A 144,179-nucleotide genomic window follows, 5' to 3' on the forward strand; every position below is an offset into this window, starting at 1 on the left:
TGGTTAATTTTACAAGTTTTAAATGTATACTCTTTGAAAAGGAAAAAAAATAAGCTTCTTTCTGACAGTTTTTATGGTTGTATGTCTGTGCGTATATTTTAATTTCTATCCTATTTTTAAATTATTTGCATTCTACCATTTTTGAGGCATTATTTTAATAATAGTTTACAAGTGTCTAGTTAGATACTTAGTTCTTAAATTTTCAGTTACTTTTTCTTATATAGAAGCAAATATTTAAATTCCTCATATAATAACAATTTATTTTTATCTGCAAGTTTTGAATATTTGAAGACTAATCATTTTAAATTATTTAATTATAAATATTAATTCTAACCAATGGTTCTTTTTATTTTTATATATTATCAATGTGTTTTAAATTAAAAAGATTTTATAGGCCGGGCGCGGTGGCTCAAGCCTGTAATCCCAGCACTTTGGGAGGCCGAGACGGGCGGATCATGAGGTCAGGAGATCGAGACCATCCTGGCTAACACGGTGAAACCCCGGTCTCTACTAAAAATACAAAAAACTAGCCGGGCGAGGTGGCGGGCGCCTGTAGTCCCAGCTACTCGGGAGGCTGAGGCAGGAGAATGGCGTGAACCCGGGAGGCGGAGCTTGCAGTGAGCCGAGATCCGGCCACTGCCCTCCAGCCTGGGCGGCAGAGCGAGACTCCGTCTCAAAAAAAAAAAAAAAAAAAAAAAAAAAAAAAGATTTTATAAAAATGTTAACTTTTAGATAGTGTTTTTTAACGTAATAACATTGTATTCGGGGAATGTAGATGGATTCACGACATGGACGACTTTCACAATCATACTGTGGAACAAAGGAAAACAGGCACAAAAAGAATACGGACATATGATTTCATTTGTATAAAGTTCAAAAACAATAAAACTTATTTATCCTTCAGAAGTGTGTAGCAATAAGACGGGGGCATGAAGTAGTTTCAAGAACACTGGTAATACATGTTTTCCTTGATCTAGGAGTTAGTTACATGGCTTTTGGTGAAGTAGGATATTTCCCTGACCCCTTTGCAAGATTCGTGACCAGGATGTGTTCACTCAGCCCTTCACTCTCAACTCCTCATGGGAGGGAGTGCACAAGCAAATGAGGTGGGAACTGGAGTGCACCAGCATTGGAACCGGCCAGCTGCTTCAGCACTGGCAGGAGCAAACTCCGTGTGGGTCCGGCAGCAGCATCCAGGTAGGGGTGCCTGGGACACCGAAGCCCTAGAGGGCATGTTACAGTGTTCTTTTAGCTCTGCCATCAACAGATGGTTTAAGTGTTAACAGCTCAGTGGGCCCTTTGCCTCATTGTGTGTGGCACCTGCCCTCCACCAGCGAGGGCAAAGGGCCAGCGTCACAGCCTTTTGTATGTACCCTCGTGGCTCTCGAGCTCTTGTCTGGCATCCAGGAAAAATAAGGTCACATGAGCGAATTGAAGGATAGTAAATGCAGGGCATTTTATTGCTGATGAAAGTGCATCTCAGTGGGAAGGAGAGCTGAATAGGGGATGGGACAAAAGTAATCTTCCCCTGAAGTCCAGCCACATCCGGCCACATTCTTTTCCAAAGTTATGCTATCAATCTCTCCCTCTGACGTCACACCGCTTCTTTCTGACATAAAGTTGTGGCCCATCAACTAGCTGAGTGTGGGGTTTTTATAGACACAGGATAGGGCGGGGTGGGGCCATGTGTGGTTTAGGAAAAGGACATTTGAGAGGGAAAACTGGACTATAAGTTCCCACTTTGGGCTGTGGTTTCAGGCTTTTTGACTTGTGGGTGGGATTTTTACCTGAGACCCTTTTCTGACTAGAATTTCTCTGCCTCCTGTTCCTATCATTGCTAGTTTGTGAATAAGCATAAAGCTGTATTCTTGTGATGTATGAACATTCCTATATATTTTTGTATATCAGTGAGAAGCTAGAAAATCTTAATGAACCTGCTTAACAGCAGATTACATAGAACTCAAAAGAGAATTCGTAGAATAAGTATAAATTAAGGTAATCACAAGCTCATATGACAGACATCCAAAGAGAGAAATTTATAAATGGGAAGTTTTGAGACATAAAGAGAGTGAGATTTCAACTACTACACATACATACCCCTTTCCAATATGGCATTGTCACTTCTCCCATCAAGACAAAGCCTACCTCATCGCTTGCATCTGGTATAGTTCTGGAACATGCTTTGACCATCAGAATGTGGCAAAAATGGCAGTCTAACCTTTGGAAAGCTTTGCAACTATCAAGTAATTGTGCAGTTCCTAAGCAGCCAGGTTGGCTTACTACACTTTGAAAAATTTAGTCAGTAAAGAGACAGCCAGACCAAATGGATTTAGACAGTTAATTATTTCTGGTATTGCAGGCAGCTTGAACTTCATGCTCTCATCGAAATCCCAGGGCGATAATGCAGAATGAGCCCAGGTGAATATTCAGCACACAGCTAATCTGTGTTCAGCTTTGGAGCTCCAAGGTTATGAAACCCCCGTTTTTTTGTTTGTTTGTTTGTTTGTTTTTCTTATAGCTGCTAAGAACAATAACAAAACTTGCCACATTTTGGTCTAAATGAGACATTGGATTTATTACTCTGGAATGTAAAAAGTTCTTCTTCCAGGAACAGGAGACTTTACTATCTTTCACCGTCTTATGCAAAAATTCTTAAATTGGTCATAAACGCCTAGCTGTGTATAAATGTCAGAGATGCATGGAATATTGTCTTTCAACAGCTTCTGTTCTGGTTTCTCAAAATGAGTCTACCAGCAGGGCACAGTGGTTCATGTCTGTAATCCCAGCACTTTGGGAGGCCAAGCGGGGGTTAGGAGTTCAAGACCAGTCTGGTCAACATGGCGAAACCCCAACTATAGTAAAAATACAAAAATTAGCCACATATGTTGGTGGGAACCTGAAATCCCAGCTACTCGGAAGGCTGAGGCAGGAGAATTACTTGAACCCAGGAGGTGAAAGTTACAGTGAGCTGAGATTGCGCCATTGCACTCCAGCTTAAGCAACAGAGCAAGACACTATCTCAAAAAAAAAGTGTCTACCTTCATGTAAAAAGGACTGTTCTATAATTTAGAAGACGAAAGGACATGTAGAAATGTCAGAGACATTCCAACTGAAGATCCTTATAAACAAGTAGAAGAAACACTAATTTGAGTCCGGCCAAAATTGCTGATTTACAGATTGTGACCAAACAAAACCCTAAATTTTGAGACTATTTGTTATTGAACATTAGACACAGAAACAAACATGTTGAGGTAAGAATCATAATAAAAATGTCAAAGAAAAGCTGGCTACTTTTAAGAACAGTCATGGGTTGTTTGGTACAAAATGATTTTCCTTCTAGGATTACTTTGGTAAAGACATATTTCTGAAGCTATTTGGAAAAAAATCTGTTCCTGTAAACAAAATATGTTACATCCTGATTGATCAGCGGTTCTTTATGATTAGTATTAACTTATATCTACAGAAACACATTTTTATAGTTATCACCATTTTTTCAACTTTCTTTTCATTAATAGTTTGAGTCAGTGACAAATGGCATTAGAATATCCCTACCAAGCCTATGCAAATATTTGTGAATAGCACTTGCATTCAGTTGATATGGACCTGGCAAGTCCACCTTTGAGTTTTCCTTTTGTTTTGAGGTAGAATGAAGTGGAGTGTTGAATATTTTCACTATGGTGTTTATTTTTTTGCCCATTCCACAACCATGCGTTGTTTACAGTTAACGAGTGACATTAAGATGAAACCTGAAGCACCTACAAGATCCTCCCCTACCTTTAAGTTTTTATCTTCATTGCATTTCCCCTCTGTCACTTTGCTCCAACCATGTTGGCCTACTTTTTGTTCTTTATATTAGAATTCTGTCCCCTTTCTGGAATGTTCTTCTTTCATATAACTGTATTCTAGTCTTTTCTCTTTCAGTTCTTCAGTCAAATACCATTGTATTAGGAACTCATTCCTAGACTGTGTAGCCGAACTTCTGCAACTTACTACTACAGTTTCACTCAAGCTTTTTCCTCATGATTTTCATCATTAATAGACTAATTTTGAGACAGGAGATCTCCTTTGACTGCCTCACGGGACTTGCAACAGGGGTTGCTCATGTACTCAACTGCTGTGCTCAAAACCCCTGTGGGAAGGGGAGTATGCAGGGCGCAGGAGCTGGGACAAGCACTTTTGGACGCTGGCAGCAATGAATCCCATACCAGCCCACGACAGAGTCGAGGTGTTGCCCCCAACCATTGGAACCCTGGAGGGCACATGTTACCAATGATGCTCTTTTATATTTGCAATCCATGGATGACTTAGGTGTTAAACAGCTAAGTGAAGAGTAAGTATGACACACTTTTTGGGTTCCCGCACCCATTGCATCCCAAATTCTTGTCCGATGTCCAAGAAGAATCAGGTCACATGAATGGACTGAAAGGTGGTGTATGTGGAGGATTTCACTGAGTGACGGAAGTGGCTCTCAGTGGGATGGGGAGCTGCAAAGGGGATGGAGTAGGAACATAACCTTCCCCTAGAGTCCAGCCATCCCCAGCCAGACTCCTTTCTAACCATAGTCTCCAATGTCCAGCTGCCTCTTCCGCTCTCAACGTTCAGACGATGCTTCTCTTCTCTCCTTCTCTGCCATGCTGCTCAGCTCTTTGCTAGTGGAGCTTAGGGATTTTATGGTTACAGGGTGTGGAGCTTGTTGGGCAAGACAGGATGGTTTTGGGAAAGGAAACATTAGGGCAGGAAAACAGAAATGCAAGTTCTCATTTAGGGCCGTGGTTCTAGGGTTCAGGGTGGAACCCTCACCAGGGACCCTGTCCTCTTCTACCCGGTATTTCCTGCTTCCTGTTTGTATCAATTTGTTTATTACATTTGTGTTGATGTTTTCTAATTACTTTCTTTCTTCCTGAAAATAATCTGAAAAAAGTCACAGACTTTTATTTTGCTTATTGTAATGTTCCTAGCCCTTAGAGTAGTTATTAATACTGGGGAGCACCTAAAAAAAAGTTTGTTAAATTAATGAATAAACGTACAATTAATCCCCTGCTTCCTATGTAAAAGAATCCCCAACAACTTAGTGACTTCCAAAAAATGTATTCATCACATTAAGGATTTGATCCATGTCTTCTCACTTGAGGAGTTCCTAGAGCGTCCACCATCAGGAAAATTGGCTGTCAGTATGGCAAAGAAAAGAAATTAAGTAGACCCCACACTGACTCTTAAACTTACCCAATCAAAAATGATAAACAGAATGCCGTCACATTACATTGGCCACAGGTAGATTAGCCTGTGCCTACCATGTGTCAAATGATAAGCTGTGAAAGTAACAGAGATCTCTCTAATAAAGTAATATTAATAAACCCAGATTTGATTTCTTATTAGGGGCTGAAAACTCAACTATTCTAAAATATGAATTAGATCCCAGATCTAGGTGATCTATCAAAAATTGGTACATTACTCTACTTCAAATGTTGTTGCATTGAAAGAGATAGTTCACACAGAGCACTTAGCAAAGTGTCTGGAAACTAGTTCAAAACTATCATCCATCATTACTGTCATTATCACTACCCTTTAAAATCTCTTTGAATTAAATTATAATTCTCCCTTAAACAATGCAATATAAAAACATATCTACAGTGAGTAGACCAATATTAAGTAATTTTTTTCATTCAAATGTCATTGTCATTCATCAGTGTAGGACCATCTCGTCAGAGATAATTTTTGAATCATGTTTGATTGAAGCAGTGGCTACTCACTGATTGGCATGTAAGTTATGCTCTAAATCAGAGCAATGGTGCAAGAGTACATAGGAATAAGTTCAAGGCAGTAATTTCTCAAAGACCAAGCAACCAAGTGCTGCAAAAAATATGCGGTCAAATTTATATCCATAATTTATATTCTATATGTAACCCACTTACTAACCAACTGTTGACTGAGTTAGCACTAGGACTGTATTGCTCAATAATAACAGATAATGCCAGAAACAGAGAAGAACAAAGTGTTGTTCTTGATTACTTTGAGGTGAATTACAAATTAAAAACAGCCCATGGACGTGTACTATGAACTGGAATGCTATGAAAACCACTTGAAAAGATGCAGATGGTAATTTCAACAATTAGATAATGCCAAGGGTGTTGACTTTTCCAACTATTAAAGAAGAGAAATCTGAATTCGAAATCATAGTTTGGAAGTAAGTATTGACAAGGATTCATTTACAACGGAGAAAGGTGACGATGAACTCATACAAAAATAAATAGAAGTAAACTGCTCTATCACATTCTGTGTATTCTTTATTGTTTTAACCTCAATAATCAAAGTTTAAGATAATTAGACATGATGATTAAACACATGCTACTCATTAATAGAGTAATTACCATATATTTCCATAGTAAGATAAAAGTGTATACCTTAATGCCTGATTTATTAAGCAAGGACATTACATTGTTTAACTCGTTGTTGTAAGTGATGATAATTGCTAGAATTTAGCTCTTAGAATTACTGGAAAGCCTACTTAAAGTTATCCATACTAAGAATTAAGATGGAAGAATAAAATCCAGTATGGTTGCCTACAATCATATGGAACCAAATAGTGTTTCACTAACACTTATTTTTAAGGAGCTCAGTGCAATTTACATTTCCATTTTTATTTAACACATTTAATCTAGGTGTTTAGTTGTTCACAAGTATGAGAATTTATTTTGCTATTCACTGAGATCTCAGTTGTAAGTCTGATATTCCCGACTTGTCTGAGATTTTTTCCACCTCAAGTTTAAGAAGAAAAAAGTTACCATGCCTCAACGCACTAAATTACTTTTAGTATTACAATTCCTAGTACTTTGTCTCTCCTTGATCCTCTGACATTTTTTCATGTCTCTTCTTGTAGTGTACTTAAGCAGAGCTATTTTGATTAAATAACTCTCTAGAGAATGGAGATTATAATACAATAGTCTTCCAAACAGGTTATTCTTGAGTACATATTGCTATTATGCAGTGTAGATATAAAATCAGTATTTCATAAATGCATGTTTCTATGAAATCTGCCAAGTAGATGAATATCTCTTTCATTGTTCCTGACATCATTGAATTATAAATAATAATATGAAGCTCAAATTGTTTATTTGTAATTGAACAGCTCTGAGAAAATTTTCAGTTATCAATGATATAGTCACCTCTAAAAAAGACAGAAACTTTAAAATTACAGTGAACAGTATCTGAAATAATTTCCCTTAAATTGGGCAATTGCTCAGAATTGCCGTAAATCAATTCTCAAATCCAATAGAGTTAAAACGAGTGGCGAGCCCATTCTTATTCAATTCATTTTTTTTTCTTTTAGAATCAACCTGCTTCAGTGTTTTGGACTTAAGGTGGCATTAGATAGGCACAGTATTGTTAATTAGCACTGTTGCACCCAGGTGAAGTATTACTAACTAGCATGGTTTCACCCAGGCAGAGAACCCTTCTCTACTAGTCAGATTCTTTACTCTTCTGGTAAGTTGGTTTGTTCCTCTTTAAAACAGTTCCCAGGAAAAGCACTTTACTTTCTTAATGTCAAAAGATCACTATCATTAAGCAGTTAGAACATTTTAAATATTAAAGTTAAACATAGGACAATTTAATTGAATCTTCAGAACTTGACTTTTTAAGTAAAATACAGTCAAAAATAGAATTTTTATCAGTGTGATTAATTATTCATCTTATCCTACTTTTCATGTAGCTAGCCTTTCAGTAAAGACCATTGTATGTTAAATCTTTGGCACACAAAAGTCCCATGAAACCTAATTTCAGCATTAAAGTTTCCATTTCCTATAGTTATCTCACTCTGCTCAGAAACAAAGATTCTTCACACATAAAAAGGAATCAAAATTGTAAATTAGTGACAAAGTAAAAAAAATAGTTTTGGGGGGACAAATCACAAAAAACCAGGATGTCTGTTATTAAAAAGCCAAAAGTTAACAAGTGTTGGTGATGATGTGAAGAAAAGGAACCATTGTACACTGTTGGTGGAGATATAAATTAGTACAACTACTATGGAAAACAGTTGGAAATTCAACAAAAAACTAGACATAGTATTACCATAGGATGTAGGAATCTTGCTGCTGGGTATTTATCCAAAACATCTGACATCAGTATGTCTAAGAGGTGTCTGTATCTTCATGTTCATCACGGGGCTTTTCACAATAACCAAGTTACAGAAGGAACCTACACCTCTCCATCAAAGAAAAGGCTAAGGAGTTCAGTACCTTTCACTATCACTAAGAAACAAAATTTCTAATATTCTCATCACAAAAATATGTGATGTTAAATATTTGAAGTGATGAACATGTTACTTAGCTTAATTCAATCATACTAATTATATGCAAAAATCATAATACTGTGTATACAACTATGATTTGTCAACATATTAATATAATAAATTTTAAACAACTATTGTTTTGTAGATATACTTTTTTAATTGTTTCTTTTGTAAAAAGCAAAAATTCTCCAAGAAATACCTTTTGACCCAGCAACCCCATTACTGGGTGTATACCCAAAGGATTCTAAATCATTCTACTATAAAGATACATGCACACGTATGTTTATTGTGGCACTATTCACAATCGCAAAGTCTTGGAACCAACCCAAATGTTCATCAATAATGGCTTGGATAAAGAAAATGTGGCACATATACACCATGGAATACTATGCAGCCATAAGAAGGGGTGAGTTCATGTCCTTTGCAGGGACATGATGAAGCTGGAAACCATCATTCCCAGCAAACTAACACAAGAACAGAAAACCAAAGACCACATGTTCTCACTCATAAGTGGGAGTTGAACAATGAGAACACATGGATATAGGGAGGGGAACATGACACACCAGGGCTTGTTGGGGGTGGGGGGCTAGGGGAGGGATAACATTAGGAGAAATATCTAATGTAGGTGATGGGTATATGGGGGCAGCAAACCACCATGGCATGTGTATACCTTTGTAACAAAACTGCACGTTCCACACATGCACCCCAGAACTTAAAGTATAATAAAAACAAACAAACAAAAAATCCCCATTTTTTTAGTTGATTAATTTGAGTAAGACCCTACTACTAATTTTGATAGATTTAATATACTTAAGAGGTCAGGGGCTTAGATTTATTTTATATCTTTTTCTGAAATTAGGGCTATACAACACAAACCAGTGAGAATGATAGCAGAATTGTAGAGCTAGTTGAAATAGAAATGTCCTTTTTAAGATATAGCTAATTTAAGCTAAAAAAAAATTTTGGAGATTTATTTTGCTGGTAATTTCTTTTACTTAAATCTACCAAGTTCATCATGGTTGGTGATCTAACTAGGTTTTAGCATGAAATAATATACTTATTAAATTGCGCATTTCCAGATTTTTATGAGTTGAGGTTGGGAGGCTGAACACATTCTGATTTTCCCATTGAAATATATGTCAAGTACATTTACCTAAAATATTTGAAAATATAGACTTACTTTCTAGAATTTCCTGAGCTGGGAGTTCACATTAACAATGAATAAGATCAATAGTAAGGAGGAAAAAAAAGAAAGTAGTTGCTTCGAGGATAAAATTTTCTGTCTTCTTTTTGGAAAAAAATTTTAAAAAAGAGGCTGCTGTAACCTGATTCATCTCCACTGACAGGCCAATACCAAAACCGATTTACTTCACTTTCACCAATCCTTCATCATTTTTCCTATGATCACACAGCTATTACAATCTCTTTTGACTTGACCAAACAAGAACCCTAAAAAAGAACATTTACTGTACATCTAAATTAATGAAACCAGGATTAGAAAAAGAACCATGGTGCCCCTTGACATATTTTTGCTCTTATAAAAGATGGAGGTCCTCCTGAGGTCAAGAGCTCTTTTGGTTATAACTTCCAAGCATTCTAGAAAAAAAAAGTTACATATTTTACTGTACTTCTTAAAATTCTTCTTTTTTCTTTTATACTATTATATGTGTAATGCTCTTAAAAATATACACAAATATCAGCTTTCACTTTTACCTTAGCTGAATAAAAAATTCTGAATATTTTCGCATATCTCTTTCTACCATTTTTCATTTTGCTATCAGTCTTGGTAAAACAGATATTATGTGTTTTGTACATGATAGTATATGTTTTAAGTCTATTTTGTCTTTTTTTAATGTAAAAATGCTCTTTCCTTCTCATTAACTTATTTCACACTAACACAGAAGTATATCAAGAAAATTTAAAGAAAACACAAATAAAATATACATAGATTTGGAATATGTATCATTTGATATTTCCATTGTCATTGTTATTGCCAAGTTGCTTATAATTTTACCTAAGGTTATTTCTAAAACAAATTGCTCCTCTATATGAAATATAGCATAATCTCATTAATCATAATGAGATAATTATTTTAATTTATTAACACTACAAATCCAGCATATCCAAAATTGTAGGATTTTTATTATGAAGTTGTTACTTCAAGTTTTTTGTCTATTTGAATTTAGAATAATCTATACCTTTAAATATCAATATGAATGTGTTAAGTCAAAATTGAAAATCAAGATCAGAAATAGAACCTAAAGTTACCACAATTTACCCAATTATCAATTGCTATAAGTAAACTTGAGATTAAAATGTGATTTTTTTAGGGAAAAGAATTCAAGTATTTTCAGTGAACTTAAGAATGCCATTATTATGCTGTTTCTAATACTTGGTCATTATTTTATTCTCTCTCTATCCATCTTTTCATTTTTTTTAATTCTGAATACATTATATGGATATAACTCCACTTAGAGTTATATAAAGTAGTCCCGTTTTCACAATGTTTAAGGTTTTATAAATGACATCTACTTATTTCTGACATAATCCAAATTTTTTCTCATAAACACTGTAAGTATATAAAAATATTTAGTGAAACAACAAACTTTTATAATATTATCGTTGTTATTGTCTTTATTATAAAAACACCATATAATAATGCATTATACTTAAATTTTATCACATATGTTTACATCCTAAACAAAATTATTATTTTACACATGCTTTTCAGACTCTACACTCCTAAATGCAAATTTTACATTGTTACTACTTATTGATACTTTTATTTTCATTTTTTGTTTGACCACCATCATATCTTCCCTTTATTTTGATTCCTATACTTGGTATACTGATTTTTCAGTTTGGTTTTGCCCATTAGGAAAACTCATTACCGTCAGACCAGCTGCAGCGTAGCAGCATTTTCTCACAATGTCAATGAGCATTAAAATGCCTTTCCGGCCAGGTGCAGAAGCTCAGGCTGTAATCCCAGAACTTTGGGAGGCTGTGGCAGGCAGATCACAAGGTCAAGAGTTCAAGACCAGCTTGGCCAATATGGTGAAATTCCATCTCTACTAAAAATACAAAAATTAGACGTGGTGGCCAGTGCCTATAATCCCAGCTCCTCGGGAGGCTGAGGCAGGAGAATTGCTTGAACCCAAGAGGTGGAGGTTGCAGTGAGCTGAGATTGTGCCACTGCACTCCAGCCTGGGTGATAGAGTGAGACTCTGTCTCAGAATAAAAAAGAAAAATAAAATGTCTTTTCATTTCACATTGATTGCACATTGATATCTATGGGTTATTACTACTACTCTGGTATTTACAGTCTTCTGATATTATTTTCAAAGAAATATACAAAAATTAAACCCATTTCTTTATACTGCCAATAAAAACATGCATTGAATTTAAAAGTACCATTTACGATAGCATCAAACTATAAAATACTTAGGGATAAATTTGGTTATATACGTAAATGTGTATGACCTTTATACTGAAAAATGTGAAACAGCTGAGAAAAGTTGAAGACGCTCTAAATAAATGAGGAAACAACCTCGTTTTGTGTTAGTGTTCCCGGACTGAAATGAGGGTCAGGCTGCTTGTTCTTGTGGCCCAATTACATGATGCAGACGAACTGGGAAGCAAGAGTGTTTATTTTTCTAAGTGGGTAGAGGGAGAAAGCCAGGAAAAGATCACCAGATCAACTGAAAATTCCAGTGTTTTCCAGAGCTTATATACCTTCTAAGCTATATATCTATGTGTAAGTGGGCATTTATCTAAAGACATAAGTGATTAACTTCTAATCTATAACTAAGGTCTGAGCCCTAAAGATCTTCCTCTGGAGCCTCAGTAAATTTACTCAATCTAGGCAGGTCCAGGTGTCAAGGGTGATTACCCAGTGTTCCCTGCTAAATCATAGAGGTTTGGGGAGTTTCTTTAGATCCCAGTAAAACTTCTTTAGTCTTAAATGTGGACTGGTAAGAATTTTTTCATTATCTTGTCATGCTTCGAGGCCAAGGAAAGGCCTAGGCAAAACTCTTGGTGGGCTTTTGTTACTTATCAGCCTTTGTATAGAGCATTGGCTCTATCAGCTTTTAATATTTAACCACTCAGTCAGTGTGGAAACAGTTGTCATGGAGGCCTGCCTGTTCAGCTGTTAGTGAGAACTGGCCTGCCACATTAGGAGACAAAATATTGTTAAGATGCCAGTTCTCCCCACACTGATGTATAAATCCAAGTCAATCTCAATCGAATTCCTAACAAGCATTTTTATAGAAATTGAAACTGATTTTAAAATTCTGAATCAGACAAAATACACAAATTAAAAATCACTAGAATAGTCAAAATTACACTGTAAAGGGATGAAGTGGTTGGATTAACACAACCTAAGTTTTAGACCTATTATAAAACAATAGCTATCAAGACAGTGTGATATTGACATCAAGATAAACAAATAGATCAACAGAAAAGGAAGTTCAGAAATAGACTGCCATGAGAGTCTATTTCTGATTTAAAAAAAAAAAAAACTTTGACAATTGATTTAAGTAGAAAGGTAAGTCAGCAAGTAATTCTAGTCTTTTCAACAAACAATGCTTAAATCTTTAAACAATCATTTACAAAAATAAGAAATTCACACCATATACAAAATTAACTCGATAGGTCATAGACCTAAGTGTAAAATATAAAGCTATAAAACTTCCATACAAAAAAAAAAAAAAAAAAAAAACAGGAGAAAATCTTTGTGATCTTAGATAATGAAAAGATTTTTAAGGTATGACACCAAAAGCACAATCTATATTTCACAATATGAAAATAAAGAATTTTTTTCATATTGAAAAAAATTTGAAAGCCACTGCTAAAATAATGAAAAGAACAGCTACTGACTCCTCAGGAAAAAAAAAAAAAAATTGAAAAGCATATATTGGATAAATAAATGACACCCAGCCTGTATAAAGAACAATCAAAACAACAACAGCAAAAGATTTAAACAGACACTTCCTTATAGAACATTTCTTTTGTATTTCTTAGGGTTGAATCAAGGAAGCAGTATACTATATTCTGGGAACGTCAGGTAATTTTAATTATTTTCATGTCATTTATATCTAAAAATTAAAACATAATTTTACTTATTTCTTTTTTGTTTTGTCTTGTTGTGAGACAGAGTTTTACTCTGTCGCCCAGACTGGAGTGCAGTGGTGCAATCTCAGCTCACTGAAACCTCTACCTCCCGGGTTCAAGTGATTCTTGTGCCTCAGCCTCCGGAGTAGCAGGAATTACAGGTGCGTGCCACCATGCCTGGCTACTTTTGCATTTTTAGTAGATACAGAGTTTTGCCATGATGGCCAGGCTGGTCTCGAACTCCTGACCTCAAGTAATCCACCTGTCTCAGCCTCCCAAAGTACTAGGATTAAAAGCATGAGCCACTATGCCCAGCCAATTTTACTTATTTCTTAATGGACTTTTTAAAAGAAAGATAACTCAAGCAGATTAGTCTTCAAAAAGATAATTGGATATTAAAATAAGCTGGCTTATTAGTTAATAACAGTCTACCAAATTCTTAATTCATATAAAATGTCTGTGACTCTATTAAACTTTCACAGAGACACTGGTCAGCGGGGAAAAAAATACAAAATCAAATCAACCGTACATTTTCTTGAAACAGTACAATACCCTATTTACATTGGTTTATATAGTGTAACTATCCTTTCTTAGTTTTATTGGCAACATAGACATTTTTATGTGGCAGTGACTAAACATAAAGTAAGACATTTGACTAAGTTACCAAGTGGGAAATAATTTGTTCCTGAAAGTTGTATGTTTGATCAAAACCTTTTAAATTAAATTGGACTAAAAAAAATGCCATTATTGTTTTTGTTCATCATTTTTACTTCGATAAATTTTAGTTATTTAGAAACACAAAATGCTAATATGTTTCCTAGAGTTTGACTTATCACAGACCTTAACCATTTGGGAGGGGTTTGATTTTCTTATTCCAGATGTAATTATGTTGATGCTATTTGTCATAGACCAAAACTGGACAGCTTAGTGTTTTAAAACCATCCCTTCCTATCAATCATTTCTAAAAGAGCAATGACATTCACACTACAGGCTTCATGTTACTGATTGTTCTTAAAGTTATAATCCCAAAAGTTCATTGTGATAACAAAACCCTTCTTCACCAATAAAAAGGTTGAAGGAGAAAGATTAACACTTCCATCAACTCCCCAATTTTTGGCATAGACAAACTGCATATGTATATTCATATACTATTTTTAGCATTCATTCAAATATATTTTGGGATTTGTAGACTCTTAAAATCTAAATTGTATTTAACTTTCTTTTAATAAGACATTTTTATATGAGGCAGCAATAAGAAGGGATATCATAATCCTAGTTTATTTTGATTGGTCTAAGATACTCAAAATTGATTGCACAAAGTTAAATATTTGACTTTTAAGCCATGTTTTGAAAGAATATTTAAGTTAGTGGCATGATCAATAAATTACATAGTTCTTCCTCCCTACTCTACCGCTCTAACATACACAAAATCCAGACAGTCAATTCTCCAGGTATTTGCATTATTAATAATAAAATTTTAATATTCTGTAACAACAAGATTATGACTTATCTACTTGTAACACAAGATCTATGAAACATAGTCCTTAAACACATATATACAAGCAACAAGGTTACTCTTTGATGAGTTAGATATCAAAACACACCAAATTTCAATGAAAAAAAAAGAAAAAGACCAATGTAAAGTGGCCATCTAGTTTAAAACTTTTGTGAAGGACATTACAACATACAAACAAAGCACTATTGCCGTTGTTTCATAAAATCAACAGGAAATTATTAGACCAAAAAACTGGGAAGAATGTAATATCAGAAAAAGTAAGTTCTATTTAAAACTCATCTTTATCCTTATTATTCTCCTTTTTCATCATACTAAAACAAATACATAAAACAAAAGAACAAATAAGCAAAATGTATTGCCTTTGATTAGCACTAATCTTTAGACTAGCAAAGAAACCAACAGCAGTCATACCCTGATGATGGTTTACAGAGTATAATAATCAAAGCCTGACCCAGGTAAGCCTTTTCCCCACTGCCTTGCCTTTACAGTTCCCAAATTGCACAGCTATCTACTGTAAAGGTATACTATGTGACTCTATTGATTTAATTTGGTTTTCATTGAATGGTTTTAGATTCACAGAAGTACTCACCTTTACTGAATTAGACCATCTTGACCTATCTCTTAAATTTATGTTATTCAGCATAGCTGGAAACAAAAACAATAAAACATGGAAACTCACACCTCTAATAAATAATCACAATATGTATCACGCACTATGTCATCTTCTCCTTGCTTCCATTTCTAATACTGATTTTTACATTCTAGTTATGATTTGCATTTATGAGACCATCTATTCTGAGTATAAGAACTTCTTCTATGAATTTTACACTTCAGAGCTGGAAAGAACTTTATAAACATTAAATAATTAATTCTTACTACACTGAAGGCAAGGTTTGATATTCTTGCTTTATAACCAAGAAAATGACAAAGGAATGCTAATGTTATTTGCTGAATGCATGTAAGTGTCTGTCAGGCCTAGGATTAGAACTTAGAGTGTGAACCCAGATTTGAAGATGCTGTAAAAGAAACTAGTGTTGAAGAACTAAAGAATATTGTCTTCAATTAATATGCCCAGAGTTCTTGAAAGCATTGTATCTTGTGCTTTGTTATAAGCTGTTCAACAAAATGGTCTACCTTTTTTGAAAAATTGGAACTTTGGTAAAATTCATTAGTACGTGACAGAAACCATAAGCTCTTTACACTTTTACTCTCTCTTTGTATTTTTAACATATGTGTGTGGTTTTTTGAGCTGAGTGTTACATTTCACTGAATTCCAAATTCTATAGTTCATATTTCACATTCATGGGAGTAACTCAAGTTTCTTGCATAAAGCTCATGCTAGTAATGCGGTTAAAAACAATATAGCAAGCTATACCAATATGTGTGATTAGAATAGGAAAAATCTCTTTATAAATCCTATTTTCTTTCTATGCAATGCAGCTATGGTTACAGAAAAAAACATGTAATGTGAAAAATCATCTTAAAAACAACTGATTCAGCGCTGACTTAAGAAGATGGAAAAGCTACTATAAATGAGAAGTTAATATAGGAGGGTAAAGTTTGGAAAGCATTCTTTATCTTGTTCTACATGCCACACAACTGATCAGAGGATAGAGATTTCACTAAAGAGAACAATAACACAAAATTTTAATTAAAAGAATATGGATTTGAAATTACAGCTGGCCTAAATGTCTGGGTTTTCTCAATGCAAATTTAATGTACTCCTGATTTCATACTTTTTTTGCATGTGTATTTAGTAATTGAGGGAGGAAGGGAAAAGGAATCCTGAATGTCAGAGAAAATGAAACATAAGCTGAGCTTTGGAATCTAAACTTTGAGACAAATTTGTCTATTTCTCTTTCCTTTCTAAATTTCCTTCTATTTTTCTGAGACATGAGTATATATCCTTTTGTTGATGAGTATAGGCATATCTAGATTATAATGATGCATTAAACTAATTTATGTGCAAGGATTTAAGTACGGGCTCTTCTTTGCAGGCATTGTCTGAGCTTTTAGAGATTAACAAAAACTTCTTTTCTCAGTTACAGTAAATATGTTTAATCTAGTAAGAGCCTTATTCGCAGTATTGCTTTTTGCTTCAGATACAGAACACTTGCTGTCATTTAACTTTAAAGACTATTTGAGAGTTTTTCTAGAGTTATGTTCTTGCACTACTGATTTTCTTTCTTTTTTTTTTTTTTATCTCTAGGCTTCCATCACTTTGTTACATGAAGAGGCATCTTCAAAGAGCAAACTGATACAACTTTAAATTGAAAAGGACAAAGTTTGAAATGAAATATTTGCCCAAAGATTTGTTCTGTTTTGCAAGGTAAAACAGCTCAATTCTATCCTGACCTTTGGTTGCATTTCTAGATAATTTTATAGGCACCTTCAAATTCAGATATCCTAAGACTTAAACAATACTAGATTTATAGCTCTTATATATTGACAGTGTTTACCAAAAAAAGCTCTTTAAAATTACTTAAATTTATGTTAAAAGCTGATATTCTGAGTTTTTATTCCAACTATACTGCATTAGTCAAGGTTCTTTAGAGAAATAACCAATATATACAAATAGAGAGATAGAAGATGATAGATAGATAGATAGATAGATAGATAGATAGATGATAGATGGAAGTATAGATAGATAGATACATGATAGACAGATAGATAGATAGATAGATAGATACATACATGCATACATATAGATAGAGATAGATTAGATAGATAGATAGATAGATAGATAGATAGATAGATGGAACTTATTAGAGGAATTTCCTCACAGGATTACAGAAACTAACAGACCACATAATAGATCATCTACAAGCTGGAAAACCAGGGAAACTGGTAGTGTGGTCATTTTCTGTGGGGACAGGGGAAATAAATTAATTAACTAGCAATTTACATTATCTTCTCTGTAGTCTATGCTCCTGATAATTAACAGGTGACATCTTATGAGATAAATAATGTTGTTTATGAATATCCAATCTCAAATTAAAATATTTGCAATTGATTTAGTAAAATAATTTATTTCTCAGTTAAAATAGGCAAAATTAGTAGTAATCGATATATTTTAAAACTGCACTGGATAAATTATATTTCATTCCAATCCCAAAGCATTGACAAAACTTTCTGGTAGCATTATTTTGAGAAGACCAGGAAACTTTTCTTTGCTCAGTGTAACAGAACAACCTGATAGAAGTGATTGCTATATTTCCAAAATAAAAGAAAAAAAAAATGAAATCAATTCAACTATCAAGAGTTCATGGTTTAAAAAATGAAGCTAAAATATTACTACAAATGGCAGCCTATCCTTCGATTATATGATATTTGCCCAATTGCTTATATATTAAAACTTGCCACATAAGAAATCGATAATAATTGTTTTCTGTAAAGTTGCATCTATAGTAGCATATCCTTAAATATTGGTTTCTGCTATAGTATGAGTTCTGCAAGGAGCGAGATAAAAACATGTCACGGAAACACCGGGGGTTTGGTCTAGGTCCTGTTGCTTACAGAAAGCCAATTTGCTGAGATGGACATTGCCAAGGAAGAAGGATTTTTTCAGGTGCTGCAGCTGAGGAGATGAGAGAACAGGCTCAAATCTATCTCTCTGATTAATTAAAATTAGAGTTTTATACAGCAGGGAAGAAATGTAACTATGTTGGGCATCATTGGATAATAGCTTTAGCTTCTTTCCAGGTAATGCTGTATCTGCGTTTGAGAACAGAGGCATGAACATGGGTTAAATTGTGAAAGTGTCTAGTATTAAATATTACATTAGCAACTAGGCAATCAGCCATTTGATTCCCTTAGGTCAAAGGTCTTGGAAGAGGTGTATGAGCCCTAATGTGAGTGATGTAAAAAGGGTGCATTCTACTTCTAACTGCTGTTTGAAATTGGGTAAATAAAGTCATCAGTTGTTCATCTGTATGAAATTGTAACTGAATATTTTTAATTAATTAACTGTGTGGAATGAACCACATATGAAGAATCAGAAATCACATTAATAGGTATATCAAAAGCAGTCAATACCTCAATTATAGCTATAAGCTCCACTTTTTGAGCTGAAGTATAGGGTGTCTGGAAAACTTTACTTTCTGAGCCAGAATAAGAAGCTTTACCATTACTAGACCCATCTGTAAAAACATTCTCAGCACCTTCAACTGGTTTAAATTTAGTTATTTTAGGGAGAATCCAATTAGTTAATTTCAAAAAAGTGAAACAGTTTCATTTTAGGAAAATGATTATCGAGAATACCCACAAAGTCAGCTAAATGGGTTTGCCAAGTAAAACCATTTACGAAAGCTTGCTGTATTTGTGCCTTCATGAAAGGGACAATAATTTTTCCAGGATAGTAGCCATGTGATTTAACAGTCCGAGTTGTCCCAGTCCCTATCATAGTAGCGATTTGATCTAAATAAGGAGTTAGAGTCCATGAATTAGTATGTGGAAGAAAAAGCTACTCTACTAAGTCCTGTTCTTGAACAATAACACCAGTAGGTGAATGCTGAGTTGAAAAAATTAGCAAATTGAGAGTCTTCTCTGGATCTATTCTACTTATTTGAGCTTTATGGACTTGCTTCTTAATTAGTTGTAACTGTGCCTCAGCCTCCTTTGTTAATCGCCAAGGTCTAGTGAGACTAAGGATTTTAGGATAGTATATCCTAAAATATACTAGTGAGACTAAGGATAGCATATCCTCTAAGGATAAAAAACGGATTACTCATGGCAGAGGTAGGAATGCCTAGAGCACGTCGTATTCAATTAATGCCCCCTAGTAATTTTTGAAAGTCATTTATATGTTTTCAATTGATCCCTACGTATGGCTACTTTCTGTGGCACAAAGTGTAGTGTCATTTACTAAGGTCCCTAAGTAGGAGTAAGGAGTAGTAGTCTGAATTTTGTCAGGAGTTATAATTAAACCAGTACAATAAATCAAATTTTACAAGTGATCATAACATTGGAGTAATATTTCTTGAGTGGGGACAGCACAAAATATATCATCCATATAGTGAGTAATGTAACACTGTGAAAATTTTTTATACGTAGGTTCAATTGCTTGCCCTACATATGTCTGGCAAATTGTTGGATTGTTTAACATGCCTTGTGACAACACTTTCCAATGAAAACACTTAGCAGGCTGCAGGTTGTTTACTGCAGGAATTATAAATGCAAATCGTTCACAATTTTGCTCAGCTAAAGGGATAGCAAAGAAACGGTCTTTTAAATCTATGACTATTGAAGGCCAGATTTTTGGAATTATAGCAGGAGAAGGCAATCCAGGCTGTAATGCTCCCATAGGTTGTATAATTGAATTGATTACTCTTAAGTCAGTTAACATTCTCCATTTTCCTAATTTTTTTCTTAATTACAAAAACTAGAGAATTCCTAGGGGAAAATGTTGGAGCTTTGTGCCCATTTTCTAATTGTTCAGGAACTAATTTCTTGAAAGCCTCTAGTTTCTCTTTACTTAGCAGCCATTGTTCTATCCAAATTGGCTTATCTGTTAACCATTTCAAAGGTATAGGTTCTGGAAGCTTAACAATGGCTGCCATCAAAAATGATCTCCTAAACCTTGGTGGGAACTTTGTCTTTCCATCTGAAGCGGTTCTTTCAAATCTTGCAAATTTTTTCTAGTCCCATACCAGGGACATACCCCATTTCATACATTGTATGTTGACTTTGAGGGCTATATAATTGTTCTAGAATTAGAACTTGTGCTCCCCATTGTTGTAATAAATCTCTTCCCATAAATTTATAGGTACAGAAGTTATAATTGGTTGAATAGTCCCAGATTATCCATCAGGTCCTTCACAATGCAAAATATAACTACTTTGATATGTTTCAGGGACTTTACCAATTCCAACTATGTTAAATTGAGTGGGTTGAATTGGCCACGTGGATGGCCAGTGCTGTAGAGAAATGATTGAAATGTCTGCTCCTGTATCTACCAAACCTTTAAATTTCTTTCCCTGAATAGTTATTTCACAGGTAGTACATTTATCAGTAATTCAATTTACCCAATAAGCTGCTTTGCCTGGTTTATTTGTGCTTCCAAATCCTCCTGTTCATTTAATTTCACTTTTTTTTTTTTTTTCCCATTTCCACATATGGCACAATCAAGAGCTGTGCTATACACTCTCCTGGCTCTGCTTTCCAGGGAACATAAGTAGACACAACAGTTTGACTTTCCCCATTGTAATCTGAATCAATGACTCCTGTATGTACTTGTACCCGTTTTAAACTTAAACTAGACCTTCCGAAAAGTAATCCTATTGTCCTTGCCAGCAAGGGTCCACAGACTCCTGTTGGGACCATTTGAGGGGGTCCCCAGGCAGAAGGCTCACCACAGCTTTTGTGCAACATAAATCTACTGTGGAACTACTGGCTGTGGCAGGGGACATTGTATGGGGGTGAGGGAATGGCCTGAGCTGGAAATGCCCCAGTTTAGAATGGGGTCCAGGATGGCCCCCTCGTGGCATTTCCAGAAATCGGGTTCCCATCTTTATCAAACTTAGAGTGACACTGATTAGCCCAATGTTTTCCTTTTTTACCTTTTGGACATATTTCAGGCTCAGCTTTTCTTTTTTCCCCTATCTGGTGGCCTGACTCACTGATTTTTTCTACATTCTTTTTAGTATGAATACTTCATTTAAATCCTTTGAGTAATTTAAAAGGAAAAGGTTCAAATGTAGCTGTAATATTTCCCTGTTGATCTGGGGGGTATATTCTAACAGGGAACTGCCAAGCCTCTAAATCACCCTCTAGTCTAGCTTGGTGAATTACTTCCTGAATAGAACTAAGAGTGGTAGCTCGAGGCGCTGCTTGAACAGTCACTGGGGCAACTACTTTTCAGCCAGTGTCTTCTGGAAAAGAAAGATCTGGAGAGTCAGGCCACTCTTTTCCTTCAAAATAATAATGAGGGGCTGCAGAAGGGTAGGGGTGAACCTGTCCCTTATGGAAAACAAAGGGATGGGCCAAAATAAAGGGGTGGGTCTGGCTAGTTATCTGCAGCAGGAACATGCCCTTAAGACACAGATAGCTCATGCCATTGTTTGTGGTTTAAGAATGCCTTTAAGGGGTTTTCTACCCTGGACGGACTAGGTGTTCCTTGCCCTCATTCTGGTAAACCCACAACTTTCCAGCATGGGCATTATGGCCATTGTGAACATGTCACAGTGCGGCAGAGATTTTGTTTATGGCCAGCTTTTGGGCCAGTTTAAGGCCAGATTTTGGAGGGCCTGTTCCCAACAGTCCAAAAGCTCTCTGTAGTTTCATGACACTTGTTCTTAAAGCCAGCCACTCCTATATGATAATATTTTGGGAAGTTCTGCAAAGACTATTCCCTTTATCTCATAGTTTTTCACACAATATATCATTAGTGTCTGTCTGTTTGTTTGTTTGTTTTGAGACAGGGTCTCCCTCTGTCACCCAGGCTGGAGTGCAATGGCACTATCTCCGCTCACTGCAACCTCTGCCTCCTGGGTTCACATGATTCTCCTGCCTCAGCCTCCTGAATAGCTGAGATTACAGGAGAGCACCACCACACTCGGCTAATTTTTTGTATTATTAGTAGAGATGGGATTTTGCCAAGTTGGCCAGGCTGGTCTCGATCTCCTGACCTCAGGTGATCCCACAACCTTGGTCTCCCAAAGCACTGGGATTAAAGATGTGAGCCACTACGCCTGGCCTTATCATTAATTTTCCACAATTTTATCAGAATTTATGCCTTTTCTTTAGTTCTCTATTCTAATATGTTGTATCTAGTATTTAAAAAAGAGTTATATATAAATTTCACACAAATATGTTAAGCATGAATCTGTTTGACACTTTATTGGAAGACAGAGATTGGAAAGGAAACACCATCCTCACTACAAACAAAATCAGTACTCTTGATACATCTTGCTGGGATTAATCTTGTCACTTGTAACCTGTATTTCCAACGGCTTAAATTTTCACTGAATCTAGAACTTCATTTAAAACAAAAATTATATTTTATTTCTCTGAATTTTATAAATTTATAGTTCTGGTAATGAAAATACATTTTAACAAAACATCTATAGTCTTGCTCTAAAGCACATGGACCAAAAATTTTCCCTAGATAAAGAAATAACAGAGTAATAAAACAACTTAGGCAAAATTAATACAAAATCAGGGGCATTTTTATGAATATTTTAAAAAGCCATTGATTAAGGTCTTCTCTATACCAGGCACTGGGCAAAGTTTTGTGTGTTATTATCTCTTTTAATTAACATTATACTTCTATGACACAGGCAGGTTTATCATCAGTTTTTATGTTTTATGTATTATATTTTATATTTGCAGTCTGAATCAGAAAAACCACTGGGCAAAGTCATACATTAGTACATTAAAATACAGCTTTGTACCGAGTCTAACTGGCATGAACATCGATATTTCATAACATCTTTAAAGTATAAACTCTCTTTTCCTATCTCACCAAACTTCTTAAATTTCCACTTTTTAAATTACTTGACACAAATGTATTTGAACAAAAACAAATTAGAAAATTGAGTATTGTGAGCTCATCTAAGTTTACTGAGATGATATACTTTATAACTTTTTCTTGAAATTCAAATTAAAAATTAAAACGAAATCATATTAAAATAAACATTTATATTCTAAGAAGACATATATATATCTTTAGAATATACATGTATATGTAAACATACACATACACACATATATAATCACATTTAATAGTTTGGTATTAGTACAATGTCATCTTTATATAGTGTCAAATCCAAACTCCACATGTCATATTCTTAGCATTATTTTTATATGTTAAATCATGCTCCCATAAATGAAAGGTGAAGAAGAAATGACATCTTTCAAGCGCAAATGGAAATATAAATACCAGATTATATGTATTATTACATAATATAGGATAGTGAACTCATGAAAAATTAAGCTAGTGTAGAGTTATATCATTTAAGTTACTTAATGCATGCTGCTATTGTAAGGGGAAAGATAAAAAATGTGGCTTTTACATTAATCAGGTTTTGCATATGATATAATATCTATAACCAATTACTAAAGGATTAATACAAACTTGTTATTAGAATAAGATGAATAGTTGTATATTTCCATACAACAAAACATTATGTATTCATAAGACTTTCAAAATGTAATCATCTTCAAGTTGATAATTCTTTGTTTCTCTAGTGTCTTTTGAACAATTTTCTCCATATGCCATAACTGACAATGAGTTATCCCTACATCTACAATAGTTTATTCAAAATTAAAATACATGCATGTTCACCATGCTTGAAATTTCACTTCTCCATTTTACTGTTTAAGCTTTACTACTCCACTGAATTACAATTTAATCTATTTCTGAGGCTATAAAAGTGAACCCATGAATGCCTACAAATTTAAAAATAAGGATAAGAAATAACATACTAGCTTAACAACTATTTATGGAGCAACTAAAATATGCAAATATTTTACCAAGCCTAGTAGCTACCAAGATAAAAAAAAGACAAATATAGTACATGACTCACTGATAGAGAGGGACCAATGAAAAAATAAATAATAATAATGTAATTAGCTTGCCTGCCAAATGACATTGAAAACATAAACAAAGTACTGAGACAAATATTTGTAGATGGAAAGTTAATGTAGTCAGTATTGTTATGATAGGATTATAGGAATAATATTCTTTATAAAAATTTTTATTCAAGATTTTTGGTAATATGAACAGTCATTTTTCCCTGTGATAATACCAAATTTATATATAAATATATCATGATTGGATATGAACATTAAAATTGCAGTAGAATTTTTTCTATGTTAAAAGGATAGGATTATCAGCTTGTGTATACCACTGTAAACTCACTGCAGTAGACAATGGTTTCCATGATTCTGATGAGAAAAACACAATTATATCTATTTTTATCATGTCTGAGTGATATAGAACTTTTCTTAGCCAGATATGCTTAAGGTTAGGTACTTAGCTCAGTTTTAACCTAGAAATAGATTGGAGGTTTTTTGTTTGTTTGTTTTTGAGACAAAGTCTCTCTCTGTCGCTGAGGCTGGAGCACAGTGGCACAATCTCGGCTCACTGAAACTTCCACCTCCTGGGTTCAAGCAATTTTCCTGCCTCAGTCTCCAGAGTAACTGGAACTACAGGCACGCACCACTATGCCTGGCTAATTTTTGTATTTTTAGTAGCGATGGGGTTTTGCCCTGTTGGCCAGGCTGGTTCTGAGCTCCTGACCTCAGGTGATCCACCCACCTCGGCAGCTCAAAGTTCTGGGATTACAGGAGTGATCCACTGTGTCTAGCCATTTTTTACAAACATTTAAACTATCAATCAAATATAATTATGCAAGAGCAGGATAACTGACAATATGTACAAAAGCCAAGTGACTCTTGGTTATAATGCATTTTTAATGCTCTGGAAATTTAAATTAACAAACCAAATACAAGCAAAGTAAAAATATGTTTGATCTATTTCTATTTTTAGGCTAGATATATTTTAATAGTAAAGTGATAATCACAGGCAAACATAAAAAGTTCCAAAAGAGTGATTGGATCACATGACATTGATCCATAAAATATTTTGTTTCAATGTATGTGATTTTGTTTTCTCTTATACTAGTTAGTAGGATTATGCATTTTATTAGTCTTCCATAGAAAACTGTTAAAGCTGAACAACACCTGATAAAGTAACTCTTCTAACAGGAAACTAAGAGAAAAGGGAGCAAAAGTTAAAATAACAATAACAAGTACAGGATAACCTAAGAAATATTCAGATTGGCATGTGACATCTCAATGGAAATAACAAGTTTCAGAAAGTGATAGAATGATTTAGTCAAGAAGCTGAAACATACCTGCCAAACTAATATTGAATATTAAAAGAGAAATATTTTTAATGAAGACAAAAGTATTACATTTTCAGGTAAAAAAAATGTGGTAGATGCTAGAAAGAAAAGTGTTTCTGATGCAATGTTGTATGAGTCCTGTTTCATGCAGCTGATAAAGACATACCTGAGACTGGGCAAAAGAAAGAGGTTTAATTGGACTTAGAGTTCCATGTGGCTAGGGAAGCCTGACAATCATGCAGAAGGCAAGGAGAAGCAAGTCATGTTTTACATGGATGATGGCAGGAAAAGAGAGAATAAGAGCCAAATGAAACAGGTTTCCCCTTATCAAACTGTCAAATCTTCTGAGACTTATTCACTACCACTAGAACTGTATAGGGGAAACCACCCCCGTGATTCAATTATCTCCTACAGGGTCCCTCCCACAAGTTGGGAATTCAAGATGAGATTTGGTGGGTACACAGCCAAAAAATATGAAATGTCAATATGTAGAAAGAAATAAACTACTTTGGCTGGGCATGGTGGCTCACACCTCTAATCTCAGCACTTTGACAGGCTGAGGCGGGCAGATCGCCTGAGGTCAGGAGTTCAAGACCAGCCTGGCGAACATGGTGAAACCCTATCTATACTAAAAATACAAAAATTAGCCAGGCATGGTAGTGCATAGCTGTAGTCCCAATACTTGGGAGGCTGAGGCAGAAGAATCACTTGGACCCATGAGGTAGAGTTTGCAGTGAGCCAAGATCGCATTACTGCACTCCAGCCTGGGTGACAGAGGGAAATTCTGTCTCAAAAATAAATAAACAGATAAACAAACAAACAAACAAACAGCTTCAATATGGTAAATTTGTGGTTATATATAACATAATATTGATGGTACAAATCAAAAATTAATCTTATGGAGGAATATTAAGTGACTGGAAAGAATGGCATAGAAATTGGTAGCAAATAAAAGTAAAGTGTTCTGTGGTTCTTAAATTGTCTGAGAAGAGAACAATGGTAACAAATGACAATAATATTTCTTAAATGAAGGTTGTACATTTTGGGGGATTGCCACTAGAAGAATGGAGTGTGCATCTAAGTATTGAAGTGTTAAGAGAAAGAGAAAGTGAAAGTATAAAAATATAAAACAAACCAGATAAAAATATAAAACAATCCAGATAAAAATATGAAAGTACAGAAAAGCAAACATAAAATAAGTGGAATGAAGAGAAGCCAATGCAAACTTGAAGTAAAAAAGCTGGAAGATTTATAGTAGCAAATTTCAAAAAGTTTTAGAGAGGCACAATAATTAGCATAGTGCAATGATGGTAGAAATACAAAGAAGATCTGTCAAACAGATTAGAGGAACAGAGAAGAGAAGAATCCAAAACTAAACTATTCATCTTTTACTAAAGCAAAAACATCATACAATTCAGTTTATAAAAGATGTATTTTTCAATAAATTGTTCCTGTGTAATTGAATATCGTAGGAAACAAAAGTGACCTTTGACCACCTACCTCTCATCACATGCAAAAAGTATAGTTTAAGTATAGGCTTACATGTAAAAATAAAGTACAGTCATCCCTTGGTATCTGCAGAGGACTGGTTCCAGGATACCAAATTCCTTGAATGCTGAGTCTCTTATATAAAATGGCATGGTATTTGCAAAAAACCTACACACATCCTCCTGTACATTTTAAATTATCTTTAGATTACTTACAATATGTAATATAATATAAATGCTATTCAAATAGTTGCTACATAATTTTTTAAAAATTGTATTAATTTTATTGCTTTTTTTTTCTAATATTTTTGATCTGTGATTGACTGAACCCACAGAGGTGAAATGCACAGCTAAAAAGTGCTGACTATGTGTATGCCAACAAGAGCATTTTCATGACATTAGAGTCATCAAAGTTTTGTTAAACAGTATAAAAATAGTGCTGACCATAAAAATGAATGATAGAGTAAAATTAAAATTGAGAATGACTTAATAAAAAAATTCAGAAAGAGAGAAGACTACTTATTGGGAGAAAATATTTCTAATATGTGTATCCAATAAAGAACTTATATCCATTGGATAGAAATAAATTATATTTATTAATAAGAAGATGGGCAAAATACTTGAACACATCAAGGAAAATATGCAAATGATCAAGAAGTATATGAAAAAGTTCTCAACATAATTAAATATTGAGGGAATGTTAATCAAAACTACAATGTATACCACTACATGCTGATCAGTACAAAAACATTTAAAGAAATGAAATAATATTAAATAAGGAAATTGAACAACTACAAAATATGTGTATTGGTAGTGGAAGGGTGAATGTTAGATACAATTTGAAAATGTTTGGCAAATATCTATTAACATAATCCTTTTGAACACTGGGAACCTGGCTATGTACCCGATATGGTTTGGCTGTGTCCCAGCCCAAATCTCATCTTGAATTGTAACTCCCATGATTCCCAAGTGTCATTGGAGGAATCTGGTGGGAGGTGATTGATTTATGGGGCGGGCCTTTTGTGCATTGTTCTAGTGATAGTGAATGAGTTCCATGAGATCTGATGGTTTTAAAAATGGGAGTTTCCCTGAACAGGCTCTCTCTCTTCCTGTTGCCATCCATGTAAAACATGACTTGCTCCCCTTTCTGCCATCATTGTGAGGCCTCTCCAGCCATATGGAACTATAAGTCCATTAAACTTCTTTCTTTTGTAAATTTCCCAGTCTTGGGTATGTCTTTATCAGCAGTGTGAAAATGGACTAATAAAGTAAATTGATACCAGTAGAGTGTGGTGCTGTTGAAAAGATACCTGAAAATGTGGAAGCAACTTTGGAACTGGGTAACAGGCTGAGGTTGAAACAGTTTGGAGGGCTCAGATAAAGAGAGAAAAGTGTGGGAAAGTTTAGAACTCCATAGAGACTTGTTGAATGACTTTCACCAAAAGAAAGCTAATGATATGGACAATGGAATCCAGGCTGAGTTAGTCTCAGATGGAGATGAGGAACTTACTGAGAACTGAAGCAAAGGTGACTCTTGTTATGTTTTAGCAGAGACTAGCAGAATTGTGCCCCTGACCTAGAGATTTGTGGAACTTTGAACTTAAGAGCTATGATTTAGGGAAATTTCTAAGCAGCAAAGCATTCAAGAGGTGACTCAGGTGCTATTAAAGGCATTCAGTTTTAAAAGGGAAACTGAGCATCAAATTTCAGAAAATTTGCATCCTGACAATGCAATAGAAAAGAAAATTCTATTTTCTGAGGAGCAATTCAAGCCAACTGCAGATATTTGCATAAGTAACAAGGAGTTGACTGTGAATCACCAAGACAATGGAGACTCCAGGGCATGTCAGGGAACTTTGCTGCAGCCCCTCCCATCACAGGTCCAGAAACCAAGGAAGAAAAAAATAGTTTCATGAGCTGGGCCCAGGGTCCCTCTGCTGTGTCAGTCTAGAAACTTGTTGCCCTGCATCCCAGCCACTCCAGTCATGACTAAAAGGGGCCAAGGTACAGCTTGGGCTGTGGCTTCAGAGGGTGCAAGCCCCAAGCCTTGTAAGTTCCCACATGGTGTTGAGCCTATGAGTGCACAGAAGTTAAGAGTTGAGGTTTGACAACCTCCACCTACATTTCAGAAGATGTGTGGATATTCCTGGATGACCTGGCAGAAGTTTGCTGCAGGTCCAGGGCCTTAATGGAGAACCTCTGCTACGGCAGGGCGGAATTGAAATGTGGAGTTTGAGCCCCCAGACAGAGTCTCTACTGGGGCACTGCCTAGAGGAGCTGTGAGAAGAGGGCCACAATCCTCTAGACCCCAGAATTGTAGATCAACTGACAGCTTGCAACATGTACCTGGAAAAGCTACAGACACTCAATGCCAACCCATGAAGGCAGCCAGAAAGGAGACTGTACCCTGCAAAGCCACAGGGGAAGAGCTGCCCAAGACCATGGGAACCTACCCCTTGCATCAGTGTGACCTGGATGTGAGACATGGAGTAAAAAAGATCATTTTAGAGCTTTAAGATTTGACTGGCCCGCTGGATTTGGACTTGCGTGGGGATGGTAGCCCTTTGTTTTGCCTAATTTCTCTCATTTGGAATGATTGTATTTACTCAATGCCTGTACCCTGATTATATCTAGAAAATAACTAATTTGCTTTTGATTTCACAGGCTCATAGGTGGAAAGGACTTGCCTTATCTCAGATGAGACTTCGCACTGTGGACTTTTAGGTTAATGCTGAAATGAGTTAAGACTTTGGGAGACTATTGGGAGGGCATGATTGGTTTTAAAATGTGAAGACATGAGATTTGGGAGGGGCAAGGGGCAGAATAATGTGATTTGGCTGTGTCCCCACCAAAATCTCATTTCGAATTATAACTCCCAGAATTCTCACGTATCATGGGAGGAACACGGTGGGAGGTGACTGAATTATAGGAACAGTCTTTCCTGTGTTGTTCTCTTGATAGTGAATGAATCTCACAATATCTGATGATTTTAAAAATGGGAGTTTCCCCGCACAAGCTCTGTCTCTGCCTACTGCCATCCATATAAGACATAACTTGCTCCTCCTTTCCTTCTGCTATGATTGTGAGGCCTCCCCACCCGTATGGAACATAAAGAAGTCCATTAAAACTCCTTCTTTTGTAAATTGCCCAGTCTCAGGTATGTCTTTATCAGCAGTGTGAAAACTATGCAACAATAAAAAGTGAAAATACACAAGGACATGAGTAATCTTATTGACATAAAGTTGAATAAATTGAAGAGAGAGACAAAAGGGTACCTGCTGTATGAGTTCATTAAATTAACTTCAAAATCATACAATATAAATATCTGTTGCTAGATATCAGAAGATTTTTGACTGAGAAGGGGTATGAATTAACTTCTTAGGACATTTAAAAATCATATATTTCAATCTATGTGGAGGTACAAGCTTTTATACATAATTTTAAAAATTGGCCAGAAATGGTGGCTCATGCCTATAATCCCAGCACTTTGGGAGGCATATGTAGGAGGACTGCCTGTTCCCAGAAATTCAAGGCCAGCCTGGGTTACATTGTGAGACCCCATTGTGAGCTGAGTGTGGTACCTGTGTTACCAGCTACTCAGGAAGCTGAGGTGGGAAGATCACTTGAACCTGGGAGGTCCAGGATATAGTAAGTTGTGATCATGCCACTTCACTCCAGCCTGTGTGAAAGACCTTGTCAAGAAGAAAGAAAGAAAGAAAGAAAGAAAGAAAGAAAGAAAGAAAGAAAGAAAGAAAGAAGGAAGGAAGGAAGGAAGGAAGGAAGGAAGGAAGGAAGGAAGGAAGGAAGGAAGGAAGGCAGGCAACCTATACTGTATGGTTAAATTTGTATATTTTACTGTATTAAGATCTTATTTAATAATGCTATAAGATAAAAGGGGATATTATAAACAATACATTGCAAACATTTCTTTATTAAATATTTAAACTTTCTTTTTTTAGATGAGAACAATATATGGCCATCTATCAACATTTCTATTTAGCATTGAATAGTTGGATTCGGTTGCTATGAACATTTCTACTTAACGTGGAATCTGATTTTATGACTTAGTGCAGTGAGTCATAAATAAAAACAGTATTAGACATAATACCTGGATAAGAAAGAATACACATTTATTTTTTTACAGAAGAAAACTCATTAAAGTGAATTTGAGTTTCAATGTAATCACAAGGAAAGAAATGATAATAACATTATTTGTGAAAATTGAAAAACCAAAGTTACATTAAAATAGGCAAGAATAGCAAAGACTATCTTGTAGTGAACAAAATGAGAATGAAGGATTCCTCTACTAGATTTTAAAACTTATTATAAAACTATAAAAAATAAGGTAGAATGTAATTGGAGCTGGAAGAAAAAGAAATAACCACTGGTGGAAAACAAACACCCTAGAAAATCACTCAGATAAATAAACTTCTTAAATGATAAAAAGGTTACACTGTAGAAAAGTGAAGAGATAATGCTCATTTCAATAATTTATAATGGATCATTTATGCACTTATTTGATACCTCTACCTCACACCATAAACAAACAAAAAGTTAAGTATATATTTTACCAGTACAATGAATAAAGCTGAGTGTACAGATGTATATTACCTTATAACAAATAAACACTTGCAACATTTACATAAATTGCATATATATTACTTTTAATTAAAATCTTTAGAAACTTGAAAGAATTAAGATGACACAGATATCACTTAATCAAAATGTAAATATAATTTAACATTAAAATATATGTATAATATAGAAATGTGTACATTTAAAATATTTATTTAAAATAAATATTATTTATTAAGATAACATTGTTATTTGTTAAAATAACATAGAAACAATTAAATATAGTTAAAACAAAATATATGTTAATATATTTATCTTAACAATTAAATATCCATTACCATTTTTTATTTTTAATTGTATTTTTTGACATAATATTGTTCAGGAATACTGAGAGATAGAACCTGAAAATTCTTATACAACCTAATTATGGTTTTTTTTAAACTTAGAAACAGCAATTAAAATTGGAAAATAGGTTCCTAATGATTACACTGTGATTTGAGTGCTGAGAACTTTCTGTTTGGGAAAATACCTTATATTTATCCATGCAATTTTATCACTATTGGAGGCAAAAGAATTATGATAGGAAAGTTAATTCCTTGATAATGTCAAACTAGTTTTTACTTATTTTATTATCCACTGTAAGTAAAAATTGAGGATTTTACAGCTCTTCGAGTCACCTTTATTTTCAGCACATTTAAAATATTAATAAACTATTTTTAGAGCAGTTTCAAGTTTATAGACAAATTAAATAAAAAGTACCCAAGGGTTGTTGCATACTAGGACTCCCCTCACCTTCACTCGGTTTCCCTTATTATTTACATATAGTGTTGGTGTGATATATTTTACTAAATTCCGTTGTTCATATTACAATTCAGTCTTTGTGTTGAACAATTCTATGGGTTTTGTCAAATGCATAATGTTGTATATCCATTACAGTATAATACAAAACGTTTCACAGTCCTAAAATCCATTGTCATATACCTATACATTCTTCTCTTCCTCCCCCAGCCCCTCACAACCACTGTTCTTTTTACTGTTTTTATAGTTTTGCCTTTTCCCGAATGTCACATAGTTGGAATCATATGGAATGTAGCCTTTTCAGACAAGCATTTAAGATTCTTTCATATCTTTTCTGTGGCTTAATAGCTCATTATTTTTTAGCACTGAATAATATTACATTGCATGGATGTACCAGTTTTTATTTATCCCTTCATATATTGAAAGATATTTTGTTTGCTTTCCATTTTGGGCATTTATCGATAAAGTTTTGTAACATTAATCAACAGATTTCTGTGTGGACATAAGTTTTCAACCCATTTGGGTAAATACTTAAAAGAGTGATTGCTATATCATATGGTTACCATATGTTTAGTTGTGTAAGAAACTGCCAAATTATCTTCTAAAGTGACTGTATCATTTTGTATTTCTACCAGAAGTGAATGAGTGTTCCTAATGCTCTGCAAATTCACCAGCAATTGGTATTTTTTTCCTCTTAAAATTTTACCCATTCTAATAGGTATATAGTGCTATTCTATGTTTTAATTTGCAATTCCCTAATCATACCTTACGTTGAACATCTCATGATTTATTTTTCAGCTGTATATCTTCTTGGGTAATATGCCTATTCATAGCTTCTGTCCATTTTTTATTTGGGTTTTTAAAAACTTATTTATTTGCATATATTCTTTGTATATTTTGAATACAAGTGTTCTATCAGATACGTTCCAATTTTTGTCATTGTTCCAAGATTCTCAATATTTCATTTCATATTTTCCATTTTTTTCTTTTTGCTTTTCAATCTTGAGATGTCTACTGATACATTTTCAAAACTACTAATGCTTTCCTTGGCCTTGTCGTCCACTGAGGGGCCTATTAAAGACATTGTTTATTTCTGTTACAGTGTTTTTGATCTTGTAGCATTTCCTTTTGTTTCTTAATGTTTACATCTCTCAGTTTACATTATCCATATGTTCTTGCTTGGTTTCCACTTTTGTCTTAGAGTTCTAACATATTAACTATACATTTTTAAATTCCCATTCTAAAAATTCTAAAATCTCTGACATATCTGTGTCTGGTTGTGATGCTTACTTTGTCTTTTCAAACTGTGTTTTTGGTCTTTCAGCATGAGCATATTTAGATCTGTATTGTGAGATTTTATGTTTGTTTGGCCAGGAGTTAGCTGGCATTTGATATGTGCTTTATCTGTGGATGTCAGAGGCTAAAAATTTCCCTTATATCCTTTTATTTGTCTTTGTTGCTTTCTTTGCAATTTCCTTGGGATTCCTTAAATAGGGTCTTCAGCTTGTAGTTTTTCACTTGTAATCTGCAGTTATTATAGAGGACCCCTATTGGTATAATGATAAGATGTTAGGGGAAAGGAGTGTTCTTGATAGTTCTATGATTAGGTCTCAGTCTTCAATGAAACTGAATTGGGTATTTCTCTTTCTCCTCACCAAAAGCTAGAGGGGATCGGAATTGTATTTTTCTCCTTCTCAAAATTGGTTGGGCTCTAGTAAGACCATTTTCTTTGAGGACAATTTTTGCTAAAGATGACTGAAAACATAATGCTATTTCAAAATGGCTACTCCCGCTGTCCTCCTGGCCCCCTTCTGCTAGAAGCAAATTATTTTCTCCAGTCTTCACAGTGAGAACCTGGTAAGCCTCTTGGTGGTAAATCACAAATGTGTGGGACCCTCCCGAGACTGGGCTTCCTCTAAGTTTTTAAGTTACAAATCTATTGTACACAAAACCTCCAGTAATTTATCCATGGCAATTTAAAGCGTTTTTCTCATACTGGATCTACCTGCAGGCTCCTGCACTTCTCTTCCTTGTAAGCTTTGATCTATGTAAGGGCCTGTCTGTCTCTCCATTTTTCATTTTTCATGACAGTGCTGTGAACCCCCAAAATCTGAGACAGATCTCAGTGAACTTAGGAAGTTTATTTTGCCAAGCTTAAGAATGTGCACCCATGACAGCCTCAGGAGGTCCAAAGGATATGCCTAAGGTGGTGAGAGCATAACTTGGTTTTATATATTTTAGGGAGACATGAGACATTAATCAACATATGTAAGGTGAACATTGGTTTGGTCTGGAAAGGTGGGACAACAAGAAACAAAGGAGAGACAACTCAAAGAGAGGAGGGGGCTTCCGGGTCATAGGCAGATAAAAGACAACTGGTTGCATGCTTTTGAGTTTCTGATTAGCCTCTCCAAAAGAGGCAATGAGATATGCATTTATCTCAGTGAGCAGAGGGATGACTTTTGAATAGAATAGGACTCAGTTTTGACCTAAGCAGTTCTCAGCTTGGCTTTTCCCTTTTGCTTAGTGATTTGGGGGCCCTAAGATTTATTTTCCTTTCACAGCATTTTGGCTTGTGACCTCAATTCTCTGATGGATCTAAGAAAAGTTGTGATTTTCAGCTTGTTCAGCCTGTTTTTCTTGTTGGGAGGATAGGAGTGATGAACTGCAAACTCCTTAAATGTCAGATTGAAGTTAGAGAGCTTTCTGGATAGAACTAATACCTTTTCTTTTCCCTACAGATTCTTCATTTACAATGATAATGTTGGGTCACTTTGTGTCTTCTTGTTTACATAATGACTGGAGCTTTGGAATAATTGTTTCTTATTGTATTATTTGCTAAATATGATATTTCTATTTTGAATTACCTCAGACCTAGTTTGAATTAGCTCAGTGAATACTGCTTTATGGAATCAGAAAAGTTTCAGTCTAGAGAAAATATTGTGCAAAATTATGTATGTGTCTTTGCGTGTGCATGCAGGCTCATCTATTTTTAATAACACAATTATAAAGTAACAATTTAGAAAAAAATTAGTGTATGATAAGACATTTTACAAAGAAATGTATATGTACGTTTTCTGACATATGAATAAAATTTCCTGGGTATGTTCATACAAAAAATAACTGATTTCCTCCAAATTTTCATTTAGATTATTAATACATAGTAATACATTATTTACTTCTCCTGTTATGGGTTTCTTGTGATAGTGAACCCTTTATTTGTTGAAATCACATATCTTCCTAGAACACATTTTCAATTAAGAAAGAATCTTTAAAATACATATATGGGGCTGGGCGCAGTGGTTCACGCCTGTAATCTCAGCGCTGTGGGAGACTGAGGCGGACGGATCACGAGGTCAAGAGATCAAGACCATCCTGGCCAACCAACATGGTGAAACCCCATCTCTACTAAAAATAGAAAAATTAGCTGAGCGTAGTGGCGTATGCCTGTAGTCCCAGCTACTCAGGAGGCTGAGGCAGGAGACTCGCTTGAACCTGGGAGGCAGAGGTTACAGTGAGCCGAGATCATGCCACTGCACTCCGGCCTGGCAATACAACAAGACTCCATCTCAAAAATAAATAAATAAATAATAAATAAATAAAATACATATATGAAAATTTGAGTTTTAGAAGTTTTTTTAAAGTAAAAATTAAGAAAGAATGGAAATGGAGCACCATTTAGGTTTGGACACAAAAATGAAAAACAAACCCAACATAATCCTAAGACATAGAAAAGAGGAAATTGAGACATTATTTGTATAAAACAAAATCAATGAGATGAATCGTTTGTTAAAAGAGGAAAAATGTTGGTGTTTAGAAGTGCAGGACAAGTTTTGTTGGTGTCCGGCAGGTCAAGGAAAAGTTTTCTGGAGTTAATGATGTTTGGGTTTAAGGTTAATTTCACTGAGAAGGAGAGTAATAGCAGTCTCACAAAGTCTCTGAGGTTGAGGGTGTGAAACATCTGGATTCCTAGGAACCAACCTCACAAACTCCCTGGAACCTCAGACCCAAGGAGCTGAGAGAATAGAGAGGCACAGAGCATCTTTGCTTTTTTTCAGAACTGTCCCTGAAGCCTTCCTTCATAAAATGAAAAACAAGAAAAGCAATAATCACTGTGCTGCCACTTTCCCAAATGATTCTGCCAACCTGCTGTCATGATTTGATAGCAGGAGGTGACTCTAGATCCTGCACCCTCAATGCAAAACAACTCCAGAAATTCCCCTACCCATATTCTCAGTCAAAATTGTGGAAGAATACTTTATGATCCTGGAGGAAGCAAACTTGAACTTTATCAAAATTAAAACATCTGCTTTTTGAGAGACACAATTAAAAAAATAGGCCGGGCGCAGTGGCTCAAGCCTGTAATCCCAGCACTTTGGGAGGCCGAGACGGGCGAATCACAAGGTCAGGAGATCAAGACCATCCTGGCTAACACGGTGAAACCCCGTCTCTACTAAAGAATACAAAAAACTAGCCGGGCGAGGTGGCGGGCGCCTGTAGTCCCAGCTACTCGGGAGGCTGAGGCAGGAGAATGGCGTAAACCCAGGAGGCGGAGCTTGCAGTGAGCTGAGATCCGGCCATTGCACTCCAGCCTGGGCGACAGAGCGAGACTCCGTCTCAAAAAAAAAAAAAGAAAATATATGGGCAAGAAGGGCACAGTGGCTCACACCTGTAATCCTAGCAGTTTGGGAGGCCGAGACAGGTCGATCACCTGAGGTCAGGAGTTCGAGACCAACCTGGCCAACATGGCAAAACCCCGTCTCTATTAAAAATACAAAAATTAACCGGGTGTGGTGGTGGCGCTTGTAATCCCAGCTACTCAGGAGGCTAAGACATGAGAATCGCTTGAACCCAGGAGGCAAAGGTTGTAGTGACCCGAGATCATACCACTGCACTCCAGGCTTGGCAACAGAGCAAGACTCTGTCTCAAAAAAAAAAAAAAAAGAAAATGTATAGGCAAGCCACAAATTGAGAGAAATGTTTACAATACATATAACTGAATCACAGAACATGCATTACACACAAAACAAAGCAGTAATGCTAAAAAGAAATTTAAAGAAAAGGAGAGTCAATTGTTTTAAAAAAGAAAATATCTGAAGAGATGCTTCACAAAGGAAGACAAGACAAACAAATGACGAATAGGCACATGGGAAAAATCATCAGGGAAATGCAATTAAAATTCACAATGTGATACCATCTGAGGGGTGGCGAGGATGTGGAACAACCAAAAATATTCTACAATGAGGGGAGGAGTGTAAAACAGGCAGTACTCTAGAAAACAATATGGTAGTACCTTATAAAGTTAAAAACACATCTACTTTGTAACTGAGCCTTTCTATTCCTAAGTGTTTATCCAGGATAAATGAAATCATATGACGGTATGAAGTCTTTTGGAAGAATGTTCCTAAAATATTCATTTATAGTTGCCAAAAATCACAAGAAAATCCAAATGTCTATCATCAGGTATAGATAAACAAAATGTGGTATAATCACACCATGGAATACTACTCTATAACAAAAAGGTCATTCATATAATAAATGTGGTCATTATAATATTTATTATATGAATGACCTATAATAAAAAGGTCATTCATATAATAAAAATACTCATTCATGCAATAGTGAATCTCAAGGCATTAAGCTGAGCAAAAGAAGTTACAGGAGAAGACTGTATACTTTGTAATTCTATTTATATACACTTCTGAAACTGGCAAAGCTATTACATGGTAAAAAGAAAGTGAAATAGAAGTTGCTTTTAGGAGTTTGATGAGTGGGAGGTTATTGACTAGGAACTGAGACGAAAGGGAGCTATGTCTATATTTTAATAAAGGTGCTTTATATGTATGTATTCATTTGTCACAACCTATATTATATCTGTTCATTTCAAAGTAGGTAAAATGAAATTTAGAAAAAGAAAAGCTTTGGCAGGTATTATTTCAATAAGGGTATTTTAAGAAGTGTGCTCCTGAAAGAGCGATTAAGATGAAAACACACCCCCAGTTCCTTCTTTGTGCTCTTTGTAAAGCCCAAAACCCACACTTGAACATTATACCCCATCTGTACTTTCCTCTTCAGGGATATTTCTCAGGCAATTTTCCCATCTCTCTCCTGAGCCATTTTTCCCTTTTTTTTTTTTTTTTGCTGAATCATTATCATCAATGTAACACATGCTCTAATTTCTCCTACCTATGAAAAATATTATGTCCCTCCAGCTGCTAATTCATATCCCTCCTTACCTTCAGATTTTCCACACTAGACTCAAAAGTTTTCTTCTAAACCCTCTGTCCTATAGAATTGAAAGTGGGAGGATCACATTCTCTACTGATAAGGAAGAAATCTTTGAATTTTCCTTCATTCCTTTTTCTCTCACATCCACTATCAAAATCTTCTGCAAATCCTGTTGCCTCGACTTTGAAAAGACATCCAATTTCCCAGTGTTTTACCACCTCCATCCACCCCAACTACCTTGATTGAAGGCAACGTTGACTCAAGCCTAATTATTTCCATGGCCTCCCTATTGGCTTCCCTGCTTCCAGTCTTCTACTTTTCTTTTTGTCAGTACAGTAGTAAGTATGGTAGAGTAGTTAACATATCACTACCTTATTCCAAATTCTCTAATGGCAGAATGCAGCTGATAATATCTTCTAGGTCTAAAATACTTCTGGCACCCGTGAGCTTTCCCATTCTGAACATCAACATCTCTTCTATTACACCGAGCCATACTGTCTCTATTGCTCTCCTGCCACACTTGTGTCAGGGTCTTCCCACTTATTTTTTTCTCTGCCTTTTGTATTGCAAAAGAGATGAGTAGTTCTCTTTCTTGTCTTCTTCAAGAAATGCAACATCTCCACTTCAGTGAAAGAGTCTCCAGCACCTTATTGACAATTTCAAGGCCTGTTAGGGGCCTCTATCTCCTTTCACTGCCTTATGTTTCTTCATGACATTCATCCCTTTTTAACATAAAACATATTTTATTTCATGATCTGACTCCTCCCACTGGAAGATCGGTATTTTTGTTGGTTTTTTTCCCCAGGATTTAGAATAGTGCCTAACATAAAATGAACACTCCAGACATATTTTTGGAGTCAATAACGCAATATTGAAAAATTGCTGATATCTTTTATACATTGATGTGTAGTTCTATTCATTTGATTCCACTGACTGATGTGCAGTTCCACCCTTGTAATTTAAATTTACATTCATGTTTTCAGAAGTCAGCTAAACCTGCAACAAAACATAGTATGTATTTACACATGATTTCACATTTCCAATGAGAGCTCTAAACATTAAAAATAATTTAGGAACATTATCATAAAAAACACTTCCAATGTCCAGTTGTTTCAGTTTTTTTATATTTCTATTTTTGTTATATGTATTATATATATAAACATATATTATATATTTCAATTTTCTATTATTAAAGTTCTCAGTAATATTTATCCATCGGGGGAAATTCCCCTCTTTATATCTGTCTCACTGAAATGAAATATGACATGTTTTTTGTAACAAATTGAATAAGATTTTAAAGAATGAAATTAGTCCCCATCAGGAGAAAGGTCGGTCACCGAAAAATTTAAATATTTATGATCTGTTTTATAGCTAGGCATCTCAGCAGCATAAATACAGCAGGTAACTTTGCTAAAGGCCATGAAATATTATACCTGAGTGCCTGTGAGGTAAATATTGGAAATTTCCTCTTTGCCCTGAAGAGAATACGAAAATAATAAAATAATAAAACCAACCTTAGTATAATGCTATCTTCTGACCTAACTATCACTTTGGCTTTTTTATTCTTAATGTTACTTTTTTTTTTTTTCTGATATGGCGAGTCATGTTTGTGGGATAACTGTATTCGTCTGAAGAAAATGTATATCACTCGGGTACTTATCAACAGGCTTCTTTCTCCCTGCTACCTTTTTCCCTACATACTGTTAAACTGCACCAGATAAATGTCTTATAATGGTCAGCATCAGGTTTCTTTGATGAACTACATGTCAAAAAAGCAGAAACCCACAATAAATTGAAATACCAGAGGCACAGTTCAGATCTTGGCCTGAAGGTACAAAGACACTTGTAACTTCTGTTATTCAGTGCAACTTGGAAATAACAAGAAACAACAAAAATGTGGGAAAAAAAAAACCCACAATAATGCTTTGATTTATTTGGATATTTCAAAAACTAACCATGTTACCATTTATGACCATTTTACATTTTTTAAGGCAATCATTACCACTACAATTTTCTTCAATCTCTCTTTCTAGGCTTATTTTCACTGTGCATGTTTTTATTTATGATGTAGTTTTATCATCAAATATGGAGCTGTCTATAAGTCGTAACAGACTAAATGGAGCCCATCACCACTCTTTGATTCCGAAAATAATTATATTGCAAATCGTATACTTTACTTATGGAAATTTTTAACCTACAAAACTGTCACCTGACTGGCACATTGCTGAAACACTAAATTTTTATTCTCAGTGTCATTAAAGAAGCAAGTATAAATAAAGAAGTTTTCTGATTTCTTAATTTCACACATTTAACAAATCTTGTGACTGTGCAGATTTTTAAAATTGTTTTTTCTCACAAGGTGTTTTTGTTTCTAAATTAAGATGGGTAACTAACCATCACAAATTGTGGTGATGGGTTGGAAATTCTATACCAAAATATGACAATAGAGAGAGGCACAAAATAAATCACCTGAGTCCCACACATATTCTTTCTTGTTCTTTAGGATGCCTAATGTTGTGTGTCAACTTGGCAACTGACTGATGTGCAGTTCCACCCTTGTAATTTAAATTTACATTCATGTTTTCAGAAGTCAGCTATTTGCTCAGTGCTCAGATATTTGGTTGATTCTTATTATTAATGTTTCTGTGAAGGTATTTTTTGGATGAGAAGTACATTTAAATTGGTAGATATTAAGAAAATCACACTTCATAATATGAGTGGGCCAGGTCTAATCAGTAAAACTCTTTAATAGGATAAAAACATATCTCCATGTGCAAGAAGAAATTCTGCCTACAGACTGTATTTGAACTCAAAACACACCTCTTCCCTGGGTGCCCAGTCTTCCAGTCAACTCTGCAGATATTAGACTTACAAAGTGTCCCTACATGAGGTAATTACTTAAAATAAATGTCTCTCTCACACATACAAAGATGTATGTACACACACACACACACACACACACACATTCTGCTGGTTCTCTTCCTCTAGAAAACACCAGTTCACTCCAATTATGTTATAGCAGCCATACCTCTTTATGAAGACCACAGTCAACTACCAAAACTAGAATATAGCTATATTTTATAATTCACTGACACAAATGTCCCAAATGACTAGGCAGTGGCTGTTTTTAAATAAAGTTTTTTACAACTTTAGTTTTTTAGGTACTCTTCCTCTGTTACCTAAAGGAAGAGTTCATCCCTTTAGAACAGCCATAAATACAGAGCTTAAAGTCTCTGCTTCTACCCCATTGGTTTCCAGACCCAGGTATTTTATTTATTTGATGGAATGTTCTATAATAATCATTAATTTAAGCAGTATCAGGCATCATAGAGTACAGTGTCTCATCAATGCAGCATGAAATCTCCAAAAACTTAGACCTCAGCTGCATCAAAAGAGATAATTCACCATTCTATTATACTATCATCTTTCTGAGGTGTAGTGTGAGATAGGAGCAGTGGATTACATGATCATGTATCTGTAGGTGAATTTTCCATTTCATAAAGTGTGTCTCTTGATCCCCACATCAGTCAACTGACACTCTGTGAACCTTTTTTTTTTTTTAGTATTCTTGTTCAAGGTCTTGCAGACATAGAAGGACAATGGATACCCACCTGGTTCTGTGCTTATCTGGATACGATGAATAGCTGTCCTTCATAGTGAAAGGGTGGAAAGAGTTTGAAATAGTCGTCTTCTAAGTGGCTGATTGATCTCCTCAAGATCAATCAAGAAATCAAAAGCTCAAAATCCACCTCTTTTGTTGACAAATCAAACATTAACCAATAGAAGTAGCTAGGTTAGCCTTAGTGAATGGGAGTCAATATTGTTTGGCTCACATATAGACTCCATCTCTGCAACCATGGCTACTCTGTTAAACAGTGCATTTTGAAAGTATTGATGTGATTGTGGATAGAAGTTGATTAACACCAGCTTCCTGAACCTTCTAGAGACACTAGATTATTTACTGCCTCTTCTGCAATGGATGCTCTTTGATGGGCATTAACAGTTGGTACAAACATTTCTATTCATTATGCACACTCTGAATGTGTATTCACACACACACACTTTCCTAAATCTTCAGACCTGGCTTCTTCCATACAATTACTTAAACAAGTGGTGAAACATTTTCCACTCTCCATAATTCTATATCTATCTATCTATTTATCTATCTATCTATCTATCTATCTATCTATCTATCTATCTATCTTTAGGACAGGCAAATTATCTCTTCATAAGATGTGGATAACAAGATGCAGCATATAGTACTCTAATCAAAGAGGGGCATTTTTCTCATTACTGTGTTTAAGGGCACCCCTGAGTGTAGTTGCAGTGTAGCAGGATTTCATGTTCAGTTTACATACCTATATGGAGCCAATTCATCTGTGAACCCAGTTTAATTGCTTCCTTCTTTGGCAGCTTGTCAGAAGGAATTCTGTGAGGCAATAAGTGTGAACAGAAGAAAATAAATCTCCTCAACTCATATGGCTTGGCTGTGTCCTTACCCGAATCACCTCTTGAATTATAGTTCCCATAATCCCCATGTGTTATGCAAGGGACCCAGTGTGAGAGGTAATTGAATCATGATAGAGGTTACCTCCAAGCTATTCTCATGATAGTCAGTGAGTTCTCACAAGATCTGGTGGTTTTATAAGAGGCACTTCCCCTGCACATGCTCTCTCTTGTCTGCTGCCATGTAAGATGTAACTTTACTCCTCCTCGCTTTCCACCATGATTGTGAGGCCTCCCCAGCCATGTGGAACTGTAAGTCAATGAAACCTCTTTCCTTTATCATTTACCCAGTTTCTGGTATGTCTTTATTAGCAGTGTCAGAATGGACGGATGCCATAGTTGTTATTAGTATCAACAACTATGATAAGAGACATGGAATCTATTCATTCCATTTACTTGGGCCTTCTGGACCTGCTCATGTCATTTTCTCCATGAATCATTTCAATATTAGAGATGAACTGCCCATGGGTCTGCCCAACCTTGTCACTGGCTGAGACTGACAGTACCAGTTCATGGTGGGCAGTTCTGGATGCATGATTAATTGACGTCCCATGATTAGATACTTTATCTCTACCAAAACCTAGTAACATACTAGAAGATGATAGTTGAATGGTGTGTTAGTGCTGATAGCATGGTCTTACTCCAGAACACTAAGAATCTGTGCTGTGAATCTTCTGAGTTTTGCCAGAGACTCCCCAGTGTGTCCTTTTCCAACTCAGATACCTCTAATTAAATAAATCTGTGAGATTATATTGATCAAGTGACAAGATTGCTTAAACTACAGCCTTGACTGGCTTTCTAGACTTTCTTGCTCTCAACACCACTCAAAATAATATTCCTTCCTTCGCAATCATATGACAGATGCATTGGAGCTATATTCTAAAGGATGGGCTGTGTGTGTTGCTTCCTATACATAGAGTTCTACCCAAGCACTGTGCCTCTTTCTTGGTAGGAGGCAATATAAATAACTTTGCTTTACTTTGGACAGATATGCAGTATGCCCCAAACCATTGCATCCTTAAATTTTATACCTATGTACAGGCTTCTGAATCCTTGTAGGTCTTATCTCACACCTGCTAGAGATTGTATTTATCTTACTAAGGATACTAAAGTACTTCCCACGTGTCAATCATAAAATACGATTAACTTGATTTCATCATTATGGACTAATATGATGTTCTGTGGAATGTCCAGATGGCCAAGTGAATTTTAGAATAAATTATGATGGAGAACAGGAAAATTGACCTAGATTTGTGGCATGATTATGAATAAATGTGGCTCTATGTAAATGTAAACTACTTCTTATTCACTCTCTACATAAGATTAATAGCTGCCTATCATATATACAAGTTAGCACTATACTTCTCTAGTAAAGATACCACATTAGGTATGGTACCTGCAATGGAGGCTACCACATGGATAAATTTTAAGTAGATCATTGTAATTTTTCATGGACTACATTCGGGAAATAAATGGATATATAGTAGAGAACACCATACCTACATCCTTTACAGTTTTTGAGGATTATAGTGATAGCAATTGTTCCGCTGTAATGACAAATTTCTTCTTTACTATTGTATCTGGGTGTGACAGCATTAGAGACTTGTTATTGGCCTTTTCTACCACAATACTTCTTACTCACAGGTCCACTGATGTAAGAACTCTGTTGACTGCTATGTCCGTTCTCTTTGTACATTTGAGTACCAAGGAAATGACTACAGTGGGTGCCATGAACCTAGAGGACCCACTGAGAATGGATCCAGGCCAGGTATTCATTGATTTCCTAACCTCAATATGCCTTTAATCGCTGCTTGGAAACTGTGTGTATCCTTTCCAGTTGAAACCTGGGATCCAATTCCCTTCAAAAGAATGCCATATTTTCCTTTCCCCAATGTAAGATGACCTGAGCAGATGAACACAGGCCACTTTGGAATGGAGGAAATCAATACTCTATAAACTTTCTATTATATTGCAGGATGTTTTCCCATAGGGACACATTTTCAGTGAATGGGTTTCAAATATAACTGGTTTATGAATTTCCATTTATTTCACCAGACGACATATCCCTAGATGTACGTTTTAATCTATTTATTCATCTATGTATCTATCATCTATGTTTTGACTGCCTATATATTTCTCCCTAGTTTCCTATTTCAATTAAGCAGTTCCATAGATTCTCATAAATCAGTCCCCCAGCCCCACCAGCTACCATTCCACCTTTGCTGCCCATTATATTAATCTTGCTTCTGATGCTTAAATAAGTACTGCCACATTGTGCCTGCTATTCTTGGATCCTACCAATCCAAAGTTAGTAGGTATTCCTGCCTTATACTACAGTCTATTATTATTAGTCATTGCCTACATGGTAGAACCACTATTGAGATTCTCAGTATTGCTTGTACCCTCTCAGGAATGCATTCGTTATTTGTTTGGGACATGGAGTGACTTCCAGGCCTCTTAAAGAACATAATCAGATGATGGACATTCTTCCTTATAGAGTAAACTATTCCAACATTCCACATTTTTTCAGTCTTATTTTCTCACCCCAGCCACTCTGTCATGACACCTTTGCCTCTCTATGTTGTGTAACATGGGTCATCAGTTTTTCTATGCTTCTAAGAGCTGTACCAACTCTCTCCTTTCCCGTCTTCTGGAAGTTCTTGCCAGGAAAATGTCTCCCGTAGTGCAGGAGTATGCTCTCCTTACCCTGTTTTATATTTTGAATCTCTTGATCCAAGTCTTTTACAATCACTCCAAGTTATAGTATTCCTCATCCTAAAAGTTGCTATGACTTCACTTCCACAATGTTCAAACAGTAGTGACACTGAACAAGCAAATGTATACCCTCCCACCTGTAACCCATTCCTCTCTACCACAGGTTGTAGTCCTCACAAACACTACAACATCCTTCCAGGGATTCTTAATTTTCTATCTTCCATCAGTGATGTGGTACTAATTGCCTTTTATCCAGTGCATCATTCACTTTTAGAATACCAAACTTAGAGTTTGCTTTATAGGGCTATGCCTGTTTCTCCCATTACCAATAAAATTTTGGCTATTTAAAACTCTAAGATAAGGTGAGAGAACAAGTAAATAAATTAAGATAGTGTAATTTTTCTTATATCTTTCAGTCTCATGCTGTTTTACATTTTAAAATTATGGAGGACTCTAAAAATATTGTTTGTGTGGGTTATTTCTAAACATATTTACCATATTAAGAAAACAGACCTGAGAAATATTTATACATTTATTGATTTAAAAGGAACAATAATAAACCCATTAACATTAATACAACAATAGTTTTTATCAAATAACTATTTTCTGAAACAAAAGAAATACTTAGAACTGTGGTGTTACTTACATTTTGGCAAGTCTCTATAATGCATGACTTAAGAGAAGCAGTTAGATTTTGATATATGCATCTATATTCAAACCATGGTGACAGATCAATTGTATTTAACTATATTAAAGTAAACACAACCTCCCACAGATATGTTTGTAGTATAGGGAAAAGTATTTTAATAAACTTGATGAATGGCAGTTTCTAAAAGGTTACTTTTTATTGGGAGAACCCACTCCCGATGTTTAATGTGGGTTCTTTTCTATTTCCTAAGTGTCTCGGCTGGGTTGAGAAATAAAGGAAAAGAGCACAAGAGAGAGAAATTTAAAGCTGGGTGTCCGGGGGAGACATGACCTGTAGGCAGGATCCATGATGTTCCCCAAGCCATAATACCAGCAAGTTTTTATTAGCAATTTTCAAAAGGGGAGGGAGTGCACTAATAGGGTGTGGGTCACAGAGATCACATACTTCACAAGGTAATAAAATATCACAAAGCAAATGGAGACAGAGCGAGATCACAGGACCACCGCATGAGGTGAAATTAAAATTGCTAACGAAGTTTCGGGCACGCGTTATCATTGATAACATCTTATCAGGTAACAGGGTTTGAGAGCAGACAACCTGTCTGACCACAATTTATTAGGCAGGAATTTTCCTCCTCCTAATAAGCCTGGGAGTGCTACAGGAGAGGAGGGCTTATTTCATCCCTTCGGCTTCAACCATAAAAGACAACATGCCTTAAAGGGGCTGTATATAATCCTACCTTCAGGGCGCATTCTGTTTCTTCTCAGGGATGTTCCTTGCTGAGAAAAAGAATTCCGTGATATTTCTCCTATTTGCTTTTTTTTATTTTTTTTATTTTTATTTTTATTTTTTGAGACGGAGTCTTGCTCTGTCGCCCAGGCTGGAGTGCAGTGGCCGGATCTCAGCTCACTGCAAGCTCCGCCTCCCGGGTTTACACCATTCTCCTGCTTCAGCCTCCCAAGTAGCTGGGACTACAGGCGCCTGCCACCTCGCCCGGCTAGTTTTTGTATTTTTTTTTTAGTAGAGACGGGGTTTCACCATGCTCGCCAGGATGGTCTCGATCTCCTGACCTCGTGATCCGCCCGTCTCGGCCTCCCAAAGTGCTGGGATTACAGGCTTGAGCCACCGCGCCCGGCCTCTCCTATTTGCTTTTGAAAGAGGAGAAATACAGCTCTGTTCCGTACAGCTCACCGGTGGCCAGTTCAAAGTTACCTCTCTTGTTCCCTGAACATCGCTGTTATCCTGTTCTTTTTTAAGATGCCCAGATTTCATATTGTTCAAACACACATGCTCTACAAACAATTTGTGCAGTTGACACAATCATATGGTCCTGAAGTGACATTCATCCTCTTCAGTTTAGGAAGAAGATGATGAGATTAAGAGATTAAAGTAAAGACAGGCATAGGAAATCACAAGTGTATTGATTGGCGAAGTGACAAGTGCCCATGAAATCTTCACAATGTATGTTCAGAGATTACAGTAAAGACAGGTGTAAGAAATTATAGAAGTATTAATTTGGGGAACTAATAAATGTCCATGAAATCTTCACAATTTATGTTCTTCTGCTGCGGCTTCAGCCAGTCCCTCCGTTCGGGGTCCCTGACTTCCCGCAACAACTTTTATTATGGATTCTGACAGTGTAAAGAAGTGGATAAATTACAAAAAGAAACAGAAGGAAGTGTCACAAGATACTTGGGGTGTCACTTCACCAGTCAGAAACTTCTGTGGCCAGTGGCGTCTTTACCAGAGTTTTGCTTGGGCCCTGGGCATGTTTTACCTACTTGACCTGGCAGGCTGCACTTGGCTGGTACTACAAGTCCAGATCCCACGCCTGCCAAGGGCAAGCCAGGCACGGAATGGCTCCAGGCACAGAGCAACAGGGCAGACAGATCCAGGTGGTGGCACAAGTGCCAGGTCCGTGCAAGGCTGCAGCTGGACCATATGTACTGCACATGGCTTCTGCTGTAGGCACCCATGTCTGGATGAGGGGAATGCAGTGGTGCATGGAAACTTGGAGATGCTAGGAACTGCACAGCCTCAGAAAGGGTGTCACAGCTCTGGCTTGGGAGGGAGCCCCTAGGTCTGGGCTCCCCAAAGGGCCACAGCTCTTCTCTTGTCATCCATAACATAGTGACTGGGGTTTGTGTTTCAGTCCTGTTTGTGTTACAGCTCTTTCAGTCCCACCATTTGGTGGGTCCCAACTTCTTGTCTCATGTCCAGGAAGAATGAAGTATGTGGACAACTGGAGGATGAGCAAAGCAGAGAGGCACTTCATCGAGTGATAGAACGGGTCTCATGAGCCCGGAAGTGAGTAGCTCATTTCTGTAGGCACATCATCCCAATGAGTGTCCATCTCTCAGCGGAGAGGAGGCCCTCAGTGGGTAGGTCCTTTCTGCAGCTGGTATTCCTGAGGTCTCTGTGAGTGTGGCTGAGTATAGGGCATTTAATAGGATTCAGAAGGGAAGAAGTACATGCTGATTGGTCCATGGGCAGCCCCAGACAAAGCACCACAAGTTCTCACCCTGAGCCACTGACTTCACCTGGAATTGACAGCCAGCCCCCATGCTTCAGGCTGTTCCTGGCTTGAAGATGGGGCTTCACTGGGGACCTGCCCATTTCCACACAGGAGCCTGTCTGCCTCCTTTTTCCATTGAATATGTTGTCCGTGGTACCTAGGCTGTTTGTGCAGAGGGGCGCCTACAGGCCCAGCCAAGCCACCCTCAACACCCCCTCAGCCTCCCTCTCTCATGCTCATTGGTGCCCAAAGTCTGGAGGGGGCCGAGACAGCATGGGGCTGGTGTGTCAGCACCTCCTTGAGCTCCCACACACCTGGCTGGGTCACGATGGTGCCTAGGCTTGGCCTCAACTTTGCTCCAAAATCTGAATGAGCACCTAGAGCAGGGAGAGGCCAGGCAGTGGGAGCAGGCACTTCTGAGCTTGTGGAGGTAGAAGGACTCCCTGGGTTCCCAAGGGCAGAGGGATGCCTGAGTCCGCAACTGGCTGGGCAGCTGCTGCTGTGCCAGAGTGGGCATGGCTCCTGTCCTGTCAATTTGGAAGGAGGTCAGGTTCCCACCTGTTCCTGTTCCCATGGGCTCTGTAGAGGGCACAGCCCTGGCCATGCCTCCTCCGCTGGCATCTTTGCAGCAGCTTGCTCTAGATGGGCCATCACTGCCATCAGAAGTATCCGTGAATCTAAGGAAAAATTAAGAAAACAGTTTTTCAGGAAGTCATGAGAATAATGTGTATTAAACAAGAAGGAAAATGCAATAAGGAGGCAAGATGAGGATGGATGATTGCCAATTGGATTTAGTCACAGGGTGGTCATTCGTGATCTTGGAAAGGGCAGTTCTGGATTGGTAGGCATGGAGTCCTGGTTGGTAGGTTTAAGAAATATTTGGTAGAAAAGAATTTGATATCAAATGTAGATAATTTTATGAGGGACTTTGTGGAAAGGAGAAAAAAAATGAGCTTTGGCTATTAGGGGTAAAAGCCGACAGGGGCCAAACAAATTTTGTTTAGTTGTTTTATTGTTGTGGGAGTTGTTGTTCTACATGAGAATATTAGCGTTATGGCTGCTCTGTGATGGAAAATAAAAAAATATTTGGTAGAGAAAAATAATTATGTAGGAGAGAGTATTTTTAATTTTGCCCTTTAATATTTTCTTGAAATGCTTCTCTAAATCAGACTAAGGGGATACAAATAAAAGTTGGACACTGATCTTAGGATGACAGGCATATATAGTATGGTATAAATCTTATCTTACAAATTCTCTAATTGAAGAAAGCATAATCTGCTGTAGGAGCAGGAAGGCAAAACTCTACCTGTGGGAAGGCATTGTGAAAAGAGGCTGGGATTAAATGATAACCTCTGTTATATAATGAGGTAATGCATTGGCACTATATACTCCAGACTCAGGGGTTCCATAGAAAAAAAAAAAATTTTAATGCAGGCTGATGAAATCATCTGTTGTCTCTGTTTATTTTTAAAAGAGAGCACTGTAATAGAATGGAGAAATGTTGTTTTGGTTTGGGTCTTGGGGGGATGGGGGCGTAAATTAGAAACAGTGATTTTACGTGGGATGTTACTAAAGTAACTCTCGTGAGAACTGATGGTACTAGAACTGAACTGTGTCAGCTATTGGAGACCGGAAAGGTTTTTCTATGTCCTACATTTGCTACAACCAATAACAGGCTCTGTCAAAGTGTTTACTTCATCCAGCCTTTGACACAAAACAAATATAACATGCATTTGTTTTGTAAACATAGGCTTAATATTACCCTAATTTTAGATTTTATGATCGTTTGTTTTACTTCTATTTCTTTAGTCTTCTTTATTATTTCTCTTAATCAATCCCTCACCATACTTTTAACCTTTAAATTAAATACATAATTTTGTATATTCTGGGGGGTGGAGAAAGCCAAAGTAAACATATCTGAATGAAACTTTAGAGTATGAAATTGTGATTTGGAATGAAGCATATCTCCACATACACTTTATTTTCAATGCAGGGAAGATGCACAATTTTTTTTTAAATATTTTCTGTTATTTAGAGTCACAAACTTAAATGTTCAAGCACTGTTTTAAAATATTTTATTACTATCATTTTATTCAACTTACATACATTCCTTGAGCTGGTGAGACTATTACAGTGATATTTACTATCACTATACCATTATATTTTGTACAGCTAGCATTTTTTACTATTTGTTAAATAAAACTGCTGTTGTTTCCCCAGTATTTATTTCCCTACTTCATGAGTGAGATTAAAAAAATATATTGAAGATTAAAGTTTAAAGCCTTCATGTGTATTATCTTCAGAATAAAAGTTTAATAATATGTTTATCTAAGTATAGGATGTAAACAGGCATGTTTGTTTCTTATGTAGCAAAGATTATAAAATATGTTAAAAGATAGTAAGGACCCTTCAAGCCTCTCTTGTGCCTGTTTTGTAAAAACAATTTTATCAAAGACAACATGCTTTTATTCTCACCACTCTTCAATTTTATTTACAGGCCATAGACACAGAAATGCAATTACTTTGCAAATATAAGAGTATCTGGAGACATGTACTCTTAACCAATGTGACTTTACTTAGATGCCTTATGAACTCTTAACTTCTTTATAATACCTGAATCAAAATTATGAGTCATTGTTGTCCTCCACTCAGAATTCTAGGTTAGGAAGTGCCTAAGGCATGGCAGAGTTATAGTGAATAGCAGGAGTTTTGCAGCCCTGTGATTCCGCATGTGTTCCTGGCTGTTTCTTTGTTGTCGACTACAGAAAATGGGATGGATCTGTTATGTATCCATGCTGATGCTCTCCAGAGATCCTGACAGAGGTGAGGAAATAAATGGTTTGAGGTGGACACATCAAAGTGACTCTCAGGTTGGTGTAACTGTTTTATGCTTTCAACAGAGAAGTATCTATAAACAGTTAATAATCTCATTTTATCTTGAGTTTCCTGCATTGTTGAACTAAACATATAGAGCTTCTGAAACAAAACTGTGTATAAAGTTTGACTGTGCCTTTTAAGTGAGTGGAACTCACTCTGGTAAGGTGGGAATTCATTAGGTAAATTAGCACTGCAGTTGGTTGTGTTTCCATTGAAAAAGGAAACACTGAAATGAAAATTCTGTGAAATATGGATGTCCTCTTTTTTCCTTTGAGAGTTTTTCAAATAAAGCTGTGAAGTGGCATAAATTAAAGCTGCTTTCCTTTCTCTAAATATCGAATTCCTTACTTTTAGGGTTTGCTTTCAGACAATGATAAATTTTCCAGAACTTTTAAACCAATAGGTATTTATTATCAAGTATTAGGGGGATTAAAAAATCACTGGAAGTATATTAAAAAGGTTCTGGCCACACTTCCAGGAATGATCCTACCTTTCAGATGAAACCACTTCTGCTATAATCACAGGCTCAAATGCAAGAGAAAAAAAAAAAAATTACCACAACAACTGACAGCAAGAAAGAAAACACACTAACAATCAGAAAGCAGAGATGACATAAGTGCATTATCTCTGTCCTTATTTGTATGAGCACACAAGGGACACCTCATTTCCTTCCTCCTTGTTTTCTTAACTCAGTTCTCCATTTACCTAATGTGAATACATATGATTGATCAGACCTAAATTGCATTCAGAAAACTCACAGTATCTGAGAAGTAGAGCTTTCAGATTTTTCACCTCTCCAATACATCAATACACACGAGAAGAAAATTCTAATGGATCTTGACCATCAATACACATTACTTAATATCTATCCAACCTTTAAGATACTCCTATAACATTTATTGTTAGTTGAAATTCTGTATATGAATGTATATGAGACCCTAGCTTCCACTTACATTATATGATTGAAGATATGTTCCTATAGGAGGCAGAAATAATTCAATATCAAATTGCATACTCTACAGGGCAGATAGTCCCACTTGCCTTAATTTTCTTAATGATTTTGATGGAGTCCCGATAAGATGAGTAAACTACAAGGAGGAAGGGGTCCCAGGTTAGTGAGAACAATTGTTCTCAGAGACAGCTAATCACAATCCCCTGCATGACATCCTATTCCCAAATACCTTATTCTGTATATAGCATGACCTTATTTGCACATCTTATCTGCATATAGCCCTTCCAGTATGACCCAACAGAACTTCCCTTCAGCTCCTGCCTCTTGGCAGACAGCCCCTTCTCTGCTGTGTGGCCTGTTGCACCCTTGCAACATATCTTTGTACTTTCTCTAATAAATCTGTATTTCTTTACCTAGGACTGTCTTGATAAATTTCTTCACTGCCTGTGCTGATGGTCCCAGCCAATCACACCTTCAACATTTTGGTGGCCCATATAGAGAGTACTTAGGGAATGCTTGAAGAGTTCAGGGAGTGCTGGGGGACCTGTCTCTTACTCTCTTCTTTCCTCTTCACCAACTCCAGCCTCTCATGGATGAATCTGAGCCCAGAGACAATTGAAGGTCCCCAGCCACGGCCACTCCCTGGCAGACCAGAAGTTTCTAGTAGAAAGATATCTGACCACCATCGCCAAACTGAGTGAGAGTTTGGAGTATCACTTTCCCTTACAGTATTCCAGAAGACAAAACTGTAGTGTCCCTCTGGCAATTGATGGCTGCTGGCCAGAGTCACTCTCTGTTGTAGCCTAAAGGCCAGGGATGAAAACATTTGGCTGCCTTGCCCAGAAGAGATGAAGTTTCCTCTTTCCAGTCAAAAATCCCCAGTCCCTATGCCTAGTGCAATTAGCAATGGAAGCTCAACCAGGATGAACCTACACACGTTTTGGGAAACTCAGACCTGTCTTTCTCACTCTAAACTCTCCCATGAAGACAACCAGGCATGCTGTTCCCAACATCTTAACCCAGGTGATTCCAAACAGCACTGGGACAATGAGTCTTCCCTTAACTTTTTCCCCTCACACTTGGATGGAGAACCCTGCATAATTCACACCTGGGCTGAGCTGGGGTTGCTCACCCAGTGTTCATCCAGTGGAAGGCCCTAGCGCTCAAAGATCGGGGAACTAGGTGGGACATCCCTTTGGAAAGTGCATCTTGGAGTCCCTCAGTGGACGTGAGTGGAACCCTTTTCCCTTGGCGGGATGCCCCAATAGAAGTTGTGGTTTGTGCCCCTCCAGACATTTTTTTTTTTTTTTTTTTTTTTTGAGACGGAGTCTCGCTCTGCCACCCAGGCTGGAGTGCAGTGGCCGGATCTCAGCTCACTGCAAGCTCCACCTCCCGGGTTTACGCCATTCTCCTGCCTCAGCCTCCCGAGTAGCTGGGACTACAGGCGCCTGCCTCGTCGCCCGGCTAGTTTTTTTTTTTTGTATTTTTCAGTAGAGACAGGGTTTCACCGTATTAGCCAGGATGGTCTCGATCTCCTGACCTCGTGATCCGCCCGTCTCGGCCTCCCAAAGTGCTGGGATTACAGGCTTGAGCCACCGCGCCCGGCCAGCCTCCAGACATTATTTTTCCTGGTTCCATCATGGGACAATACCCCTCCATTCCCTCAGACTTGCTTTGGAGCTTCATTTTAAAGCATTGGGAACAATTTGACCCTCAAACTCTCAAAAAGAAACATCTAATTCCCTTGTGTAATACAGCATGGCCACCTTATAAACTTCCAGATCAGGAATCCTCACAGCTTCCAGGAGGGATCCATGCCCCCCAACACTATTTCACAGCTTGATCTCTTTTGTCATAATTCCTCCATATGGTTTGAAGTTTCCTCTGTCCAGGCTTTCATGATTCTCTCTTGGGATCCTGACCTGCAACAGACCTATCAAATGTGCTTGGTTAGATTCTCTGGCCCCACTCACTCTTCTGATATTTTGGACGACCCTTTTTTACTCTCTCCCAGATGAATCAGTTAAGGCCTCACCTTCTGCCCCCAAAAAACCACCTTCACATTCAATTACACCTACTTCATCTGCTCCTTCTCCCTCACCTTCTCTGAAACACCCCACCTTTGGATGTGGTTTTCTAGTGCCTCCTTCTCATTAAGGACCCTTCTCCCCTTCACATACTAGGTCAGTATGTGATCCCATTTCCACTCCTGAAAAAGTTCTGCTGCTCTGGGAGGTGGAAAATGGGGATCTAGGAACCATCAGAGTCCTTGTTCCTTTTCCAATGTCTAATCTTTCCCAATAGAAACTAAGCTTGTCTCTTTCAGTCAGGACCCTCCTCGCTTCATGAAGGAATTGAGGGTAATTACTATTTCCTTCAACCTCACTTGACAGGAGGACATCTATATTATTTTCACCACCTGTTGCACTCATGAGGAAAAATCTTGCATTTGGTCTCTAACTCAAAGATGGGCAGATGAGGTACATGCCTGAAACCTCCAGGATTCTGATCCTGGGACAACTTTAGTGCCTGGCATTAATCCTAAAGGTTGGGTTATCAAGAGGAGACCATGGCAGAGAACATTATAATCACATGACCACTTACCTGATTGAGGCCATGAAAAAAGCAACTATAAGTTGTTCCAAACTAAGTGAAATAGCACAAGTGTCAAATGAAAACTCAGTCTATTTCATTCCTGGCTGTCTGAGACCATGAGAAAATATATTAACACAGACCACAAAAGCCCAGAAGGCCTTGTCATCTTGGCTCTTTATTTCATCAATGAGGCATCCCCAGATATTATATATAAACTCCAAAAGTTAGATCAGAAATCACAGACTCTTTTCCTCACATTGCTGGGGAAGGCCTTCAAGGTCTTTAATTACTGAAAGGAGGTCTTGAGAATCAAATGGGATATGAAGGAATGAGAAAGAGATAGGTGGCTGGCCCACTATATGGCCACCACTATCATCAATTCCTTGCCTATATTAAGGGCCTCAGGCCAGTCATTGGAAGGTGGCCCAGAGGCCACCAAGGGATCCCCCCTTTGCTATCTCTGTTATCAGAGCACATTAGCTGACACTGCTGAAACCCTCCTCAGCCATCACTAGGTCCCTAGTGACCACCCTGGTCCCTGCCCACACTGCAAACAAGTTGAGCACTGGAAACAAGACTGTCCCTCTCTCATGGGGGAAAGTCACCCATTTACCAGCAACGTCAATTGTGGGCCAACATGGGAGAAGAGCAAAGACAAATGCCTTTAACTCTGTTCCTTGACTATATGGGAACTGATGGGAGCACAAAGGAAAAAGGAATGAACCTCAAAGAGAGCCTCTCTGCCTCAGGAATTGACAGGACCCAGAGGCCATCTAGCTTTCTGCATTTTTCATTACTATGGCTGAAGTGTAGACATGGCAAGAAGAACTGAGTTATTGATCAACATAAAAACAGATTACTCTGCCCTAATTAATTTCCCAGACTACTTTTTGGTCTCCGATCTCCCTCACTGGCATAGAATGTCAGCCAGAACAGACATGACTTACTTCTCCTTTAGTAAGTACCTTTGAGAAAAATATTTTCACTCATTCTTTCCTTGTCTTGCCAAGTTGCCCAATCCCACTGCTTGAGAGGGACACAATGACAAAGCTCCAAACCAGCCTTCAAGTGTGTGAGCTTGTCTGTTATTAGCTTTACTAGCCCCTGAAACAAAAAGTTTAAAAGTAATAAAACCTTCCATTATACAAGTTACTCCAGAGATATGGAACACTTTGACTACAGGACTTTTATTTGTCACATATCCTATAAAAATTCACCTTAAAAATCTCAACTCCTTCCGTAGGAAGCTCCAATATTCTCTAAAGCCTGAAGCTCAAATAAACTCATAGCCCCTAATAGAAAATATTTTTGGCCACGGAATTGCTGCATCCTTGTAACTCACAACGTACACACCCATCTTGACAGTCAAAAGGTCTGATAGTACCTATAGAATGACAAAACACCTGAGGGCTGTCAATAAAGCAGTAATCTCAATACATCCCATTGTTCCCAATTCTTACCCCCTACTGGGGCAAATTCCTTCTGGCACTTCTTGGCTCACCATATTACATCTAAAAGATGCCCTTTTTTGCATTCTGATACACCAAGACTCAATTTTTATTTGCCTTTGAATGGTGTGACCCTTCCACTCATGTTTCCCAACAATTAAGCTGGGCAGCCCTCCCTCAAGGATTTAGAGATAGCCCACACCCGTTTGGAGAAGCTGTCTCCAAAGATCTGTCCAGCTTTCAACTCTCCCTCAGTAGAGCCCTGCTTCAATATGTTGATAGCATGTTTATTTGCTGTCCAATAGAAAATGCCTCAGACCTGAACATTACTGAAACACTTTGGAGGTTGAACTCCTGTGATTACAAAGCCTCTTCTTCCAGTGTTCAAATGTTCCCTCAGGAGGTTCAATTCTGGGGATTAACATTAACCCCAGAGTCCAAGGGTCTCTCAGACCACCACAAAAATCTTATCTTCTTATAACATGGACATTCCATTCACTAAACAGCAGTTGCGGTCCTTTCTGGGAATAATATGCTTCTATCACACTTGTACATCCTAGTTTGGACTTATCACAAAACTTCTCTATAAGGAACTACAAGGATCAGAGAAGGAAAACTTCCATTAAAACCTTGAATGGACAATGCCCTGAAAATCCTCAAACAAGCACTCACCACCACCCTGGACCCTGGCCTTGCCAGATCTCAGAAAGCCTTTTTACTTGTTTTTACATGAGAGAAGGGGTATCATCCTTGGAGTCCTCACACAGCCAATGGCCAATTGGTTATTTATCAGAAACCCTTGACGTGGTGGCATGGGAATTGTCTCCATGCCTCTGAACACTGGCATCTGTGGGAAAAACATAATTTGGTACTAGTTAGAATGTCAGTTTCAGACAACCTCAATGCCTCATATCTTCAAAATATGAACTCTCACTTCAGCACAGGGTACTCTCCAGACATTTGTCTTGACCTAACTTCACGGCAAAATTGCAAGGTCACACATTCTCCTAATATTTGCCTGCAAATTTTCACACTCAGCAATCCAAAATCTTGGATGTTTGTAGACACTCGATTCTTTCATTTTTTTCGAGGAAAGAGAAAGCCCACCCAAATGCAAACTTTAACATCCAAACCTTACAGGCTCTTACAACTACTATGTTAGCTACTTAGTATTTCTTCTTTGGGTCAAAAGATCAGAACACACTCCATTTCTTCACTCTAAATCTAACCTTTTGCCTTAAATCTGAGTGAACTTTCTTCCTCTGCAGATCAAATGCATCTATTTGTCATCCAGCCAACTGGACGGGAACTTATACACTAGTTTACTTTGCCCTTGACATCCAAATTGCTCCTTCTAATCAATCGCTCCCAATCTTGCTTTACAGTTCTAGCAGGGCAGAACAGGCAATCCATCTGATTGTTTGGCCTAGGGGTTGATACTGGATTAAGTACAAACATGAAACTTACAGCCCATGCTTATCATGAATCTTGCAGCTCATACTTAATTAAACCCTCTCAGTCGAGCTCACCACTGAGCTCAAATGCATCCCCTACACTGTGGAAGTACTCCATGATCAGATCGACTCCCTAACAGCAGTTGCTCTCTGAAACTGCTGGGGCCTAAATCTGCCTATGGAAGCCCAAAGAAACATTTGTTTAACCCTTGAAGAAGAATGCTGTGTTTATGCTAACCAATCAGGAATACTACGGGACCATGTTCAAAAGCCCAGGGGCCAAGCTGTTGAAATTGAGGAAAAAGCATCACAAGGATGGTCTTCATAGACATCTACTTGGAGATGCTTCTCCTGGTTGCTCTTATACTTGGGGTCACTAACAGGTATTTTATTATTCCTTCCTTTTGGCCTTTGCATGTTAGACTTAGTTGTCAAATTTGTGTCTTCTATAATTTAGCAGTTTCACCTTCAAATGATGCTGCAAATGGGAAAAAAGTCTCTTCCCAAAGATGCCTGCTACCTTCATGGATCTCCTCTGGATTCAGCCAGACACCAGTTTCACCCTGACATACTCCCTTTCTCTGATGAGTTCCTTCCTGTAGTGAGATCCAATATCCTAAGTACCACAATCTGGGAAAATGACCCCCAGGGTCTCCTGAGATACCAACAAGGATAGGTAGGGTCAACTCTTTGCCCCAGGACAACAGAAAGTAGTTGGAAGATGAGACCTCCACCTGAATGCCAAAGATTTGTCATTGTCATTCTGCCAGACTGCTGTGGGATGTGGAGTCCTGGAAAGTAAGCAACAACAAGGAAAGGGTCCCAGGTGGGAGAAAACAATTGTTCTGAAAGACAGCTAATCATAGACCGCCCACTAGCACGACAATCTGTTTCCAAATACCTCGTCCCAGCACAGAGTCTCAGCAGCACAATCTTATCTGCACACCCTATCTGCATGGAGTTCCTCCAATATGATTCTATAAAATTTCCCTCCAGCCTCTGTATTTTGACAGACAGCTCCTTCTCAGCTGTGTGGTCCCTGTACCCTTGCAATGTATCCTCATACCTTCTCTAATAAATCTGCCTTTCTTTACCTATGACTGTCTTAATAAACTCATTTACTGATCACAACAATGGGCTTGACCAGTTGCAACCAGAACAATTTTCTTTTTATGTAAACATGATTGTTTTCACCCTTTATGTAACACACAGAATTAGAGGGAAAAAATTACTGTCCTGAAATGTTTATTAAATTTATTTTAATAGACTGGACTTAAGTGGTGTTAGGAATTTTCATGGAAATAGTAACTGAGGCCTAGGACTTTCATTAAGCAAGATAAATTTTATTTATACAATGAAAAATTAATATAAATGCTACTATAATATTCTTCTTTTCAATCTCTGTTGATTCCTAAGACCACCTTCAGAGTCAATGATTTACTGGAAAGACCTGTCAAATTCAGAATACCTGTTGTATTCGTGGTTATGTTTTATTACAAAAAAGGATGTAGCTTAAAATCATCAAAAAGATAAGGTGTATGGGTGAAGTCCAGCAGAAACCAGGTAAAGGCTTTCAGGTATGCCCAACCAGTGGAGTCATACAGGTATGCACTTAATTCTTCCAGCAAAAATTTTTTTTTTTTTTTTTTTTTTTGAGACGGAGTCTGGCTCTGTCGCCCAGGCTGGAGTGCAGTGGCCGGATCTCAGCTCACTGTAAGCTCCGCCTCCCGGGTTTACGCCATTCTCCTGCCTCAGCCTCCCGAGTAGCTGGGACTACAGGCGCCTGCCTCGTCGCCCGGCTAGTTTTTTGTATTCTTTAGTAGAGACGGGGTTTCACCGTATTAGCCAGGGTGGTCTCGATCTCCAGACCTTGTGATCCGCCCGTCTCGGCCTCCCAAAGTGCTGGGATTACAGGCTTGAGCCACCGCGCCCGGCCCAAGCAAAAATATTTGATAACACATGTGAAGTGTTGCCAGCTATGGTTTTGTTGGGGTTCAGTATATAATTGGGAATCAGCATAGAGTACCCATGTAATTAAAGTTCTTTCCCAGACTGCAGCCTACTGTAGACTCCCAAAGCAAAATCATTCATTCATCATAAACTATACTGTTAGGCTAAACTTACCTGGTCAAATTTGTAGAGCACATCCCTAAGCTTCAATCATACAAAAAGCACTCTTATCAAGCAGAATATCCCAGAAGCTCAGAGGTTACTTCGCAGGAGCCAGCGAAGGGCCAATCCTGAAGACAGACCTTTCTTTGAAATGTGTAGTCATTACTGGTCTACAACCTAAGTCTGCTGACTTCACTCTTTCCTTACCACCATCCTTGATTAATGTGGCTCTTTCTTCAACAAATTTGATGAGATGCTCCTGATTTGGAAAGATTTTTTTAAAGCCATGGAATTCACCAGCTCTCTGTTTTTACTTTTTATTTAATAGACCTAAATAAGATGAAATATTTTAGAATTTCATTTGTCTCAGTTACATTTTATCATAATGACATTGTTTTTTTACAGGTCACTTCATTGCTTAATCTCCTTAAGATCAATTTTTGGTTTGTAGTTTCCAGTCTTAGTCTTAGAGATACACCCATCACCACTTGGTCAAACAGGTACATTGTTACAGGAAGCGCAGTGAGAACACAACAGTTACCCAGTTTGAGTGAGCTGGGAACTTCAGATCAAAATAAGCAATAAATACTTATCTCTTGTGAACCAATTACACAGAAACCAGTGGTGATTGAATTAGAATATTTTAGATATACCAAGATTACTTGAATATTTAAGCACTAATGACTTTACTTCTTACGTTATAGTAGGTAGCTAGCCAGTCAGGCATGGGCAGGGCAGGAGACGGCTCCACCCTCACTCCCCACCAGGAATGTTAGATAACCATGAGGTGATGGTCAGGCAGTTATTATACTGTCTCTCTAAAATAATAATTGGCTACCAAGAGGTGGGCATTATCAAGTCAAAGCAAAAGCGGACCAGTCATGAGCAAAAGTCATGGTGACTGCTGGAATGTTCAAGGCATTTTGCTCACTGACTTTGTAGAAGGCTAAAGAACAATAATATCTGTTTATTATGAGAGTGTTTTAAGAAAGTTAACCAAAGCTTTAGCCGAATAAATACCCAGGAAAGTTTCACCAGAAAGCCCTTCTCCACCATGGCAATATTCCTGCTCATTTGCTTCCTCAAACAAGGGCAATTTTATGGGAATTTCTATGGAAAATCATCAGATATTCACCTTGTAGTCTAAATTTGGCTCTTTCTGACTTGTTTTCTTTCCTGAGCTTGAAAAATCTATAAAGGGCACCAATATTTTCACATTTAATATTGTAAAAATAACTGCATTGATGTGGTAAATTCCCAGGACCCTCAGTTCTTCAGGGATGCGTCAAATGGCTGCTATTACTACTTTTTAAAGGGTCTTGAACTTGATAGAGGAGTTTATGTTGAGAAATACCATTTAGATTTTAATTTTTATCTTTTAATTATATTTTTTCTACAAGCTTTATGAAGTTTCCTCATACATGTTCTATACTATGAAATATTTGTAGACTGCATGTAATACATTACAATATCAAAAATGCCATGCATAAAATCTTTAAATGTCCTCAGGTATATGTATTATGTTCCTATTGCTGCTAGAAAAAATTATAAAATTTTGTGGATTATAGAATAGAAATTTATTTATTTTTAAAAATTTTGGAGGTCAAAAGTCCATAATACATCTCATGAAACTCAATTCAAGGTGTGAGAAGATCTGAAATTCCTTCTTGGTGTCTAGGAGATAATCCATTTCTCTGCCTTTTTCAGTTTCTAGAGGCTGCTCACAATCCTGGGCTTAAAGCCCATCTTTCTCTATTTCCAAAGCCATCAATGTCAGGCAGAGTTCCTTTCATGTTGCAGTCTCTCTGGCCTTCCATTTCTGTCTGCCACTTCCACTTTTACGGACCATCGTTATGTTGGTCCCGCTGGAATATTCCAGGATAATCTCCCCATTTTAAGTTCAGCTGATTAGCAACTGTAACATTATCTGTATCCTTTAATCATTTTCCCCTGTCATGTAAGCTAACAGATTCACATATTCCAGGGAGTAGAATGAAGTCATCTTTGGGGATGATTATTTTGCCTATCACTGGGTATGTGATCATTTATTTCAGTTCTATTTAAAATTTACTTGACAGCACTTTAGAAACTCAACACATACTTTAATGTTGAGATACAAAGACAATAACATTTAAATGCATAATGCAGTAAATTTTTCAAGTCAAGATGTTTGAATTCCTCAGGACGGTTTAACAGAAGTTAGGAAAATCTGATTGTTTCTTTGTCTGTACAAATATTAGTATAGATAGATTGACATAAATAAAAGGCAAGCATTACTGTATGTAATTCTTTGATTTGTTAGTGTCAATTGCTCTATGATATTTGAGTAAATGACAAAAATATCAAGAAAATCAAATTAGCAATAGTCTTCAAAACAAAAGATAAAATTATCTGATTACAATGACTCAGTATTACTTTTGTTAATCATTGCTATGAACACTGCACCTCTACCTGTGCTTATTAGTACTTCAAGAGAAAAAAAAAAAACATTTTCAAGGGGGATAGGGACTAAATTCGAAGAAACTTATTTAACTCTACACATTTATGAGTTCTGACAATTTGTCAACTTTATTTATGCTGAGAGTACACAATGCTAATATTTGTCATGACATGTACAGAAGAAAAGTGCTTAGTGCTACATTTTCCATATAATTTTAATATCATTTTTCAAAAGGGAAAAATTTGCAAGTTAAATGTCTGGAAGTATAATCTCAATTCCTTTAAAAGACATACTAACTTTCCAAAATTTGATTTGTTTAATTAATTATGTCCAATGGGATCAGGGCAGAGAAAACATTTTAAACATAAATGCAAGCACAAATATGTTGAAATCAGTGGAAAATCCATACTGAAAAACATTTCTCATGTGACTAGCAATTTAACAATTTTAGATTTTTGTTTACATCTGATTAAGATTCTTTGGCAAATTTAAATAATTTAACATTCAAGACACAAAATAATACTAATAAATGGACATGTAATCAATTGGTAGTACATTTTGGATTTGGTCAGATTATAATATTAGTGGTGATGAAAGTAAATGTTACTTGATTTTAATTAGCAATATCTTCTAGATGCTGGTAAGTAATACTTTGAAAGGTAAGTGCACTTAAAGGCAGAATTTTGTAGGAAGGTTATTTTCAGTTTAGTTATAGATTTACATATCTGCTTTCAGAAAATCAAAACAAAACTCACCTGAAAACCTTGTCTATGCCTGCAATAAATAATAGGTCATCCACCAGTTCTATGTCTCCTCCACACAGTACTCACTGGAGTACTTTAGAATGTATTCCTGAAAGATCTAGGTAAGAGAAAGATGTATGTAACTTAAACTCTAGTTGTAGAATGTATAATTGTGTAACTACAGATAAACACAGAGGCTTGTAATTTAAAATAACAAGAGTGAGATATTGGGGTAGGGAGAACTAAATTCACATAAGTAGAACAGAATCCAGTATGTAGAATATGTACTGTAGAATATTAAGGCAATGGAGTAACAAACCAATGTCAAAATGAAAAATGATAATACATGACACAAATCTAGAGCTATAAATATTAATATAAATAAATACAACAGATTTGGGATGAAGAAAGCAAGCTTAAAATCAACTTTAAAATTAAGATGTCATGTAACTAAATTATAAAAATTCATATAGTATGTATGAATTAGAAAAAATATTAAAATAAACCCATTAAAATCTGTCTGTATGCATTAAAATATAAAGATATGCATGAAAAAGCATAGAAATGAGTGCAATGGTCAGCTCCTGGTCGGCAGACAAATTTATTCAGGAAAGAGACATATAGGACTTCAAATATACTTCTAATACATGAATTCTCATGTTGGGTGGTAGTTACATCAGGTTTTTTTCAATGTATTTTGATTGTTTAAGTGATTTCATAAAAACACCTTCCCTTATACAAGTTTTATCTGCCAGTTCATGCTTTCTGTTGTGTCACTTATTTTTCTGTTTTGTAAGAACGAAACTTTGGAAACCAGAGTTAACAGAGATATTCCTTTCCAAAGCATTTTGCCTCAAGCAGAATTCCCAAAGTGCCAGTCCTGATACAACTTGTAGAGAGATTTCCTTTAGAAATCAGGCCAACTTCCATCTCCATCTTCCTTAGTTATTGATGAGGAGAATGTGGCCAACAGAGCTTTCACAGAATGGAAACAGATCTCAGGTACTAGCTGGCCCTTAAAAATTGGCAGTCTGCCCTCTCTGAAATAGACACTAGAGTCTCAGCTTACTAGACCCTCTTCCCAACTCATCTTCATTCAAGTAATTTAGAAACAAAAATTGTCACTTAAAGACTCTGACATTGGAAACCACTGACCTGAAATATCCTTATCAGGAAATTTGATTGAGATCACAGTAGACTCCTTGCCTCAATAACTGTGCCTGTCGATTCTACTAACAGTGTCTCCCACTATTACATAACATGCATCTGAAAATTGTTTCTATTGTTAACTCATAGCAAATATGCTTATTAAATACATGTTGAGTACACAAGGACCTATGGAGAAGAAGCTTGTCTACCTTGAGAATGTCAACTGCCTCCACTTGATGTAGTCACTAGGTGCTCTCTTCTTGGGTGAGCATCCACTATAGAAACAGTCATGTGAAGATATCAGAAAGGATAAACCTTATTATAACATCATCCGTCATTGTATATTTCTGAAATCATTAGTTCAAGCCCATTTTCAATGTATTGGGTGTTAGTTTCATAATAATGAGGCAGTTTTATGTATTATAGTATATTTTCATTTTGGATTTCATCTTTAAAAACTACATCATAAGTGGAGTATGATAGAACCTTATGATTAGGTTATTACTATAAATAGTTTGACAGATAAAAACACTTTATGCCAAAACTGTTGTATGAAACTCTGCTATAGGACATTAACTCTGCTAAGGCAGAATTGTTGTGGTAATAGCACACTGTATTCTTTATGGTGTCACTATACAAAGGCACAAAGCAGTTTTCAGTAATAATAATAATAATAATAATAATAATTAAAATGCTCATTTACTTTGGCTTTAAGGTAGCAGTTCCATCAAGCAAAACAAACTATTATCAAAGATTCATTTCTTATTTTGTATTCTGTTATAAATATTTGAAAATGAGGTGAGGATGCAGTATGCAAATAGCCATATTTTATATGGAGCTATCTTTAGAAAGATAGAATCTCTTTTGCTCCTTGAATCAACCAAGTTATAACTGAGAATCAATTTTAAATTCCTTTTCAGCGTAGTATTGCTTTCTCAAGATAATTAAAATTCTTGGTTACATTATATACAATATTATACTTCCTTAAATTTAACAGGACAGAAAGAAAGTTTAATATGTTGTCTAGGAAAGTCTTTCAATTGTATAGCTGTTCAAAAGAAAAATCCAGTTTCATATTCTAACAGCATGTGTTGAAAAACATAGCAATGATTTCTTAAAAACTCTTCCTGGAATGACTACAGGAACCCAAATTCTGTCCTGAAAAGGCTATAGTACTTGTTCCTTGACATTTTCAAAGTTCATGTGATCCTGAGAAGTGATTAAAGGTTATCTCTAGAGCATATTGCTGATGACAGATTCCCTAGTTTGCTATAGTTCATAGGTAACAAAGAATGTATTGTTTTTAAGAATTTGTATTTCCTTTTCCACTTTAGCCTTCAATTCACCATCTAAGACATTATTTGTTCCCTAAGTTGATAGAGTCCTATGTACTCCAAGATACTATATTACTGACAATGACATAATCATAAAATTCTAGACTTAAAAAGTCATTTTATTTCTATAATTTCCTTTGATTTTGTTTAATCTGAATAGTATATTATTCCTTTATCATAAGTGAAAACAATAGAACTTAACAATTATCTTGTAATCTATTACCAACTTCCATTTGTATGAAGGCTATATACCATAAAACTCAGAACATTTCACACTTGAAATACTTGCAGGATGAACATGTATTTTTTATTTTAATTTAAAATTTACTTTCATTTACTATAAGCTCATTTTAAAAAATTCAGACAGTAAATGTAGGCAAAGTATATTTGCTATTTTACGTCTTAAATTAAACAACTGTAACTATAAATGTAGACATAAATAGAGTTTCTAAAACCTCTTCAGCACCCCAAGGAGTCATGTAATCCCTATTTTGGAGATCACCAATTGAAAGTCTAATATGCAAACAGTAACTGGCTATTGCCTAGTCCATACCAAGTTTTTATGCTCTCATTGATTATAAGTTAATACATATCAGTTCTCCTCTTCCCCTTTCTCTCTCTTTTCTACTCTCTGTCTCTTCAATTCTCAAGATCTGGAAATAATGATGTCAAAATGGAACCATGTTGGGTGGCAGACAGAGTTCATACTTCAAACTCTTTCCTTTTTATGCTTTCATGTGTGAATTTTCCAGAGAAAGAGACTTTCTCTGTAATCCATAGAAATCTCATGGCAATATTTCATTATGTAGCAAAATCAAAAGGATAGTTTTCCAAAATTTCCACATTCAGATACCTGCTGATGTTTTGTGCCCATTCTTACTCTCTTTTCTCTTACCTTTCCCTTTGTTCTCTATGGCATGTTTTTTTTTATTATTCTTCACTTTACAGATGATTTGACTGGGGCACGGTGAACTAAATCGGCTTGTATGTGAGGACCTGTGATGGACCATGGGCATAAAGTTGGATAAGGTGTAGTTTCTTCCATTAAGGAGCTCAAAGTCTATTCTGCGATATTGGTGTCTGTACATAAGTTGTACTACACTAAAATTAATATGAGCAGAAGTTTGTAAAGTACAGTGACTAAGAGTAAGAACTTTTGAGCCCAGTCTGTGGGTTAATCCCAGATCTAACATAAAATAGCTGGGTATCCTTGACCTGGATACTTGCCTTTTTTTGCTTCAATTACTTTGCCTATAAAGAGAAGTAATTTCACTAATTATGTAAATGCATGTGACAATTAATTGGGTTGGAGCTAATAAACAATCAAAAACAGCTTCTAACATAAATGTAGCATTTAAAAAATAAAAGTTATTGTTATAAAATATTATAAGAATGTAGATAGTCATAAGGGAGGATACAAACTAATTGCAGAAGGCAACTTAGTGAAGCACAAGAGATATAATATAGTCTAGCTAGTCTATTGCTTATTAAACTTTCACATATTGTCTATTTTTACCTTGTTTGATTTTGCTTTTATGAATTGGATGTACCATCATATTGGATGATTTGTCAGGTCCTCCTGATATACAATGTTACATAAAATAAATAGAGGTTTATGAAAGGCCAAGCAGTTGGATCAACTTCACTAACTAATGTCAGACTACTTTCACAATATTTCAGAATAATGGACTACTTTCCCCTTTGGTTTACATAGCTTGAGCCTTAAAGGTTATAAACAAGTTTTTTTTACAAATCACCATTTTTAAATAATTATCTGAAACAATGTTTTAAGAATGTTTAGCGACTTCATCTAATAGGACCAGGATATAAGTATACAGTACTTTCTATTATTTACATGCACATGCGTTGATTTGATGAGTGTTTGGGGTGGGAGTGGTAGTGATAGGAGGTAAGATGAAATGAGCTTGGGAAAACCCAAAAGTCAAAATAAGGAACGCAAAAGAGAAAGGCTGTAAACAACAAAAGCCCTAGAGGTTTTACAAGTTTGGAACACTTAAGAGACAGCTTCCTAAGCTTGGTCATGAGTTTTATCATGACTTTATCCTTACTTGCTGCTTCCAGAAAAAAAAAGTTATGTGAGAGTTTGAGAGTGATCTAAAGTCTTATAATAAGGATAGAGGCAAAAACTAGAGAAACCGGAGTTATGTGTCAGATTGTAGACCATTTTATGTCCTCAAGCTGCTGTGATGTGAAACCTGGAACGAGCACAGATTGCCTGAGTACCTATATTATGCTAAATGTTGGTATACATAACATGTCGTTTTAAAGATGTTTGCAAAATAAGCCAGAAGAAAGCTACAAATGATGTTTCAGCAACAGAAAAGTAAAGAAGAGACTACTAAAGCATCACAACTCAAGCATAATTTTTTGCAAGAATGAATTAAAAAGAAGATGCATATCTGTTGCTCCTGCAGGTAAATGGTTAATGCATTGAAGTGTGATGTTTAATTACCATTTTTTATATTGTCCTTCATTATTTTAGCTTTCATAGCTACACATGTCACGCTGGTCATAAAATTATATAGTCCATTTTAAGGTGCAGCTACAATATTTTTCTGGCTGATCTCCTGATGCAGAGTGTTTTGCCAGTGGTCAACGCTCCATGGGAATGTTTTCCTCCAATCGGTTACAAATTTATAGCCCTTAAACTTTACCAGTGTCATGTCATTAAACAGGGAAATCTATGTTCCTCTAATCAATTAAAACAGTTTCTAAGTTCCAGCCTACTCCATTTGATTACTCTACTTGACACGATGAAGATAGTAATCTCAATTTTTAATGTTTAAACATACAAAATATTCTGAACATTATTCAAAATCCATCTATATCAGATCCTGTCAAAAAGAGAAAATACATCAATTTGCAGGAAAATACAAAAGTGGCTCACTTGTAATGTACCCATGTTAACAGCATTAAAAAAATTATTTGTAAAATTCACAAGTATATATTGGAAAGATTTGCAATGCAAAAACATTCTACATTTTTGTAGTTTCGCCAGTATGGAAAATACTATCCGACACATACTAAGTGCAGAGTATAAATTGCTAACAATACATAAGAAATTTTAGATTGCCTTTATATCCAAATATTTTAAATACCGATTTATTATTTTAAATATTATTAGATGACATCATTCTGATATCTCTCTGTCTCTTTCCTCTTATAGGAAGAAAATGTTATACTAAATTAGCTAAATTCTACCATTTTAGTATGCAAACATAAAAGAAAATAAAAGTATTTTTTCTTTTTCAAATTACATTTATGTATGATGAAAGTACTCTTTCTCATGAGAAATATGTATATTTACATATATATTATATATGCATATGCTTATGCATTTATATATAGGACATAGGATAAAGAAATCTGTCAAAATACAAAACAAAAAATATTGTTTTTTTTGAAATATTATTTTCTGAAAACATGGCACGTTTTCAATATCTACTTGATTATAGTACATGGAATGAAAAATTAACATTGGAATGGTGCAAAAGCAATTTCAGTTTTGCCATTACTTTAAAAAATCTCAATTACTTTCATATCAACCTAATATAAATGTTGAAAAATTCTTGCATCACAGCTGTATGGCAATAGATAAAGAGAGGATATAAAAACATTGTTTTACTACTTTAAGCATAGAACAATGTGTACTAGTTGATTAATAATACTTTTTGAATGAACATATGGGCATGTAATAATTTTTATTCATTTATTTTATTTAATAAAGCTTTACTTAGAACCTGCAGTTTAGTCTTTAAACATTCCCAATGGTAATCACTAAATAAGGATGTTTGTGATCCTGAGATAAAGTGTGTTCTCAATAAACTCCAAACCTAATGAAATATAATTCCATTAACATATAATTAAAATGAAATGGTTTTATTGCTATAATATTTAGAAGCAATGAATAATTTCTTACCAACACTCTATTTGAAAAACCTAAGTGAAGACCTCAGGCTATAACCAGAACAAAGTATTTCCTGATTCTCTACTCCTTTAGAACATTTCGCTGATAATATTTCTCATCTCTATTAGCCTAAAATATGGTAACAAAAGAAATTCAGTAATTATGTTTCCTTCCCAAATTTATTTTCTTACAACTTTTGTCTATTCTCCTCTCTTTGCAAGTTCACCTTTCTACTGACCCATGTCACTGTGCCATAAAAACTTTCCTTCTGAAAAATCAAATTTTAAGTCTCATCTTTCCTCAGTCTCTTTATAGAATCCCATTCTATCTCTTCTCTTAAGTAAAATCCACTTCTCATTTAGCTGAACTACTCTCCAGTTTCCTGAATTTGCAGCTCACTATACCATCATATCTATAGGAAGCTTGAGAGAGGTTTAGGCCTTCTCCTGTTGTATTTGTTCCATTACAATTTTACCAAAGTCTGCCAAAGATCCTTCTTTGACCATGTTAAGGCAACATGCTTCTTAACAGAATTTTGAGATATTGATATCCTTGTTAACACAAGAACTCTTCCTTGGTATACCAAAGGCAAGATTTTCATTAGAAAGAATTACACATAATAGAGAGAAAGCAGTTAAAGTCTTGATACACATGGCAGAATAATAATAATAGTAATAATAACCTTCCTATATATTTAAAAGGGTTGGAGATCAGACAAGATCCAGCACATTCAGGATGTAAAGTCCAATTTTGAGGGACACCATTAGTTCAGACCCTCTAAATCAAGGATGGGCACACAGATGCTTAAACAGCTAGCAAAGTAAGAGACTTTGCCTCCTGGGTTATTGTGTGGCCCTTTTCATCCATTCCAACAATTAAAGGTTTCCTGCTTCCTATAGAATTAGGAAAATTATTGAAAGAATGTCAAGATTCCTATTGACAAAGCCTCCTGGATATAATGCTCCCAGCAGATAAGTTAAAAATGTTTATCAGCCACTTAGGACAAATTACTAGGACCACAAAAAACATTGCAGCACATCAAAACTGTCTAAAATTTCTTAGCTTAAAAGGGTTTAACAAAATGCTTATGTTTTGTATAGTGAGTTGCTACAAGTCTGTAACTAAAATCAAGATTACCATAGCTCTATGTACAGAGGTTATAGAGAAGCCAAATTTTGTAACCCTGCCTTTGGCTTTTGGTTTTGGGCGTTTATATTGCTTAAAGAAGCATCCCATTACTGGGTATATATCCAAAGGATTGTAAATCATGCTGCTATAAAGACACAGGCACATGCATGTTTATTGCGGCACTATTCACAATAGCAAAGACTTGGAATCAACCCAAATGTCCATCAGTGACAGACTGGATTAAGAAAATGTGGCACATATACACTGTGGAATACTATGCAGTCATAAAAAAGGATGAGTTCGTGTCCTTTGTAAGGACATGGATGCAGCTGGAAACCATCATTCTCAGCAAACTATTGCAAGAACAGAAAACCAAACACTGCATGTTCTCACTCATAGGTGGGAATTGAACAATGAGATCACTTGGATACAGGAAGGGGAACATCACACACCGGGGCCTATTGTGGGGAGTGGGGAGGGGGGAGGGATAGCATTAGGAGATATACCTAATGTAAATGACGAGTTAATGGGTGCAGCACACCCACATGCATATATATGTAACAAAACTGCACGTTGTGCACATGTACCCTAGAACTTAAAGTATAATTTAAAAAAAAAAAAAAGAAGAAGGTGAACTGTCAATGAATTCCTATATGCCTCTATTCTCATCTGGCCTAGAACATTTAAATTGGCTATAGGTCTTTTGAGTCTAAGTCCCTTGACCATAGGGCTCCCACTGAAGGACAGGATGGACCTGGGGCAGGTAACCATGCTACCCTGATAATACTGTGAACAGAATAGAAGGTTGGTGGCCATTGATGTTGCCTCTGGCAAATATTGGCAAGAAGGGGCTGAATGTAAACCAAAAATAAATTTCTAAGTGTCCCAAACCAACTGAATAGACTACTCTTCTTGGCCATGGGCATTCTGAAGTCAACCTGAAAATTGAGCTCAGGCCAGGATGGGAAGGCAGGGTCAGACAAACCTCACTGTGCCCTCCTCCCATTGGAATTCAGGCACAACTGACAAATGTTAATATTGAAACAGAGGTCTTAAGTCTGACGAAACAGACTTTTGTAGCAAAAGACACCAAATCCCAGCCTAATTCTAGTATAGTATCATATGACAGATAGCAGGCCCTGAAGGAAATCAAAGTATTTTACCCCAAAGTGTATTTCTTTGACATATTTTAAAATGACTCTGCAAAGCTGCCTCTTGTGGGGAAAATCTACATTCTGCCACCTATGTCCTGCTACCTGGAGGCTTCATCTGAATGAAAAAAACTTGGGTCTCCACAACCCTTGCCTTAACCCAGATATTCCTTTCTATTGATTGCAGATCTTTAGATAATTCTTTCAACGAATTACCAGTCAGACAATCTTTAAATTCACCTATGGCCTGGTACCCCCTAGTTCAAATAGTACCATATTTCCCACCTGAACCAATATACATAATATATGTATTGATTGATGTCTTATGTCTCTGTACAACATATGAAATCAAGCTGTAACCTGACCAACTTGGGCGCATGTTCTCAAGATCTCCTGGGGCTGTGTCATGGGCCACTGGTCATTTATATTTGACTCAAAATAAATGTCTTCAAATATTAAAGATAAATAAAATAAAGGCACTGAAATTCGCTAGAGAGAAAAAGCGGGGAAATGGTTTCAGTAGGCTTAAAATAATACAAGCCATACGTTTTTGCTCTAAGAAGCAGTTGGGACATTAATAAAGTTGAACTGTGAACCTTATAAACCACTCCTATGGCTTGCCTGACTAGACAAAACATACTTATGACCATTTAAATCCACATTTGTTTGGAAATATAAGATGTTTAACATAATGTGAAATACAATATGACATAATCCTGTCACGTTATGTGAAATGACACTTTCTTGTGGATTTAATGTCTTGACATGAAGAGATGGATTCTCTGTTCAGGCTCCACACCTGTGTCAATAGATACTTAGAGAGTGGAGATCTCACAGGTCGTAGTCTGCTTGTTTCATGTAACAGGTTGTTCTCAGCCAACTCGTTCAGAATCTTAATTTCTTCTCTCTTGATTACTGCAACAAATTGTAAGCTTGTCATTTGGTCTTCACCTAAACTGCCACTTAATTACTCAAACAACTGCTCAAATAATTCTCTTAAATAGAGGTCTGATTAAATTAATTATCTATCAAAAACCTTTAGACTTGATGATATCCTCAAACTTTTCTCAATCTCTTCATCAGGAAAAAAAGGTTCTTCCCAATTTGATTTTTACTTAATTGCCATGTTTATCACTGACAAGCAACAGTTTCCTCCTGCTAATATACTATCGTTTTATATTATATTCACGGGAATATGCCATTTATACCATTCCACCTCAGTCATGACACATAATTGCTCAATTTTTCTGGATCTACATTGTGTGTATGCATACACACACACATACACTTGTACACATATTTTTTATATACATATGCATGCTTGCATACTTGCAAAACAACCACTTTGGGCTGTTTATACTTTTACTTAGAATCCTACATTAAAAGATGTGTTCCAAAGCAAGTCAATTTCACCTCATTGTAGAGACTCAGAGTTTCTTGTGTGTACTTCTCTCCTTAGCACCTTGCTCTTCTCACTATCATACCTTTTATCACACAAAAGTTTAATGGCATATTAACCGCCCTGATGATTTCATTATGTGTCATATACCTGGTGAGAACCACGTGTCAGCGTGTCACCAGTTCTTAGTAGTGCCCTACCCATTGTAGTGACCAGTAAAATGTTTTGAATGCATAATAAACTTAATCATTGAATGTCATGTTTACAATGATAACTAAAGTGGATACAATAATTTTCCAACATAGCTGGAACATATGAAAATGTTGTATCAAATAAAATGGTTGCAAATTGAACCAAGATTGCTAATCTCCTGATTTTAAGATAAAAAGATTGTCTTGGATAATTTAAATGAGGCTTACTCAGGGAAGAGCGAGGCAAAAGAGTTAGATTCACAGAACTAGCATTGTTGGCTAGGCGTGGTGGCTCATGCCTGTAATCCCACTACCTTGGGAGGCCATGGGGCGTGGATCACTTGATCTCAGGAGTTTGAGACCAGCCTGGCCAATATGGTGAAACTCTGTCTCTACTCAAAAATACAAAAAACAGCCGGGCATGATGGTGCACGCCTGTAGTCCCAGCTACTGGGGAGGCTGAGGCAGGAGAATAGCTTGAACCTGGGAGGTGGACGTTGCAGTGAAGTGAGATCTTGCCACTGCATTCCAGCCTGGGCGACAGAGTGAGACTCCATCTCAGAAAAAAAAAAAAAGGAAAGAAAAGAAAAGATTTAGTATTCCCAGAAAGACTCAAATGGCCATTACTGGCTTTGAAGCTGGAGGAAGGGGGCTACAAGCCCAAAACTGCTTTCTAAAAGCTGTAAAAGGCAAGCAAGTAGATCCACACATACATCCTTCAGAAAGAAGCACAGCTTTGCCCATACCATGATTTTAGCATGGTGAGACCGACTATGGCTCCTGATTTTTAAAACTGTACAGTAATAAATGTGTGGTGTTTTAAGCCTCTGCATTCGTGTTAATTTGTTACAGAAACAATAGAAAAGTCATAGAATAGTCTTTTTATTGCTTTCAGGAAAGACTCAAAGATTATTAGAAAAATCAAATGCAGAAGGGATATTAATTAATTAATTACTTTCATTTCCCAAATCTAATTCAGTATAGATTTTGTCAGTGTGTTAAATATTTAAAGAGAAATAAATATTTCAAAGTTCAGAAAGTACCTCAGTAAACAATGTTTCAGAAAAAAATCAATGATTAAATATATGAGGAGAGAGATAATTTAATTTATTCATTATGTATTCTTTACCAGAAATGAGTTGATCAACTTTGATGTTCAATCACAATTCACTAGCATTATGATTTAGTTTATTATGACACAAATTAAATAATTTACATGTAATATATATACTACATTTTGTTTATATTATAACTCTTCAACAATTCCCCCTTTACTGCTAAGATCTTATTTTATTCACTTTGATGTTGATGAAAATCTATACTGTAGAGACAGTTTCCCTTAAAAAAACAACTTCTGAAAGAGTAAACTTATTATTCATGGACTCCAGATTTGAAACAAATTCAAATAAATTCAGCATCCAGATCAATTGCAGTAGGTTTATTTTTAGGTGATAATATTTTATTTAAAAATTTCTGGAAAGAATTTAGGAAAATATTATACTTTAGAATAGTAAGAATCCACATGAATCAATAAAAAGAAAGTAAATGTAGTGACTTGGAAAAGATTCACTTTCTTAATGTTTTTGAATTTATTTACTGTTTTCAGGTTTATTATTTAACTTTAATATATTATAATTTTTCACTGATTTTAACAAGAGTTAAAGAGATTCTATAGTAACTAACCACCGGTAGAAGTTGCATTTTTTTCTAATTCACAATAAAAAAAATGTTATTTTTTTCTGTAATTTTTATTACATTTTAAAAATACCAAAATAGTTTAGTCTTTGACTGATGGAATAAATTCTCTGGAAATAACGAAAATAGCATAAAGTAGTGTGTACTGCAGAGTCCAAATTTGATCTTCTGGTTTGAATAATGTTTTTCACCCACATTTGAATAACCCAAGAAATTCATTAAATAAGTTTATTGATTATTAGGAAACAAAGCATATTTTTGTCATTGTTTTGTTTGTCTGTTTTTTATAGTTTAAAGCATTGCTATCAGTAAGTTACAAGTGCTAATAAACATTGAGTGATCAGAATAAAGAATCAGGGAATGAGGAAATCATGTTATACAAAGTCTTATGAGGGTTCTTGAAACAATTATTCTTATCTCGAAGTCTAAATAACTCAAGTGTTATGAGATATGAGACATGTAGAAGAATATTTATTTAAAAATATTTATTACCAAATAATAGTAGTTAAGTAAGAAAAATTCAGGCATCAGATAGATAATATTATATACATAAAATACAATCTTATAAGATGGGTGCTATTGGAAGTAGATTTCTTTTTATACTTTAATCACATGGAATCACTATATTTTCTTCCTTTCTTGTGTTTACTTTTTAAATGGCCACAGTTCAAGTACATTAAAATGTGAGAGAGGACACCGAAAAGTATCTTATGTTGATTTTATATGGACTTTAAAAACGTGGGCTATCATAGGCAGAAATGCAATGATGGGTTGCAGGATATTAAAGTTTTGCACTCTCATTTCTTACTGTTAAGTTTGCGAAAACCATCAGTAACATTTGTGATGCATGATGATAAAGGCCTTCACTACTCTAATTTGGCACTTGTGAGTCCCTAGATTTGGGTGAGTTTCTTCCCTCAATTCCACATTTCCTAAAAGGTTTAAAGTGAATCCCTGAAGAAAAAGTTGGACTGATTAGAAAAAGGAAATCATAAAAGGAGATTAGTTCAATCGTAACACCTGGAGCATCCTCCTCTCGAGCTTTATTTTGCCCCTTTTCTCTGGCTTCACAGTGGTAGTAAGGACTGAGACCCAGCTTTAAGTCACTTGCCAATTGGTGTTACCAGACGCAGTAGCTGATGCCCTTAGCTTAAAAGACAAAAATAATTAATGCCTGAACACTTAGCTACCTCAAAATAAAGACTACACCTGACAGCTTATATTAAATGGATACAGAAGAGACATTCCAGAGATTTAAAATATACCCAATGAATATTCATACAGAAATAAGGGAAGATACTGAAGCATGAACAAGAACTTAATGGTGCTTATACATATATATATATACACACACACATACATATATACATATATTAACACATATTTGTATATATATGGCAGAATTGAATAATACAATAGATAGCAAAAATAATGAGATAGATATAGGTGAAGAACAATTATTTTAAGGCAAACACCCATCAGGCACCTCGAAAGCATTAACAGTATCATAAATAAAAGAGATGGATGTAAGACATATGGAGAAAAAAATACAAGAGTAAACATCTGGATAATACAAGGTTCTCATCAATGTAGAAAACAAAGGGGAAAAAAGGAAAACAAAGAGAAACAAAGGGAAGAAGATATTTTAAAGTTAATGGAGAGTGATGTGAACAAAATGATGAAATACAACTTTCCAATGCTCTTTGCTTCAGAGAAATATTAATTTGAACAGCTATTCATGCAGGAAAATACAGTCACAAGAGCTAAAAAAATCCAGGTAAGATATTAGAGTACCTGGGTATATCACCGAAGTAAGAAAAGATGTGTCAAAGAGGGGAGGAAATACACTCTTGCATTGCTTTATCAATGCTCTTTAAGCCTACACAGAGAAAACAAAGCTGGAGGCATCACACTTCCTGACTTCAAATTATATTACAAAGTGATAGTAAATAAAACAGTGTTGTAATTACATAAAAATGGACATATAGGCCGATGGGAAAAAATCAGAGAAACAAGAAATAAACCCAATCATATGTGGTCAGCATATCTTCAATAAGAATACATAATGGGGAAAAATAGTCTCTTCAATAAATGTTGGGAAATCTGAACAACCACATGAAAAGAATGAAACTGGATCTTTACCTTAAAACATACAGAAAAAAACCTCAAATGCATTGAAAGCTTAAAGCTAAGATCTATAACTATAACATTTTTGAGAGAAAAAAATCTTCTACATTGGTCTTGACAATAAGTTTTAGAACATATTGCCACAAGCACAGGCAACAAAAGCAAAAATAAACAAGTGGGACTACATCGAGGCAAACACTTTCTGTACAGCAAAGGAAGCAATTGACAAAATTAAAAGACAGCATATGAAATGGAAGAAAGTATTTGCAAACTACATGTATAATAAAAGGTTTATATCCAAAATACATAAGAAAGTGCTGCAATTCTATAATAAACTAATACATAGCCCAATTTAAAAATAGGCAGAAGATATGAATAGACATTTTCCAAAGAATAGCCACAGTGATTAACAAGTATATGAAAAGTTCTCAAAATCCATAACAGGGAAATGCAAATCAAAACCATTGAGATATAACCTGACAGCTATTAGGATGCCTATTATTAAAAAGTCAAAAGATAAAAAGAATATTGCCCGGGATGTGAAGAAAATGGAACTCATATACAGTGTTGGTGAGAATCTAAATTGATACAAACATTATTAAAATAAGTATGGATGTTCCTAATGAAATAAAAATAGATCTACCCTGTTATCCAGCAATCCCATAATACTCACTTCTTTAAAAAGGATATCCTGGTATTTGTGACAACACAGATGAACCTGGAGAACATTATAGTCAGTGAATAAGCCAGATACTGAAAGACAAATACTGCATGTTCTCACTTATATATGAAATCTAAAAGAGTCAAGCTCATACAAACCAAGTGTGCAATAGTGATTAGCAGATGGGATAAATGGGAAAATATTGTTCAATGGGTACAGACTTTCAGTTACAAAATCAAGGAGTTCTGGAGATCTAACATACATAATGCTGACTTAGTTAATATATACTTGAAATTTGTTAAGAGTAAATCTCAAGTGTTCTTATTATAAAACAAAGTATAACTATGTGAGGTATTTGTATATTAATTAGCTTAACAGTCATATTCATTTCACAACATCGTGCTGCACACTTTACATCTATGGAATTTTTGTTACTCCTTCCTCAAAAAATCTGGAAAAAATGACATAGTAATGGATGAACAAATTGCTGGACCAGTGGAACAGAACAAATATCTTAGGGACAGATGCAAGTACATAAAGATACTTGTTATCTTTATGATAAAGAGCCCCAGAAATCAGTGAGAAGAGATAATGTTTATAGATGGTGATGGAAGAAGGGACTTATCATGTCATTGAAGAAAACCTAATTTGATCCTTATCTACTATCACACATTGAGGAGAACTAATATATCATGGATTGAAGATATAATTCAAATACTTGATACATAAAAGCTGAACTGTATAACAATAAAATTAGCAGTAACAATATAGAAAATTATCTTTGTGACATAGGCAGTCAATTAGGGATGATAAAGATTTCTTTAAACATCAAAGGAAAAAATGTTGATTAATTATATTAAAATTAAATATTTCTTTTCAATTAAGAATAATATTTTAAAAAGCTAATAGACAATTGATACTTCAGTGGACAATACATGAAATATCTAAAATTGACAAGTAATTATTAAATTAAAACTCTGATAATTCCTCTGTAGGTACATATTAAAGATATAAAAACTCATTGGGAATTTGCTGTAGGAAATAAAAATTGTGAAGACAAAGAGATGCAATAAAAAGCAATAATATCTCAAATTTACTTGAGTAATTAGTTGCCAGGTGCTATTCAATTGTGCCTGACCTTCACTCTCTTCAACTTATTCATCCAGTGAAATTTTTTATATGTATCTATCAATGTCTTGCAGAATACCTTGTGCTAAAGTCATTCTCAGTAAAGTCAATGTCAATGTAAAATTTTCATTGAAGCTAGTAAATGCAGGAAGTAGAAAACAGAAATAATAATTGCTTCTTCGAACACCTCAAAAAATCCAATTAAAACTAGAAAGTTATAGAAGTGAGGAAGTTGGCCACGTATACAGATTTTAAATAGCTTTCTTTCTTATAATAGCAAGAGCAAGTTAAAAATATAATGGTGGAAAGACATTACCAGTAGGAAAACTATAACAAAATTATATAATATAAACCAAAGGATTCAGATAAAATTATAGAGATCTATATAAAAATAAACAGAGATAATAAAAATTTGCTGAAGTATATTAATTTTTTGAGTAAGTAAATGGTGATGATATGTTATAAGGCAAAAATCAGTTTTTTATATTTTTAAGTCTAGTGTAAAAAGAAAAAAATTAAATAATTTATTTGGAAATTGATATCATGTGTCTGAAAAACATGAGAACAGAAACTGGTGACCATTACTAAGCAAATGTGGCAGAATAATGAATTATTTGTGATAATATAACACAAGTTATAAAAGGAAAAATAGAATACTATCTTAGTGTAGAAAGATTGATGAAATATGTTCATAAATAAATGAAATAAATTAATAAATGATCAATAGAGTCTCATTAAATCTAGCTAGAAAAGTACTAATAGATTTTTGCGTGGGTCTATTCGGCTCATGGTGTGTGGGGTGCCTACCTGACCAAGCTCGCTCAACTCCTCTGGCATGTATGATAATAGCAAAGTCAGAGGGAGTTAATTACCTCTGGGATGACTTTGTCCAATGAGGGTGGGATGCAGGAGTAAGTGGATAAAGTGGCTTTTTCTTTTTCGAGATATGATTCCAAGATACATTCTATACAGTAGGATTAAGGTCGACCGTGATAAACATCTTAATCACGTGCCCTTAGGTTGGCTGCTGCTTCTTAACCACGTGACTCTTTTTTATTCCTTGTTCTTCCATGTGACCACTTCCCAGAATAACTCTTTAGATCTTATATATGCAAGTATTGATTTTAAGAAACTGAAGCTACAGGAAGAGATGAGAGTTTCTAAAAAAAACACACACTTGCTTCAGATGCCCCTTTACTCTTCTACCTAAAACGTGGATGTGATCCCTTCAGGGCAAGCACCTGTCTTTAAAATATGGGATGTTTTAAACAAAGAGTTTTATTCTAAGACTGGGGAAATACAAAGATGAGAAGAACCTGACTTTATGGTGATTTCTTTAGCGCTGCTTTTTAAAGCCCTGATGTAGGTTTTGCTATTATTTATAATTAGAATTCTTTCCGGCCGGGCGCGGTGGCTCAAGCCTGTAATCCCAGCACTTTGGGAGGCCGAGACGGGCGGATCACGAGGTCAGGAGATCGAGACCATCCTGGCGAACACTGTGAAACCCCGTCTCTACTAAAAAATACAAAAAACTAGCCGGGCGAGGTGGCGGGCGTCTGTAGTCCCAGCTACTCGGGAGGCTGAGGCAGGAGAATGGCATGAACCCGGGAGGCGGAGCTTGCAGTGAGCTGAGATCCGGCCACTAATAGGATACTACTCTGTAGCCTCAGTCAATCCTAATTTGGAAACAAGAGTAGGACCTACACATCAAATAATGACCAAGAGACTTTTATCAGCCTGATTGCCTCTGACTCGTGGGATTATAGGACATTTTAATTTTTGTTTGCTGTAATTTTCTAGATTTAGATTTCTTAAAATGTATTTGAAATTTTAAATTAAAAATTATAAAAGTTAACAGAAATTTGAACTAAAATTTAACCCTCAAAGGAATAAATTAAGGAACTGATTTGTGTGTAACAAAGAAACTAAAAGCAGAAAGTGTAATTGGAGATGCAGTTTTACCACCCCTTCCTCACCTCCCACCGCTCTCTGCAGGCCCCAACTGTCCTGTTCTAACAATAATTCCTGCACCCTTATTTTGTGAAAGGCCTCCCAGTCAGCAGATCTGTAAAAAGCAGATTCAAGAGAGGTCTTCTGGACCAGAGAAATACCTTAATTAACCTATTATATTCTGAACTTTTAAAAAAAAATTGTAAAATTTAGTCCCTAAATAAATCACCTTATACTTCATTTACTTGTCTAAGTCAATAAAAATATGATCCTTTTTGTCAACATGAAGAATCAAGAACTCTTCCTATTACTTATCCTCATGAATTAAGCATTTTATTCTCTAGAAAATTTTAGAATAATCTGTACCTTTCCATTTTCCCTAACCACAAAAACTGAAAGGAATGAAACATAAAACAGAATGTGTTTAACTTGATTTTATTTTGAGAAAAGAGATTTTTGTAAATAATCAATCCACCCCAATATGCAGAAATTTTCTAGTAATCCTTTAAAACTTCAGTTTTGAGAAGTATACAGTTTGATTTCTAAAACGCAACATCTATTGCTACAACCGGTCACCTGCTTAATCGGCATATTATGAAGATTGTTAATGTTTCACTGATTAAGTAAAAAATTGCCCCCAATTCTATTTCATCCATAGCAATATTTAATATGCTATTACCTTAGAAGCATACTTGTACATAATCATTTCTCTACTTGCCAAAACTCTTTCAGCTATCAGTGACAAAAGTAACACAATGCAACTTGAATAACAAAACTTGGAAATTTGTCTATTCCCTAAAAATGACTTCAAGCACAAAAGAATCTAGTGTCTTAAATGGTCATTTCAGAGCCCTGCATCAATCTGAAAATTGGTTTTATTTTGCAACTATCATTCTTCCTTGCTACCATGTTATATAGCCACTTAGTAGTTCAAGGGCCTTTTTTTGTGTGTTATAGAGGAAGTTACTGTGCCTTTTTCCATGGACTCTACCTAATATATCTCAGGGAATAATCTTATTGGCCCATCTTGTGGATGCAGAGTTCTAATAGGCTCCCTCTGAGTTCTAAGCCCACCTTTTTGTTGAGAGATGAGGCATTGTTATTGATGATTCCATCTATATTGAGTTATGAGGAGACTTCTTAAACAACAAAGAAAACCAGATCACCACCAGTAACACCACCACCAAGCAAACAAAACCAAGAACTAGGAAAATGAGGAAAAAAAGCCCAACTGAGTGAAAGTTATGTTGGTTAACTCTTATAATGATTGTCATATATAGCAATACAATAACTAGTAGTAACTAGATTTCAGTTATAAGGTATTTGTGATATTGCTATGATGAAGTCAACTAAGTTTGCCATTTTATGTCAAAAAAATAAAATAACAAAAAATTTGCTAAGTGAACTAAATGATAAAATCCTCTTCCCCCAATACAATGCTATGCTCTCAAGCAGAGCAGAGAAACAGAAAGAAAGATATCGTGGAAGTTATTTATACCTAGGTTGAAATATTGACTTAGTCACTTACTATCTTTATGGATTTGAACAAGTTCTAATTCTCCAGAAGATATTTTGGAACTTCTAATTGGAAACATATAGTAGTAGCCTTTTAAAGCAGCAGTCCCCAGTCTTTTTGGCACCAGAGACTGGTTTCATGGAAGGCAGTTTTTCACAGATGGGCGGAGGGGATGTTTAAGGGATGATTAAAATGTATTACATTTATTGCACACTTTATAACTATTATTATTACATTGTAATACATAATGAAATAATTATAGGATGCACCATAATGTAGAATCAGTGGGAGCCCTGAGCTTGTTTTCCAGCAACTAGAGGGTCCCATCTGGGGATGATGGGAGGGAGTGACAGATTATCAGGCATTAGATTATCATAAGGAGCATGCACCTAGATCCTTCACATGTGCAGTTCACAGTAAGGTTTGAGATACCATGAGGTTCTAATGCCACCGCTGATCTTAACAGGAGTTAGAGTTCAGGTGGTAATGCAAGCAATGGGGAGTGGCTATAAATATAGATAAAGCTTTGCTCACTCATCTGCCATTTACCTCCTGTTGTGCATACTGGTTCCTAACTGGCTGTAGACTGGTTCCAAACTATGGCCTGGGGTTTGGGGTCCTCTGTTTTGAATTGCTGTATATTGAAAATGTTTATGTAATCTTTGCAGTCTGTTAGAAGATACTTCGTGAACAAACCGTGAAATGTGATGCTCTCTACAACTTTTCAGTTGTAGAGAATAAGGATTTACGTCTAGGGTGTCCAATCTTTTGGCTTCCCTTGGCCACACTGGCCACACATTATCTTGGGCCACACATAAAATACACTAATACTAACAAAAACTGAAGAGCTTAAAAAAGAATTCACATTAAAAAAATCTCATATTGTTTTAAGAAAGTTCATGAATTTCTGCTGGGCCACATTCAAAGCTGTCCTGGGTCACATGCAGCCTGTGAGCTGCAGGTTGAAAAGCTTGATTTACATTCTTATAATATGTAATGCTATTCTGTTAAATTATTTTAATTGCCTGGCAAAGTTATATCACAAGGTATTAACCAGTTAATTTTGTGTATTTTATTTCCATCTAGCTTTCTTTCTAGTACCTGAAGCAATACAGAAGGACTACTTAAAAGTTCAAATAAAGTAATTGAACAAAGTGTGGCACAGAAAATATAAATGCATATTTTTAAAGCAAATATTTCATCTCCTAAAGACATAATAAGACATGAAATGAGAAGGAGAAATAAATTAACCCCACCATCCAACAGTGAAAGAAAAAACACAGAACATGAGGAGGACCAGAAAACAATGTAAAAAGAGTTGAAAGGAGTCACTGCTGAGCTATTTTAGATTCTACACCCTCTATCCAGCCATGAACCCATCAGCGATCATGCCTGACTAGTTTGCATACCCCATTAGACAATCTAATGTGGACAAGGAGATAGTGTCAGGAAGCCTCTTCCTCTAAAGGACATGGAACTGAGTAGATGTAATTGACACTTCACTACTGACATATAGCCTATTAAGATCTACCTTGAGTCATACACATTTGACACTGTTGTTTTCATCGCATAATTCATATCTTCATTAATTTTGTCTGTGTATCACGTTGTCAAAGGACTAAAACTATATTAATGAGTACATTCTTAATGAGCTTTTCTTTAACTACCATACATTTGTAAAATTTTGTCTCATTTTATGTTCTAAAATTGTCACAGCAAAGTGATCAAGGAGGCTAGATATTTGACTATATTTTCTTCTCAATAAGATTGCTATATCTCTTCTATTTAAAGTAAATAAACCCTTGAAACATGAATGAAGTAATGGTTCAATAAACAAATTAAATATGATATGACTTTATTTGTTAGTGCTTTACATATTTATATTTTACATCACTGGTCTACAAATTACCTATACTGAAACTTCAGACTCATTTATTATTTGGGAGTATTTAGCAAAAGAATTATCCTGCCTAAGTGTGGCACAGAAATCCACAAAACAATCCAGGGATATAAATTCTAATTCCTTCACAATTAGTAATCCACAATACCTTCAGTGTGGCAAGTCTTAAATACGTCCTGTGGTATATTAACAAATATTATATGTAATAGGCTAATATTAAATTCACATAGTGCTGTAAGAATTTGAAAAACAAAAATTTTTGAAGAACCTATAAAGTTTATGTTTTCTGGCAACACAAGTACTAGGTTTAAAATGTTAATCCAAAAGAAAAGATTTTTCATTAAAAAACATATGTAGTGTGAATACATTTAGCCAACCGGTAAAATACCTTTACTACACTATCAATCATAGGGATCATTTTAAGTACTAAGTATATGAAATCTGTGAAAAGACCACACTTCAGTGCTGACCGTGACTTCAGGAGAACAGTTTGTGGTAATTAACAAAATATGATGGGTTTAAAAAGAGATACATTACTTGAACTGAAAAGCTAAAATAATTAAATGATGGCCATTGAAATTTGGGATTAGCCCTGCTGCAGTTGTTATTCCCCTTGCTGCCTTTTCTCCTAAGACCATTATGAATTTCTGCGAACGTGTTTATGTTTAATCTTGTTCAATGAATTGGCTGCCTCTCACTAGACAAAGTCAAAAAGAGAAATGCAACTGCATATAGAACTCCCTACACAAGCAATGCATTCATAAATAATTCAAAAGTCCTCTACTTCACATGATTACCCTTTAAGCTGATAATTTAAATGGGAAACTGAGAAAGGTCATTTTATCTGCACTTTTAACAATACAATTCAGAAAACTTTGCTGTCTTAATATTTTTAAAATTGTTTTTTATTACAGTTTTTAATTTTTAAAAGAATCAGTGAATTTCACATCTTAAAAGCAATGGCCTCATTTTTTCCCAATTTTTTATGAACATATTTAATAAAACCATAATAATCATATTTTAATTTGAGTACTAAACAAAATTAATGTTTTGCAAATGCCTGTAGTGTGTGTGTGGACTACATTTTATAAATATCTGAATTTAGTGGATTTACACTTCATAAATTATTTTTAAATTTATAGTTAAGCCTGGCGCGGTGGCTCAAGCCTGTAATCCCAGCACTTTGGGAGGCCGAGACGGGCGGATCACAAGGTCAGGAGATCGAGACCATCCTGGCTAACACGGTGAAACCCCGTCTCTACTAAAAGCTACAAAAAACTAGCCAGGCGAGGTGGCGGGCGCCTGTAGTTCCAGCTACCCGGGAGGCTGAGGCAGGAGAATGGCGGGAACCTGGGAGGCGGAGCTTGCAGTGAGATGAGTTCCGGCCACAGCACTCCAGCCTGGGTGACAGAGCGAGACTTGGTCTCAAAAAATAAATAAATAAATAAATAAATAAATTTATAGTTAATAAAAGTTTTAGATTTTTGCTTCTAAATATTGATGCTACTTCATCTTTTGGGTAAGCAAATTGATGACAAGGAGGATTCATATGTAAGAAGTGACTGTTTGCTAGGCAAAAAAATATATAATTTGAAAAATTATTTAAGAAGAAGAAGGAAAATAAAGAGGAAAGAAAGAAGAGGGAGGCAAAAAAGACCAAAAACAAGCAAAACAGTAACATAAAATACAAATAGATAAATGAAAATGATATTCCTAAGAGGCTGTGGGGGAGAACTGGAAGGGGCTGGCAGAGTTAGAAAAACTGCCAGCAAGTGATCACTTAACACTTCTAAAGTAGTCTTCATTAATAAACATACTTAATTCTAAGATTCGAACCACGTAAGGCTACTATCCCCAAGTTTTCTCTAACAGTATTTACAAATTGGATGTTTAGACAGTCTGGGTGTTATATGATCCCATTATGTCTTTTGGCTTAGATACTATATGTGACACATTTTCACACTGAACAGAAAAAATGACACTTTATTCATAAATGTAAATGTTTCTGTTCACCAGTTAATACCTAAATAAGTAGAATAACAGAAAAGGATCCATTATTATAGAGGCAGTATTAATTTGCCCTCGGCTCATTTGTTGTTTTCTAAAAAGGCCGCTTCTGTCTTTCCTTTCTAGAATCTCCTATGGTAATCATTTCTCTAAATCCTTTGCACTATTCATCATTTTTCCTTTTAATGGAAATCTCTAGAACGTATTTATTTTCTTTTCTATCTTTGCTCTTAGGATTCAACATACCCTTATATTTTCCATTTTTATCATTCAAATATATCATTTTTTAGAAAAATTGATGTTAGTGTACTTTAATAAGTGCTTATTAGTAACAGTGTTAGGAATGTCTGTGGACATACTGGAGGTATAAACTGTGATGTTTAACTTTAAGAAATTTCCATCTAGTTTGAGGTACAGCATCATTACAATGTAATACTGAGACTAATGAAAATGTGTTGAGTTTAGCATTGGTTATACAAACCTTCAGCTATAAGGGAGAACTCAGTTTTTCAGTTTAATCTCAATTTTGTGTACATTTTGTTTGTTTCTTTATATCAAGCAGCAAGGAGGCCTGTATTGCAAGGTGCATATATGGGTTTTTTTTTTCTTTTTTTTTTTTTGAGACAGAGTCTCGCTCTGTTGCCCAGGCTGGAGTGCAATGACTTGATCTCGGCTCACTGCAAGCTCCACTTCCCGGGTTCACGCCATTCTCCTGCCTCAGCCTCCTGAGTAGCTGGGACTACAGGCGCCCACCACCTCACCTGGCTAATTTTTTGCATTTTTAGTAGAGACAGGGTTTCACCGTGTTAGCCAGGATGGTCTCGATCTCCTGACCTCGTGATCCGCCCGCCTCGGCCTCCTAAAGTGCTGGGATTACAGGCGTGAGCCACCGCGCCCAGCCATAGACGGGATTTTTTAAGCATTTTTTTTATGGAGAGTCAATCAAACAAATGAAACTATACCATACTGAGGAAACAATCCCCAAATCTCAATGGATTACAACAATAAAAATATTTTATTGTTGTTGTTGTTTGTTTTGTTTTGTTTGGTCTCCCCTTTTTCAAGCTATGTATCAGTCAGTGCATGCCATCTGCCTACCAGGACCAACTTGAGGGAGCGTCTTTATCTAGAATACTGCTAATCTTTTAGCAGAAGAAAGGGGGGATGAAACAGACGACCCGTTGGCTCTTAAATCTCTCCAAATGTCACACTGACCAAAAAAAGGCAATATTAGACACTCGGTATCAGTGGTGTGTAATAGAATAGCTTTACTGGAATTAAGCAGATAGGTTTAAAAAAAAGACAAATTATTACAAAGAGTTAACTAAAGGTGTAGTTTTTCTTTTTCTTTTTTTTCTTACATTGCCTACACATGAAACTCCTATCTTATAAAAGCATATCTCATCATCCACCAGAGGCAAGGTTGAAGGTACACGTAAACGATTTGTAACAGCTTCCAGCAGAATGATTGAAACTCAGGTTTAACACATGATACACGAACAAAGCCAGGGTCACAGTTGGAACAATAGTCAGCTCATAACAGTATTTTTACATGCTGCAGAACATCCCCAGTGATATAATTTTCCCTAAATATCAATTTATATATGAAGCAAAAATCTTTTATAAAAATTGTAGATCCTTCTCATCATTGTCACTTAACGTGACATCACTAGATTATATAATCACAAAATGTATTTAGTTTATTTGTATTGCTTGTTTCCTTGTATATTGCCTGGGTTTTCTTTAGACTTAATGTTCCATTAAGGCAGATACTATAGTAAAGGGTTCTATATGGAGAGGAAGCTTAATAGATGCTCCCAGAATATATGAATGTCAGAAGCCTCAAATGAGCTTTGAAATAACTCAGGTGATAGTGTTACTTATAATTATGTTAAATATTCATAAATTAACTACATTGATCAGAGGTGGAGAAAATATTTTTTAAAAAAAGATTCTGAGTCTAGTAGGATAAGGTCATTGTGCACTGCAGATTCTCTTCTTACATGGTTTCATTCTTGTAAGAATTTGGCAGAAAAAGAAATTAGTGTCTCATGCTCTGTTTCTTAAAGAGATTTATAGAAGTTTTGATTTCCTTTGTTGCCGCTTCTTATTCTGGGTGGCCACCACTTCCCATGGTGATGGTAAGCGTGAAGTGGATCATCTAAACAGCAGTCAAAAACTCATAGAAGTCACAGATAAATGAGTTTCCACATCATAGGTCCTTCCAAATGTTGTTATGGGGTAGAATGGATGATGTATTGTGGATTTATAACTGTAAGATTCACACACTGACTCAGCAGGAGAAGTCCCAGGCTGGTGATAAATGGAAGGACATATAGCTTATATTAAGCGTTTTTTTAACATAGACATCATTTTCTTCCCTTTGATTCTTTGTGAGCTCCATCACTCTGGTAGCTCTAACTAAAATATTTTGTAAAATGTAATTTGCAGGTGGTTGTCCTCAGTACATTATTATCATTACCACAGGGTATGGTAGAAGTCACTAGTTGTGACAATTATTTGCATATCTTTGCTTAGTTTTTATAAAGACTTGTGTCTCTTTCTCCACTTTACCCTGGTCGCTTAAGAGGTTAAAATCTTGTAAACCTTTCCTCAAGTCTACCTGTTTTCTCTCTCTGTTTTCATGACCTGTATTGCTAATTTTTGCTTTCCATCCAACTCCATACAATATCTAAATAATGAGTAATTTCCTCTGAATTTACTATGTTGAGTCTTTTGATTGTACTCTGCCATCTTGGTGCCATTCCATCATTCTGTACCATAGCCTCCATCTTCTGAATTCATACTTCGACAACACCTAATGTCCAATATTTGCTACTAATTTGGTATGCCTCACCTAGCTTTTTGTTGTTGTTAATTACCTCCTTTAACAAGAAAGACAATTAGTAGCTTTGCTCTGACTGTATTTTTAAAAGGTTAATACTACTCATTATTTTTTAAGCATTGATCACCTTCCAGGCAGCGTGTCATTCTTATAGTTACAGGTCTGCAATGTTCCATCTATCTATTTTGTAACATGGTCATTTAGAAGAACCCATTGTCTGAAAAATGATTATTTTCTTGATGCTTCATATTAGATTTTGGCTGCAGCTTAGCTAACCCTCTCTGCATTTATTCTGAAAATTAGTTGTAAAATCTCAAGACCCCCAATTTCTTCCTCCAAGGGGTGATGGTCTCTTTATCAGATCCAAAGTCAATGTCTTTTGACCATAGTAAGTGGCTTTGACCTAATTATTTGCCAACACATATGGTTTTGTGTCATAATTCACTTCCACTTTCAAATTTATTAATATCTGGTCAATCACCTCTTCTAAATGTAAGTATTCTCACCATTAAACTTCTACTAGATTCTCTGTTTTTGAAGTAAGTATCCTTTAACAGCTCCACTAAGATATAATTGACAAAAGTTGTATATATTTAAGTAGTACTACTTAATGTCATGAACTATATACATTGTGAAATGATCACAACAATCAAGCTAAATAATATATCCATCATTTTGCACAGTTGCCATTGTCTTCATTTATTTCGTGATGAAAAGAGTTAAGGTCTACCTTCTTAGCAAATTTCAAGTACACAAGACAGTATTGTTAACTATAATTACTATGATGCACAGTAGACCTCCAGAACTTATTCATCATATGTAACTGAAACTGTACACTTTTACCACAAAACTCCCTTACCCCCTCTTCTCAGCCCCTGATAACCACCATTCTACTCACTGCCTCTATAACTCTGACTGTATTCTCTACTACATATAAACTATATTATGCAGTATTTATCTTTCTGCATCTGGCTTATTTCACTTAGCACAATGTACTTCAGTCTTACCCACTGTTGTTACGAAAAAACAGTCTCCTCATTTTTAAGGCTTAATAATAATCTCTTGTGTGTACATTTACCAATTTTCTTTATTCTTCACTGGACATGCAGATTGCTTCCATATATTGGTTACTCTGATTAATGCAGCAATGAACACGAGAATTCAGATACCTTTTAAAGAGTCTGATTTCAGTCCCTTTGCATATATACCCAGAAGTGGAATTGCTGGATCATGTGGTAGCTCTCTATTTATTTGTTTATTTATTCATTCATTCACTTTTGAGACAGAGTCTCGCTCTGTTGCCAGGCTGGAGTACAGTGGCATGATCTTGGCTCACTGCAAACTCCACCTCCCAGGTTCAAGGATTCTCCTGCCTCAGCTTCCCGTGTAGCTGGAACTACAGGTACGTGCCACCACGCCTGGCTAATTTTTGTATTTTTAATAGAGACAGGGTTTCACCATGTTGGCCAGGATGGCCTTGATCTCTTGACATCGTGATCTGTCCACCTCGGCCTCCCAAAGCACTGGGATTATAGGTGTAAGCCACCACGCCCGGACTTTATTTTTTATTTTTTGAAGAAACTCCATGCAGGTTTTCAAAATGGCTGTACCAGTTTACATCCTCATCAAGGGTGTGCCAGGGTTTCCTTTCTCCACATCCTTGTCAACACTTGGTATCTTTCATCTTTTTGACAGCAGCCATCAGAACAGGAAAGATGTGGTATCTTATTATGGTATTGATTTTCATTTCCCTGATGATTAGTGAAGTTGAGCTTTTTTTATATATCTGTTGGCCTTTTGGATGTCTTCTGTTGAGAAATGAATATTCAGGCCCTTTGCCCATTTTGTAATAGGGCAATTAGTTTTTTTTTCTTTACTGTCTATTGTAGAAGTTCCTTAAATATTTTAGAAAATAATCCCTTAAATGGTTTGCAAATTTTTTTTCCACTTCATAAGTTCCCTCTTCACCCTATAGTTGGTTTATTTTTATGTGCAGAAGCTTTTTGTTGAGTGTCATTCCTCTTGTCTGTTTTGCTTTTGCTGACTCTGCTTTGGTTTTATAACCAAGCATGTATTACCAAATGTTTTACCAAGACCAATGTCAAGAAGCTTTCCTCCTATGTTTTTCTTTTCCTAGTAGTTTTACAATTTCAAGTGTTACGTTTAAGTCTCCAACCCATTTTGAGTTGATTTTCAAGTATGGTATAAGGGCTCAACTTCATTATTTTGCATGTGGCGTATCTAGTTTTTTCAGGACCATTTATTGAAGAGACTGTCCTTCCCCTGCCACTTCATGTTCTTGGCATCCTTGTTCAAGATGAGTTGGCCATAAATGCATGAATTTATTTCTGGGCTCTCTACTCTGTTGCATTGATCTGTATCTGTGTATTTATGCCAATGCTATACTGAATTTTTAAATTGTAAACTAAGGAAAAAATAAGGCAAATTTCTCTCCTCCCTTGAGTTTAAAATTTATTTATAAGGATATCATAAAATAGGAAAAATATATAAATATACACATATGTGGGTACATGTATGACTATGTATACACATACATACATGTATACCTCTATTTATATTTGTATAAATATACACATATGTAGTACATGTATGAATATATATACATATATACATGTATACCTCTGTTATATTTATATATGTAAATATATATAAATATATATGAATATATACACATATATTTACATATATTTATATGTGTGAATATATACATATACACACACATATACATATATGTGCATGTGTGTATATGTATATGTGTGTATATGTGTATATAGGTGTGTATATACGTATATATACACATATTTACATATATATTTGTGTATAGAGAGAGTGGTATTAGGTTGGTGCAAATGTAACTGTGGTTTCTGCTGTTACAGTATATAAAAATGCTCAACTTCACTAATTATCAGGGAAATGAAAATCAAAACTATAATAACATATCTCCTCATTCCTGTTAGGATGGCTGCTATCAAAGATAACAAGTGTTGACAAGAATGCGGAGAAAATGAACCCCGGCACACTCTTGATAAGGATGTAAACTGGTACAGCCATTATGAAAAATCGTAGGGAGTTTCCTCAAAAAATAAAAATAGAGCTATCACATGATGCCACAATTACGTTTGCACCAACCTAATAGAATACTTTTCTTACAGAAAAGATGCTGCTTTGTCCCTTAAAATTTAGTATAGTATATGTTTCTTGAAATAAGGACCATGTCTTATTCCTCATTGTAATTTCTTAACATGTTTCTCAAAGCCCACCCTAGGATCTTTACAGGGAGAGTGTAGTTTAAAAATACTTTAGGAAACATACGCCTCTAGAAGTTACCTAACCTAAAGATTACTTGGATACACTTTGCCTTGTGTAGAATATTTGAAATACATTAAGAGGAGAATATTCTTTCCCAATAACATTTCTCATTACCTTTAGTTTATGCATTCTGATTCAATTGTTTATGAAGTGGGACTGACTGAGAAAACCTAAAGCTTTTAATAGAATTATTTTGAATTAGTCATCAAACTAATATAACTTCTGGAAAAAACAATTTCTCAAGTTGAGTTTAGTGCTGCTCTTAGTTAATAGTTACAATTTTTTTTTTTTTAAGGAAAACAAAGTAGAAAATATAGTAGAAGTCTTGTGAAGTTTTAAACTGTTTTTTTTTTATTGTATTATTTTTGCTTTCATCTGTCCCTATGACATGGGCAAAGCAATGTTTGCAAGTAGTTTACGATTTTCTAATTTGTAGGTTTGTTACTTTTGTTATTTTTGAAATAAACTAAGTAGAATATTGGTTGTTTGTTACAGTCCTGATATACATATAAAGATATAATAATTAAGGAGCATTACCTGGGTATTTTCTATGACTGGAGTCTGCTTTGCTGTGTTATATTTTACAGTGAACTTAATACAAGTCTACATAAGTTAATATTGGAGCCTATTCATCAATAACCCCGTCACAGACCCTGCATAATTTCTATTCATTGCTATATTATGGGCAAAGCTTTTCTAATATAGTTATATAATCATGATTGTATATAATCATGATTGTAGATAAAACCACAAAAGTTTTTTGTTGTTGTTGTTGTTTTTGTTCCTTAATTAGTGTTCTGAAAAATTACATCTATTGCATGAGGTATGAATTTTATACAACTGTTTTACTGTTGTATGACACTCAATAACATTAATTAAATTAGTACAAAAGAAATCTTTTGGAGTTTATCTTTCATTAGAAATTTAAAAATATATATTCGTTGAGATTATTTTATGTAAGTAACACCTGTCATATACCTAAATGCTACAATTTGAAAATAGAAAAGAGCTATCAGAATAGGTTTAAGGAACGTTAAATGATTCTAAGCAATATGTTTCTGAGACCTGTTATATCGTGTTAATATGAGAAATATGCAAAGTTATTATATTAGCATCACATACCTTCTATATCCCCCTAATAATGTCATTTCTTTTTTACTCCCTTTATAATGGTTCTTACACCCTCTAGTATTAGTAAAAGTTACGAAAATTCATAATATTACTCACTGGGGAGTACAATTGGCTCTCCATATTCTTGGTTTCTGCATCCATTGATTCAACCAATTGCAGTTAGAAAATATTCAGGAAAAAAATGCTGAACATGTACAGACATTTTTCATTATTATTTCCTAAACAGTATAGTATAACAACTATTTATATAGAATTTACATTGTACTAGGTATTATAAGTAATTTAGAGATGATTTAAAGTGTAAAAGAGGATGTGCATAGGTTATATCCAAATATTAACACTATTCTATATAAAGGATTTGAACTTTCATGGATGATGGTATCCATGGGAGGTCCTGGATGGTATTCCTCACGGATACTGAGGAATGACTGCATATTATTTTGGTAGGAATCTATGATAAAAAATTTTAGCCATTATTCATCTGGCAGGTGAGCATATGGATAACCCTAGAATTTCAGGAAATGGTGTTTATCCATTGTAGTGGTAAATATTGATATCTCTGATTTTAGAGGTTCCATGATAAAATGTATTCTGAATTGAAAATAAGATCTTATTGAAGTTTAGTCACTCTATTTTATATTAGACCTCTAGTGCATTCTAACTTATTGGTTGGAAATATTGTATAATTGAATTTCACTTTTCCTGTTGTGTTTATACTGGAGTCTCAGCTACTAAAAGATGTCACATCTGAAAAGCATGATTTTAAAATTTGTATGTTTTCTAGGATGAAACTATATCCAGTTTCAGTAAAACTATATCCAGTTTCAGTAAAACTGTCCTAGAGTCTAATACCGTAGTGAATTTAAATCATAGTTATTACTCCTTGAAAATCAAGTATTAAAATGTGCAAACAACAGAATACCTTTCAAATTGTAAATGAAACCAACCAATCAAAATTGTTCTTAAAATTTTCTAACCTAAAGAATTTGATATCACTGCCTCAGGGTAATAGAATCAGTGCCTGTAGTATACATTGTTGGTTAAAGTAAGCTGGGCTCTAAGTCACTTTTTGCCTAAGGCTGACCTGGTGGTGCTTCTGGCATTTTATGTTTGTTTGTTTTTTGAAAATACTTCACTGGGTCTTATTTAGAAACTGTTAATACACTTTCTTATAGCAATGTAAAAAAGAGACAGAGCTTAGAAATCTACATGAATTAAGTATTTTTTTTTGTATGTCCCTCTTTTACTATATCAAGTCAACATAGTTGGACACAACTTTACTAAATTAAAGCTTATGTTAGAAATTTAATAAAGTAGTGTTCCTCAAGGTAGCTGCTCTTGGAACTATCTGTTATTGGTCCAGCATGAGATAAGAAGTTTGAGAGAGAAAGTAAGTAATACTTACTTTTTTGAGAATGTCTTGCTCTAGAGAAAAGCAAAAGTCATCGGAAATAAATAGCATGTTTAGTCACAAAGTGCTTTACATTCTTGCACAAGCTCTTTATCTCCTTGCCATTTGCAACAACCATTTCACAGACCACCATGGATTAGGAGATCTTATTTTTTTTGTTACACTACTATAAAGGAAGCATAGATATCAACAGTTAAACCTCTAAAAGAGCTAGGGTTGAGATGAAATAATATTTTATTTTACTTCCAATGAGAATAGACTATGCAATTCATTAAGACACGTGGGAGAAAAAACAAACATTAATTTTGAATATGGATTCAAATTTCAAAAATTTGTACATAATCAACCTAAATTATAGATGTTGATGGTCAATTCTATACAATGCACCCAAGGAAAAATTGAATAGCAATTAATTTATTTACTAATGCTGACTATTATTCTGCCTAGCAATGCAGAGAAGGCTAATTTTAAAGAAATTCATAAAATAATTTTGAGTAATATATACTTAAGATTGATTAACTTCCATAGTTGCGTACTTTATAGAGAATTAGATTTTTTTTAAATGGGCCAAATTTACATTAAATATAAATTCTATATCTAGATAATAAAATTAAACTAAACTGAAAATTAAAAATCACATTGTGGGTGGTTTCTAGAAGTAACCTATTCCATTTACCCTTACTATAAAATGAAGTTGTATCACGTGATTTATAAAGTTCCTACTGTATCAGAAATCTCTTATTTGTTGTAATGAGTGGTATCATTTTCTTTATTTGCAAACTGCAGTTTGGTTTATGAGTATAGTTTCAGTTATGTTTGTGCTAAGTGGCTTCATGGCCTTGAACTATAGGAGCTTAGAACTTTACACATCAAAATAATAAAGCATAATATACTACTACAAGTTATACATACATTTAACAAATGACATTTGCAAACATATCTTAGAAGAATGGAAAGGGGAATTTATTTTTCTAGGCAATGCATTGAGTCACTTACCACCTTCAAGGTTTTAAAGTGCTGACATTTTTAAAAACTCAATGAACTTTAAGTAGGTGCACTCCTCTTCCCCAACTCGTATGTAAAACTCTTAACTCCTAATGTGACTGTATCTAGAGTTAGGGTCATTAGGAAGTGATAAAGGTTGAATTAGGTTCTAATTCAATAGAATTGTGGCCATATAAGAAAAGTAAGAGGTTATCTGTCTTTCTTTCTCTCTCTCTCTCTCTCTCCTCACAGATAGAAGGCAGTTGTCTGATAGCCAGGAAAAGAGCCCTCATCAGGAATATCTAATGGTCTGGCACCTTGATATTGGATTTCCCAGTCTCCAGAACTATGAAAAACAAATTATATTTAAGTCATCCAGTTCAAGGTGTTTTGTTATGATAGCCCAAGCAAACAAATACAAAATTTAATAACACTTAAATTTAAATTAATATTTACAAAATTAATTCTGCAAACTATGTTAAACTGTGACATGTGAAATCTCTGTTCATTGAGTAAAACTAAATTTTACGCTTAAAAACACATTTATTTTTATTCTGAAAAATCTCCCTTTCTGGCTCTTATAATAGTAATCAATTTGAGCTAATAATATAATTTAATATAAAAAGGAAAATTAAAAATGAAGGTAGGAAAAAGATTTCCTTTGTCTTAGTTCCACATAACCAAAGTACATTTCAGTACTTTGCCAATTTTTATTTAAGAAATATACTGTACTTCTTTGGAACATTTTTAGGAATCAGTCTGTTAAATTCTTTTTTAAAGATTATGATTTTGCTCTTTATTTCACACAAGTTTCATTCCCCTAAAAATTCCAAAAATCATATTTATTAAAATTAGATCTACTTAAAAATAATGTAGCACAGTGAAATTGACAAACAAGTGCATGTACACACACACACACACACACACACACACACAAAATTATCCTCTGTGTAGGCCAAGGGCAAGCATTACTAGAACAATGAAACAGGTTTACTCCACAATTAAATGTTATTGAAATTTCAACTAACAAACAAAAGGTACACATCAAAATGGCCTGATCTTTCAGACTTCACCTAAAAAAATCCCCTGGGATATATTTAAAGATAAAGATTAGAACAAATTCTACTGAAATTTAGAAAATTCATAACTTAAGGATTAAAGAACTATTTATAGTGTTTATAATATTCAATCTTTCCTTCAAAGTGTGTCTCTGAGCACATAATTCTGTCTTCTCTAGACAAATTTCATAATTAAGTGTACACATACATATATGTAGTATATATAATATATATTATATACACATATTATTTTATATTTTATTTTAGTAGCTATGTATTTAGTACACATTTTAGTTTTCATTCTTCTTTGTCTTTTTGTTCATTTTAACTATGTCTCCTATAGAAAATACATTTTTGGATCTCATTTCATTGCGCATCTGAGGATTTCTGTCTTTTAGTGTGTTTAACTCACATCTGTTGTAATTAATATTTTGTTAAAATTTTTCTGCCATATTTATTTAGTATTTTGAAATATTTTATTTAGTTCTACTTATTTATTATTGTTTTTCATTTTATCTTTTCCATTGGCTGAATCATGTTTTCTTCCACTCTTGTTATGTTAATTGCCCTCATTTAAGACCCAAGCCTATATATATTGACTCTATCTGTATCTTACACGTACCAATATTTACATCTTTCCTACTACAAAAAAAATACTTTTGCACAATTATAAGTAGTTTTTCTTCCAGGCTTCTCCACACATCACATAGATATTTTCTGGAAGTTTAATTCTGGGTTATTATTAGTATAAGTCATATTTTCCTTTGCACAAGCCTTTTTATGAGCAACAATAATAAATTCTACCAAAATGGTTTTCCAACCTTGCTTTAACCAAGTCTCACTGTAACTTCATAACGTTTATTGTATTGTCTGAGTACTCTTTAAAAATTATCTTTAACATGTATCTTCATGACAACTATCTAATATGTTTTGTTGGATTTTTATTATGCCTTCTAATTTAATTAGTGTTATACTTGATATAAAATATCTAGTTTCAAATATATTTTTGTGCTTAAAACCATGCACACACACACATATACACTCAGCTGTGTTTTTGTATGTGCTGTGGTTACTGAGAAATTTGTTGTCTGTATATTCTTGCACATATCAGTAACCTGTTCTTTCTCTTGGGCAATATTTATAGTTGTCTCTTTGTCTTTAATATTCTTAAAACTTATCCTCATGTATGTGACTGTTTTTTATAAGCCCTCATGGGCATGCTTTCAATCAGTTGTATTTCTTCTTCCTTTAATTTTCTAAAACTTATCTTCAATATTTATTCCAATATTTTCTCTTCCTTCTTTAATTTTTTCTTTCTCTGCTGTCTTTCAACAAAGGTAATTAGTCTATCTTTTTCAACTCACTTGTTCATTTTACAGCTATATTCACCTAATTATGCAATAATCATTCTTTATTTCAATAATTTTAATGTATTAATTAACACTGATATCTTTCTTTTTCTCTCTCTGTACACCCACATATGGGTGTGTAAAGGTATGTACATATATTTACTTTTTATTTTATAACAATTTTAAATTATTTTTCTGGCTGTTTCAATAATATCATTTTAATTTTTATGTAGAACCTATTATATTGTCTTTAAAAAATCTATTTTTCATGTGAAGTTATTTTTACTTATAAATTTATTTTCTCTATGAAATTATATAAGAGACTATTAGCAGCTGTATAGTCAAGATATGCTAGGGCCTGTCGCAAAAGCAGAAATAGAACTTAAGACACATCAGCCCAAGACAGCTTTGTATTCCCAGAGGTTTCTTATTTTTTCTTTGTTTTTTGTTTGTATCTGAATTATATTTTTCTTTCTCACTTGTGAAGTCTCTCCAGAATTGATTTTGGAGTAGGGATCTAAAAGTTAAAGCTAGGTCATCATCCTGGCAGAAACTATAAGTTCGAAAAACTGTATCTTTATGCCAGTTATCAATTTTTATTAGCTGACATATCCCAAAAAATAATACAACTAAATGTGCTTTATCTAAGATTTCACTAAAGATAAAATATATATGTTACATTCTTCTTATTTTGTGACAAATATGACATAGGGTAAATTGGTCAAATATCAAGCTCTTAAAATTACGTCTAGTGTTTTTAGTAACAAATATTGGCAAATACTTTCATTTAAACGCAGTTTTGACAGGAATTACTTCTCCAAGGACTACTTTTTCTTCTGTTTTTCTTAACGTTGTTGACAGCTGATAAAATGTTTAGCAAGATTATGAATCTTAGAATGAAAAATGATGAATAGATGTAGATTTAAATTATTATGTTCTATTAAAAATGATTTAGTCCTTGATGAATATCTGTTTGGTAATATGTTGTATCCAGATATAGTAAATTAATGACATATATAAAATTATAGGGAAATGACACCTTCAGTTTCATTATGAGGAGAGTTTTTAAAATGCTATTAGTCACAACCTGTCACCTTGTCATTATATAGCATTATGTAGCACTTAAAAGATGTATACCCTTTATTTTGAAGTTCTTTAGAAATTTAAAATATTACTCTTTATGGTTTCTGGTTCTGCATTTCTTTATTGCTAACACGAACACATCCATATGCTTTGATTCAAGCAGGGACTAAAATTTGCTTATTTGGAATAATGATGTTTACTCTCATCTTCTCACCCTTAGGAGGTGTCTTAATTTTAGTACACGTCAGTGATATAATTTCACACTTATAAAAACATGTATTAAAATTACTGGTGATATTTCAATTTGCTGAACAAAATTCTTGTTTTCTTAAATTTTCTGCCAAAATATGAGTTTTAAAATGTCTTTTTTTTTTGAGGGCATTATTTGAGGGTCTTCAGAGAGAATCTAGCAGTGTGGAAATCTATACTTTTTGAATAATGACTTGGTAAATCATGTGATTGTTTCTTTAAGGTTAATGTATTTTGTCTGTTATATGTTACTTAATATTTTGAAAGCAAACTTAAATTATGATTTACAAAATTTATTTTTTTGAGGAAAAATGGCAAAATGACATAAAATGATACATTTGTTCAACATTAATTTAGGTAGTAATTTATCAAATAACTATTGATCATCACTTTGTGGTAGATACCACTTTAGATCACACTGGTCAAAAAAAAAAAAAAACACCTTTCTTTCTGGAGCTTTAATTTGAATAGAAAGACAAAGTAAAGCAAAGCTGCCAACCTAAAGAAGGAAATTATATAGTACGTTCAAAGATGATGAATACGATGGGGGGAAAAAAAAGAAAAAAAAATGGATTCATTGGGCTAAGATGAATCAAGATTGCTGAGCTGGGATAGGAAGTTAAAGTTTTAATAAGAAGCTTAGTTCAGTGAAGCTTAGTTATTGCCAAGGTAATGTTTAAGAAAAAAAGGGCAAGGGAGTTTGCCAAGAACTCTCTGTAGTATGACAACTCCAGACAAATGGATTGGCAATTGCAAAGGCCATCAGGTTGAATCATGCCTAACATATCTGAAGAGTATTGGGGAGACCACTGGAGCTGCATAAGTGAATGGAAGAGTGGCAAGTAATGAGGTCAAAGAGGCTAAATGAGTGACTTCATCATGTAAAAGCTTAGATGTCATTATAAGACTCTAGCTTTTATATTTGAAAACTTACTATGTGATAGAAATTCTGCTGATGACTGAGAGTTTCCTAACTTCTAGAGTTCTTACTCTACTAGGATAGATTAAGAAAAAGAGTTTGGGTCACATATCATGTGACAAATATTGTAAGATGCAAGTATAAGAACTTATGAAGACACAGAAGTTTGACACAATTGGAGTGATAAATCTGGTGACTTTCTGTGACTTTACATTAATTTGCATTTCCTAGGTTTTTGCAGTCCTAGAATCACATGGTGTGTAGTCTTTATTGTCTGGTTTCTTCCACTCAGCATAATTATTTTGAAAAGCATCCAAGCTGTGTGTATAAACAGTTCATTCATTTATATGCTAAATAGCATTCTTTTGTATGGACATATCATAATTTGTTTATCATTGCTGTATTGATAGACATTTTCCTTTTTTTCAGTTGTTACTGTGCTTATAAGCCATCCATATATATTTGCTTAAATGGCTGTTATGTATTTGCTAAAATGTATTTGCTGTTATGTATTTGCAAAAATGACAGTTAAGTATTTTCTCCATAGATAAAATTAGGTACACTGTTTGGCTATTAGTGAGGAGAATTTTGTTTCTAATAATGTGAGTAGACATTCTTAATCAAATATAAGATATGCAAATCCTTTTGAGGCACAGTGATACAGCACCTATGCTGCCACTTCCTCCTCCCCTTTCTTCTTCTTAATTTTCTCAGTAGTGTTTTCAAAAAGCAAAAGTTATTATTTTGATTAAGTCAAATTAATTACATACTCCCCTCAAAGATATTGGGGGTTTGGTTCCAGAAGAATGCAATAAAATGAATATTGCAATAAAATATGTCACAATATTTTTTGATTTCTCAGTGCATATAAAAGTTATATTTACACTATACTCTAACCTCTTAATTGTGGAACACATTTATGTTTATACAATGTATATACTTTAATTTTAAAAACTTCATTGCTAAAAAAGTGCTGAGGACTATCTGAGCCTTCAGTGGGTCATAATGTTTTTTTGGTGGAGAGTCTCGCTGTTAATGACTACTGACTGCTCAGTGTGATGGTCACTGAAGGATGAGGTGGCTATGGCATTTTCTTGAAATAAGAGAAATGTTTGTCACATTCATGGACTCTTTCTTTCATACAGGATTTTCCTAGAGCATTCAATGCTGTTTGATAGTATTTCACTGACAGAACTTTTTTTCAAAATTGGAGTCACTCCTCTCAAACCCTGTTGCTGCTTAATCCACTAAATTTTTGTAATATTTTAAATCCTTTGTTGTCATTTCCACAGTGTTCATTACATTTTCACCAGGAGTAGATTCCATCTTAAGAAATCACTTTCTTTGCTCATCTGTAAGAATAAATGCCTCATCCATTCAAGATTTATAATGAGATTGCAGCAATTAAGTTCCATCTTCCAGCTTCATTTCTAATTCTAGTCTCGTGATTTACATCACATCTGCAGTTACTGCCTCCACTGAAGTCTTGAATCTATCAAAGTCATCCATTAAGGTTGGAATCAACTTCTTCCAAACTACTGTTGATATTTTTACTTCCTTTTATGAATCATGAATTTCCTTAATGACATCTAAAATGGTGAATCCTTTCCAGAAGATTTTCAATTTACTTTGCCCAGATTTATCAGAAGAATCACTATCTAAGGCAGCTATAGCTTTATGAAATGTATTTCTTAATTGATAAGACTTGAAAATCCAAATTACTCCTTGATTCATGGACTACAGAATGGATATTGTGCTAACATGCATGAAAACAACATTAATCTCCTTGTACTTCTCCATCAGAAGTCTTAAGTGACCAAGTGCTCGTCAATGAGCAGTTATATTTTGAAAAAATCTATTTTCTGAGCAGTAGGGCTTAACAGTGGACCACAATATGTAGTAAACAATGCTGTAAACTATATCCTGCCATTCAGGCTTTGTAGTTCCATTAACAGAGCACAGGCAAAGTAGATTTAGCATAATTCTTAAGGGACCTAAGATCTTCAGAATGGTCAATGAATATTGTTTTCAACTTAAGGTCACCAGCTCCATTACACCCTAACAACAGAGACAGCCTATCCTTTGAAGCACTGAGGCCAAGTACTGACTTTTCCTCTCCAGCTATGAAGGCCTAGATGGCATCTTCTTCCAACAGAAGGCTGTTAGTCTACATTAAAAATCTGTTGTTCAGTGTAGCCACCTTCATCTATGATCTTAGGTAGATCTTCTGGATAACTTGTTGCAGCATCTATGTCAACACTTGCTGTTTCACCTTGCTTGCACTTTTATGTTATGAGGATAGCTTCTTATTTTAAAACTTATAAACCAAGTTCTGGTAGCTTCAAACTTTTCTTCTGTGACTTCTTCACCTCTCTTGGCCTTCACAAAATTGAAGAGAGTTAGGGCCTTGCTCTGGATTAGGCTTTGACTTAAGGAAGTGTTTTAGCTAGTTTAGTCTTCTAGGCAGAACACTCAAAATGTCTCTATGTTAACCAAAAGGCTGTTTCACTTGCTTATTTTTAATTTGCTTCAAGAACTTTTTCTTTGCATTCGTAGCTTGGATAACTGTTTGGTAAAGGAAATGTAGCTATCTCAGTTTATAACTTCCCATCCTCACTAAGTGTAATTATATCTAGCTTTGGATTAGAGTGAGAGATGTGTGATTCTTCTTTTCATTTGAATGATTAGAGGCCATTATAGGGTTATTAATTGGCCTAATTTTAATATTGCTATGTCTCAGGGAGTAGGGACCCTCAAGTAGCAGGAGAGACACAGGGCATGGCCCTGTGGAGCAGTCAGAACACACACAATAGGTATTGGTTAAGGTTCAGTTTGCAGTGCTCCAAAGAAACTATACTAGTAACATCAAAGATCACCGATCAGAGATCACTGTAACAGATATAATAATAATGAAAAAGGTTTTGTAATAATTACCAAAATGTGACAAATAGACTCAAAGTGAGCTCATGGTGTTGGAAAAAATGGTGCAAATGGGCCTTTATCATAAGGAGGAAGTTTTTTTATTCACAGTCTGGAGAGAGTTTTATCAGGAGTAGGTGCTGGAATTTATTAAACAATTTATCTACACCTATTGAAATCATCATATGACTGTCCTTTTATAAGCTATTAAATGTTAATACATATACTTTATAAAATGCTAAACCAAACTTCTGTTTCTGAGTTTAACCTCATTTGGTCATCACGTATTTATATTTTTATATATTTGGGAGTTTATTTAATTTATGGCTCTTTAGTGTATATATCCATAAATAATACTAATCTGTATTTTTTGATAATTCATTTCTTCTTGTTTTTGCATCAGAGTAATGCTCACTTTGAAGAATGAGCTTTGAAGTATTCTTTCTCAATCTTCTGAAGAATTTGTATAGAATTTGTATTAATTTGTCCTGAAATATTTGGTAGAACTTCACAATGAAGCTTCTCAGCCTGAAATTCTATTTGTGAAATGATAACAATTTAAAATATACTTTCTTGTGGCAGGTCTATTCAGTGTGTGTTTCTTCTTAAGGAAGCTTCAATAATTTGTGTATTTCGAGGGACATGTTATGCCTCTGATTTCTGACATTGGTAAGTCTGGCTAGAACAGTCTCTTTTATCTTCTTAAAGAAGGTTAATACATGCCTATTCTTTGTGGTAATGAGTGTTCTGTGATATAAATCATTTCCAGTTAGTTGATAATGTCGCCCAAGTCTTCCAAACCTTACAGATCTGCAGACTATTTGTTCTATAAATTATTCAGGGGAGTGTTAAAATTTTCTAACATAATTGTCAATTTTTCTATTTCTTCTCTAAGATATAACTTTTTGTCTCATGTATCTTGAACATTATTGGGTATATATATGTCAAGAATTTTTCCCTCTTGAAGAATTGGCTCTTTTATAATTTTGAAATAACCTTCTTTATGTCTGGTAATGTATTTTGCTCTAAAGTTTACTTTGCATAAAGTTTGCATAACGTTTACTTCGCATCATAATATTACAATTGAAGCTTTCTTTGGATTATGGTTAATATATGTTTTTATCTTATTTTTAAGACACTTCTATATTTAGCCCTCAAAAATAGAAGAAGCTGTTGTTTTTACCTCTAAAAGCATCTTCATAAATTATCTTAAAGCATTAAACAACCAAGCCAGAGACTCCTGTTACATTAGGTCATTGTTAAAAATACAGCGTTTTCGAGCCAAGCGCGGTGTCTCAGGCCTGTAATCCCAGCACTTTGGGAGGCCCAGGCGGGTGGATCACGAGGTCAGGAGACAGAGACCATCCTGGCTAACACGGTGAAACCCCGTCTCTACTAAAAGTACGAAAAATTAGCCGGGTGTAGTGGCGGGCACCTGTGGTCCCAGCTACTCGGGAGGCTGAGGCAGGAGAATGGCGAGAACCTGGGAGGCAGAGCTTGCAGTGAGCCGAGATCGCGCCACTGCACTCCAGCCTGGGTGAGAGCAAGACATCGCCTCAAAAAAAAAAAAAAAAAAAAAAAATATATATATATATATATATATAGTGTTTTCAACTCACTTATCTTTTGCCTAATTCTTATTTTAGTATGCTGTGTTTTTCTTCCAAGCTTTTTCACTCTTTTTTTATACACTGCGTTTCATGAGAAATACTTATTCTACTCTATCAGAAAATACTGTTTTGAAATGTTATTACCTCTGTCTTAGTAAAACTAAGTTTTTGTCTGAATATATTAAATCACCTGAGGTTTTCTTTTTTAAGTGGTTAATAAACATGTTTCGAAATGCTCTTCTCCTCCGGACCAGGAGTGTATTTCAGCCTCATCTTTACTCTTTTTTAAAATTTGCTTTTCAAAGAGCTGTACCTCTTTATAAAACCTAAACCTTTTCATGTTCCCTGTTACCCCAATTGTCTATGTTCATTCCACTTGGTTGGTTACTTAGTAACACATCTGACTACATACCCTCCTTCACTGAAATCTGTAGCTTAGAATTCATAGTGTTTCTCTTTACTCCATGTTTTACCAGATCCCGGGTAGTTTCATTCATTTATTCATTCTCATAAATGAAAGACCCAATATAACATGTCTTCGATGACATTTATGCCAAATATACAGCGACCTCTCACTTCTGGAGCTCTGGATTTGCTGTTTCAATCACTGTCATGCTAAATTCTAATCACCCTAGAGCTATTTCATCCGAAAGAATACTTCTACCCAAAGTTCTCTCCCTGACAGGAAATGGTAACTTCATTCTTCTGTTGTGCACATAAAATAAATTTTGACACATTCTGTCTTGCACATACCTCCTCCCACTCATCTGAAAATCACATCTATCTACCACTAAAATATATACAGAGAAGTAACTTCTTACTGCTTCCATCACTGCTAGATTGGTAAAATACCATTATATGTTACCTGGATTATTTACATTGTAGGTTTCCCTACCTCTACACCTGTACCTCTCCTCCTTCCACCAGTCTGTTCTTGGCATAGCAATGTCTTTGTGTGTGTGTGTGTGTGTTTGTGTGTGTGTGTGTGTGTGCGTGTGAGACGGAGTCTCGCTCTGTCACCCAGGCTGGAGTGCAGTGGCGAGATCTCGGCTCACTGCAAACTCCACCTCCCAGGTTCACACCATTCTCCTGCCTCAACCTCCCAAGTAACTGGGACTACAGGTGCCCGCCACCACGCCTGGCTAATGTTTTGTATTTTTCGTAGAGATGGGGTTTCACCGTGTTAGCCAGGATGGTCTCTATCTCCTGACCTCATGATCCACCCGCCTTGGCCTCCCAAAAGCAATGTCATTTAAATATAAAGTCAGATGGTTTCATTCCACTCCTACATGTGCTCTAATAGCTTCCCCTTTCACTCTGAGTGAAAAGTGGGCCTTTGTACTAAAAATGGATACATTATTACTTCTTTTCCTCTTCTTATTTGTATGCTTTCCAGGCTGTTCTTCAAATGCAACAGATGAGCTGTTCTCTCCAGAAATATAGTCATGCACCACATAACAATATTTTAATCATCAACAACTTACATATATCGTGGTGACCCTATATGATTTTAATGATGTTGCAAAATTTCTATGGCCAAGTGATGCTGTGCCCTAGTAGCATTGTAGCACAATGCACTATTTTTTCTATGTTAAGATATGTTTAATAAGATACTTACTATTGTGTTATAATTGCCTACAATATTCTGTTCAGCAAAATGCTGTAAAGTTTTATAACTTAGAGCAACAGGCAGTATCATCTAGGTGTGTGGTAGTCTATACTATGTAGATTTGTGTAAGTATGCTCTAAGATGTTCATATTATGACAAAATTACCTAAAGATGAATTTCTCATAAAGTATTCCTGTTGGTAAATAACACGTGACTATACTTGCTTTTCCCTCTGCCTGACATTCCTTTTCTTTATAATTGCATGTCATCCTCCCTCACTTTCTTTGTCTTTCTGCTCAGACGAGATGTTATAAGTAGACATAATATCCCAATATGAAAGAAAAATAACCTTCACCTCGGTGTTACCTACTGGCTTTTACCTTGCTTTATTTTCATTTGTAATACTTATCACCATCAGTGATTTACTTACTGTACTATAATCTGTTTACTTTACCCTTGCACTCCAATAGAATGTAAGCCCCTTGATGGCAGCTATTTCAGATGTCTTGTTCATTTCTATATTCCTGGGAGGATAGCTGGCACAAGGTAAAGGCTCACTAAATATTTTTAAATACAGTTTTGCCATCATTGTTGAGCTCCTTTGTAGGCTCTACCTGTTACTTTAGAAGTATATCCTTCAATTGCAAGTGGTAGCAATAGTCTTGTTGCATGTTCAGATGAATGAAACCTTGCGTTACATAGAAAATTTTGAAAGCTAAATGAATGGCCCTATACTAACATATGGGGAAAAGAGAACACACTTTCTGCAGTTTGGGAGTGACTCTTTTAGAGAATTTCTTTAGAAGCCTGAACTAATGTACTATAATGGGTGCTTGTACATTACAATTATACAAACAGTTTGGTAATTTATATCCTCTTTGTGATTCATGAATGGATCATTTAATTCCTTAGGAGCATTATAGCATTTCAAGTTTTCATGCTCAATAAATCTATCGAGATTGTTACCTTTCCTATTCAAATGGAAAAATATTATATGCTTTTTCATCCAATTTTTTTTTTCTAGGAGTAAATTATATTAGGCTTGTTGCAGAGTTTTGTTAAATTTCCAAGTCTCTCACTGATAAAAGGCTTCCCATAGAAGAAATAATTTTATGCAAAGCACAAAAGTTATATAACACTTAATTATCATACTATGTGTCTATATTACACAGTGGTAACATTCACCTTAACTCTATCTAATATACATAATTGCCAGATGATTTTTCTACTTGTGTCTTATGAAATTCAACAAAACAAAGTTATTACTTTTGTTGGTGTGAAAACTGGTTTAGAAAAAATATGTTTTGAATGAAAGATAACATCTTAAGAGTGGTATGACAATTCCAAACTATATATACTTACTGTGTTTATTTACATTTTCTAAAATTTTATTTAAATCATCTACAAAAGGAAAGAGTAATAAAAAGTAAAGATTTGCTATTTTTACAAAATTGTAATTATACATATATTTTTTTTCTTCTTCTTCTTCTTCTTTTTTTTTTTTTTTTTGAGATGGAGTCTTGCTCTGTTGCCCAGGCTGGAGTGCAGTGGCGCAATCTCGACTCACTGAAACTTCTGCCTCCCAGGTTCATGCCATTCTCCTGCCTCAGCCTCCCGAGTAGCTGGGACTACAGGCGCCCGTCACCTAGCCCAGCTAATTTTTTGTATTTTTAGCAGAGACGGGGTTTCACTGTGTTACCCAGGATGGTCTCAATCTCCTGACCTCCTTATCCACCCGCCTCAGGCTCCCAAAGTTCTGGGATTACAGGTGTGAGCCACCGTGCCCAGCCTTATAGTTAATAAGTTAATCATGTAGGTATAAATATTTGCTGCATTGAAACTAAACTATTTTATTAGGTATTTTGATGAGCATTCACAGTAATTAATATTAATACTATCGATAGATTGGCAAAAACATACAATTATATATATTATATGCATGTTGCATGGTAAGTACCTGCCTGATAAATTATATTTACCATGATTTTGAATGAGGAGTGCCATCTGGCCCTGTTTAATTTCTAACAACCCTTTTAACTTAAAATTCTCGGGTAAAAATTCCTTCTTTAGGACGTTACAACTTCCTTGTAGACTTTGCCTAGGAGAAAGGGCACAAACCTAATTTCTCTCAGCATCGACAAAGCTATTTTGAAAATTTCCATCTACTCAGTTATCTTGTAAGTGGTTGTTGAAGCTTTTGTTTGGAACCCATGTCGTTTCATATACTCTTTGCTTTTTCAAATCTTTCTTTCTTTTCATCTTGTTCTCAAATATCTATGCCAACACTCCTCTCCACTTCTTTAGAGAATTTAGAATTTGAAAACCAAGCACATGAAAAGATTCTCTATTTATTTTCCTGTTAAACATTTTCAACCTTGTTTGGGGCCAAACGTCTTAGAAAATAGAACTGAAAGCTAAAGCACGTGTGCTAATGCTTTGTGGCGAGTGTAATTCCAGGAAAGCAAAAGTGAGTGAAGTGTAGTCTGAGTCAAGGAAAGAAAACAAATACAAGGGGAGATCACGGCTTTTTACAAGTGTAGTCATTTTGGAACTACAGCATCTCTGAGCTGTTGGAAGAATGGGGTTTAGGGCAAGGTAAAGCATTTATTTATTGGTTACCTTCTGCTCTCATTTGCCAAGTGTGGCCCCACTTCTCAGTTGTGTGTTGCTTTATCTGCTTCCATCAGCAGCCACTGGTGAAGCCAAACCCTAGCCCTACATTTGACCTTCTGAGAAGGTCAGTGTGGAGGGACCAGAGCACCCTGACTATGACCACAGTTGGGAGGGTGGAGGTGTCCTCATGGCCTGCTGTGGCTGAACAGAGACAATGCAGAGTCGGGCAGAGTCTGCCTGTAGCAGAACAAATCACGAAGACCCAGAGGGAAGTCAGACCTTGATGATCAAAGTGGGTGCCTAAGATGTACTAGAAACATACCCCTGGACAATGCTCATCAAAATGTCCAGCTGTTGGAATGCTGGAAAATCCAAGTTAGGAAGAAAGAAAATTATCTATGAAAAAAATTAACAGAAATTAATAAATTTTATAAACTACTGCCACAGTTTGTATACAATATGACCAAAAGAGAGGCCAACACATAGAAACAGTCACTACATAGTAATTACTATTCATTATTACATTTATTATCACTATTTTTTCAAAATAAAGCCTTATGGTAGGATAACAAAAAATGTCCACTTTTAAAAATGATAAACACCTGAACATTTGGAATAGTTCTTATGTTCCTAGAAGTATAGTAGAAAGCAAAGTATTTAAAAAATAGAAGTTGAAATCAGGAAAAGAAAAAAAATGATTTAAAACATAGTTGAACTCCTTATCTTACAGTGGAAAAATACACTGCTATGTATATCTAACAGAGGATGACTTGCAGTGCCTGGCATTTTAGGAATATAGAAGAAACAAGTATATCTGTCAGTGAAACTTCAATAATGCTTCATGCATTATTACAAGTGTAGTCATTTTGAAACTACAACACCTCTGAATTGTTGGAAGAAAGGGGTTTAGGGCAAGGTAAAGCATTTATTTATTGGTTACCTTCTGCTCTCATTTGCAAAGTGTAGCCCCATCCCTGAGTTGTGAGCTGCTTTATCTGCTCCCATCAGCAGCCACTGGGGAAGCCAAACCCTAGTCCTGTATTTGGCTTTCTAAGAAGGCATGGAGGGACCAGAGCACCCTGACAATGATCACAGTTGGGAGGGTGGAGGATGTTTCCTCATGGCCTGCTGTGGCTGAACAGAGATAAGGCAGGGTTATGCAGAGTCCACCTGTTATTATTTTAAAATCATCAGTCAACTCTCAGCTTCATTAAAATACCTGCTAAGACATTGGAACAGCCTTTTTGAGCCAGTCCTGTGGTTATAAATGTCTGAAAATGTTCAAAGTCTTGACTAAGGTGCCACAATATGTCCGGCCGTCAGAATGTCTGTAAAGGTTCCAGAAATGAGCAAGACAATTGCTACTCCTTAAGGTAACAAAGCATGGCTTCAGTAGTTCCATCTGTTGCACGTGGAGAATCAGATAATAATTTTGATATGTAAAGCAATTCACTTAATCTCACATTCCTCATTCCACATTATAATCATGGTCCTTTGTTAGAAAAGAAAACTGAAAAATAGGCTTTTGTCTTCAACAGAAAAGTGAATGTAAACCTTATGATGAGCCTAAAATAATGTTGTCAGCACATTTCTAGATAAACAGTTGTGTAAGAAAACTATATTTATTTTGTATAGCAAAGAAATAACAGGCTGAAGATGTGCTAACTTTTAAAATGTCTAGTTTCTTTTATTTCCCTATTAGCTCACCACCTTATGAAATAGAATGAGAGCATGATGGTTGTGGCTATCTAGGTACATATCCTTAGTCAATCCTCCTACCTCCCCACCAAAGGTAGCCAAAATATACTAAATTTTGTATTTGTCATTACTTTTCTTGGTTTTATTAACATCTAATATTTAACAGTATTCCTAAGTCACCTATTAGTAGAGTGCATATAATTTTTCTAAAAATGTAACATATGTATGCATCTTTTTGTTTTACTTTTCCTTATTTTAAGTTTCTAAGATGTATCCCTGTTATGTTGCATAGCTATAGTTTATTTCTTTTCACTGCTCTACATACTGTGTGTTTAATTTTATATGCATTGTTTTCAATAATATCCTAATTATATAATTTCTCTTATCACAATTAATACCCATTACTTCTGAACTTATCAGATATTATGTAGTTGAGAAGAACAACTCAGCCAAACTGCAGCAGCACTTTTCTAGATATAATGACTCATTGGAAACCTTTAGCTTGTATTAGATGGGCCTTGCTCTGGTGTGTGCCATTGTTCATAGGTAAGAAAGTTTAAGTTAATACTCCATAAATAAAGAAACTTCTTATTGTTATCGATCCAATAAATTACTGGATGTTATAGTAACAGAATATTATTCTATTCTATTATAGCAACAGAATATCTGAGACTGGTTAAATTTATCATGAACATAAATTTATTTAACTTGTGGTTCTGGAGTATGGAAAGTCCAAGACCATGTTGCTAGCTCTTGGGACAAGCTCACAATATCCTTATGCTGTGTCATCTCATAACAGTAGGCAGAAAGTCAAGAAAGTATGTGTGAGAGAGGCACCAGTCGCCAGGCTTGCTTTATAATAACACACTCTCTTGATAACTAATCTACTCCCATGATAACGACATTAATCCGTTTATGAAGGCTTATCATTCATGATGCAAATACCACTTATTAGGTTTCACTACCAACATTGTTGCATTGGGTATTGTTTCCAACATGTAAATTTTAGGGGGATACATTTGAAAAACAGCAGAATGTGTAGGAGATCTTTGCTTATCCTATTTCTATCACACAGTTCTATCCACATAACAGCACTAATATGCTTCTTGAGTTAATTACCTAAACTTCAAACTGTGTATCAATAGAAATAAAATGTAGGATTCTTCAGAGATACATAGCTTTGGACTATATTCATCAATTCTACCAGTTAAAGAGAATTAAACATCAGATTCAATATGAAATTTCAAATTACTTCACATTCATTGACTATAAGAAAGCATTGGATCTGTTGTTTCCTGACTTTTTAATGATTGACATTCCAATTGGAATGAGATGGTGTCTCATTGTGGTTTTGATTTGCATTTCTCTAATGACCAGTGCTGATGAGCACTTTTTCATATATTTGTTGGCTGCATAAATGTCTTCTTTTGAGAAGTGTCTGTTCATTTACTTTGCCCACTTTTTGATGAGGTCGTTTGTTTTTCTCTTGTAAATTTGTAAAGTTCTTTGTAGATTCTGGATATTAGCCCTTTGTCAGATGGATAGATTGCAAAATATTCTCCCATTCTATAGATTGCATGTTTACACTGATGATAATTTCTTTTGCTGTGAAGAATCTCTTTATAGTTTAATTATATTCCATTTGCAAATTTTGTTGCCATTGCTTTTGGTGTTTTAGACATGAAGTCTTTGCCCATGCTACTATGAAGACACATGAACAAGTATGTTTATTGCAGCACTATTCGCAATAGCAAAGACTTGGAACCAAAGCAAATATCCATTAGTGATAGACTGGATAAAGAAAATGTGGCACCTATACACCATGGGATAGTATACAGCCATAAAAGGGATGAGTTCATGTCCTTTGTAGGGATATGGATGAAGCTGGAAACCATCATTCATCAAACAATCACAAGAACAGAAAACCAAACACTACATGTTCTCACTCATAAGTGGGAGCTGAACAGGGAGAACCCATGGAAACTGGGAGCGGAACATCACACACCAGGGCCTGTCAAAGGTTGGGGGTCTAGGGACAGGATAGCATTAGGAGAAATATGTAAGCTAGGTGATGGGTTGATGGGTGTAGCAAACCACCACAGCACGGGTATACCTAGGTAACAAAACAGCACGTTCTGCACATGTACCCCAGAACTTAAAGTATAATAAAACCAATAAATAAATAAAATAAACACAAAACAAACAAACAAACAAAAAAGCACTTGAAATAAGAAAACAAAAAATATCTTCAAGGTAGTACAAAAATAGTAATTAAATTTGCTCAAATTTCAGAAAGGGATTACAATATTATAACAAATTTCAATGTTCAAATATTCATTATGTTTAGCCATATCCAGAAAATAAGTCTGGAGAAAATATACTTGCCTTATATAAGGGCAAACATCAATCTGTGAAAAGGCAATGTAGTTAAAATTAATGATAGCTACCAAGTAAAGACATTTGTCGTACAATTCAAATATTTTAACTACTAAAAATTATAAAAATACCATATAGAAAAAAGTGTAATAAATTATACACTGTTATTAAGGTATAAATAAAGTTCACATAGTATAAAATAAATTAACATTTTTTTAAAAAGACACATACACTATTTTTTTAAAAATCATGGTATTTAATACATCCAGTAAATATTATTTAAATTCTTTGCCATCGGCCAGTAGCTAAATACTGTGAGTTATCTATGGTCATTCAGAATGGTGCACAGAGCATGATGCAAAACAATTTTTCCACTGACATCCATCTTTGCTGCTGATGTGAGTCTATGGTATTTAGATGTTCTGAGATTGTCCTATATACAGCCTTTTGTTCTGTGAATATATGTATGTGCATATCTGTGTGTTTTTAACTTTTAACTGTGTCTTAAGTAGACAACATCTGTTAGCATGGGAGACAGGCTGTATAAATCAAAAGAGAGGTTATTTGCTTTATTAACACAGTAATTTGATCACAGATATTATCCCCATTTTTTATTCCCATGTTTTACATTTAAGAATTGCTCAAATATGTCAGTTAATCATTCATTTAAATAACATTTTTAAGTGTATTGAATGTCCACTCTGCCAGCAATTGTTCTAAGATCAAGGAACATAGTTAATACACAATTCAGGTTTCCTAGCTCCTTTTTTACATTTTTCTTACTTTCAAGGTTTTTTTTCTCCTCTCTGTATGCACTTTAGATAGTAATTCACCTAAGTTTTTAGATATCCTAATTAAGTTTACAGTACTATCCTTAATCTTAAACAAAATATGTCAATGAATAGAAACTAAATTTGCATTGTTTCACTAATCTTCTTAACATTGGATACTGATAATTCCAATAGAAAAATACATATTAGGTTGGTACAGAAGTAATTGAGGCTTTTGCCATTGAAAGTAATGGCAATATTTTACACATTATTTAGTAGTGCTTTGTCTCTATTTTTAAGGCTGTGTATTTAAATGCATGGCTTTTTTGTTGGCAAAATGACTCATGATTTTTAAGATTTTAAAATATCTGATGAAATGGGCAATATCATTGTAATATTCCAATTAACTTAAAAAACTGAAATTATAAAATAAAAGAAATTGATAGAGTCATGTTATATCAATGACAAGAGTCAAATGAATTATTGAATGACACTGTATTATCTACTTGTTTTGAGGAAACTCCAGGAGCTGAGAATAAATACTCAGCAGAGAGTAAAGGGGACTACTGAATCACTGACAGCAGAAAATAAAATTACCCCAAAGGCATTGGATAGAGCATCAAACCCTAGCAGCTGTAGGCCTCTGGGTAATACAGAATGGATGACTGGTTAAAATATTATAACATAGACTTTTTCTGAAAGAAGACAGAGAAAGGGTTAAGTCTGAACTCATTTAAAAGAAAAAGTAGCTACTGGGAAATATCTTGTTTTCTTTGCATATCTTTGTGAATTTTGGCAGAACTTAATTTTTACATCTGGAGATTTTGTTATTCACTTTCCAGTAACCAGGACAGCTGTACACTGTTTAAAAACAAATATCTGTAGGAAAGCAGCACATGAAAAATTGCAAACTTATTTGTTATATACTTAAGTTTTGTGCAGTTATTTACATATTTATGAGCACCATGGGTTTCTGAAATGAGGAAGGGCTTTTCATTGGAAAAAGAAGAAAATTCAGGGTCAGGATAATTGTGGGCAAAGAGTATAATTTGCTCTCTGAAATTAAAATTTTTAAAATTGAAATGCTTACTGAAATTGCATGTAAAAGTTCCAATTGTGGAAAAGAGAGGAATCGTTAAAAATTTAGTATATGTACATAAAATAAAGGCAAAAAGAAACTATATTATATTTTAATGACAAAATATTCTATCTTAGGCATACCTTGATAGAATATTAGCAACATATAAAAAAACATGTTGGATAAATCCCCAAATGTGTTAGATACAATGCAGATTAAAGTAAATTCATGAAGCGAAATCTCATAAAAACAATAAAAAGTTTACATTTTCTAAAGCAATGGTGCTAATTCAGTAACTAAAAACTAATAAAGTCATCATAATGTATTCATTTTTTGAACCTGGTATTTAGACTTATGGACCTTACAGAAAAATACAGAAACACATATACAAAAAATTTCATCTCTTCATTACATCTTTTAATTATCAAACTTTCTGCCTGATGTTGGGATAAAATTTTTTTGAAAGTTAATCTTTTATGAGGTTTGTCAAGGTTGTTGATAAATACAGACAAAATCTTAACAATTTTCAATACCTTGACTTTTTATTTATAGCTTTGAAGATAGGCTATATCATGTATCAGAAGGTAAGATCATTGATAGGAGACAATTTCTTTTTTAATGTAAGAATTTAATGCTCTAAATTTTCTTTTTTTTTTTTAATTATACTTTAAGTTCTAGGGTACATGTGCACAATGTGCAGATTTGTTACATATGTATACTTGTGCCATGTTAGTGCACTGCATCCATCAACTCCTCAGCATCCATCAGCTCGCCATTTACATCAGGTATAACTCCCAATGCCATCCCTCCCTCCACCCCCCTCCCCAAAATAGGCCCCGGTGTGTGATGTTCCCCTTCCAGAGTCCAAGTGATCTCATCGATCAATTCCCACCTATGAGTGAGAACATGCGGTGTTTGGTTTTCTGTTCTTGTGATAGTTTGCTGAGAATGATGGTTTCCAGCTGCATCCATGTCCCTACAAAATACACGAACTCATCCTTTTTATGGCTGCATAGTATTCCATGGTGTATATGTACCACATTTTCTTAATCCAGTCTGTCACTGATGGAGATTTGGGTTGATTCCAAGTCTTTGCTATTGCAAATAGTGCTGCAATAAACATACGTGTGCATGTGTCTTTATGGCAGCATGATTTATAATCCTTTGGGTATATACCCAGTAATGGGATGGCTGGGTCATATGGTATTTCTATTTCTACATTCTTGAGGAATCGTCATACGCTTTTCTACAATGGTTGAACCAGTTTACAATCCCACCAACAGTGTAAAAGTGTTCCTATTTTTCCACATCCTCTCCAGCACCTGTTTCCTGACTTTTTAATGATTGCTATTCTAACTGGTGTGAGATGGTATCTCATTGTGGTTTTGATTTGCATTTCTCTGATGACCAGTGATGACGAGCATTTTTTCATGTATCTATTGGCTGTATGCATGTCTTCTTTTGAGAAATGTCTGTTCATATCCTTTGCCCACTTTTTGATGGGGTTGTTTGTTTTTTTCTTGTAAATTTGTTTGAGTTCTTTGTAGGTTCTGGATATTAGCCCTTTGTCAGGTGAGTAGATTGCAAAAATGTTCTCCCATTCTGTAGGTTGCCTGATGCTCTAAATTTTCCTTGTAAACATTCCTTTAGAAGTATTTCATACATATTAATATTTTTATTGATTTTTATATGTTTTCTAGTATCTATTTTGGCTTCCATGTTAACTTATTTGGTATTTAGAAATGTGGTGTGTAATTTTCAATTATTTTGAGATGTTTCAGACATTTTTATGTTATTTAATTTTAATTGAATTATGTTGCAGTCTAAGAAAACACTTTGTAAGATGTTAATTCTTCTGTACTAGTTTCCAATCACCATTTGTATTATGGTAAAGGATATGGTGTATCTCAGTGAAGGTGCCGCAAGAACTTGCAAAGAATATACTGTCGGTTTAGTTCAGCGTGTTCTATCAGTCAATGTTAATTAGCTCAAGGTGGTTAATAATGTCAATGTCTCAACATTTTTACTGATCATTTGTCTATTTTTCCCCTTCTAATAATAAGAGAAAAGTATCCTCTGAATATTTACACCTTTTATTCTTATGCTGTTTTGTGAATGTTTTCTTTTATTAATTTGAAATATCATCCCACGTCGTTGGTAATATTACGTTCTCTGAGTCGATTTTTTGTGAAATTTCAATTTTATTTAGCAATTTCATTTAGCTATTTCAGTTTTCTTTTGATTAGAATGAGTGTGTTATATCTTTCCACATTTTTTTCTTTATCCCAAATGTGTTAATACTTTAAGTAAGATTCTTAAGTCAAGCCTGTATTTGAGAGGTTTTTATTTAATTCAATCAAGTGCTTTCTGTCTTTCATTTCAAGTTTCTACTTAGGTGTCACCTTCTCATCAAAAATTTCTGTTGACCAATATCCTAGGTCTCTATCTCGAGGAGGCAGAGGGAGATGGTTTAGTGGGAAGAATATTTATTAGAGAAACAAAATTTGTGGAAGGAAGGAAAAGGAAGCGAGCTTGGCCAGAGAGAGAAGTTGAGCTGCAGTGCTGCCTTGGTTCACTCCACAGGGAGCTCTGGAGCTGAAATTGCATGTCAGAGTTGCACTGCATCAATTGAAAACTTTTAGGTCTTTATGTCCCCTATATTATCCCATTTATTCAATATTCTCCAAACACAAAAACAATTGAGGCAGAAAACATTCAGTCATAGACAGGTGCTTGGGTTGGGAGATAGGCAGGAGATTAACAAAAAGTTGCATTAAATAAGTTTTTGAGGTAATGGAAATCTTTTATATCTTGATTGTGTGATATACTATATATTTGTCAAAATCATCAAATTGTACATCTAAGTCAAATTAATTTCCAGGTACCTAAATTATTTCTCAATCCACCAGACAAAAAAATAAAATTGAATGAGTTTTAATGACAATATTAAAATTAGTAGACAAACACCTGGCATATCTAATGAAGACTGAAGAGAGAAAATTCAAGTATATAGCATTTATAATTAAAAACATATGAAATAGATTTTTTTAACACAAGCCACACAAATTTGAAAATTCTTTAAAATTTATTCTTAAAAGTATATATATATATACATATTTCTGTGTGTGTGCACGTGTGTGACTTCATAAAACTATTAGAAACTATCAAAGATCATAGCAGGAAAAAGTAAAATCTGAATAAATTAATACAGTAAAAAATGCTGTCAAAAATTACTTTCACTAAAGATTTTACTGATGATTTACTTTTAAAGAAGAGTTACCTTCTATGGTCTTATTTCTTAGACTTTAATGTACATTTATACTGTTGGATAATTTGGAAAATGCAGATTCTTCATCACTACATCTTGAATATGGTTGAAGAATCTGTGTTTTAATAAATGCCCAGATAACTTCAATGTTACTTGTGCTTTAATTTTCTTTCAGTAGAAAAATCCTGTTACTTAAAGTGCTTTATATCTAGAAAATGATATTTGTAAGAATTTAAAAAAGTATCATCACAAGATGAAGCTAAAATCTTAGAAAATTAATTTAATCAGTAAGTTACCAAAAAGAACATATATGTAGACACACGCACACATACAAGTACACATGAGAATTTTTAAAATCAAATTTCCAAAACTGTTGTAAACGTAGCAACAAAAATAGTAAAGCCTGCTTGAAGAAAACCAGCAAAGCTTATAGTAAACTGTTAAAAATTAAATGTCTGAAAAGATTTCTTTATTTGTAGTTGGAAAACTCAATCTTGTTAAGTAGTATCTGTAATGTTATAAAACGATACAAAAATCGTCTGGAAGCCTAAAAAATATGGGAATTGAAAGTCTTAAAAAAGGGAAAACCTGTAGAGCTTCAACTGAAGATAACATTTTTAGCACTGTGAAACTGACAACAAATAGAAGACAGATCAATGTACTGAGAAGATAATCCAGAAACAAAATTATAGCGGTAAAAACTTAGAAAGTGTCTTCTCATGTCAATGGTAAAAAAAATCCAGCTCTCTATGTTAATTTATTATAAATGAATAACTACATTTAAGAACAACGTCTGACTGGGTGATGGCTCTTGCCTGCAATCCCCGCACTTTTGGAACCCAAGGCAGGTGGATGGCTTGAGCTCAGAAATTTGCAACCAGCCTGGGCAACATACTAAAAAAATAAAAAAATAAAAAAATAAATAAAAAATAAAATTTAGCTGGGTGTGGTGGCATGGACCTGTAATCTCAGCTGAGGTGAGAGGATACTTTAAGCCCAGGAGGCAGAGGTTGCAGTGAGCTGAGATCTTGCCGCAGCACTCCAACCTGGGTGACAAAGATCCAGTCTAAGAAGAACCAAAAAAAAAAAAAAAGACTGCAACTGCAGGTATACTTACACAAGTTCTTTGCTGTGAACCTCCAGAGTTGCTATTTCTATTACCATCTATTTAAATGGTTTTCTCTCTAACTGTAGAATGTCCAGCATTACTGTGCCTACATTATAAATTACTCTACAATAAACTACAAATCTTTTACAAACTAAATATGAATTTGTGATAAAACCACAAAAATCCTGAGAAGATTTTCTGGAGCAAATTCTCTGGTTTACATCATCATGAAAAATGGAAGAGTGAATTAGAAGAAATTTTAACATTGGAAACTTACCAGAGATAATCATTAAAAGTTCAGACACTGTGGTAAGCAGTTTGGAGGTTTCTCAAAGAACGTATGAGAACTGCTGTTCACCCCAGCTATCTCATTACTGAGTATGTATCCAAAGGAATATAAATTATTCTACCATGATAACACATGCACGCACATGTTCACTGCAGCACTATTCACAATTGCAAATACATTGGAATCAACCTAGATGCCCATCAATGGTGGTCTGGATAAAGCAAATGTGGTGTGTGTGTGTGTGTGTATATATATATAGCCATATATATATATATATATATATATATATATGCAGCCGTAAAATAATGAAGTCATGTTCTTTGCAGCCACCTGGGTAGTCCTGGAGGCCATTGTCCTAAGTGAATTAATATAGGAACAGAAAAGCAAATACTGCATGTTCTCGCTTATAAGTGGGAGCTAAAGACTGAGTAAACCAGGATGCAAAGGAAAGAACACCACACACTGGAGCCTACTTGAGGGTAGAGGGAGAGGAGCAAAAATATACCAATTTGGTACAATGCTCATTACCTGGGTAATGAAATAGCCTATACACCAAATTCCTATGACATGCAATTTATCCATGTAACGAACCTATACGAGTACCCCCGAACCTAAAATAGAAGTTGGAAAGATTAAAAAAATCTTAAAACAAAGTAATAAGAATAATAACAAAAAATTAAGTGGACAATGTCAAGTCTTGCTTATTTTAAAATCCTTACCGTGGTAGCATCAATGTATAGCCTTTACTGTAAGGTACATGAATTAATGTTTTGTACTTCGGTAAACAGACTGTATTTTTAGATATGTGGTTCACTGATCTGAGTTACTAAGTTAGTTGTGACTGGTGTAGAGTGATGATATTATTTATTCTCTAAGTGACTTGTACACCAAAGGTATGTCTTATGGAAAACAGTGTGTATATGTACCTATTCTTGTATCTGTGATTCTGTGTAGTTTATCAAACCAATCTTCAAATTTGAGATTTCTAAATACCAGAGGCTTGAGAGTTTTGTTTGACCCTCTTTATCCACTCAAAAATCCCTATATATATTTGTTCAGTAAATATCTATTCATGTCCCTAGAAAAACATAATTATTTACTCCAAAGACATATTCTATGTAATAGTTATATAGCATGAATAAGTCTAGAGATCAAACGTACATCATGAAGACTGCAGTTAGTAATATTGTATTGTATACTGGAAATTTGCAAATAATTTTAGGTGTTTTCATCACACACAAACACAAACACACAAACACAAAAGGTAATTGTGTGAGGGCATGGATATGTTAATTTGCTTGACTGTAGTAATCATAATTGCTAGGCAGGAATCTAGACCCAGCATGGCGGTATTACCCCACATGGCAGGCCCTGTGTTAGGACTCCCCGCCCTTCACTTCCTGTTAAGACTCTCAGCGCGCGAAAAGAGCCCCCGCCCGCCAAAAATCCCTGCTCTGCGCAAGCTCCCGGACACTTCATTCCTCAGAAACGGAAAGCTACAAACCCCGCCTACCTCACCCTATAAAAGGCCCTGGATACCCGCCCCACGCGCGACTTCCTCGGCCCTCCCCCTACAGGACCCGTGAACCTCGCCGGCAAGCCCAATAAAGGCTACCTCTGTTCTCGTCTGCCTCCTGTCTTCTTGCTTGGCTCCTCATTTACATTACGGTAATCACTTTACTATGTATATGTATCTCAAAACCTTATGTTGCACATCTTAAATTTATATAATTAGAGAAAAAGTTTTACAGTCATATAATCTCAGTTATTCACGTTTTGATTAATAGGGTCACATTTTTATCGTTTTACATATTCATCAATAAAACAATAAAAGCATTGTTCTGATCATTAAAAGAAGACATCTGTGTCTAGCTGAGAGTTTGTTTATATTTAAAAACATTTCCTATATTACCTAATTTATAATGTTGCTGACGTAAAACTGATATTTAAAAACAAGATTTCTGATTGCATTACTTTTGTAATCAGAAAAGAAAATAAAGCAATGGTTTCTTCCTGTTTATTAAGAGCCATTAGGATAATGTGTTAGTTATCTACTGCTTCTTAACAAATTATCCCACAATCTAGCATCTTAAAACAATATACATTCATATAGTCTCACGTAGTTTCAGTTGGGTGAATATTTGTCTGTGTCTGGCTCAGTGTCTTGAGAGTATAGTTAGTATGTTGATGTCATCTGAAGGCTTAACTAGGGCTGAAGGGTCTGTTTCTAAACGTGCTCACTGAAATGCTTGGCAAGTTAGTACTGGTTGCTGGTAGGAGGCACCGTTCCTTGCCATGTGAACTTTTATATAAGGCTGTTCAAGTTTGTTTATGGGTTGACTTTTAATTTTTCTCAGAGCTAGTGATCCAAGAGAAAGCAAGGTGGAAGCATCAATGTCTTTTAACACCTAACCTAGGAAGTCACAGTTTCCTCATTTCTACAATATCCTATTTTACGTAAAAGTGAACCTTACTCAATTTGGGAGGGAACTCCACAATGATGTGGATCCTAGGAAGAAGGACTCAGTGCGGGGATATGGAGGCTGGCTACTCTTTGAAAAGCTTTCCTTACCACACTGATTTTATCCCTTAAAAATATAAAATACTATGAGCAATGCAAATATTGGAAATACCCATTTCCATAAAACAACATGAATAACAAACTTGTCTTACAATTTGTAAAACTGTTTTTCAATGTCAGCAGTACTTTATACTAAAAGATTTATTATTTTTCAATGTCATATGTCAATAGCTATTTACCCCATAAACCATCTTATTTGCTAACAATGTTTAAAATAAGTCAATTAAAGAAGATTAGCAAAACACCAGACAAAAAAAGAAAAGGAAATATTAGCAAAAAAGTATCCAGTCTCCCTTAAATGCAACTATTCATACTAATGATGTGAGAAATGGCAAAGCCATAAAGTCCGAGATATATCATTGGCCAATATTTTCTAATGACAGCTTATGAAATTAGGAGTAATACAAATAATAATAATAGCATGGGAATTACAGTGTGGAAAATTAGAAATGTAAAAGCTTCTTGATGTAACTACAAATTACTTTAATGTATGCAAATTATTTGTTTGAAATTTCACATTTTATAAAACATAACATTTTTTACAAACTTTCTGAACTTACTAGGTTATTAAAATGTAAATTGGACTTTTATTTTAGAAAAGAGAAGGTGAAGATGGATCCACCTACTGTGTACTCTGCTCATAACCTGGGCGATGGCATCATTCATACTCCAAACCTCAGCATCACACAATATACTCATATAACAGACCTGCAGCTATACCCACTGAATATAAAATAAGTTGAAATTATTAAAACATAATAATAAAATAAAGTTAGATGGTGAAGTTACATGACATCTCACGGTTTCTATCAACCATATAGTTTTATGAGAAAATAAGAGTTTTCATCTTTCTAATTCCCCCATTCTAAATCTTATTCCAAGCAAGGTGGCAGATTTAACTAATACCCAGGATGATAAAACATTTTATGATTAAGTTTAAACCCAATATTTTTAGTATTGTTTATTTTTACTAATGAATTTTTACTAATGAATTTCACTGAGAAACAGAAATCCTGCTCATTGAGTTAAGATAATAATCAATTTTTAAATATAGTTTTAGGTCCAATTCTTTCAAACTGGTTATATCTCTAGGTTAAAAAAAAAAAAAAAAAAGATCTCAGATGTGAATTCTCCTAAGGAAAAACGAATAACTGAACCATTCCTTAGGACAGAACTTTCAAAATATAGGACATATTATCTTGATAATACATAAGGTAAAATTGAGTAAAATGTAATGTAATAAATACAATTAATTATTTGCTAATTTATGTTGATGGCAATGACTTATTTAATATTTTATGGCAGTTATACATTTTCTATAAAACTTTATAGAGGTAAAAAATGAAACAATTTATATAAAATACTTAATAATTGGAACAGTCATATGTGAATACAGTACAAAAACAGCTTCAATTTTGAAAATAGAGTTTTAAGACTTAGCTATCACAGTGTGTAGATTTTCTTTTGGACATTTAGTGATGATGTGCTTACCCCAATATGGAACCACAGACATCCCAGGAAAAAAAAAAAAAAAACATGGTTATATTAAATTGATCATAAATTATTGCAATGAACCAAGGATGTCTGATAGGTCAGTTATGGCAATAAAGCTCTTCAGTATTCAGTATCAGCTGTCAATGATTTTCTCTTCTTCCTGTCACTCATGCTCATGGATGTTACTTGCTCATTGATGACCCTGTAATGTTTAAATTATGAAGTCAAGACAAGGATTCTGTGGAGTAGACTAGCTGTTGGAGTAAAATTCACAAGCTGGCTTGCATGATATGGGTACCCTGAGATGGCCCAGTTCTAGGTCCAATAAAAGTTCTTGAAGAGAAGTTGAAGAACTCAAAAACTAAATATATTCATATGCAAATATCAATCAATCATAGAAACAAAAAGAAGTACTTAAGAAAGCAAGAAACTGAGATGAAAATAATTTTCTTTCTTGGAACCAAGAGTCCAGTTTGACCACTCAAACAGAAATTTGTGACTCAGGTCCAGACATGAGTTTATAGTTTTAGACTTCATGAATTTGCAGACTTCATGATTCATAGGCAAGGCATGTGGAAGATTCATGTATCAAGCTTCCATCCAACCTACATCTTTGCAGTCTTACATGAAGCAATTCTCCTTCATTCAAAAAAATAAAAAATAAAGGTGGATTTGATTCTATGTTCCTGGCATTATGTTATGTCCAAAGTTTAAATCGAGGGAGAAGTTGTCGTTATGGAAATTTAGAGAATAATGATAGGTTTATAAAATAGAATTTAAAAATGCAGTAGATTAGCAGAAACCATGAACCAGATAAACACAACATGATACTGAAAGCATGAAGAAGCCAGCCAATGTCTCATATTTTTTAAACTAATTATATTTTGATATTTTGAGCCACAGAAAATTACACTGAATATATAAAAAACCACCCAAACCTTGCAAATCCTAATTTAATATTATAGTAGATTTGTCAAAATTCATTTTATTTACATAAAACAGTATTGAAAAACCCTAAGACCCCTTTGAATTGAGAAAGAATATACAAAAACATGCACTGATCCCATTTTTAATGTCTATGGCAGAAATCATGATGTGTCACCCAGCTCCACCTTTAAGAAAGGACATGTGAATGCTGATGAGATTGTCATTGTCAGACAGCTGGGATCCAGCTGTCAGTCACTTTAGGGATTGCCTAACCTTCAAGAGCCACGTTGTCCAAGGTCAGTCTCCTCCCAGGGCAGCTGATATCCAATGACTGATTGAGGTGGCCATAAAAGCGTTGAGACATTTTGAAGTAACGCAATATGATTCTAATCGACCATTTAAGCTGTGGAGCTCCCTTTAGTGTCAGCTAAGGCAGACGTCAGGACAGCGTCATAGATCAACTTCTCAATCTCCTTGGTTATGCTTCCATCCCCTCTCTTCCAAAGGCATTGACTTCAATTAATACGGTCAGTATCATTTAACCCACTAAACTCCACCACAGTGCGTTTTTCTCCTTGAAAGCAACCTGTAACAAGGGTCAACAACATTTTTCCTACATCTTCATTTCATTAATTGTATTTTACTAATTGATCTCAATTAATTAATCATTAGAATTTAGCATTTTCCAATATTAATGGGAAAGGACATATATATAATTTTAAACAAAATTTAAGTATAACATAGAGTCAAGTGTCTACCTAGCCATATAAAAAAGGATTCAGTGTTATGGAATATTAAAGTTTAAAAATGTACTAGTTCCTCTGTTTCTGGCTTTCTAAAAAGTGTTAATTTGGTTATTAGTTTATGCTTGTTCATTTAAAGCCAATTATAAAACCAACCACCTATTCCACAATTAACAGATTATTTTAAGCATATTGAGATATCTTTGAAAAATGGCTTATCTTCTTATATTACATAATAGACAAACAAATGACTGAATGAGATGTAGAAGCTCTACCATTGCTTTTATCTTAGTTATAAACCTTATATTATAAAATCAGTAATCACTCTGATGGATAAGTAGTAACCTGAAAAAAACTCCATTGTTTCTCTTTCAGACCACTGGGCAAATGAGTCTTGCTATCAAAATACACTTTATATCTGCTTTCTCACAATAATTTAATTTAAATTCCATGAGGACCCCTAGGTACATTTTGAAAGCATGGATCTTTTTAAAGGCTATTATTATGTGACATGCAGCCATATCACCTCAAATTATTAGATTGTCTGTATCCTTGTATTCTTCTAATAGTTTAAATAAATCATCCAATTAATGATATATTCAAATATAAGTGTTAAATAAAAATGACAAATTGTGTGGATGACAACATTTTCTTCAAATTAAACGCACTAACCAAATAGAGGTATTCCTGGCCTCTACAACAGAAATACAATTGTTCTGGCAGCTATGACCTCAAGCCTTGACAGATATTTTTGCCCTCTAGATATAGATTTTGAATTATATTTTGAGATCTTCCTTTACATTCAGTTTCTATCCTAATCCAAGTCCACATCCTCCAATCTTAAAACTAGCTACGTATAAACATTTTACTTTTAATAGATGAATTTTAACATAATTTTTATAATACCAACATTATCCAGTGTAAACCACTTCAGTTGTAGGTTTAAGAATATTTTTAATGGCATCCCTTAGTTTTTTCCCACACTCATTCTTGTCCGTCTTTCAAAACTAAGCACATTTTCTAATCCATCCTAATTTTATCACATCCTCCTTCCAAGAAACAGACACAGATATTTCATCACAAGTTAAAAATCTCTCTTCTCTTACTAGCTCTCTGACCTTTGCAAATCTGTTACAGAATCTCTTCTGTCAAAAGGGGAAGAACAATCATTCTAGTTTTATCCTCCTTCAAGCATCATTTTCACTCTTTCTTATTATAGCTAAATATCTCAAAATAATAAATTACAAATGCTATTCCCAGTTACTTTGTTTTAATCTTTCTATATTATGATTTCAAAGCCACTAAACTAAATATTTAAAGCAAAATAACCTTTTGATTTTCAAATTCACTGGCATCATTCAAGTTTTAATTGTGTCTATTAATTGAGCTTCATTTGGTTCAAAATCTCTTTTGTCCATCACTTTCAGGCTTGCTTCTGTTCTATGGTATTTTACTGGTTCTTTACCTGTCACACCAAACAAACTACCAATGCAGAATTCAGTTTTAAAAGTTATGCCTCAGATATAACAAACAGTTGTTGCAAAATATTGTGCAATTTATTTTACCAGTCAATCATTAAATTTCTGTGCCTCAAGCATTACTTATATCATCCAAAGCTTAAATGTTGAAATATTTTAAACTTTGTCTTCCAACTGTATAAACCATTTATTTTCATTTAAATGTAAATGTTTTAGTTATTGAGCTAAAATTATCAGTTGCATGTGATAATATTATCTTCCCAGCCCAGTGTTGATCCAAATCTCCCAATTTCAAACAAGGTGCTAGTCACATTCAAGCAGCCCAATGATTCTCTGTTTTAATTCATATATTTTATTCTCATTTCTGTTTCACCTATTTAAACATAAATTATTATGAATGACTCTTAAAATGGATGAAAACAGAATAGTAGAAAACAATATGTACATCATCATGATTCAACAATCAATATTTTCTCTATATTTCATATTGAGAAACAAACCAGAAGTGAGTATATGTGTGTATATATACATATATATGTGTGTATATATACATATATATGTATAAATCTTGATTATTAGGTTTGATTTTGTCTTTTCTGGAATATTTTTTTAAAAACGTAAGACACTGTGCCATTACATGTGTAATTACTCCAGTAAATATCAAGTAGGGAGATTTTATTTCTAATATTTACACCAATTTACATTTGTTGCATTCTATATCAATCACATAATTATTTAAACATATATAAAGCATTAAAATCAAATTTTATTCTCATAAACTCATGTTGTTATTTTATAATCTACTTTAAAAATTATTCTTTCACATTTATTTTGTTATTTTGTATTTCCTATTACATATGTTATTATTTACTTACAATGAGAGCTACAGCTGTTAAAATAAGCCAGTCATTTTTACTTTTCCTTTCTGAAAATAATTTTATATGTATCCAAATGACATTATTACCTATCACTAAAAATGCCACAAACATTCAAACGTTTGTGTAAATGCACTGAAGATTTTTATTGCAACTAAAATGGAACGAGGAGTAGAATTACTTTTTACCCAGTAGCAATTAAAAATTTGAAAGAAATATATTCAACAATCGTTTTAGTCATTGAATGTCAGGAAATATAGTGTAAGGATTCATGAAAGCAGAGAAGTAAACGAGGTCAGCCCTAAGATTACCCAATTATAGGCAAAATGGCTTACTAGTCTTGTTAAGCTAAGATGATTTGGAAGTTTGGCAAGACCAGAAGTCTAGGAAAGGCAGCGTGTCAGATTTGGAAAGTTTCACACAGAGAACTCCTGAGATCTGCAAGGGTTCCCTTTGAATCTTCAGCTAAGGACTGTTTGGCATATGAGTGAGAAAACAAAACAAAACAAAACAAACAAACAAACAAAAAAAAACAAGAAATAAACTTCCCAAGGAAATAACATTACAAAGGTAATTACAGCCATATTTCATAAACCAAGACGGTAAAGCTAGACCTTGTCAAGCAGATACACAGAAGATGGAATAAAAACTCAAATAAAACTCTGACAGTGGAAACTATAATATCAGAGATAAAAATGAATTAAATGGAATTAAAAACAGATTAGACTCTGTAAATGGATATTAGTTAACTGAAAGCATAGCAATAAACATTTTTCAATGTGAAACAAATGAAAATAGAGACATAAAAAATAAAAAAAAAAGTCAGAAATCTGTAGGACAATTCTAGACAATCTAATATTTGAATAATTTGAGTTCCAGAAGGAGAGATGAGAGTGAAAAATACCACAAGAAATAATAGTTAAAATTTACCATGCTGGCAAAATTGGTACAAGATTTTTTAAAAAATATAAACCCAGTGTTCCAAGAAGTTTAACGGAATCTAAGTATAATAAACTGCAAAATAGAGCACCACTCATATCAAAATGCTATTTGTTAAAATCAGTGATAAAGACAAATTTTAAATCCTTAAAAAATTATGTGTTACATACAGAAGAACAAAGAGAATGACAGACATTTCTCATTAGAAAAATTCAAGGCAGAAGAATGCAATTTTTAAGAAATATTTATTTAAAAGGCAAGAAATAAGAAAACTGTCAACATAGAATTCTTTATTCCGTGTGAAAAATCTTTCAAAAATAAAAGTAAGATAAAATTGTTTAGACATACAAAAGACAATGGAAATATCACCAGTAGGAATGCAATAAAGGAATATAAAATGAAGTATTTTCAGGAGTAGAAAAAATTACTGTGTGATAATCTGGACCTACAGAAAGTAATGAAGATGTTTGGAACTAGCAAATTTGTGGGTGAATATGAAATGCTTTTTATAAAAAATCGATTACTATTTGAGCAAAATGATAGTAATGTACTATGTAGTTTTAACATATGTATAGGTAACAAATGACAACAATAGCAGAGGAATAAATTATAATTAATCATTCTGTTGTAAATGATTATAGTTGACACAATGATGTATATTGTTATTTAAAGTTAGACTGAGAAGTATGCTCTATACAATTAACACTAAATCAAGTGCTTTTTAAATATTTAGAGATAATCTCAAAGGAGGTTAAAATTGAAGAAAATTGCTCAATAAAATAGATATAAATTAGGGAAAAGGAACAAAGTTACAAAACAAAAAACAAGCAGAAAGATGGTTTATAGCTAATCACATAAATATTCACATTAATGTATGTTGTCAAAACATCAAAATCAAGCCTGTTCATATTTGATAAGAAACATAAGGTTTAACTCTATGTTGCCTCCAGAAATCCAACATTAATATAAATACACAAATAGGTTACAGTAAATCAGTGAGTAAACATATACCATACTAAAACTAATCAAAGAAAACTGAAAGGGCTATGTTAATGTCAGATAAAGTAGATTTAAGAGCAAAAACATTATCTGGAAAAAAAGAGTCATTAAACTGGTGAAAGATTTAATTCATAAGAAGAATATGAACATCCTTAATATTTATGCTTTTATATACCAGTGCTTTACAATATTTGAAGCAAAAACTAATAGAAATGAAGTAGGAAATAAGCAAATCGACAGTCTTAGTCAGTGATCTGTTGGTAATTGATTTTAAAAAGCGGTAAAAAAGTTAGTAAAATGTAGATATTTTGAATCACACTATCAGCTAAATATGCCTAATTGACATTTTTGGAATATTCAATCCAACGATAACAGAATGCATATTGAAGTCACATGTAAATGGCACATTAACCAGAAGAAGCAAAACAAAAAATTTTCAAAATAATATTCAGAGTGGAAAATCCAAACAAATAATTACTTTTTAGAAAGCACAAAATAATCTTTAGTGAAAGTAAGCATCTAAGTGTCTGTTGAAAAGGGCCAGGAAGTGGCATAAACTATTATATGTAGTAGATACATTCATTATTTATATTGTTTTGTTTTTTTGCAGAGCTATACATACACATATCTATATATAATATAGATGTATATCAAATATCTGTATATTCAAAGTTTATATAATTGAATACTTTTCATACATTCAATTTGGCATACATAAATTCTGCTGTGAAAGCCTTTAAAATTAAAATCAACTGTATATGGAATATATTGTAAGTGGTTTGGATATATTTTTTAAATTATACAATTTTTGGCATTTCTTCTCTCAAGAGAAATTTTCTATATCCTTTCACTATTATTCAGGCAGTCTCTTGGTTGCTTCAACCTTCCGTGTATGGTTCAAACAATATTTTGTGACTTATTATATCATGTAAGGCCAATGGTATTTAGATTTTCTTTCTGTCTTTTTTGGAATCTGATTGAGTTTTAATCAGCCTTTTTTTGGAAAAACCACACTCAATGCATTTATAGATTTGAATTTGTGTCTTCCATCTTTAATATATTTTCAGGCCGAGTGCGGTGGCTCAGACCTGTAATCCCAGCACTTTGGGAGGCCGAGGCGGGCGGATCACGAGGTCAGGAGACAGAGATCATCCTCTAACACGGTGAAACCCCGTCTCTACTAAAAAAATACAAAGAACTAGCCGGGCGAGGTGGCGGGAGCCTGTAGTCCCAGCTACTCGGGAGGCTGAGGCAGGAGAATGGCGTAAACCCGAGAGGCGGAGCTTGCAGTGAGCTGAGATCCGGCCACTGCACTACAGCCTGGGTGACAGAGCGAGACTCCATCTCAAAACAAAACAAACAAAACAAACAAACAAACTATATATATATATATATTTGCAAAGCAATCTGATATAAAATCCTTCTATCTTTTAAAGTTTTCCTCAAATGTGTACACTTTCTGTAACAAATAATTTAAGAGAATACTGTCAATAATTCACCATTAATAGCTCTTTGTAATTATCCATCTTAGTTTTCATTTTAAAAAAAACTCATTTTACATCAGCATTAAAAATATCAGATAGTAAATAAAACCAGATGATTACAATAACAGCTACAATTGGCATAAATATGCTTAAGAACAAATGTTGATCAACATTAGTGAGTTTACAACCCAATTGTTGTAGCAGATGTGTGAATATATGCAATACTAACCAGTGCTGATTAGTCAGCAAGCCTTTTTTCAGCATACTTTTCTTTTTTCTGTATACTTTTCCTGAGGAAATGGACAGCATTGGTTTCTGACTACTTAGTTAATTTTTAATCAAGTAAGATACTTTCTTATTATTATTGTTGGTGTTAAAATATCAAATAGATGGTTGTGGCAAATGTCCTTTAAGTCTTTCTAGTAATGTATTTTATACACGTATTCAAACAAAATTCAATTTATTGTTGATGAATGCATTCCAATATCATAAGAAACTATATGAAGTTAGACATTAATGTGGCTTTTTATTATAAAATAGTAAAATACTGCTAATGTTTAATTGAACAGAATCAGCAATGAAGCAAAAAAGGGCAATGGATAATTGCATTTAATAAATTGATTTGATTTAGTAGTTCATGATTTTTAAAGCTTTTTAGTTTCAAGGATACGACAATATAAAATACATGTTCAACTTCTATAAAGTGCTATTTTGCTCTGAATGAGACAATAAATCATATTTCTACTTCTGGTAATAATTTTATTTGTTTTTTTCTCATAAAATATGAAATAATAGAGTAAAACTCATTGATAATCAGACTATCATTTTCAGTTTGGCAATCTTATTTTCTGTGGAATAATGTAAAGAGAAATGGGTACTACTCAAATATATCCACTCTACAAAATAAGGAGATTATCCCCAAACTGTAACAGTTTACCTTTTTTTTTTTTTTTTCCATTTGATTGGCCTTCATTTTCACACTTTGTCATCTTTAAACTTATAGTCCTTTGAAGAATTCTGAGAGTGGAAAATAAATGAAAGGATTTTTCAAAGAAGGAAGTTTTTGAATCTTTGCTCTTTTGCCCAGGTCGGAATGCAGTGGTGCGATCTCGGCTCACTGCAACTTCCGCCTCCCGGGTTCAAGCAATTCTCCTGCCTCAGCCTCCTGAGTAGCTGGGATTACAGGCGCCCGCCGCCACGCCAAGCTAATTTTTGTATTTTTAGTAGAGATGGGGTTTCACCATGTTGGTCATGCTGGTCTTGAACCCCTGACCTCGTGATCCACCCACCTCGGCCTCCCAAAGTGCTGGGATTACAGGCGTGAGCCACCGCGCCTGGCCAGTTTACCTTTTTTTTTTTTTTTTTTTTGAGACGGAGTCTCGCTCTGTCGCCCAGGCTGGAGTGCAGTGGCCGGATCTCAGCTCACTGCAAGCTCCGCCCCCCGGGTTCACGCCATTCTCCTGCCTCAGCCTCCAGAGTAGCTGGGACTACAGGCGCCCGCCATCTCGCCCGGCTAGTTTTTTGTATTTTTTAGTAGAGACGGGGTTTCACCATGTTAGCCAGGATGGTCTCGATCTCCTGACCTCGTCAGTTTACCTTTTAAAATGAGGAAGGTAATTATCTTACTAATTTCAAAAACAATAAAATAGTCTAAATCATTTATTTCCCCTGCAATGAACAAATGTATAAAGTAATGCAGCGTGTGTGTTTGTGCATGTGTGTGTGTCTGTGTGTGTGTGTGTGAGACGGAGGCAGAGACAGAGAGAAACAGAGAGAGATTCAATATATTAGAGAAACACGTGTTACACCAGTACAATTTTTTAATATCAGTGATTTATAATGATGCAATTTTGGATTTGAAACATAAATGAAGACTGTATACTCAAACTTACTTATTTTCAATAAGAAACTGGGGTTGCCTGTGATGAGTAATCAAAACTAGAAGGTGTATCCTAAGTAACAAAATGAGATTTTGAAAGTTGGCACATTGTTTATTTTAAAGGGATACAAGTTTCAAATCATGAGTAACTCAAGGCAGTGAAGTGAGAAATTGATACAGGTTTTGAAGAGGGAAGAGAGTCCTTCCTTTCATTTAACCCAAATGTTCAGGGCCAGACCTCTCCAGTTCAAATTTTGGTTGGTTTTGGTGTTTGTCTTTTATAGTCATAAAGAGAGTAAGTATGAGGAAAGAAAGGGGCTGTCTTCAAAGGTACAGCAAGGTCTTCTAATCAATTATTTTGACCTAGTCATTCAAATTTAAGACCTTTAGAATATTTAAACAAAAATACAAGATTACAAGTATTTGAAAACAAGTTTAGGTTTGATTCAAAATAAAAATACAATTGTGCTTAACCTTTCAGGGTTGGAATGTACTTAATTTCCACAGATGAATTTGTGCTATGAAACCTACTTGAGAAAAAAATATTTTTGGTGAGTCATTTTGGCTTTTTTTGTGTAGATCAATACAATGATTTTATGTAAAATTACTTTTTGGTGTTCAGCTTTCCATGACATTTTAAAACATCCATAAAAACAGTAACCAAACCTTTGCATAAAATAAACAACTTGGCAAAATTTTCTAGAAGGGACATTGAGTTAAATCACCTGCACCCACCCATCACTTGGTTTCACCTAAACTTTCTGAAGTTTGTCAGGTCACAATCATCACTGTTGAGTGCTATGGTATATCTCTATTATTCTTAGAGTTCTATGATTTTTTTCGTGAATGTGATTTACAAATTTCAGACTACGCTTCTAAGAATGTACCATGATTTAAATTTTAAAAAATTTACTAACACAAGCATAAATTCTAATACTAACTCAATTTTTTTGAGTTATTAAAGTGTAGCATTATAACAAGCTCTGAAAACGTTAAGCACTATCTATTTAAGTTTTATAACAAAACCATGAGGTATTTATCATTTTACAGATGAGGACATTCTGTCTCAGCGTAGTTAAGTAATCTGATTTGTATCAACTAAATTAGTATCCCTCACTGCAGCCATCCATCTTCCACATCCTTTTTTAATAATAACCGTGATTATCATTACAGTAGGCCCTCACTTAACATATGGAAAGGTTCTTGGAAACTGTGACTTTAAGTGAAACAATGTATGGTAAAACTATTCTTCTTTACATCAATGTTTTAACCATATGACACTGAATGAAACAATGTTATTTGTGGACCTATTCTACATTGTTTCACTTCAAGTTGCTATTTACAAGAACTTTTTGGCAACATTAAGTGAGGACTTATTGTACACAGTTTACATGTACATGTGTTTATGCATACATATAGATATGCATGTATGAAGGCGTACATCCTTCCTTCTCTTTCTGGACATTTGAGCAGAATCAATATAATCATCATTGCATACAGCCATGCATTAATATGTTGGTAAACTGGATTTGTTATATAAATAACATGCAATGAAGTGCTAGGTACACAAACTGGTAAACAAATACCTATTTACATTATAATCTCTATGGCTTGTTATATTTTAATTTCTATCTAGAAATTAATTGTGAAACTCAATAAAGAATTTGAAGCTTTATGCTCACCCTGCCCTTCTCGTCTGCTGGTACAAATTCTGCAGTGTGAAAATATTAGTTTTCTTTATCTTCTAGCAACGAAGTTTTTAATTTATTTTTTTTTATTTTTTTTTATTTTTTTTTTTTTTGAGACGGAGTCTTGCTCTGCCACCCAGGCTGGAGTGCAGTGGCCGGCTCTCAGCTCACTGCAAGCTCCGCCTCCCGGGTTCACGCCATTCTCCCGTCTCAGCCTCCCGAGTAGCTGGGACTACAGGCGCCCGCCTCGTCGCCCGGCTAGTTTTTTGTATTTTTTAGTAGAGACGGGGTTTCACCGTATTAGCCAGAATGGTCTCGATCTCCTGACCTCGTGATCCGCCCATCTCGGCCTCCCAAAGTGCTGGGATTACAGGCTTGAGCCACCGCGCCCGGCCTTAATTTATTTTTAATGTCATATTATAACAATCTCATATTTATTCTGTGTAACTCATATCCTGCTCTTGATATTTTTACTTTATGTAATAGTCATGAGGGTTTATTTTGGTTATTATATTCCCAGTCCTTATTGCAATGCCTGTATTATAGCAGACACTTGGATTTCGTTGATAGACTAACTGACTGACTCTATGCACCTTTGGTTATACCTCTTTTTTCTTTTTCCAGTCTGGAAAAAAAAATCACTTGTCTCTTATACTCTTATATTCTCAAGTAGTGTGTGTGTGTGTGTGTATAGTTTCCAAGAATATGTGTATAAATATATTATATTTGTGTGCATTCATATAGGTGTCTATAAATAGAAAAGTGTGTGTGTACACAATACATGTACATATGCTTATTTTTAAAATTTGAAATAGGAATAAATAGACCCAAAGATAATAACACATGCAACATTGCGAGTTCAGAAACTTAATCAGACTAGTTAACACATTTCATCACATTACAGCCATATTTGTCCTATGCGTAATCATTTTCTTTTCCATTCTGTTTAACTCGTGGCAAAACCAGCCAAACTAAGGGTACTCAGGGAGTCCATTCTTTGTTTCTGATTTGATACACACACACACCGTGGAGTAAACTATTTTTAATCTGTCTATCCATCTATGTATCTGTCTCTGCCTAGTTATCTAATTTATAATCATGTTGCTATACTTTGGTTCTGTGTCTCCATCCAAATCTCATGTCAAATTGTAATCCCCAGGTGTTGGAGGAGGGTCCTAGTGGGTGGTGACTGAATCAAGGGGGCAGACTTCCCCCTTGCTATTGAGTTGCATTAGTTCCTTACCTATTTTGGCTATTAACCCATTATCAGAGATTGGTTCACAGAATTTTTTCCCATTATGTGGGTTGTCTTTTCTCTTTCTTAATTTGTGCAGAATATTTTTAATATCTTAATCCATTTGTTAATTTTGGCTTTTTCTGCTTGTGGTTTTGGTGATATATCCAAAAATACGTTGCCAAAACCAATGTCACAAACATTTCCCCTATGTTTTATTCTAGTTCTTTAATGGTGTCAGGTATTATACTTTAAATCTTTATGTTGAATTAATTATTGTATATAGTGTGAGATATGGGTTCAATTACATTTTTCTGCTTGTGGATATCTTGTTTTGTAAGTACCATTTATTGAAAAGACTGTTATTCTCCCATTGTGTCTTTTAATACCTTTTGTTTAGAGGGTAGATCTAAAATGTTCTTAACACACGCGCACACACACACACACACACACAAAATGTGAAACAATAGATACCTTAAGTGATGTTTAACAATTCATACTTACTTCAAATCAAGTTGTACAACTCACATATATGTTAAAGTTATATATCTATTCATATGTTGTACACATATGCTAAATTTATGTATCTATATGTTTCATACATATTTGATTATCAATTGTACCTCAATAAAGTTGGAAAAATTAAAAATAAGTAAAAATAAAATAACAATTCAATAGAAACTTTCTCAAACAAAATGAACAGATATTTCAGGGAAAACACCTAAAATTTGTGCAAATCTTCTTATCATGGGAAAATGTTCTGAACCTCAATGAAAGAAAAATATATATAAATTAAAATTATACTGCACTACGGTTTACCACCTATCATATTGGCAACAATTCAAAGTTCTGAAGTTCGAGAAAAATAAACTACTTGATATTATCTGTCAATATTTCAAACATAGGGAAATATTTATTCATTAGCTGTACTTACACAATTTTTTTTTACCAAAATACTCACATAGAAGTAAAATGCTCTATGCATGAAATTACTTTTATTTCATTGTTTTTAAAATCTGGGAAAAATCTCAATGTTTATCAGTAGATTAATTGTTTAAAATATTTATTTATACCCATGTAATTAAACATAATATACATCTCTAAAAATCAATAAAAATATAAATTATTCACATTAGAGAATTAAACTCTCCTACAAATAGGTCTAGGTATGAAAATTATATAATATCTATCTATAGGTAACTCAAAACCTCTCCACAAATCACAAAGCTTTTTTCAAAATTAAAATACATCTAGATTAACATTTGAGTAAAGATTAAATAAATGCACAGTGCAAATAATGCATTGAATAATTCTAAATATTTATTAATTCAAAATGTGAAAGCAAATAAAATACAAAAATTAAAGCGTAAAGAAAATATGAATTGAATGCTAAATAACAAGGGAGTTAAAGTCTTTCAAACTTTAATTTATAATAATAAAAATACTGATTATTTCAACTACATTTGAAGAGAGAAGCAGTTTTATGTTAATAGAAAATGGGTAAAAAAAAACAAAACAAACGAAAATGAAAAACAAATAATTTTGGGGGATGTGTAATGTGTAAAAAAATGACAAATCATAAAATATAAAGAACTTGTCAAAAATAACAGGGAAAAATGAAAAGGAAAAATAAAATACAAACAAAAACCTGAGCATAATAAGTAAACAAACACTTTACAGAAAAAAAGTAAATATAAATCAGCTAAAAATATTAAATACTAAGCATACTGATTATAAGAGAAGGGTAAATTTTAGTACACTGAGAAACAACTGTCAAATGGATTAAAATAAAAGTACTGCCAATCTTTAGAACATGTTATAATTCTACATAATATACTTATAAATAAAGATAAGCAAAAATCAAACCACAACACTTATCTAAAACTGAAACAAATAAACCTAACTGCATGCTATAATAAGTAGAATAAATGACACCAAATTAATGAAAGTATTTTTATTAATTTGTATAAAAATAACTTCTGTAACAAAAATTGAACAAAATAAAATGCAATCGGGGTACCTGGCAAGATGGCCAAATAGGAACAGCTCCAGTCTGCAGCTCTCAGTGAGATCAACACAGAAGATGAGTGATTTCTTCATTTCCAACTGAGGTACCAAGTTCATCTCACTGGGACTGGTTAGACAGTGGGTGCAGCCCAGGGAGGGTGAGCCAAAGCAGGGTGGGGCATTGCCTCACCCAGGAAGCACAAGGGGTTGGGAAACTCCCTCCCCTAAACATGGGAAGCTGTGAGGGACTGTGCTGTGAGGAACCGTGCACTCCAGCTCAGATACTACACTTTTCCCATGGGCTTCACAACCCACAGACCTGGAGATTGCCTCGGCTGCCTACACTACCAGAGCCCTGGGTTTCAAGCACAAAACTTGGTGGCCATTTGGGCAGACACCAAGCTGGTTGCAGGAGTTTTTTTTTTTTTTTTTCATACCCCATTGGTGCCTGGAGTGCCAGTGAGACACAACCCTTCACTCCTCTGCAAAGGGGGCTGAAGCCAGGGAGCCAAGTGATCTAGCTCAGTGGATCACACCCCCACAGAGCCCAGCAAGCTAAGATCCACTGGCCTGAAATTTTTGCTGCCAGCACAGTAGTCTGAAGTCAACCTGGGAGGGGTGTACATCATTACTGAGGCTTGAGTAAGCAGTTTTCCCCGCATAGTGTAAACAAAGCCACCAGGAAGTTTGAATTGGGTGGAGCCCACCGCAGCTCAGCAAAGTCACTGTAGCCAGACTGCATCTCTATATTTCTCCTCACTAGGCAGGGCATCTCTGAAAGAAAAGTAACAGCCCTAGTCAGGGGCTTATAGATAAAACTCCCATCTTTCTGGGACAGAGCACCTGGGGGCAGGGGTGGCTGTGGGCACAGCTTCAACAGGCTTAAATGTTCCTGCCTGCCAGCTCTGAGGAGAGCAGTGGATCTCCCAGCACAGTGCTCGAGATCTGCTAAGGGACAGACTGCCTCATCAAGTGGGTACCTGACTCCCATACCTCCTCACTGGGAGATACCTCCCAGCAGGGGTCGACAGATAACTCATACAGGAAAGCTCTGGCTGGCATCTCATGGGTGTGCCTCTGGGATAAAGCTTCCAGAGCAAGGAGCAGGCAGCAATCTTTGCTCTTCTACAGCCTCTGCTGGTGAAAATGAGGCAAACAGGGTCTGGAGTGGACCTCTAGCAAACTCCAGCAGACCTGCAGCAGAGGGGCCTGTTAGAGGGAAAACAAACAAACAGAAAGGAATAGCATCAACATCAACAAAAGAACAGCTCCACAAAATCCCCATCTGAAGATCACCTACGTCAAAGATCAAAGATAGATAAATCCACAAAGATGAGGAAAAACCAGTGCAAAAAGGCTGAAGATTGCCAAAACCAGAAGGCCTCTTCTCCAAAGGATAGCACCTCCTCACCAGCAGGGGAATAAAACTGGACAAACAATGAGTTTGGCAAATTGACAGAAGAAGGCTTCAGAAGGTGGATAATAACAAACTCTTCTGAGCTAAAGGAGCATGTCCTAATCCAATACAAGGATGCTAAGAACTTTGAAAAAAAGGTTAAAGGAATTGCTAACTAGAATAACCAGTTTAGAGAAGAACATAAATGACCTAATGAGCTGAAAAGCACAGCAAAAGAACTTCATGAAGCATACACAAGTATCGATAGCCAAATCAATCAAGTGGAAGAAAGGATATCAGGAATTGAAGATCAGCTTAATGAAATAAACTGTGAAGTAAGATTAGAGAAAAAAGAATCAAAAGGAATGAACAAAGCCTCCGAGAAATATGAGACTATGTGAAAAGACCAAACCTACATTTGATTGGTGTACCTGAAAGTGACAGGGAGAATGGAATCAACCTAGGAAACACTCTTCAGGATATTATCCAGGAGAACTTCACCAATCTAACATGAGAGGCCAACATTCAAATTGAAGAAATACAGAGAACACCACAAAGGCACTCCTCGAGAAGAGCAACCCCAAAACACATAATTGTAAGATTCACCAAGGTCAAAATGAAGGAAAAAATGTTAAGGGCAACCAGAGAAAAAGGTTGGGTTACTCACAGGGGAAGCCCCTTAGACTAACAGCGAATCTGTCGACAGAAACCCTACTAGCCAGAAAAGAGTGGGGGCCAATATTCAACATTCTTAAAGAAAATGATTTTCAACCCAGAGTTCAATATCCAGCCAAACTAAGCTTCATAATTGAAGAAGAAAAAAAAATCCTTTAAGACAAGCAAATACTGAGACATTTTGTCACCACCAGGCCTGTCTTACAAGAGCTCCTGAAGGAAGTACTAAATATGGAAAGGAAAAACTGGTTCCAGCCACTGCAAAAACATACTAAATTGTAAAGACCATCGACATTTTGAAGAAACTGTATCAACTAACGAGCAGAATAACCAGCTAGCATCAGGGATCAAATTCACACATAACAATATTAACCTTAAATGTAAATGGGCTAAATGCCCCAATTAAAACACACAGACTAGCAAATTGGATAAAGAGTCAAGACCCATCAGTGTGCTGTATTCAGGAAACCCATCTCCCATGCAAAGACACATAGGCTCAAAATAAAGGGATGGAGGAATATTTACCAAGCAAATGCAAAGCAAAATAAATAAATAAATAAATATATATATATATATATATATAATTAAATAAAAACAAAACAAAATGAAACACCAGGGGTTGCAATCCTAGTCTCTGATAAAACAGACTTTAAACCAACAAAGATCAGAAAAGACAAAGAAAGGCATTACAAAATGGTAAAGAGATAAATGCAACAAGAAGAGCTATTTTTGATATAGGTGCACCTAATACAGGAGCACTCAGATTCATATAGCAAGCTCTTAGGAACCTACAAAGAGACTTACACTCCCACACAATAATAATGGGAGATTTTAACACCCCACTGTCAATATGAGACAGGTCAATGAGACAGAAAATTAACAAGGATATTCAGTACTTGAACTCAGCTCTGGACCAAGCAGACCTAAAAAAACATCTATAGAACTCTGCACTCCAAATCAACATAATATATATTCTTCTCAGCAGCACATCCCACTTATTCTAAAACTCACCACATAAATGGAAGTAAAACACTCCTCAGCAAATGCCAAAAAAAAAAAAAGAAAAAAATGATATGGTAACAAACAGTGTCTCATACCACAGTGCAATCAAATTAGAACTCAGGATTAAGAAACTCACTCAAAACTGCACAACTATATGGAAACTGAACAACCTGCTCCTGACTGACTACTGGGTAAATAACTAAATAAAGGCAGAAATAAATAAGTTATTTGAAACATTGAGAACAAAGACAACATGCCAAATCTTTGGGACATGGCTAACGCAGTGTTTAGAGGGAAATTTATAGCACTAAATGCCCACAGGAGAAAGTGGGAAAGATGTAAACTTGACACCCTCACATAACAATTAAAAGAACTAGAGAAGCAAAAACAAACACATTCAAAAGCTAGCAGAAGACAAGAAATAACTAAGATCAAAGCACAGCTAAAGGCGATAGAGACAAGAAAACCCCTTCAAAAAGTCAATGAATCCAGGAGCTGGTTTTTGAAAAACCATATCATATTTTGAAAATAGATAGACTGCTAGCAATACTAATAAAGAAGAATAGAAAGAAGAAATAGAAGCAATAAAAAATGATAAATGAGATATTACCAGTGATTCCACAGAAATACAAACTACCATCAGAAAATACTATAAACACCTCTAGACAAATAAACTAGAAAATCTAGAAATGGATAAATTCCTGGACACATACACTCTCTCAAGACTAAACCAGGAAGAAATCAAATCCTTGAATTGATCAATAACAAGTTCTGAAATTGAGGCAATAATTAATAGCCTACCAACCAAAAAAAAGCACAAGACCAGATGGATTCATAGCCGAATTCTACTAGAGGTACAAAGAGGAGCTGCTACCATTCCTTCTGAAACTATTCCAACAATAGAAAAAGAGGGAATCCTCCCTAATTCATTTTATGAAGCCAGCATCATCCTGATACCAAAACCTGGCAGAGACACACAAAAAAAGAAAAATTCAGACCAATATCCCTAATGAACATCAATGTGAAAATCCTCAATAAAATCGTGGCAAACCAAATCCAGCAGCACATCAGAAAGCTAATCCACCACAATAAAGTTGGCTTCATCCCTGGAATGAAAGGTTGGTTCAACATGCACAAATCAGTAAACGTAATCTATCACATAAACAGAACCAACTACAAAAACCACATAGTTATCTAAATAGATGCAGAAAGAGTCCTTGATAAAATTCAACACCCCTTCATGCTAAAAACTCTCAGTAAACTAGGTATTGATGGAACCTATCTCAAATAATAAGAGCAATTTATGACAAAGCCACAGCCAATGTCATACCTAATGGGAAAAAGCTGAAAGCATTCCCTTTTCAAACCGGCACAAGACAAGGATGCCCTCTCTCACCACTCCTATTCGACATAGTATTGCAAGTTCTGGCCAGGGCAATCAGACAAGACAAAAAAAAAAAAGCTTATTCAAATAGGAAGAGAGGAAGTAATTTGTAGATTCAATGCTGTCCCCATCAAGCTACCATTGACTTTCTTCACAGAATTAGAAAGAAACTACTGTAAATTTCTTATGGAATCAAAAAACAGCCCACAGAGCCAAGACAATCCTAAGCAAAAAAAAAAAAAAAAAAAAAAAAGCTGGAGGCATCATGCTACCTAACTTCAAGCTATACTACAAGGCTACAGTAAACAAAATAGAGTGGTACTGGTACCAAAACAGATACATAGACCAATAGAACAGAAAAGAGGCCTCATAAATAACACTACACATCTACAACTATCTGATCTTTGACAAACCTGACAAAAGCAATGGCAAAAGGATTCCCTAATTAATAAATGGTGTTGTGAAAACTGGCTAGCCATACTCACAAAATGGAACTGGACTTCTTCCTTACACCTGATAAAACAATTAACTCAAGATGTATTAAAGACTTAAACGTAAGACCTAAAACTATAAAAAC

The 144,179-nt window shown here is 34.9% G+C and overlaps 1 long non-coding RNA gene across 1 annotated transcript; it reads left to right on the forward strand.

Moving 5' to 3' along the window:
- The first annotated feature begins 82,831 nt into the window (after window positions 1–82,831).
- LOC117086322 lies at window positions 82,832–85,071 on the forward strand. Its single transcript, XR_004438284.1, has 2 exons — window positions 82,832–82,943; window positions 84,312–85,071. It is a non-coding gene; the product is annotated as an uncharacterized LOC117086322 (long non-coding RNA).
- Window positions 85,072–144,179: the final 59,108 nt, after the last annotated feature.

This window comes from Trachypithecus francoisi, unplaced genomic scaffold (assembly GCF_009764315.1).
Source record: "Trachypithecus francoisi isolate TF-2019V2 unplaced genomic scaffold, Tfra_2.0 Lachesis_group1, whole genome shotgun sequence".
Classification (NCBI taxonomy): domain Eukaryota; kingdom Metazoa; phylum Chordata; class Mammalia; order Primates; family Cercopithecidae; genus Trachypithecus; species Trachypithecus francoisi.